The 107,708-nt window shown below is 46.8% G+C and overlaps 2 protein-coding genes across 3 annotated transcripts; one reads left to right on the forward strand and one right to left on the reverse strand.

The window, feature by feature from the left end:
* The first annotated feature begins 19,270 nt into the window (after positions 1-19,270).
* Positions 19,271-53,008, forward strand: VILL (villin like). Its single transcript, XM_032180913.1, has 20 exons — positions 19,271-19,542; positions 30,506-30,587; positions 32,022-32,096; positions 33,713-33,909; positions 35,708-35,816; positions 36,107-36,217; positions 37,535-37,734; positions 37,823-37,901; positions 38,746-38,844; positions 41,059-41,212; positions 42,241-42,341; positions 42,963-43,100; positions 43,664-43,822; positions 44,904-45,083; positions 45,641-45,786; positions 46,457-46,601; positions 47,305-47,493; positions 49,115-49,183; positions 50,401-50,655; positions 51,846-53,008. Exons 2-20 carry the CDS (start codon positions 30,519-30,521, stop codon positions 51,957-51,959), a joined length of 2,589 nt encoding a protein of 862 aa, XP_032036804.1. The 5' UTR covers positions 19,271-19,542; positions 30,506-30,518; the 3' UTR covers positions 51,960-53,008.
* A 1,566-nt stretch (positions 53,009-54,574) lies between these two features.
* Positions 54,575-107,087, reverse strand: PLCD1 (phospholipase C delta 1). 2 transcript variants are annotated; one of them, XM_032180916.1, is made up of 15 exons: positions 106,686-107,087; positions 94,192-94,356; positions 81,907-82,135; positions 76,874-77,003; positions 72,375-72,603; positions 71,035-71,236; positions 69,159-69,303; positions 68,000-68,149; positions 62,477-62,638; positions 60,986-61,142; positions 60,565-60,681; positions 59,230-59,408; positions 58,570-58,702; positions 56,530-56,679; positions 54,575-56,148 (listed from the first exon to the last, which is right to left on the reverse strand). In XM_032180916.1, exons 1-15 carry the CDS (start codon positions 106,717-106,719, stop codon positions 56,057-56,059), a joined length of 2,274 nt encoding a protein of 757 aa, XP_032036807.1. In that variant the 5' UTR covers positions 106,720-107,087; the 3' UTR covers positions 54,575-56,056. The 2 variants fall into 2 exon arrangements, with proteins under 2 accessions (XP_032036807.1, XP_032036805.1); XM_032180914.1 differs by lacking the exon at positions 106,686-107,087 and adding an exon at positions 98,740-98,947.
* Between the last annotated feature and the right edge of the window lie 621 nt (positions 107,088-107,708).

Here is a 107,708-nt window from a genome sequence, read left to right on the forward strand (position 1 = left end):
ATCTTTTAGTCTTGTATTGTCTAAATGCTTTAAAAGGAAAAAGGAAAAAAAATTTTATAGAGCACTGTAATATATAACAAAGGAAAAAGTTAAAACAAAGATGCTGGGTTCCTGTCTCCACGTTGACATTAAGTTGTATTCCGTTTTGTCATGCTCAGAAGGTTCAAGCGTTTGTGGGAGGGGCGATTTGGATTACACGGTTATTTCACTGATACGATTTCGGATACGGTTTTTGAACATATCTGCAGTTGTTTGAGTATTAGGGAATGATGGAATTTAGAAAATAGGGTGACAAATAGATCTAAAGCACCTTCTATTCTAGACAGATGAAGTTCTATTGTTTCTGCTTACGCACAACTGCCATGCCTCTCTTTTTTTTTTTTTTTTTTTTTTTTTTGGAAAATCATTATCTTGGGAGAATGGGGAGGAGATCTATTTATTAGTTTAAAATTCTTTTCTTAAAAAGAAACCCATCTGGGTAAGCTGGATCTGCATTGAGCTGTTTGGAGTACTTTTTTCTTTTAATTGCTGCTACTGTATACTCACCAAATGGAGTTGACCATCGGCTGTTATACTGTTTTTGCCACTGTGCCTGTGCTATGAAACATTTTCTGTAAGCTGCAAACTAGGGCAATAAATAAAATGCAGGCTTCATAACCCACCCTTACTCATTAATCCCATGGTAGTTGATATACCAGAGAACTCAGTTAAAGGTGACCTGCAAAGGATTTTTTTTATTTTTTTTGTCATTGTGTAGTTTTTTTGTTTTGTTTTCAGCTTAGATGAAGCCCTCTCCTTTCTTTGGTATATAAACATGGGAAAAGTATTTTTCCCTCATTTCTGATCTGTATTTCTTCTTTCCCAAGGTTGTGTAAGGTACAGGCTGGGAAGCTATCACAAGACTTCCTAGAAGGGAAGAAGCTACTAGCCTAGACTTTTCTCTAAAGTATTCCTATGCTTTGGAGCTGAATAAGCCTCATCTTTGAATCTGGAATTCTACTCTTCTGTAGGGTCATTAATACCCTTGAAAAACTCTTAACTATCCTTAACTATTTTTAAGCCTTTTGAAGGAAAATCCTTCTTTTTCTTTTTTTTTTTCTTTTCTTTGCAGTGTCACCTTTTAATTATTTCCCGCACCAGAAATCTACGACCACAAAAATCCCAGCTCTACTGGGCTGTCAGAAAAGAAAACCGATCAGAGCAGTTGGTGCTTCTAATTAGCCTAGTGCTAAATTCTCAACAGTAGATCCCCTTCGCCTTTTGCCTTTTTTTCATGAAAAGTCTTGACGACTTGGGGTTGGGGGGGGGAGGGAATTGCAATGGACTTGGATCATCATCCTTGTTTTTAGACAACAAATTGGTGAAGCAGCTTAAGGAATCCATTCATAGAAGGGCAGGCCAGCCGACGCAGGCAGTGAGGAGAGAGTCGCGGGCGCAGTGTGAGCCTGGAGGACGATTTTCCCCTCGCGGTGCCGCTGTGCCTCGCGGCGAGGGCGATGGAGGCAGCCCCGGGACACTCGTGAGTCCGTACGGCGTCCCCGTTTTCTTTTCTTACCAGTTGGCATTACCTTAGTACTGTATCATTCTGTGCCACAACAAAAGACAAAACTGACGCTTAAGCATTAAAATATATTAAAAAAAAAAAAAAAAAAAACACCCTACGTTGTTTCAGAAAAGACGTATGGATTCTGGTTAGTCCATTAACGTTCACTTTCAGTTTAAGATTGTTTAGTTTTGTATTTGAATTCAGAGTAATGAAACTGTAAGCTGCCAAAAAGTTGTTCTCTGAGCAGTATTTTCAACTGTGTTCGTAGCTTCTGAGCTGCAAATACAGTTTGCAGGGAAGTATTCAGGTTGTAGTTAGTTGTGCAGGTATGATAGGAATGGCTGAAAAAAAAAAAAAATTCAAAGACTTTTCTCGCTAGCGTTAGACCAAACAATCTTCCAAGTAGACAATAAATAACCCCGCTGAGGCGTTACCATTGTACGGTTGTAACCTGTTCCACGTGAGACAAACCATGTCGTTAGTTCGCATTTATGAAAGCAGCGATTTCATGAACCAGTTGCCTTAAGTCTGTGAATGAATGTTGATTATTAAAGTGTCTTGTATTGTTTTTAAAATCCACATATAATGGACAACTGAACTTCTGTTCCAGCTTCTGGATGAACGGTTTCGATGATGCTCTGTACAGCCCTACTTGTTTTGTATTGTTTTTCAGCTCTGGAAATCCACAAATTTCCAGAAGAAAAAAAAAAAATGAATAAAGCATTAAAATGATACTTGGTGACAATACAAAGGGGTAAAACTTAGCAGCAGTTTTGATCTCTGCTAGTATCTTAAGACTATTTCCTGTAATTTCTGTTGTAGGGTTTGGTTTTTGTGCTTTTTTTGTTTGTTTTTTTTTAGCTCTTTCCCATTGAAATAAAAGTTGCAGTGTGCTGCAGTCAAGTGTGGGCTTGCCTGGCTCTTCAGATTTGGGCAAAGGGATCAAACCATCATATTTTGTCGTACTTAAAAATTCCTGTTTTAAGTTTGTTTGAATATACATGCGCTATATATTTAAAGCATCTAGATTTTAACAAAGCAATAGAGTTCTGTCTGTAAAGCCAGATAAAGGAGTGGAATGTTTGTAAAATTTGCAATACGGGTATTTGATAGTATTTTAAGTACAAGATTTAAAAAATTAAGATAGGAGACAAAATATTTCCTAAACCTCCAACTTATTTCAAAGTGCAGTTAATGCATGCAGGTCTACAGGGTTGTTATTAACCTTGGTTCTCGGTTATGTTTCTGGATATCAGAAGAGTATTAACAAGTCTTTTCCAGTTGATTTCTGTCCAAGAAAAGAAACGCTGCCTGGCCTGAAGTTCTGTTGTCCGTTTTATGTTGGGTTAAAAAAGGGTTTTTGCCTGTATAGGTATTTTTAAATTAAGCTGTAAGGCAGAATGCCTTCGATTCTTGAAATTCAACTGAAGTGTTACGATTAAATTGCCATTTGTTAAACTAGGGCTGTGCGCAGGATATTTGTTAACCGCCAGGAAGCGCGGCAGGTCTCGATGGAGGCTCGTAGCAAAATGTACAGTATTGCTGTGTGCACTTAGCTTCGGAGGAATAATTTGTCTATTGTTTTGCCCTCTAATCTTCTTTCAAACAGCAGAGTTATACACATGGAAGAGACTCAACACCTGAAGAGATTTGGTTATCGGTGTACGCAATCACTTTATCACGGCATGATTTTGATTAGACTGGTTGGGGACAATAAAGTATCTAAATGACACTGGTGTGTGCTGATGTTGCAGCTTTTGAAATTTCAGTGTAAAAAAAAACAAAAACAAAACAAACCTGTAGCTATATGATTTACAAACACATAATCCTATGTTTTACAGATTCTTTTTAACTAATAAAACACAGTACCGCACAGCCCTATTTGTAAAACAACAACATGTTTGTGCCTCTGATTTCCAAGGTGCTGTGATGTATGCCTTTGTGGGGCGAGGAGGGCAGGTGAGACGTGCGCGGGGCGATGGCTTTAAAAAATCTCTGGGCTAACTATGCAAAACCAGCTGTCAGTTTTCTGTTTCGCATTATATTGTAAAAATCCAGCTGACTTTTTTTCTTTCTTTCTTTCTTGTTAAAGATCTATTGGGAACTTCTTAAAAGAGGAGTAAGCAATGGAAATGTTTCTTGATTATTTTTTTTTTCTAATAATGGAGCTGTTTACACTTTAATGCAATGAACAATCCAGCGATACTTGAGAAACACTACAGATACCATTTGAGTGTTTTCAGGAGAGAGAAGTGTTGTCAATCAGGTATTGAATGGTTTCTTTACTGTCACAAATAAAAAGATTTTAACAATATAGTTACTTGTGCATGTAATGCTTCTCTGGGAAAAAAAGATTTTCTGCCCTTTTCCTTTCAGTAATAGTCACTGCCGTAATTTGACAGGGATTTTATTCCTGCCGTGTGCACATCCATGTTGGACAGCGAAATCCCCCTTCTCTATTCCACTCCTCCCCCTCTCCTCTTCTTAAATCATGGATAGGACTCCTTATTGACTGCTCTGGCACCTGCTTGTGCAAACAGAGCTGATGAACTACTGATGAACTCTGCTAAATAAATTGGTGGTGACTCTGGCAGATGTTCCAGCTATTTAGATCTCTGGGATGAGATCATACAATAATTTGTTCAAGTCTCAGAGCTGGGTGACTTCTTCTGAAGGGCTTACTTCAGCTACTTGAATAGCTGTTCTTAAAATCGTTGCCATATCCGAGTGAATATCTGAATAAAATGCTTTATTTAGTTGCAAAGTCTATTTTAAGAGTTTTTATCTGCCATAGTAAGACTTAGGCAGAGCCTTCCTTTCTAGGAAAAGGCACGTATTATTAGTGCTTTATGAGCAGAAATCTTCGGGCCTGTTAGGATAAGCAGCTGGCTCGAGATAACGCCTTGGTTGCAAATTTTTAGTTATTCCCACGATTGGATGCAATGACCTAGACTGCCTTCAGTTTGCGGTGGGTTGGGTTTTTTGATTTTCTTTTTTAATGTTACCAATCTCCTTAACTGCTGCTTAGGATAAAGATCACAGAATCATAGAAGGGACGAGGTTGGAAGGGACCTCAGAAGATCACACTGTAGTCCAACCCCTAAAACAAGTACTTTGAAATTCCAAAAGCAGCTCTTTATAGAGATGAGGAAGATCAGGTTGTTCTATCCTGGCTGATTGATGCCATTTGCAAAATCAAACACACCATCAGCTATGTACACACACCTCTGCACATGCCTTCTGCTATCTTTTACCTTTTTATCGTGTTCTGACTCTGAAGGAAAGCCACCCGCTCCAACACTCCCTGCAGGATGGGCTTAGAGCTCTGCCAGGTGGGCTGCAGCTCCAGGGGACCCTGCAGTCTCCAGCAGTTTTCCTGGCAGGAAGATCAGGCAGAGCTCTCCTGGACTCCTCTGCCGGTTCTCCCGGAGCTACTGGAAAATAAATGATCTGTGGGTAATAGATCGGTTTGGACAGGTTGGCAAGCTCAAACCTGAAAAGCTTCCAGGCGTGTTTTGTTGGAAGCCTTCGAGTGCTGGGTCAGAGGGAGCAGGTTGCATTTCTGAAGCACGGGCAACACACCAACGTCTTGGATTTGCTTCTGCACAGTAGGTCTGCATTGCTATTCCACACCAACGATGCAAACAGATATGGTGATTAATTAAACCAGCAGCAAACCCAATGTTTGAGGGATGGCTCAAAGCTGGCCGTACCTCTGGATCTTGGAGGATGCTGTGCTGCAGCCGTACCTCCCCGCGACCACCACTTTATTCTGCAAGCCTCTCTTACCTTCATGCTGTAACCACCTTCCATCGGGATGTCGATCGCATGGAAGTGCTGGCCAGAGGAGCAAAACTCAGTCTGACTCCAGCTGAGCCCAGGCTGCTGCTGCTCGAAGGCTCGGGGAGGATTCGTCGCTGAGCCAGGAGTGTTTGGCATCCCCCCAACAGCCACAGCTCTCCTGGCTCCTGAGGGCTGAGTGTTTCGTCCTTACAAACGTGATGGGCACCACCTAGGAATCTGCAGCCCTTCAATACCCGTTACGCACAAACCTGAGGGTGGTTTCAGGAGTTGCTGGCTGGGCTCTTTGTCAGATTTTTACGAGCTTTTGTGATGAAAACCAAATTTCTTCACAGTGTAACTTTGTGATTATTTTTTTTTCCATGCTTTGATTGTTTGCTAATAAACAATCTGTTATTTTTTTCATCTTCTCCATGTCTGATCATGCGTGTAGCCAAAACCCTTCTCCTCCCTGTGCCAGTCTCCTGGGGGGGGGAAAAATAAAAGACTTTAGAGAATCAGGACAGAAAGTTCTGTTCCTGCCAGGTCTTTTGGTTTGCTGGGCACTAGGCAATACCACAGCCTTGATTGGTGGGCATCAGGGGCTTCTCCAGCTGGGTTTGGATTCTGGTCTTTCCTTGTTAACCTGCTGAGATTTGAATAAAACAAGCTTTCAGCTTCCAAAGCTACGGCTAAGCTGGAGCTGAGAGAGGAGGAAGGTCATATTTCCATGCATCATTCAATAAAAGTTTTTAGATTCTTTTTTCCCCCCTGATCAACCCCTAACAACCTGGTTACTACATGCCTTACAATGAGAGGCAGCAAACCACAGATGCAAGTAAAATGTAAGTGGTTTTTGCATGCCTAAAATGTAAAGGTGTAATACCTGCTGTCCTGGGCTGTGCTGCTCCTTCACGAGCAAATGCATTTATGAGCTGAAGGGAGGAAAGCTTGTCTTGGGAGCTGAGCCCATTTCTGGTTGAGCTGAGTTTGTGTAAGTGTTGGGCTAAGATTGAGCTTGGATGGGTTCTTGCCTTGGCTCTATACCCCTTAATCTTCCCTCTAATGTTTTATCTTAATAGTGAGGCTTTTGGAGGATCACTGCTTATGCATTTAACCCAATGAAGCCTCGATCTCCTCTGAGCCCTCTACAGGCATCTTGGTAATTCAGCTAAGGCAGACTTCAATGAATCATCATTCACAGCTGAATAGGTCTTGAAATACTAATTGAAAGAGTGGGGGCAAATATTTGGGTGGGATGACGATGGTTGCGATTCAAAAACCATTGGGACACTGCTCGAAGACAGGGAAATGGCAAGGTCGGGGGCAGGCAGTGGGATCGCTCAGCTTTTGGACGCATCGATGCTCAAAGTCTTGGGGAAATGGGGAAAAACAGGAAGCTCTGAAGGCTTCGGCCATGCAGGGCTTGGGCGCACCACGAGATGGTGCAGCTGTGCAGCGATGGCTTTTAAAGGCGCCGTAAAGGGAGCTTAAAAGACATTATCTCAAATGAAAACATCACCACGGCTTCGCTGTCTTAATCTGCCAGCGTTGTACCCCGTGTGGGAAATGTCTTCCTTCAATTAAAATCTCTCTCGGTACTTCAGAGGTAATTTCTTCATCTGTTTAATGAAGGCTGAGTTTCCCTTGCAAAAGGAACTGGGGTCTCCCCAGCTGAATACAGCACAGAAAGTATTTGTGTTAATTTTAGTTACTGTTTTCTTTTCTTCCAAGAAAATGCAAAATCCTATCACCAGCACATGAAAAATAAGGAAATTAGTATATCCCCAACAGAGTTTAAAATGTTGTTACACCTTCCCCAGTGTGGTAAACATACTTCTCCAAAATCTTTGCTGCTAACTGTGCTGTTTGGTCTGTTTGTTTGCTTAAAATTGTCTGGGATTTGGCCGAAGTACATCATAAAATCCGTGGACAAATGTTAAATCTCCAGGAGGGAGATTAAAAAAAAAAAATAGAAATAAACAGAATTGGATGCCAAGCTGGCAGGTGGGAGCAAGGCAGCGCTCCCAGCGCCTCTTCCGCATCCCCGCCGGCGTGCGGAGCTGAGCTGGGGGGTTTGGGGCCAGGCCAGAGCTGCAGCATGTGCTGCAGGGTTACGGGGCAGGGTTATAGGGCCAGGACGTCTGTCTGTCCTGGAGGGGGATCTGTCCAGCCCAGGGAGCAGCCCCAGCTCAGCCTGGGGGCTGCTGGCTTCTGGTTCAGTTGTTCCCTCTCTTCTGCCTCTTCTTTTAGAGGAATGAATGTCTGTCCGAGTGTTGGTTGGCTTATTTCCTCCCCACAATATCTAGATGGGAAGTTATCCCTCTCTGTCAGTGCATAGCACGGGAGATTAAAGCTGAGAAATAATAGCTATTGGCATGCCATGAACACCACGTGGGACTCGAGCTGCACATCTCCTGCCTGCCTTCCAGTTAATCCATAGCCCAGCTCTGCTCAGCGCTCCCATCCTGGGCTCAGCATGTGCCCCCCAGGAGGAGAACTAAGGTGAAACTGGATTAATGTAATCTGAGCAATATGGAGAATTTCAATTAAAAGGAGTGGGATTCCTGCAGGAGGTGTCTGCCAGCCTGCACCACGACTGACCTGTGCCACAGTAAGGGTCCAGCTCCAGCCGATGGGCTGGCATTAAACTGGGCTCTGATCTCCCCAAAATCCTGCTGCTCCTGTGAATTATTCCACTTCCTTGGGTGCTGCTGATGGGCACGGCCCTTTCTCACCTTTACTCTGCTGTAAAGGAAGGAAATGATCTGAGGGATCCTGTTTCTGAGGGCAAACCAACCCACAAATAAAGCATTTCCTCATACCCGCTGCGAAGGCCGCGGCCTGCTCGCCCGTGGGTCTGCGTCGCCATGGCACCTTCTGGCCAGCCCTGCCAGGGGTCAGCCACAAGCAGCCAACACAGCCAGATTTCCCGGCTTCTCTAGATTCAAGAAAATAAAATCCATCATTTCACTTCTTCTTAACCGAGCTGTCAGCCCTGATGCTCTCTTGCTGTGTTTTGAAAGCAGGGGATTCAATGTGCTCTCTGCCAGGCCGGGTTGCACAGGCACCAGTCCTGTGTGCTCTCACCCGCTTTTAGGAATTTGGGGAACGGATTTCAGCTCCGTCCTGGAAAGGGTTGGAAACACTGAAGCTAATTTTGACCAATTTGTCAGAGTAGCAGGTTCCCTCCTCTGATAACTTTTTCAGCTTTAGAGCAGGTGTCCCCTGAGAAACACTGCATGATATTATGATGTTAGTGAGGCAGAAGTCAGATCATTAGGAACCTCTGTAATTAAGGAGAACGGCTGGTCACCCACCAGCAAGATGATAAATGTACAGAAGTGCTCCAGCAAATGGATTGGGTCAGGGTTGGGTGAGATTTGACCCCAAGGGAGGTGAAGCACAGGCCAGCTGCCAAGCTGCAAATCCGAGCAGTTCCTACATCTCCCTGCCCTCAGAGCAGAAGAAAATTGCCACCATTTAATGTCCCTCAGCTGCATCATATGAAACACAGCAGTAGAAGGGCAAGTGCTCCATTGAAGGGCAGCATATACCCATTTTACAGATGGTGGAAGAGGGCTCTGGGTCCCCTGGATCCCACCCCACAGCTCATAGCACCATCCTCTCCAGAGCCTTCGGAGCCCAGAGCTCTCCAGAAAAGCTTCAACAAGGCCACCTGCCCATCTTCCTCGCATGTTAACACAACCAGCTGCAGTTCCCCAAGTTCAATTTTGAGTCAGAAGTGCCCAATAACTGCTCCTCACCACTCCCTTTGCCCCAGGCACCTGGCCATGTTTTAGGAACTGAGCTCCCAGCTCTATAGGTCTGACCTTATAACAAGTCCAGGTCCATACAGGTGTGCAGCCCAAGCAACCTAAACCTGGCTTGCTCCTGGACATTTCCTGCTCCCCTGAATGCCAGAGGTTTCGCTCCAGAAGAATAAATCCCTTTGGGCATGGAGCTGCTGAGAAGTGCTTGATCCCCTGCTGCGTCCTTCCACCACTGCACCCCCTGCTCTGGAGAGCTGCTTCTGTAGCAGTGGCAGTCAGAGCTGGGGAAAGTGCCCTCTGCTGCTTTATTTTAAAATGCCAGCCTTTGATCAACAACAAACTGCAAGCTTGCCATGTCCAACAAACTTTCTGGTCACCCCTCTTGTTTTATGGCCAGTTATAGAGCAATGAAATCATGTCAAATCCTGTAACAGCATCTTCAAAGTTCAAAGCAGTTCTGTGATTATTTCCTGTTTTTTTGTTTGTTTGTTTGTTTGTTTGTTTGTTTGTTTTGTTGTTGTTTGTTTGTTTTTTTCTTGTAAATGAGCCTAATTAATTTTACCTTTTAACAATCTCAAGATATAAAGGCTGTTAGAAATAAGCTGCACTTCTGCAATGAAAGAAACGCCAATATGGGAAAACCTTTTTGGAGCTCATCCTGACGGCAGCACCTGAAAAATGCACTGTGGGAGGGCAGGAGGGGACGATGTCCCCATTGGGCTGGTGGGAGCAAAAGGTGAAGCCAAGCTTCCAGGTCCCTGAGCTGCCCTCAGGTCCACAGCAGAGGCAGCTGCTTCAAAGCATTTCATAGATTCACAGAATGGTCTGGGGTGACAGGGACCTCAAAGCCCATCTAATCCCAACCCTCTGCCATGGGTAAGGAGCCCTCCCACCAGCCCAGGCTGCTCCCAGCCCTGTCCAACACAAAGCTGGCTGTTTGAGCAGAAAAACATGCACCGTAGGGAACAGCAACATCAGATGCTTTTTTTCTGAGAAAATAAGGTCTTGGGAGAGGTCTCCCTCATGGCCAAAACATCCTGTATTCTTGAGTCAGTGCTGCCCCTGTTCCCTGCTCCTGGTGCCATTCCTCCTGGTACCCAGAGGTACCAACAGTGGCTTCATTTCTCCTTCAGCTCCCCTCTCCCCACCACTCCAGGTGCTTTGCTTCTCAGGAGATATGAGTAGCAATCGCTTTAGTCCCACCTGAAGCCCCATGGAAAGAACTAAGCCCTCCAGTCCCGAAGCCACTGCTTTGGTGGGCTTTGTGGGGCTTTCAGGAGATCATTTCCTCATACTGCTGCCCCCAGGGAGGACTCTTCCCTGTGCTGTTTTGGTTGCTGTCTTTAGTGAACTGAAATATTGGGCTAAAGGAAGAGAAAATGGGATTATTTAAAACATTGCTGTTATTTCGGGTAAGCTGCATGAAAAATGAAATGGTTGCTGAGGGATGGTGGATACAGTCATACCCGTACCAGTACTCAGAGGGGGCTGCAGGAGAGCTGGGGAGGGACTCTTGGTCAGGGAGTGCAGTGACAGGAAAAGGGGAAATGGCTTTAAACCAAAAGAAGGTGGGTTTAGGTTAGATATTAGGAGGAAATTCTTCACTGTGAGGGCAGTGAGGCCCTGTCCCAGGCTGCCCAGAGGAGCTGTGGCTGCCCCATCCCTGGCAGTGCCCAAGGCCAGGCTGGATGGGGCTGGGGGCAGCCTGGGCTGCTGGGAGGGGGCCCTGCCCATGGCAGGGGGTGTGATTAGATGGGCTTTGAGGTCCTTGCCAACCCAAACCACTCTCTAATTCTAGGACTGAGTGGGCAGATCGTGTTTGCCTCTCCTGCAGGAGAAGTCCAAACAAACAAGCATACGGCAGGACACCAGGAGGCTGTGCCGCAGGGCGCTGCACTGCAGGAGAGCAGGGAGATGCAGAGGATGACAAAGCCTGGATCTCTTACACGCTGCTTCTGAAGGAAAAATAACCTCAAGTTTAAAAAAACAAGCCATTGCCAAAAAAAAAAAAAAAAAAAAAAAAAAAAAAGGCTCATTCTAGGAATATATTCAGAGGGAAAGTTATGTAAAATCTGGGAAACCATTGCTGCTGTGCTACTCAATGCCAAGGAGATTTGGACGGGAGCTGTGTTCAGTGCCAGTGTGCCTTAAGGCAGAAAATGCCGATGAAGTGGACTGGCAGAGCCACAGATTTTGGAGAGCCTAACCCACAGGGAAGCAGCACACTGTGCATTTCTTCTCAAAGAGAGAATTTGTCGGGATTAATGCTTGTTTTTTAGCAGGATGTCTGTCCGATTGCTGTCCTCTCTAGAAAACAGCATTATTTTCAACCAAAAAAATAATAATTCAGCAACATATTAGGACTACCACATAGCTACAGCCTAGCTGTACATGGTTTAAGTAGGGACATCGCCTATCTGGACCAGAGGAGCATTTCACCAGCATGGATGCTTCTTCCCCTGGACCACCCCATGCAGACACCATGTGCCTCTGTAGGTACGTGTCTGCAGATGGCTTTTTGTGGCACGAAGGCATCTGGACGAACCTTCAAAAGCAAGGATTGTAAAAGCCTCCTGCTCTCAGCACCCCCAGGATGCTGACCTGCTGCTGCTTTGCTTTCTGAAAGTGTTTTAGAGGCGTCTTTGGGACAGGTAATCCAGCTGGGAAGGCTGGTTAGGAGAGGAGAAAGGGGATGTAAGGAAATAGCTTCACGCCTGCATCATCGGAGATTTGAAACGCTCTGGAATTTGGCTGAGAGCTGGGGTGTGGGTTTTCATTGAATAATCGACAGTTTCTGGGTACTGCAGAAAATGTTCCTGAGAGATCCTGAATTTGTCACTAGTGCATGTGAATAGCAACCCTGTACCAGCAGGCTGCTCCTCTCTCTGCATTTTTACATATAATGTATGGTCCTCGTAAAATGGCAGGAAACTTCTTCCTTCTGGATTCATCCCCCAAGCCAGGAATGCCACCCTGGAGGCATCTTTTGTGCTCCTCTCCCCAGATGCCTCCTGGAGCTGGATTTGTGCACAGAAGGAATGTGGCCTGCAGAAGTCCTCCCCAGCACGTCTTCCAGCAAAAGGAGCCCATCCGGATCCTCAGCGGGGAGAGAAAACCTCCTAAAAGCAAAGGTCAGTACAGGAGATGAAGGAGAGCCTCTTATCCAACTCCTCCGCCCTCTTTGTGAATGCTTTTGGTTCCAGGCGAGGCAAAACCCACGCAGAAATGGGCAGAAACACCATGTTTGAGTGCACGGTGATGCGATCATTTCCCCGGCATCTCTTTATCTCCTGTCCCCAAGCAGGTTTGGCTAGAAGTGCAATGGCATTGCTCATTTGCACAAGGATTCCCCGAGCACGACCTCTCCCTCGTAGTAGAAAGCCCACGAGGAAGGAACACCGGTTTCTTGTTTGGTGTTTGAACTGGTGACTGGAACTGCCCAGGAAAATGCTCGCAGCTCACAGGTGTCGGTGCTCTGACCCTGTAAGGACGGGCGGTGTCGATGCTTGCCCTGACTAACAGCCAAAGCACTCCAGAGGATTTGGGTGGACCAGCCTCGGGGCGAGGTTTTTCCTCAAAATGGGAGGCTTTCGGGGAGCACCAGCAGATCCTCTCGTGCAGAGCTTGGTGGCAGCTGGGGTGGCAGCTTGGGTCCTATTGCTTCTTGGACCCAAACTTGCAACTAGCTGTGATGTACGGCCCCATGGGTTGTGCGGAGGACACAGGAGAGCTGGGCTTCACCTCTGGCTTTGACTTTCTGAAGATCTTTAGTGACAAAGAGATTCAACTCTCTAGGCTGTGATGTTGCCTAAAACACAGCTGCAGGAGTTCTGCAATCATTGAAGCAACCAGAACAGCACAAAACAAATTGTTTCCCTCAAATTGTTTTCATTCCTTCTTCTCCCATCTTTTTTGGGGGGAAACCAGAAAATCTCTGTGGGTTCTGCCCACCTGCTTAACATCCTATTTGTGCTCCTTGGGCTGATCTGCAAGAGGCAGGTGGAGATGATGCTGAGAAGCCCCCAGACCACGCAGAGGTGTGCCCAGCACTCTCGTGCCCAGCACCACCCGAGCTCCTTCCAGCAGCACGACGTGTTCAACGTCAATTCACTGGGGGTAATGAAGCACATTGAGCACCCTTTGGGGACCATGAAGGGCAGGGAGGGGTGATGTTTAACAGGGTGACAATTTCTCAGCCCGGAGGGCGATTCATTTCTCCTGCTCCTTCCTGGTTGGCATACAGAGGGCTGCATTCCTGCAAACAATAGCTCAGCCAGTCTCGGCTACCTGCCGTGCCCACAGTCCTGCAGACACGGTCCTGCTGCTGCCTGCAGGTCCTGGGGATCAGCAGCTTGACCCCTTCGCCTCCTAGGGTTTGAAATCCATTGGCTGTGACACTGATTCCATGGGGGTGACTGCTGTGTTGGCAGAAGGACGGGGCTTTGGGATTTCAGCAGAGGCTGCCTGGGGAGTCACAGCAGCAGCCAGGTCGCCGAAATGACAGGGATTAAAAATTAAGCTTGGGAGGGAGGGTGGGGTGATTTTGTGGGCACTCAGGTATAGTCACCTACGCAAGCAGTCAGGTTTCCCATAGTAGATAAAACCACTGGTCTGCCTGAATGCTAAAAATAAATGGTGAGGGTGAGAGCTCCGGCAGCCTTCGCCACCGGGGCATGTCTCCTGCAAACTGCTGGGGACCCACACTGACTTTCTGCTTCTTGCACAGGCTTCCCATGTAATTGTGGCCCCAAAGGCATAAATAACCTCCTTTTCTCCATCCTACTTGTTCAAGGTGCAACTCCCATGCCAGGACAGACCCCAGGATCTCCGGGGATGTGAGCACCACGATATGAGCAAGTTACTCCTCCACCAAGGGCTGCCATGGTCACACAGCCATTAACTGGTGCTGGCACGGCCCTGCCTTCCCTGCGCGTGCAGTCCTTGCTGTGAAATGTCTGCTTTCTGCTGGATTCAGCTGCCGCTGGAAACTGCTGAGGCTTTGCTCGATGACCCTGACCAAAGCGTGCTGGAATTCGCTGGGTTTCATACGGTTTTCATTAGGGCTGCGAGAGAGCCCCTGAGGTTTTGTGAAATTCCTGAGCTATCCGTACGGCAATGTGCAGGGCTGGCCGGTTGGTAGGGATGTTTGGTTTTGCTGCTCCTCCCTGCTCTCTGCCTTCCTCTCCTCCTTCTCTTCCCCGTCAAGGTAGGCTCTGCTCTCCCTAGGGGAACATCTGCTCCGTGCTGCGGCTGAGGACTGAAGACAAAGTGGTGACAGGACACTTAGGAGGAGGTTCGCCTTCGTGACCAAGTCAGCAGGCTGGTGCTTGGGTGATTTGGGCTTATTTATGCCTTTATTACTCAGTTCCCACATTAATACTGCTGGGGAGACCTTATCCATCTCCCTGCTACTGATTGAAGACTGACGTGAGAGAGGTAAACACATGGCCAGGCTCCCACAATCACTCACCCTGGGAGGATCAGTTTAGGTGTCTGCGCTTGCTTTGTGAAGGGCTGAATCAGGATTTGAGATCTCTAAAGGAAGTTGGTAATTTAGTAAGGGTTATTAACAGCTGACAGCCCTGAACCTCAGCTCAGCTGGTTGCAGTTTATGTAAAACCAAGGAAAACACTCAGGGAAAGGAATGCAATAGCTCGGTTCTCCTGCACATCGTTCCCATGGGGTTAGGCTCTGTGTAGATCACCGCATTGCCTTGAAGCTCACCTCTTTATGTTCTCCATCTCTTTCCTTAAAGGACCAAGTCCTGCTGAGCCTGTGTTGACACCGAGTGCTTCCCCAAAGCTTTTTGGCTTTCTGGAGAAAAAGAGCTGTTTTCTGAAGCAGTAGAAAATGGAAGCACAAACCTCATCCATCCTGGCAGGCATCCAGCCAATAACCTGAAGGACATCAGATGCCCAAACTCCGCACCTGCATTAGGGGTAGGGGCTGACGGTGACATAGGGTGAGGGGTCTGGGGGGGCCTCGTGCTCTTCTGGAAGCTTCCCCAGATGAAGCAATGCCCTGAAAATGGCCGGATCTGTGCTGGGGCCCCACTGCCGCATTCCTCCTCTCCGTTCCCTCTGGAAAGCTGCCAGGGCCTCTGTTTGCCCGTGCCACACCGCACGGCCCCACCTGGGCCATCCTGTTTGCTCAGCACACCTGTTAATTCTTGGCACGAGCGAGCAAATGGAGAAGGGAGCAGAGGAACCCACGCCCCCCGTGCCCCCAGGCAGGGCCAGCAAAACTGATTGACCTCCCAAAGGTGAGGAGCAGCTCCCTGAGTTTTTTCCTCCATGTCTTCCCAAAAATAATTTTGGAAAACAAAATTTGGTGCAGCACAGCACCCTGCAAAGCCTTCGGTAGTGGTCAGTGCTCACACAACGAGGCCAGGGGAGGGCTGGCGTGGTATGGCCACGTCCTTCAATGTCGCTGCAGTGAAGGCAGGGATCATTGCTGAGGTGTTTCTCCTTATTAGCAGAGACTTAGAGTTGTGCCTGTCATCTCCAAGGATCAGCTGTAGATATTTTAAGGTGTAGAATTGGGCATCGAGGCTGAGCAGAAGCCCTGGCAGACCTTACTGTGGTGCTAGAAGGTGACACCATCTCTGGCCCTCTCTCCTTTTCTTTTGCAAGTGGGACTTTCCCTCATGAGCCTAAGGAAATATGAGCCTCATATCCGCAGTTCTCACCCTATCATAGCTGGCTTAAAATGGGGTTTGCACCAAGGTTACCAAACAATAAATTGGAGCAACCAGTACAGGTTTGGCTGTGCCAGAGGTACTGCTCCTGTCTCAGCCTGCTGCGAGCTGTGGGCTCTAGGAAGACAAACCAGCTCCCAGAGCTCCCACCAAGCTATTCCTGCCTGAATTCAGCGTTTACCCTTGAGTCTTGGCTTGCCACAGCCACTCCTTTCTTCCATGTTGGGAGGAGAGGGTTTGGCCCATCCTGCCCCTATGGGAACCGATGTGTGCAGGGCTCCATTGCCTGAGAGCCAGGATGGAAGGGCTCGTCCGAGGGATGGAGGCATCTCCATGTGCCCAGAGCTGCCTGCTGAGGCGAGGAGGACTCACTGCCACCAAAGACCACTTCGTTCTGGCCAGTGCAAGACAGCCCTGCATGGGAATGCTCCTCACCCAGTGCCCAGGCACCTTCCCTGGTCCTGAGATGTTTCCATTCGCTGCAGTTAACCATTAACCAGCACACCGCTGCCCAGCACAGACAGCTCCGTGCTGCCGTGTCAGCTGGATCTGGCAGAGATTTACCCTGAGAAATACTTTCCATTCCGAGCCCTGACCTCCACCGGTCCAAACCCGCCAGGCCAAAGAGCAAAGCTGCATTCACCTTCCCCCACAGCCAAGTGCCTCCCCTTGTAGGCAGCAGGGCCAAGTCCAGAGGCTGGTTCTCAATCCCTCCTAGCTGTCCTCCAGCCCTGCCTTGCTCATGGGCTGGATGCTGAGTGAGGAACCTGTAGTAAAATATCACATTTTGGGTCAAGGAAAGCTCTCCTGCAGCATTCTCAGAAATCCATGCAGTGTCTGGCTACTACCAGTCATTTAACCCTGTATAGGTAGCAACGGGTCCCTGCACTGCTCTCTTTTATGTGTTGTTTTTTTTTTGTCTCCTTCCCTCACTTCTCCAAAGCATGAGGCCCCTGCCGTGTTATCTCACCCACAGGGTTTGGCCTTTCCCTCTTCCTCCCGGAGCTCTGTACCCGAAAGCGGGGTGGAAATACCTTTGCAACGTGTCATTTGACAAATACATCCTTGGCAGAGCTTGTTTCCCCGTGCACAATGTTAACCTTGTCCACAGGCACTTGGGGTGGCCAAGGGTGAGGCAGATGGGGGCCACTACGTTGCCAAACCTTGATCGTGTGCTTCAGCAGAGTCTTCCTCCCAGTACTCTCTGATTTCCCCAAGCATGTCCCTTTGACAATGTCTTCAGTGTCTTAAGCTTGCACTGGGACACCGAAATCAGCCTCATCTGCCAGTTGTACATATGGAAAATATCCTTTAACCACAAGGTCTTTGAGCTCTGGGAATACCAGGTCAAGGCTCAGGATGAGAAGAGGATTGCATCAGGTCACGCATGTGTGAAACGTAGCTGGGACGGGAACAGCTCGGATTATGTACGGTTACAAAACTCAGGCCGTTCTGTTTTCCACCAGTACCAAGCTAAACTGCTTGGAAATAATGTTTTCTGCTCCGTAACCCCATGGCATGACCAAAATCAGCAGGAAGCAAAAGTGCCTACAGCTCAGCACTGAATGAGCCCATATTTTACGACAAACATTTCCTTTTCCCTCAGCACCGACTGTTCTAAACTGCTGTACATATATTTCTACAGATTTGGGCTCCTTAGCAGCTCACCATTATTTATTATTATTTATTATTATTTATTATTATTATTATCTCCCACCACAGCCAGGCGTATGACCCTCAAAGCTGGTGAGGGCTTGGGGCTGACTCCTAAGGTAAAGGCAGGCCCTGCTGGAGGTCCCCATCTCCTGTGGGCTGGAGGGAGACCCAAAACATCATCCCTCTGCTCCCTGTAACATGAATTACTCCGCATGAACTTTTCAAAAATGAAAAGAATCAAAAACGCAAGGTGAAGGCTGTTACGGGTTTTGTGAGCTGTAACCTGCTGATATTAAGGGACAAAATGTTCACTGAGATTTTGGCATCTTCAGCTGTGAAACCATGAGCTCTCTGAAAGGTTCCTCTCAAATTCGGGCACACACAGGGTGAACGAGCAGGTTCAAGCCTGCACCCTGATCTGCAGCCATCGTGATTAGTGGCCCGCTCGTCTGTACCAAACGTCACGAGTACTTTGGGCACTCTTCCCAGTAGAGGTTCCTCAGCTCTGAGGTGGGTCGTTTAGACGAGATCTGTGAAAACTGTGTTGGTTTAATCCAGCATGTCCATTTTAAGTTAATGTGGGTTGTTCTAAGAAATTCAGAAAATGGCAAAAGATGCTTCTTATTTACTTCCTAGTCCAGAGAGGCTGTGGTGTCTCCATCCTTGGAGATATTCCAAACCCAACTCTACACCATCCTGGCCTTTATGGCATCTCTCTGCTACACGCATGATCTTCTTTCTTCTTCCTGAGTGCCTGGTGACGCTTTCCCTCTGCTGCAAAAGGTGGAGCAGGGCTGATATTCTAATTTCATAGGGAGAACAGGAGATGGATGGGATTGATGTTCAGAGGCTCATGGCCTCTGAACCCATGGCCCCTTTCCTATGGGTATCAGTGGAAGCCTGGCCTCTGAATTTCTCTGAAAGTCTAAGTCTGAGAAACCTGCCCAACAGTGTGCAGAAAAACAGTTGAAAAGCAGAGGTTTACATGCAGTCCTCTCGGTGCTGGGTAGTCCTAACTACAGGGACACCCAAGGTGTCCTGGTCCCCAAAGGCAAAGCCACCTGGTGACAACAGGCTAAGACTTGTTGCCTCAACCCCTCTCCAGGGTTCCCACCACCAGCCACGAGCGGTTGGGACAGAAAGGAGATGGCCCTTTCAGAGGGGCTAACTTCATATTACAGCCCTTGCAGATGCTTTTTTTCTTAACGGTGATCCACCACATCACGACATGTGTCCACATGTGTGTTGCCAAGAGCATCACAAGGGCGAAACCCATCCCATTTCTGATATATCCCTTCTGTCAGGGAGGTGGGCATGCAGCCCACCTATCTGAGTTATCTCACGCCACGTCTGAACCACCAGCTACAGGCTTCCCCAGCGAAGAGGAAAGCTTTCTGCAGCAAACACTGCCAGCTTTGCAGGGATTTTCTGGTTTATCATTATTTTCTCCTGGGAGGGCAGCCTGGCTGCATGCTCCGGTGCTCTGTCACATGCCCGTTTCAGCCTTTAATCCTTACGGCAAACCTCACCCCCAGGGCTACACCACGGGAGATTGTGCAGGTTTTCTGCCCACAGCACCTCTCCCTCAGACCGTTTTGGCAGCTGGCTCCCAAAATTTGGGACAATCAGAGCCAGGAACAGGAGCTGGGACGCTGGGGCCCGAGTGTTGATGTGGCACGGAGCAGCACCGAGCCTGGCTCTGCGCAGCTGAGCCAGAGAAAAAGGGAGGAAAACCAACTCCTGCCCTTTAAATCTGGACAAAACAGGTTTCTAATTAAAGCAGCACTTAACCATTAGTGCTGGGCGAGTGCAGCGCTGGTGGATGTTTGATGCAAACAGTGAGTTGGTTGAAACTCTCTCATACTGGCTCCGTCTTTGTCCCTCGGTGCGCAGGGGGAATGGGTGTGATCCGCCAGTAGGAGTGTCTGCAGCTAAGTAGGGGATTGAATTACTGAGCACTGCCGTTCCCTAGCTGACAAGGTAGCAGAACAGCAAACAAAAAGTGCCTTGAAACTAGCTCACCAAAGAGGAGAGAAAGTGCTGGGCGTGCGGAGAAGGGAGACCTGCGAGGATACCGGGCCCACTGAGAGGTAAGCGGCTTTTCTGCACCCCTCCTGCTTGTAGTGGGAAGGCCAGAAGGGTTTCAAGACTGCTCTTGCTGGGTGGGAGAGCCAGAAAAAAAAAAAAAAAATGAAGTATTTCATAACATAAAAAGCTCTCCTGGTGGAAGTCTGTGTCTCTACTAAAGGCAAAGAGCCCCCCAGATTTGCACCGTGCCCGGTGCTGCCGCTGTGACCGCGTAGGCACCGAGTATCGGCCGTGGTTTGGAGGACACATGCTTCTCGTTGAGCTCTCTGCACAGAACAGCTTTGATTTCACCCAACAAGCAATTAACGGCATTTGGCTTTAACCCGGTTTGTTTCGCTTCTTGCTGCCATGGGGACTTGCCCAAAGCCCGTGTGATGTGGTTACGGGTCCGAGCAGGGAAAAAAACTTGCTGGAAGTCCTGACCCATGGGTCTTGCTGTAGTCTAATGGATAAATCTGCTAATGGCTGAACGCCGGGCTGTTTGCTCTACCAGTACAGATTGTTTTCTCTCCTTGTTCATTTGAGATGCAGATTGCACTGAGATAAAACCGAGTTGTAATGGAGTTGAGCTGCAGGCTTACTTGCCAGTATTTTTCTTAGGCGTGTCTATTAAGAGCATAAATATTTAACAGAAAGGAGAACCGATATGAATTAGCATCCGTGGGAGGTTTGCGTTTGTTCAAGGCTGCCCCAGCACAGGTGTAAACAAATATTACAACAGCTGAGGCAAACTGGCCCCACCAGGGTAGCACTTAGTTGGTGAATCACCCAGGTGCTCTTTACGCGCCACGGCTAAATGGGTAGATTAAAGCTTGAAAAGTGGAGATTAGACAATCAGAGGGCATCAGGCTTCCGTGTCGCTGGGGTTTTACCATTCCTGCCTGTTTCCTTGTGTTCCTCTAGCAGGTAAGCCTGCCCTTCTCCTCCTCCAACTCCCTTCCCACCAGGCTCATGCTATGATTTCCTAGGCAGGACTTGGTGGCAACAGTTGTCAAGGTCCCCCAGCTGGGAGCAAAGGTTTCCTATTGTGACCACAAGCGGTGTCACCCTGGTCTCCTTCCTTCCCCTGTGTCCTGGGGCTCCTGGTTAGGTTGAGACAATGAATCTCTGCTCTTGACTGGCTGTCCTGGTTTCAGTTAGCACAGAATTAATTTTCTTCCTAGTAGCTGGTGGAATGCTGTGTTTTGGCTTAGAATGAGAAGAGTGCTGATAACACCCCGATGCTTTAATTGTTGCAGAGCAGTGCTTATACTAAGCCAAGGACATCTCAGCCTTTGCTCTGTCCTGCCAACGGGCAGGCTGGGGGGTGCAGTAAGAGCTGGGAGGGGACAGACCCAGGACAGGTGACCCAAACTAGCCAAAGGGGTATTCCATACCATCTGACGTCATGCTAAACAATATATAGGGGTGGCTAGCCGGGGGGAGGGGGCCGGACTGCTCGGGGTTAGGCTGGGCATCGGTCAGCGGGTGGTGAGCAATTGCATTGTGCATCACTTGTTTGTACATACTATTATTACTTTCGTATTATCACCATTGTATCATCATTATTATTATTGTTATTATTATTTTGTTATTTTTTTTTCCTGTCTTATTAAACTGTCTTTATCTCAACTCACGGGCTTCACTTTCCATTTCTCTCCCCCGTCCCAGAGAGGGAGGGGGGAGGGTGAGCGAACGGCTGCGTGGTGTTTAGCTGCCGGTCGGGTTAAACCACGACACTGGCCAAGGATACTGAAGATGCTCATGGTGTCTCTTGGTCTTTCCGGCTGACCTGCACGTGTTTTTCTGGACTCGAAGTGTGGTGGTTGTTACCTTTTCTGCCCTGGAGCCCCCAGGGAGGTGTATGGGATGTGTGGCATGTGAAGGAGATGCACCATGAGCTCTGTGACTTCAGGCTGGGTCTGTGCTGAGCACAGCCTGTTGGACCAGAAAGTTTTGATAAAGCTAAATATATCACAGCCTGCTTTGATGCCGAGCTCTGAAATGCCCTTTGTGACAAAGAGGAACACAGGGCACGGTGAAAGCCTTTGTGCTACCTGCACCACCCCTGGAGAAGGAACGTGCCCTGATGAGCCCTTGTTACTCTCAAGGAATGGGCTCCTTGCAGCCTCCTGACTCTTGCTCAGTGACCGGCACAAATCCACGGGTTGGGCTTTCTGTCTGCCCTAAAAGCTGCTCTGCTATGTGTGACATGTCCACCTGCGCAAGGAAAGGCTTTCATGCGGACACCCCACACCCAAAATATCTCAGCTCTGTCCCTCTTTCATTACCATATACTCTTCAGCTTCTCTTGACCCCTCAGCCAAACACACCTTGTACAGTCACGAGGGGATACATGCTTCTGAAGCCCGTTAACACCTCTCTATGCTTTCCCTTTCCACATAAAACAACACTGGAAATGGTCTCTCTTGGATGATTATTCATTTCCATTGAGTGTTTTGGGTGCAAAAGGAATGCAGAAAAGGGTGAATGTTGTCCCCAAGTCTTTGGCATCCTTCGGTCTGAAGAGTCCTCTTATATGTAACGTTGAATTTCAGCACAGGCTCCAGTTGCCTTGATTTCCAAGGACCTTTGCTTGATAAAGAAATCCTACCACTCATTATTTGTGTTTTATCCGAGCCTACTCGTGCTTATCTGAGGCAGTGCTGGGCAGACTAAAACTTGTCCTTACTTTACATCCACATCAAAGGCATGAGGCACAGGGGATGCAAAATTGCACGGTTTTGCTCCATCCTGGGCATTTCCTGTGGAATGGGCTATTCAGAGCAGCCAGCCTCTCCTACCTAAAAATGTCCTTTTGCCATGCCCTGGAATGAAAGAATAGGTTTCTGGATAGCCCTTTATTTAAAACTGCTCTTACAAAAACAGGCTAACAGAATAGGAAACGGGCGGCACTAGACGTCGTGCTCTCTTTTGGGTGACTGAAGCTGTCGAGGTACCCACCTTCTCTTTGGGAGGCTGCCAGAGCCCGAATTACTGTCCTTTGCTGCAGCCTAGGCAGCAGCTCTCTGGGCCTGAGCAAATCCCACCCATGCCATCTTTCAGAGGCCTGATTTCCCTCTCAGCACTCAGACAGACCTCCCGTTGGCAGCTCTGGTTGCAAAACCAGGTCCCGGGTGAATGACTCTTTCTAAAGCTCTTTGCAGTGCTTGAAGGGATGTTTTATTCATTCGGCTTCATGCAGTGTCTGTGTTGCTCTCTCAAAGCTGGCCTTCATTTCCAGCAAGATGGGGCTGCACAACCTCCTCGCGCTTGCGTGCTGAGGACCTGTGTGGGCTGGATTTCCCTTCTCACGCCAGATGAATGCCAGACACACTCTGAACTCCCCTCTGGTTTCAGAGAAGCTTACAGGATAATGCCAGTGTGGGTGCTGCTGGGGTTCCCTTGAGAGAAGAGAAGAAACTCACTCTTATCTTGTATGCATATGCGTGTGCACATGTGTGTGTGCATTCTTGCAATAGGTAAAAAATTGTTGCATGCAGTAGGCAAAAACGTTAACTTTTCGACTTGGTTTGTGAAAAGGATGGTGTAGGTGGGCTTGGTTGGGTTTCACTGGGGTTTGTTTGTGGTGGTTGGCTCAGTTCTCGCTGACGTACCTGGGTCAGGGCCTTCAGACCTGGGAAATGAGGCAGGGTTTTGGGCACAGAGGATGGGGCTGAGCTGCCACGATCTGCGAGAGGTGAGGGACGGTGTGGGACACTGGGATCTCCACACGGGGGCTTCTCTCGTAGGCTGAGTCCCTCCTGAACCAAGGTTCACCAGATCTGCCCCTAAACCCAGTGTCAGGAAACCACACAAGGAGAGTCCTCAGACTTGAGCACCTAAAACTGAGATATCCAAGTGGGTACGGATGAATCCCATCCTTTCCTGGCCTTTTCCCAGGCTCTTTTAACCCCACACAGTGGCCTTTCTTTGGTATCAGCTGGGAAAATGCCTTCTTTTGGGGGTCTCTTCCCAGCTGTCCTTACAGCTAGCTGTGTGCCTTGCCTCTACCTTAAATTTTCTGCATGCATCTGAGCTCCGGTGCTCCCTGGGGATCAAAAAGCTCTCGTAGACATAACCAAACACATGGCCTCCTCCCTGATGTCTCAGCTCTTGTTTTACTTACCTGCGGTCATTAGGTTTAACAATGGTCTGTTAAAACGCTGGTGTGGGAGAGGATCATACCTTTTTTTTCCTGGAGGCGGTGAGGAACAAGAAGTTTCTGACAATGCTGCTAACCGAGCCGCTTCTCTGGGAACCAGGAAGAGGAATTAAAATGGCCTCAGCTTTGTTTTCCTTCTGCGTGCATCTCTTTGCCCTCGCTGTGGCATGGAGCCCTGCCTTTGGACGCAGGGCTGGTCCCGAGCCAGCGATCGCTCCCTTTCACCAGGGCAGGAAGAGCTGAAAGAAAGGAGAGATTTGTTCGTCATGAATTGGCAGGCTTCTTGCCGGCCTTTCCCTGGGGATGGCTCTGTACCGTTACCGACTCAATAACCTCACGACAAGGAGCCAGGGGTGGAACGGATACCTCTGGAGCAGGCGTGGGTCCAGCTGCATTTTATTATTTGAAAATAATGCAGCTGGCACCGCACCAGGGGCAGCGCTGCTGCAAGGCACTTGCGTGCAGCTTCCAGAAGCTGCTTGTGCTTGTGCCACTGCTCTTGCTCACAGCCAGATCCTTGGGGAGAGGTGGGTTTGCGCTGAACGACTTCGGTGCAGGTCGCTGGGACTGATCTGTGAGTAGAGCACAGGCTCTGCTGCCGCTTCAGAAAGCGTTGGGTGTAACAGAGCCGCCCTCTCCCCGGAGAGCTGCTGGTGAGCCTGCCGCTTCCACAGACAGCCTGGAGAAGAAGGACTTGATGGGACAGCACTCGGTCAAGAGCAGCAGGGGTAGGACACCAAGGCAAGCACCGCCAGCCTCTGTGTTTAGCCAGTTTGCTCTCCTTTTTCATGTCAGCCTCTGCTGAGCATCTGTCTCTCTGCTCAGTATGATGAGCGTGGAAACTCCATCTGTGTGACCCGGGGGCTGTGGCTGATGTACGGATTTCTATTGACTTATCACTACATTGCTGTTATGTTGTAGAGAAGTTTGCAGAGACAGTGCATCTTCTACCCTTCCCAGGGAAAATAGACGTTAACGTTTTAGCAGGAGGATTCTGAAATAGCAGCAGTTTGGGAAAATCTGCTCCCACGAATCAGTTTCCTAAGACCATCTGCTTGAAGATCAGGCTGCTGGAAAGCTACCAGCAGTCAGATGAATAGAGAGAACAAAGGAGGTCATAAAGGGAGGTGTGGAGAGATGAGCAAGGCTTTCTGGATGGAGCAATGTGTTGAGCTAGAATTTATGGCAGGTGGAAATGAGGCAGCTGCAGAGACTAGTCAAAGTCAGAGCAGATAAACCGTGGTTTGCTGGCTCTCCTAAGTCAGATGTCCTCCAAGGAATCTGAAGAGGCAGATGAGGTACAGATTGAGGGCTGCTGCAGCTGGGAAGGTGGTTATTGCCCAGTAAAACATGACTACTTCTCCTTCCTTTTAAGTAATCATAAGTTTGGAGAATTGGTGCAAAGCCCATCTGCCTGTGGCTTATGAGGGGCTGAAAGGTGAAGGCTCACAGGACCAGTGAGTTTCTGGGAAAGATTGTGCAAGCTACAAAGTAAGGCAGAAACATCAGAAATGGACAGGAGGTGAAAGCACAGGTTACAGAGAGAGATGCTGAGCCAAAGGTCTGCATCTTGGTAGTGCCCTGGGACAGTGGTTGGAGATTGTGTCTCTTGAACCCTGGAAATTTACACTGTGGCTGTGTCCTGGGGAGACTGGTCATCTTCTGTCAGCCAGAGAAAACTGCTTATTGCTCGTTCAGAACCTGAGAAGTGACTTGGTTAGGTGGATCCAGGTTTGTGCATCCTTTACAGAGAATATAAAGGGAATATAAACCTCCCCTGGGGAGGTTTCTTCTTAATCCTAGCTCATCGTGCCCAACACACCAGCCCCAGTTTGGATCCATCTTACTTCAGACTGAAAAAGCCCTCCAACCCCTTTTGTAATCTACCTGGATGTTTCCCTAGCAAGGTTAGGGGATCTTTTGGGATCCATGGAGGTGGTTGGGTGAAGCCCTGAAGCATGAGGCTCATGCATGAAGGAGGGGCAGAACCTGCGGGGGCCTCCTGCTCTCAGGCTGTGAGGATCAGAGCCCAGAGAGCACACCCTGGCCATTTAGCCATCTCATTTCAAAGACATTAAGTAAAGCCGAGCCTGCCAGCTTCCCTAATAAGCTGTTCCAATGTTTAATTGCCCACCGTGATCAGAAATAGCATCTTATTTCAAGGCTTCTTTTACGTAATTTTAGCTGCCAGGCAACAGCTCTTTCCAAGAGGGCTGAAGTGCTCTCTGTGGTCAGCGTCTGTGCAGAGCCCTCTCCTTGGCATGCTGGCCACACCGAGCTCCTGAACCTGGACCTCGAGGGGTCTAGAGGAGGAGGGTGCTCTGAGATGTGTTTTTTTTTTCTTCTTTTGCCACCCCCTAAAGCACGTATCCCATCCTCTGCCTCATCACCACGTCCAGCATGGGTGATGAGATTCAGCCCCTCTGACTGCAGCCCTCCTGTGTTTATGTGAGAGGATCGGAGCTGTCACCAGCACACCCATGTACCTGTGGGTATTATACCTTGTGGGCGCTCCCACTTACATGAATTTTGCCTTCCTGCTGAAAAATTGGAGGAGGATATTACACGAGTGCCTATCTGATGGCATCAAAGAGAAGACAAGCCCCATGGCCGAGCCTCCCACCAGTCATTTCCATGTGAGATGGAAAGCCACTTTTTCTCCTCCTGCAACAGGAAAATAGGTAGTTCAACAACGAATTTCATTCCTTGGGGCAAAACAAGACCAAACTCCTGCCCTCTGTGCAAACAAAAATTGGCACCTCCTTCGGCCCAGACACCCAGCTATAGTGCAGACGACATAAGCAATTGGACAGCCCTGCTTTACCTCGTCTAATGCCAGCCCAAGTATTCCCAATAATTAGGCCTTTCAGCCTGGAAGGGCTGGAGCCACAGCTGCTTCCTATTTTCCCGAAGCTGTACAGAGCATTAGTCATCTCACTGGGGTTTTTTTATTGCCGTGACTGCAGACGAGTAAGCGCACCGCCAAAATCCAGACAAGCCAAATCAGGATTAATTCGGAACGTACTCCGGGAGCTTGAAATCATCTCCTATCCCCCTTCTGAGCCCCTGTTCTCCCTCCCCACCCAAACAGCTCCAGTCTGCCTGAAGAAATGTCCTCCTCCAAGTCTGTTTTCTCCATACGTACCAGGCTGTCCAAATGAAGCAGTGATTGCTGGCACTTCTACCCCAATTGTTATTTATTAACCAATCTTGGGAATGACCTTGACTCTTAATTAGTCATCTAGTCCTTCTTGAAGGCAAAGCTCTTCCCCCTGGTTATAGAGGGGATGGGGATCAGTTACCAAGCAGAAGCATTGCTCTGATCTTGGCAGGATGTGAAGAAGAGCACGTATGAAGGAGACCCATCTACCCTCACCCACCAGCTTTGTAACTTAGCATGCCAGCTCCGTTTGGTCTCCGCGTCCCCTGCCCTCACCAAGCAGAAGCATTTGCTCTTTCCAGTTTCATTTATAATGTCTTAACCAAGCAGCAATGACCCAGCAAAGCAGCTCTGAGCCAGCATTTGTCTTTGCCATGCAGTGATCTCTGCTCTTTCCTCTCAGCCTGCACTGAAGGTGTGAGCTTGTCTCCATTTTCTGAGGCTGCAAGAATCTCTGGAAATGGTGAAAATAGGGTAGCTGGCCCTGGAGTTGGAAATTGGATAGCTGCATGCTACTAATCCACGTCACATCCACATCACAGAGCTACAGCTGCTTTAGTGCCTCTCTTCCCCCTTAACAGGTAAATCTGTGTCTGTGCAGGAAGAAGCAAATAGCTTCCATAACCAGATTTTTTCAGTGAATTCCTGCCCCAGAGGCAGTTCACTCCACACTTCACCTAGTGCTGGGCAGAACCATTTTGGCTGAGAGAGGAACTGACCTGGACATCACTGTTCAAACCCCATGGTGAGCCCAAGCCTTGTAAAGTTTCTTTTTAAATTAGAAAAGTTTCTGTCCTTCCTGCTTTCAGCGCAGATGAGAAGTCTTTACTCCATTAATACTGGATCTTATGTCTGGGCAGGAGTTGAATTATGGGACCATCTGATTAAAAACCCGCATTAAATCTTTATTGAGATGAGCTGTCTGATTATAGAAGTCATATTCCTATTATTTCTAACTTGGCCACCAGCCGGAAGAAGCTGGAAAGTCCAAAGACACAGCTGACCTTGTCTGCTTCACACTTCAACCATTAAATGACTCAGGAGGAGGGGAGGGACAGCATTTCCCAGAAAAACGGGACCAAAGTTAACATGCAGGTGCCTGAAAAAGGAGCCCCAGGAGCGGAGGAGATTGAAGAACCCCATTTTGAGTCAAAGATGTTCTGATGGGCATCAATAAGGCATTTCTGGCTTTAGGAGGGTTTTGTCCAGAGTGGTTTTCTGAGCTCAGGATCCTTTGGGTTAACTTTTCTGATGGGAGAGGATGGGATGCTGGGAGAAGCGGGGCGCCAGCTGTGTTCCACAGCCGGCCAGCTGCTGTTTTCCTGTTGTTAGGAGGCGAGCAGGACGCCTGCTGCCTTCCACAGGGAGCAGCATCAGATTTACTAAAAGATTTCAGCCCCTGAATGCTCCCTGACATACAAACCTCTGCACTGGCTTTGCTTCCAATTGTTTTGGTGCTAGACTGGACGGAAAAAACATAAACAAATGGAAAAGATAGCTAAAGGAAGGCGGCTTGTTTTTTCTTCTTCACTTGTTTTTTTCTTTGATAGGAGCTTTTTGAATGCTATTCTGAAATGAAAGGATGGTCTTTTGGTTAAAGAGCTGATCTGGGACCTTGCTTCTGGCCTTAGCTCCTGGCAGCCACAGACTCCACAGTAGGTGAGTCAGGACTGCATTCCCAAAAGTGTCTAGCTCCAACTTAGACAGTGAAATATCTTCCCGGATCTGGCTTTCAATATATGTGGGTCTCAATTACCTTTCTGGGAATCCAGATGAAAAATATCTTTATTCTTCTTGCTGTTTGTGCTCTTGCCTGGAAGCTATTTGGAGGGAGCTGAAAGGGAGCTGAAGGTTGCTGAATGCGCTCCTGATAGATGTATGAGGCCACGGGGACTAAACCTTCTACAGTCCTTCAGATACGTCCATGTCCAAGGAGTGAGTGTTGCTGACTCCTGCTCGGTTAGCAGAGAGGTGCTGGGGCTATGTTCACACCTCTCTGCAAGGTAGCTGCTTCCCTCCACTGACTGGGCATGAAGTCAGGCTCTGGGCTGTGGTAAATATGGAGGGACCAACCTTAAAACAGCAATTTTTGTCCTCTTAATTAAGCGAAAACTCTTCAGGAGGAGGATCATGGCTTCTGATGACTTACTGGTGACAAGTGCAGGGTATCTCCCCGTGCTTTTGTAACGCAGGCAATAAACACACCTTCTGGCATGAGCTCACCCATCTTTGTTCTTTTGTTCCTCGGAAGAAGCTTCTTCTGTGGCTTTGTGTGGTGGCTTCTTTTGTTTTTCACCTTATTGTGGCTCAGGTATTGTGCCAGGTTCACGCAGAAATGTCACCGTTCCTTCTTGTAGGCACTTTCCTGTGAAGGAACAGAGGAGCACAGGGGATGCCGCGGCCTACGGCCAGCGCTGCCATGTCACCCAGAGGCGGAAAAGAAAATGCAGTCAATCAAGTTGTTGTTGGTGTTTTTTTTTTTAACACAGTACAATAGTTCAGTCTGTCATGAGCAAATGCAAATCAGGGGAGGGCACTTGTAAAGCAAATGAATGCAAAACGCAGAAATCAGTGAGCCGTGCTTTCTCTCGAAGCTGGGTTTGTGAGCAGGACTGACTCAAACGGGATGGGCTGATGTGGGTGCTGCCCCGCCACAATCACAGCCTGTCCTGTGGTCACTGCAGCTGAGATAAATGGATATGGAGGCACCTGCTGTGCCCCACAGGCTAGCCAGCACTGCTAGGACATAACCCAGTGCTTTCATGTACACTGCTTGCGATCTGCTTCAGGAGGCTGCCCTGTAAATGCTTGGGTTCAGAAGTTCCTTCTTGAACAAAAACGTCGGCCATCCAGGCACAGGGAGCAGGGAACATAGCTAAGGGGTATCCTTCTTTCTTTTCACAGTGGACAGATAGGATAGAGGACGGATGGACCTTCACCCATCAGAATGGCATTCAGAGATACTCAAACCATCTCAAATGTCCCCAGATACCTTTGTGTGGGTAGCTGAACCCCACAACTTTGCCCTGCAGGTATCAGAGCCTAGGGAGCCGCTTGGCTATGCATAATGTAGATGTTTGGGTCATCAGCTGACTCACTCCCTGTGCTCTGCTGACTGCACTGGCTCACTTGGGCCCTAATGGAGATGAAAGCCTGGTGCCCTACCTTGAGATACCTTGCAGGTAGCTTAATTTAGACCTGCATCTCCTCCTGAAGTGGAAGGACTTAATTCCTTAGGCCACCAGTGACACAGGGTAACTGCTACCCCTTGCGCCACAGTGTGAGCAGAGCAGTACTGATGTCAGGTTCAACACCTTGCTGAATCCTTTCCACCTATGCGAACAGGGGAAAAGCAATCCCATACCAATCTATGGTATCCTACGCAGGCTTTTATGGGCAGTGTTCCCATGCTTTATTGGAGCCCTATGAGCATGTACACACTGGGAATGGGACTTCATCCCACCTAATTGTTGATAATTATATCTGTGTTGGGCTGTACTCTCTTCATAGTCAGCAGAGGGTGAGGGACAGAGACATTTCAAGCTAGGATTATCTCTACTAAACTTCCACTGACTGTAAGAGAAAGCCATCTGACTAACGCACTTACTGTCGTATCCAATACTGTAATTATTTTGGTTTTTCTTCTTCTTTTCCCTTTTAGCTCAGAGCGCAGGATGGCAGACGGTGACACAAATCTTCCACCTATTGAGAGAAGGCTGGGACTGCAGATATGGGGCATAGAGGTACGACAACACAACAATGATGTCATATATCTTGTGTGTGTTTCAAGGAAAATATTCTTGAAGTAATCTGGGTAGGAAAAGAGGGTCTTACAGATAAGATACAGCAGTGGGAAACAGGAAACCCAGCTTCTCCCTATGCCACTTTCAGCATGTTGTTGCTTGGTGCTTTGCTGTTCCTCCTCTGTAAAACAAGGGTAGTATTGACTAGGGAAACATGAATTTGGTGGGACTGACGGTGTTCCTCCAGCACTGGAGTCTTTCTTAGTCCTTTTGGGGAACAAATGCAAGGCTGTTTTAGCATGCTAGAAATGAATTACTTGTTTCACCAGGAAGAGGGATTATGCATGAGTAGCCTTAGTTTATACCAGCAGTGTGGCAGCTGCCATGGTGAAGGCACACATTTTTGCAGTGAAAAAATCCCATGGAGTCTGTTTCCATCTTATTATTAGCTTTCCCACTCTGACTGATGGGATACTACAGCCTGCAAAGTCACCTTCTGCCTGGGGTGGTCTTTGCTTGTAGTTTGGAGCCAGGCTGTGCTCAGTTTTGCTTTGTTCTTGCAGGATGTTCCCCTGCAACAAGAAGGGGCATCAAATGAGGTGCATAGACAGCCTAGGGGAGAAGAGGAAAGGGTCTCCAAGAGGTGGTGGTCCTCTGCAAATCCCAGCCAAAGTCCCAATGCCACAGGGTCTTTGCCTTTCCATTTCTCTGCAAAGCATTGTACCAAGCTGTTTGCTAGAGGATCTGTAATTAGAGACATATCGGTTCACGAGGGTCAGGTTGGTATGCAGGGAAACAAGTCAGGCCACCAAAAAAATGCACGTCTCTAATTCCAGGGAACCACAGAGTCAGTTCCAGCCCAGGAGCTTGGTGTGTACTGGTGGGTGGCACACCCAGCCACCTACGCTGGGCAGGCATAGCTGGTCAATTGTGCACTTGTACCAGAAGCAACATGCTATTAAGGGTCTGGAGGGTTGAAAGACACATCAGTGTCCATCTTTTATCACCACTTCTAGTTGCTCTGAATCCCAAACAAAGTGGTTATCCTAACAAAGCTCTGAAAATTATCCTTGAGTTTTATGGGTACTGATTATAAGCCATGCCCCAGAACTAAATGTAGGATGAGGTGTGTGCAATCACCTGGGAAGTTCCCCACAAATGCAAGCCCTGAAGCACTTCAGCATGACCTCTAGGCCTTCTTGCCTTGGGCCTACAGGATTGCAAAGGGGAAAGGAGAGGTAAAAATATATATACTTGTCAATCTAGGCAAGCAGCATTTTCATTTACTCCTTCTTACCCCTTAGTATGTTTGGAATTTCCCCCAGAATTGGCTTTTCCCAGCCCACAGGCACAGCTCTGATTCTTCCTTTTCCAAACCCTCATTGTCACCTTGGTGTTTCATGATCAATGACCCACATGCTCATTATCTTACAGAATATGAAGATGGTTCCTGTACCTGAAAAAGCTTATGGGACTTTTTTTGAAGGGGACTGTTACATAATTCTGCACGTAAGTAAGGCAGAGATTAATCTCTTTGGTAAGCAACAGGTTCAACGTTGTTTCTTTGGTTCCAGCTGATGCTGGACAGTAGAGAGGCTCTGCAGCCCTTCTCCCTCTCCCCCTTAAGAGACCTCCCAGATTAGATCCAGACCTGCTTTCAACCAGTTGTACCCAAGCTAGCCAGAAGCACAAGGAACTTCTGAGAATTAACCCTACTGTTGGGTTGTGCAAGGTGCCTGGAGCTCTGCAGGAGGACAATGTGCTGCACTGTGCTCCCAGACTTACTTCTAAATCTCTTCAACTGTGAAGAGCAATCCAGGCCCCATTGCATCAAACAACATCCACATGGTGGAAACTCGAATTTTCCACTTCCTGGGCCTGAGTGTGCCTTCATCAGTCGAGAGACAGAAAAGCCTCCACTATTCCACGTTAACCAAATGTATACTCACTATACTTCTGGCTGGGAAAGCAGGCTGTGATAACAATCCACAATGAGTCACCTGCACTAATTCACCATGCACATGCTTTTATGGTACCTTTTGAGTGCTTTGGGGAATGGATTTGGTAGCAGCCACCCAAAGACATGCTTAGACCATCCTTGCAAGGGGCTGACTATAATCACTATAGATTTTGATGCTCACAGTCTCAGCTTTTGTTGCAATAGCTTCCCCAGGTAGAAAAGCCCTTAATCAATCCACAACTCCCCTTCCCACCTGCAGATAAGAGGGTAAAACTATTCATCTTTGCGTTCTGCATCTTGACTGGATGCTCTCCAAACAAAAATTGTCTTCAGGACAATGGGACTTTGATCATCTTCAATAGCAGTGTATTAAACTGAGTGATTTTGCCACAAATTAATCAGCTGTGCCTAGAGGAACTGAATTGTATTTTATTCAAGTTCTTCTAGTGTTTTACACCGCGGTATCACTGCACAAAGCAAATAAACAGAACTTAGTGTCAAATCGAGTTTATAAAATGAGCTTTTATTATCTTTCCCAGGCATGGATGATAGGATTTAACACAGTAGGTGCTGAAAAATAACTGGCGCAAGTCACATAACAGTAAGCACACCTGTTCTCAGATCGCTTGTCTTTTCTTTCTAGGCTATTGGGTTTTTCTGTAATAAGATGAATCACAGCATGCACACACAGGCTCAGCTTCCTTTGGAGTTATGTCTCTTTTGCAAGTCAGCAGGAATTCACAGGCAGTTGGTGCTACTATATAGTGCAATATGAGAAAGAGAAAAGGGGAGAAAGGATAGTATCTCCAGGCAAATAAATAGCAGTGCATATTACTCTTTTTTTTTTTTTTTTAATGATTTATGAGAAAAATGTCCTTTAAGTTTTAATATCAAACTCTACAAAAGTAGGACAGGTCAAACACACACAGTTTTGGACTTTCACAGGTGCTCAGTTTTCTTTGATAGCAAGAGTCATAAAAATATATATGACAGCATCCTGCTTCAGTAAAATATATACATAAGCCCCATTCTCCTGAATTAAGTCCCTGGCTCCAGGCCAAGCTCCTGTGGAACATCGTAGGGCTCCATCCCATCTCCCCTTGCCCAGCAACATTATTTGCTCCAGATATCTGGACTTTGCCCTCATCTTTCTCGCCTCTTCCAGAGCAAAAGAACATCTCGTGGCACGGCTGTGGATTTGCATTATTGGATTGGCAAGGATTCATCTCAGGATGAGCAAGGTGCCGCGGCCATGTACGTCACCCAGCTGGACACTGCGCTCAGGGGAAACCCCGTGCAGCACCGGGAGGTGCAGGGACATGAGTCTGAGACCTTCCAAAGCTATTTCCGCAATGGCATTATGTGAGTAGCATGAAAGGCTTTGCAGCATCATCATGGTCCCTGGGGCTTTCTCTGCTTCCCTCTGTCTCAGAGGCATCAACGTTTCAAAAATGGAGCACTGGGGTTGTTCAAAATGCAGAGAGAAAACTTCCCATTTTGAAAAAATTAATTGTAAGCATTGGGACTGGGCCCATGTCATTCTGATCTACTGACTCTTTTCCCAGATATTTGCTGTAAAAGGTTTTTAGCCTCCCTTTTGTTCACTGTAAGGTCTTCCTTCCTCTCCTCCACACACTTTAGATTAATATGCCCATCCACAGCACTTTAAACTAATAGCCACCTTGAGGAGAAGTGTTGATTTGGCTCACGCTGGGAGTAATTTTCCTGCAGAGGAAGCAAAGATTGACTCTCTGAACTAAGCTGTCTAAAAGACAGTATTGAGTCCAACCCTGTGGTGTTGAGTCCAAACCTGTGGTCATGACTCCCTCTGGGGTCTTTGGAAGGTGACTCCGAAAGACATCCTCCAGGAGGACCTTTGCTGGCAGTAAGTGGCCAGTGAAGCAGTTCCTCACTTTTAAACAGCTGAAGAAAACCCAGATGAAAGCCCATCTTCAGACTCTATCCTGTATTGCTTTTCATATCTTGTTATTGTACCTCTCTACATCCTCTCATAAGCTTCTTCAGGACTTTTCTGAGACAGAAGAGTGCTTTTATGCTCATTTTAAAGATGAGTAAAGGGCAATGAAGGACTGAAATTCAGACCTTCAAAAGCATTTGGGTATAGAAGTCTATTTGGAAACCTATCTGGCCCTGAAATCAGTATGAGTTAAACTTCATCTTGGCCTAAACCACACACATAAGGTCAAGCAGGAAGTCTGAGTCAGAATGAGAAATTAAAACAGGCTCTTTCCACACCTTGGCAGGTAGAATAATCAGCAGAGAATCCTTCTGTGGATTTGTAGAACGGTGCCAAACAAGTCTAAAGCACTGTGAATCACTCACAAGCCTGACCACATTTGCCAGTCTTTTCCAAGCTATAATAAAGCATACTTATTTTCCACATAGCAAAACTATAAAACTCTCAACAATCACCTCTCTTTCCCACCAATGGCAATTAGATAGCTTCAACTGTTACTTTAAGGCCTGAAGTACGAACATTGGGTTAGATTTTTAGAATGGACTAGGATATGTGGAAAGGGGTTAGACTTGTCCAAAAAAAACTGTTAAAATTTTCCGGGACTTCTCTTGGGGGACTGTGTGCTCTCATGATGGGATTGTGTCCTCCTTGCAAAGTTACAAAGGGAGGGAGGCATGGCATCATGTAGTGAGGCAATTACAATGCTAACAGCAGCTATTGCAAAGTGTGTGTTCAAGGATGGAAGGACAACAAAATTGGTAGATTAAATCTGAGAGAAAGATGGTGTCCTGTATCCCTTTACAACAGCATTTTGTTCTGCTTATGGCAACAACTTTCCATCTGAGCTGCTTTAAACAGAACACCTATTTTGAATAAAAATAAATTTTAGCAAAAAATATATTGTCTGCAAAACATGGCTCATTTTTTATTTGACCATTTATGGAGGCACAACAGCAACACCCACACCAGGTGGATGGTCACTGTGAGGAGCTGTTGTCTGACCAGGGACCATGAACAGTAGCGTGAGGCAACACAGCACCATTTGACACTCCTTTTTTAGGACTTTGAGATATTAGCTCTTTATTTTTTTACTTGTAAATAAAAGCTTGAGATGTTCTCAGAGGATAGAGGGGACTTTATTTTCTAACCAACTCTAACTCTTTATTCCTTGTTGCACAACAGCTACAAGAAGGGAGGAGTGGCTTCAGGATTTAAGCATGTGGAGACCAATATGTACAACATCAAACGTCTTCTTCATGTCAAGGGGAAGAAGCATGTGACAGCCACGGAAGTAAGCACGGGAGCTCCTCTCCTTATGGATCATTTCTCCTTGCCTCCCCTCCTACACCCATATTCTATCAGGTCTGCCTGCTCGAAAGCTCTTTTCTGGTCAAGCATTTTCACTGGGGTTTGGCATAATCCCGAGAAAAGCCATTTGGCTCAGTGCTAGAAAAATTAGCCTGTCGTTGCAGACCAGTTTTTACGTCCCCAGGGCAGTTTCTCCATGCCTGTGACTTGTCTCCTGCAGCTCTCATTGTCCCCTCTATTCACCGAGCCTTCTCATTTCCTCACAACAAACAGGTAGCACTTTCCTGGGACAGTTTCAATAAGGGTGACGTGTTCTTACTGGACCTTGGGAAAGTGCTGATCCAGTGGAATGGACCCAACTGCAACATTGCTGAGAAATCCAGGGTGAGTACAGGCAAAAGCCCTGTGGTTTGTTGGAGGTATTTTTTTGATCACAGGGTGGGAAAGAAAAAAAAAAGAGAGAGAGAGACACATACAGTGCTCGGTGTTTGTGAAGACAGAAACAGTGCTCAGTGTTTGCACAGTGAGAATCTAATTAAAACCAGGAACACAGAGCTGAAAAGAGAAAATCCTGGTAAATCTTCTACTTCCTCATCCACTGATATCCACTGTTCCAGAAAGGCATCCAGCTCCCTCTGGGGAGGTCCATCCAGCCCTCTGTGCACTGTAGTTTGTGTGACATGGGAATAAAAAGTCAGTAGCACCAGTAGATTTAACTGCAATAACTACCCCAGGAGTGGTTGAATTTCAATTTATTTTTTACATCACAGGGAATTCCAGCTTGGTCAGTATGAGACAAGCAGGAATGCATGAACCAGGTTTTGATAGGTCAGATCCCTATTTATAAAGGTATTTTACAAAGAGGTCATTAATCCTTATCTTACTGATAGAGGAACTGTGATATAGAGATGTAATAAGCCAGATTTATCTACAGGTCATTAACAAAGCTGATGGTTGTAATTATGCACATTAAAAGGCGAGTGGGACTGCTCTTCACATAATGGCACGTGATGATCTGGGGTTGGGGGAGATCTCACAGGGAAGGCAGTTGTCCAGGGCACAATGGGTTGAGATGAAGATCCAACAGAGGGTGAGACAGAGAGGAAAGGGAACAAGACAGAGGGAAGACTAGAAGAACAAGTTCATCTCAGGCCTGGCAATCAAACAGGTAATTTCCTAGGTCTAACAGAGATGTCTCCCTTTAAAATCTGTTGTGGTAAGAGTCACGGGAGGGAAAAAAAATCAGTGGAAGATGGAAATAATTTGTTTGGCATTTCACACTTTTTTTCAGAGAAAACATCCATATTTTTCAAATACTTGAAACCTTTAAATGTCACCACAGAGCATCCAGGGTCCTACAGCTCTACAGCATCCAGCCTCATTGTCCTCAGCACATGTGTTTCTCTCCCAGAACTTCTCAGGATTATTGGACCTGCTTGTGTACTATCACACATAAGCAATGTCCACTGTGGCTACTGCATGTCTGTACTAAGCAGTATCTTTCTGAGATAGAGTTAATAAACAGGCATAAAGGACAAATCCTCACTTTTAAATAGCAAGATGTGAGGACACTAGCATAATTGGAGAGCTGTGGTAATCTGGCGTAGACAACTAGTACTCGGTCATTGCTCTAGGTCTGACACAATGCTTGCTGAATTTGTTGTATGGACCAGGATTAATCCCCTGATGATCCTTGTGCAGGGCCTCGCGTTGGCTCGTAGCATCAGGGACAGTGAAAGAGGCGGCCGCGCTCAGATTGGCATCATTGACAACGAGAAAGACTCCCCAGACCTCCTAAAGATCATGAAGATGGTGCTGGGGGAGAGGCGTGGGGAGCTCCGAGATGCCATCCCAGACACGAAAGCAGATGAATTGCAGAAAGCAAATGTCAGGCTCTACCAGTAAGTACGGGGCTGGGCCTCCAAACCCTATTCCTTGCCACAGCAGGCACTGTGCAGCCTGACCCTACTCATTAACTCTGTCTTTCAGTGTCTACGAGAAGGACAATGACCTGGTGGTACAGGAGATAGCCACTCGGCCCCTGACACAGGACCTGCTCCAGCACGAGGTGAAAGACATCAGCCTTTATAGCAATAAAAAGGAGGCTGTGGTTCTCTTTATTTTCAGCTGAGCACCTGTTTCTATAGAATAACTCATTTCCTGGAAATTATCAGCCCTTCTGTCCTTCCAGATTAACAGTGTCCTTCCCAAACAAGACAGCTTAGCCTTTACCTACAGCTTCAGTGGCCAGAGGCAGGCAGTGAAGCAGGTTGAAGCTGCTCTAACAAGAGATGGCAAACCCACCCTGTCATCCAAGGACAGTGTTACCTTGGCAATCGTTATAAAAGGAGAGTCAAAGCTGGAGGCCAGGAATAAATTCCAGATGGAAACAAGGCTTCTTAATATCTGATGTTCTGCTGCAACTCTCCATCTGCAGCATTCAGAGCAAATTAACACTGTGTTCAAAAAATCATGAATTTAGATACATTTTCATGCTGTAGCAAGTGACTAGTCTAAATCACATTCCCCCAGCCTGAAAAACAAAGAAGCCTTTGGTCTCACAGTGGGTTGTCAATTTGGACCACCAGCTCTCTGCAGAGGAGGCAGCCATCTCATCCTGCTGGGGTTCAGGATCCTGGTGCAATGCTTTTAGCTTCATACTGGGGACATGTAATAGTCATGAAGAAGAGGTCTAGGGTTGATGGTACTTGTTAGCCCAATTTTGAACCAGTAAATCCATCCTGTGTTGCCTCTACTAATTGTTTACCAGCATTAAAACTCTGGAAGGTGATGAAATAAGCTAGAGGTACATCTAATCTAGGTCTTCAGGAAGAATCCAACTTGGGTAGGCTACGAATGAGGATCTTTGCCTGATGAGATCTTTTTACATATATTTTTTGGTTTCTTCTCAGGACTGCTATATTTTAGACCAAGGTGGCTATAAGATTTATGTCTGGAGAGGAAAAGCCTCCAACCAGGAAGAGAAAAAAGCAGCCTTCACTCGAGCTGTGGTGAGTAGTGCAAACAATGTCGTGGGAGGTTAACTAAGCACTAATCTAGATCTGACCACTAATTACAATTAAAAATAGGTCTTGAGGAGCTGGCCTGGGTAATAACAGAAAGAACTTCTAAGGGAGGTGCGATGACATAATGTAAAATGGTTATTCAGCAAATCTCACTAAGGGCTGTCACTGAGAGTACAAAGAAATTGGTTAAGGACAAGAAAATGTAAAAGAATAAATGCCATGTTACACAGTAACTGGTAGACTTGTGGAATTTGTTGCTTCAAGAAATGGTGCAGGCAGAGAGGATCAGCAGGGCTGAAAAGGGATTAGGTCAATTCATGGTCAACGGGCCCATAAACAGATATTGAAGGGGGAGGCTCTTATAGCCTCTGTAACATCCATGACCCCATATTGTGAATATTAGGGAGAACGAAGGGATCACATTGCAGATAGCTACAAGGCTCACATGTTTTAGCTGAACAACATCTCTTACTGCCACTGTCCAAGGCAGCACAGATCACTGCTCTGAACCAGAAAGGCACATCTTGTGTCCCCAACCAAGTGTAATACTACTGAGAAAGTCAGTGGGGAGTTGAATTTCTTGGGCTCTCTGAAAAAAAACACCTGATATTAAGTGCTATAGTTCTCAATCCCAAGACCATTACAGGCAACAAATATTTTTCAGAGTGTCAATGGGCCCATGTGAATTCGAAGCCAGCACAGGGCTCTTCCACTTGATAAAAAGAGATCTGTTATTAACCGTTACTAACTTGAATTAGTCAAGCTGCTGAAAAACCATGGTTCCTGTTAAGGTAGAGCACTCCAGCATAGCACACAGGTGCCTATGCTACTCCTTCATGTAAGTTGCCACGCAGTCATTTTCCGGCAGAACATGCCTCAACACTTCCATTCAGACAAAGTTAGCCTCATGGGAGCCTGAGTGTGTAAGGCATTTGGTGGTTTTGCATGGTAGTTGGCAGATGGAAATGAAGTCTACAAGGGAACTTAACTTTTAATTCATCTATTGACTTACGTGAAGACCATAAATGGGCTCATTTTCAATGAGATCTTACTTGGAGATACTGAACCTCAGTGGCCCCACCTTCAGTGAGATCCTACCTGAGATACCCAACTTCAATAACAATTACTCCTATTGTCCCAGGGAAGAAAAGCTTAGATGAACTTTGACTTAAAACTTATCTCACAATCCTCTGTGCTCCTTTCAAAAGCTTAACCCAGATGCTTTTTATAGGCAATCAGCTCTGCAAATTCTGGCCCTGAGCTACAAATGTAGAACAACAGATATCTCTTACTTTCAGCGTGGCAGGTGGGAGGGATGGGAAGACCATCTGCTCTGCTTTTCCCTGGGGGTAGTATGTGGCTGTGGTATTTACAGCAGAAGATGAATGCTCAGAAAGCCCACGTTCAGGCTCCTTCCCTGAAACATGGCTGTCAGCATTGTACCTCCAGGTCATCCTGGAGTCTGCCAAGATAAACATGAGAGCAGTTCTCAAAAACCAAGCAATGACTTTGACATTGTGGCAGAAAACAAATAATTTTCGTCCTTAGCACATTGTATCAAGCACCTCTGTTGAAGCACTCTTTTAACTCAATTTCAAATAAATAATATCTTTTCAGGAAAATTAAATAAATAAATAAATAAATAAATAACATATTTATGAGAGTTTTACCCCCTTCAGAATATGTGTCACATTCTGGGGTATGTAACTGCCTCCATCCCTTCATTATCTTGGCATACATGTCCTCTATCATGCTAAAGGGAGGACAGGATCCCTGTTTCAGAGAGGGTCTTTTTGGCACAAAAGTAAGTTGAACTAGGCTCTCAGGTCATGGGCACATGCCATCACTGTTCTCTCCCCTTCCACTCACGGATCTATGACCAGAAGGTCTCCAGAGCTGAATGAGACAGAAGGAGGCTGTGCATTAGACCTATTGAGTTAGATTTTCTTCAGGACTTAAATGCCATGCAGAAATTAAGTTTAGGATGTGATCCAGCTGGACGTCCTCTAAATTTGTAGACATCTGCATAAGTCCGAATGCAAGTGTCTTCATCTTGGAGTGAATCCTGCCCTTGGTTATACTTCTGTGTTCAGCTGCAGCTGGAAGTTTGCTTTTGGGGCTGGTTTAGGCCACTTCTTCTTCCCATGTCCATGAGAACTGTGGTGTGTCCCCACTAATGCCCCTTTTCTACCCCGTTAGGGTTTTATCCAGGCCAAAGGCTACTCTCCTTCTACCAACATTGAAGTGATCAACGATGGTGCAGAGTCAGCCATGTTCAAACAGCTCTTCCAGAAGTGGACAGAAAAGGATGAAACACTAGGACTGGGCAAAATCTATACTGTTGGTAAAACTGGTGAGTATGTTTTCAGAGCCATGTCTTACCCTACGTTTGACTTTGCTACCTGTGATAAGCCACAGCTGAGGAAACATCACTCACATTAACTGTTCCCTGTCCTCAGCTCTTTGAAAATCCAGTGCACATTCTTCTCATGTTCTGTATTTTCCACCTTCTTCAGTAGAAACAATGATTCAGCAATTGAACAATGTTCAAAACTGCTGGGGCTTTTTGCATAAATCAAACTGCCACTTATTCCAAATGTGAATGCTGGCAGAAGATCAATCTCATCTGAAAAAAAAAAAATGTGTGCAGAAAATTCACACTTGTAGAACTTCTTAATTTTCTTTAGAGAGGGCTAATGATGAACCTGCTAAGGAAGTGTTGAACAACATTCTGCTTTCATATACACTGGCATCCACCCAAGCCCCTCCTGACGTCAATGGAATTATTCTGTATTTACACCAGTGTAAATGGTGCCCCCATTTATCATGCTGCTGAAGTGAATATTGCAAGGCATTAACCCCAAAGAGTAAACATTGAAGAGGGAGATCTTCCTGACAGAGAGAAGTGACAGAGATGCTGAATGTCTCCATCAGTAATATCTTCAGAGATGCAAATACCCTTCTTCTGCAAGTTCTCTCTCCCTGCTGTCCATAAATACTCTCTTTATCATGAGCTGAAAAACTGTAGGCATTCTAGTTCTAAAAGCAGCATTCAAAAAATGAGGGAAATATGTATAGATTTGGAAAACAATTATGAATTTTTGGTCATGAGATAACTTCTATTTTTATCTGCCAATCATCACAACTTTCCAGTAAAGTGCTATATGGGCAGTTGCCAGCCTGTAACAGATCAACGGTGGAGTGTGTGAGCTCTTGTATAACCCGAAATCAACATTTGCCTACTGCTGACCAAGTTTTTCTTACATGCATAATGATTGTGTGTGTGTGTGTGTGTGTGTGTGTGCACGAAGGTGATGCATAGGGTTTGTATGTTATTGTGCATTCACTGGGTTCTTGCCTTTATTCTGCTGGTACATGCAGCCAAGGTGGAGCAGGTGAAGTTTGACACGACTCAGCTCCATGCCAGACCAGAGCTAGCTGCTGAGCAGAGAATGGTGGATGATGCATCTGGGGACATTGAGGTGAGAGAGCTCCTTTGACTGACAGAGAATGCAATTACCAAAGTGTTTCCAAACTTCTCTGCCTTTTCATACAGCAGCTGTATGAGCTGTGCCCACCTGTCCTCCCCAAAGTAGCATGGTTGTGGCCAGAGCAATCTGCTTACAAACTCCAACCAAGCAGCAGTTACCTCTAGGGCATTTCTCCTCCAGCTCATGTCCACCAGAGAAAAGCAGCCACCAAGCTGAACCCTCTCCTGCCATGTGCACAGGGCACGAGGCTGAATCAGGAGCAGCTCCCTTCTCACACTGTCCCCGCGCTCAGTCTATATTACATGTGTCAGTGCAGAGCAGAGGCCACTCTCCTTTTTCTGTGGCCTCCCATGGAAGACAGAATCGGTTGAGAGATGGGCCATGGGTCTGAGAAGCTGCACCTCCACCTCCTTGAGATCCACTGACTGTTCAGTTATGGCACATATATTATGACAGTCACTAGATAGACGTGACTTTGCCAGCAAGCACTTTAATCAAGCTGGGGGTTGTCTTTCCAGATGAAGACCTGAACTTCAGTGGTCTTTTGGCAAAGGGGCTGTTCTGTCTTCACGTTGACTACACTGCTGCTCACCAACATGTTTCTCACACTAGGTGTGGAGAATTGAGGACCTGCAGATGCAGCCGGTGAATCCCAAGACATACGGGCAGTTCTACGGAGGTGATTGCTACCTGGTCCTGTACACCTACCTCAGATCAGGCCGGCCTCACTATGTCCTCTACATGTGGCAGGTAGGTCAAACTGAAACAGAAGGGACTGTGCTGTGTCTGCTAGAAGCCTGAAACTCAAAGGAAGAGTTGCACACAAAAATCCTAAGTAAAACATCCAGAAGAACTCACGTGTCCTTTGCTCATCAATTGTCCACTAGGAATCATCCCAAGCTCTGCTTTATAGGCTGCATGGACACTGAGCCCAAGCTAGCATCAGGCAGAGAGCCAGCAATGTCATAGAGAAGTGGTGAAGGGTTATAGGACTCACAATGCTGAGGTTGAACCTTGTGGTCTTTCAGATTGTCCTTTAAGACCTCAGCTCCTAGGGTCTACTGAGTATATGAATACCAATAGCTTTGCTCGTTAAATTATAATTTCCTCTCCTGGAATGCATGCTTTTATCTAAAGCTTTGAAAATGTGATCCTAAAGGTTTCAAAAGAATGAAATAAATGAAATGTAAAAATCAAGTCATTTTTAACTTTCATGTTATTGTACACAGGGCTTTGGATTGGCAAGATGTTACATTTTTCAGAGCTTTACACCCTTCCCCTCATCATGTTGCACGTTGCATCTTCTTCCCTAGGGTCGCCATGCTTCTGTGGATGAAATCACTGCCTGTGCCCTCAATGCCATTGAGCTGGACAAAAAGCACGGGGACGAAGCTGTGCAGGTGCGCGTGACTATGGGCAAGGAGCCAGCACACTTCCTGGCAATCTTCAAGGGCAAGCTGATCATTTACGAGGTAACGTGGCTTCGTGTGCATGGTCAATGGAAGGTGAAAGTGATGGATTGGCAGTGACAATGGAAATAGTCCAGAAAAATGGGCTGGTATTCAGGAAGAGATCCTGCCAGGTCCGTATGGGCTGGCATGGGAAAGTGGTGGAATATTTTTAGCTCTTCCTTTGTGGGTGCAAATAGAGCCATCGTTGCTGTAATGTGTTTTCAACCCCCTTCCCTTCAGCCTACAGTTGGGTAACTGAGACACAGAGGGGCTGATTTCCATTTCCACAGCACTGAAGCAGACTCTAGTGTGGTAGGAACATTGGAACATCACAGGACCTGAGCTTTCCACACTAACTTCCCAAGTTAGTGTGTAGGCTCAACACCACATGAGAAAAGGGGAACAATCCTGGACTGGCTTGGACTCAGCTGTCCACCCCTGAGCTCCAGTGTTAATGCGTTAATGTTCTTTCTTTCCAACTCTATACCAAAATATTTTGCAGTTACAATAGGATGATAGTATCATAAATTACAGGTAACATAATCCTTCAGGGCCTGCCTCCAGAGGAGTTCCTCCAAAACACCCAGCAAGCAGTTAACATGGTTTGAATTTTCCCTGCCTGAATTACACCACATTAACTTCTAACTCACTTTCCTTTGGGTGACAACATCTCTGGTAGAGACACTGCAAATGGCTGGGAAAGAGGGGGCTTGTCCTCAGCTCTCTGTGTTGGCTTAAAGCATATGATCACACACCACACACCACAGCATATGATCAGAAGAGCACAGCTGGAAATCTGAGTCCAGCTGCCCTGCCCAGTTTACATGGCAAGTGCTTTGCGGACTCTAAGATCTGCTGAGCATCTTGACGGGAGCTGGTCAAGATGCAGAATAGCTGGGGAGCAATGTGGAAGTTACAACATGTGGGTTTTATTCTGGCCTGGAACCAGAAGTTATTTGGATTTCCTCACCTGCTCTATGCAGGCCCATGGTCTGTTGCTGCGTGGGGTTCTGGGAAACCGAGTCTTCTTCCCTCAAATTAGTTTTACCCTGGATTTGCACCCTCACCTCCCAACACCATCCTTCTCTCTGTTGCCTTGCAGGGTGGCACGAGCCGGGCTCAGAAAAGCACGCCCGAGCCAGTGATCCGCCTCTTCCAGGTGAGGGGCACGAGCGAGATGAACACCAAGGCCACGGAGGTGCCAGCCCGGGCCTCCTCTCTCAACTCCAACGATGTCTTCCTGCTGGCCACCAACCAAGTCTGCTACCTGTGGTGTGGGAAGGTGAGACCACCGTGATCCCAGGGGAGGCAGCCCCAGGGGGATGAAATTGCTGATGTGGGTCTTGAGTCTCTTGCCTCCACTGAGCCATGGAGGTGTAGCCTTGGGCACAGAGCCCATTAATTTCAGCAGAAGAAGGTGAACCCAGGAGAAGGCTTTGTCTGGAGGATTAGCAGTAAGACAGCCCTCTCTCTTCAGAAGTAACTTACCTTGGGATTCACGTCATCCCATTTTACATGTTCATACAGCTTTCACCTGAATAAGGCACCCCAGGCTATACAATTGTAAGAAACTAGCAAGATTTGGGCATGCTCATTTAACCTCTTCTAGTCTGCTTCAGGATGAGATGAGTTGCACCCCAGATGCCATTGACTGCACTGGCCGTCCCCTTCAATGACTAGAAATAGATTCTTAGTGACCAGCTCAGATGAGACCCTCAAAAGCACTGAAGCATGTCTAAAACTCTCTGGAGCAGTGCGGAGATCAAGACAGTTCAGCCCTGCTGATACGTTTCCCCAGTCTGCCACTAACTCATCCTCAATCTTCCGTCCTGAACCTAGGGCTGTAGCGGAGATGAGAGGGAGATGGCTAAGATGGTGGCTGACATCGTCTCCAGGAGGGACAAGCACACCATTCTGGAGGGACAAGAGCCAGCAGAGTTCTGGGAAGCGCTGGGAGGCAAAGCCCCTTATGCCAGTGAAAAGAGGTAATAGTGACCAGGTGGTTCCTCTGGGCTTGCCCAGGGAACATTAAATAAAAGATCAGACCTTTGCAGGAAGGTGGGTAAGCACTTTGATTCCATATCCTCACCAATGGGAGCACTGGATCAGAATATTCCCAAAAGCTTGGTTTCACACAGTCAGAAATCGCACCAAGATGACTCTTGTCTTGGTTTGGGGTATTGGGTTGGATGGATTTCCCCACGGTAAATCCATCTCATGTTTTGTCATAAGAGTTACATGACCCACATCCTCCATTTCCAGCCATTACTGGCCTTATGGGCAGCCCCAGAAGATTCACAAAACTGAATTGGCATTTAAGCAACCTGGAAATCTGCAGCCCTCAGAGCTGGAGACATGTTGCTTTGCAACCAAGTGATCTGATGTGGCTTTCACCTGGCAGCAGGCTCTTCTCCACATGGAGGGAAGGGTTCTTCTGCCTTTGCCTTTGGGTGGAAAAAGTTACTTTTAACATAGTAAAAATGGTACAAGTATCTTGTGCAAACTGATGTCGCTGAATTTCAGGCCCTCTGACAAGTGCTGCCATGTTTCCATTTCACCCTGCATGGTCATGACTAGTAGTGGCAGGGCCCAGTGGTAAACAATACGGGAAAGGTTTTCATCTCAATTTTTCTTTCCCTGTCATGCATGAGGAAGGTTTCAAGAGCAGATCACACACTACCAGCCTCGCCTCTTTGAGTGCTCCAACCAGACAGGGCGGTTCATCATGACAGAAGTGGTGGGCTTCTGCCAGGAAGACTTGGACGAAGACGATGTCATGCTGCTAGATACTTGGGAAGAGGTCAGTACAGACTCCCCTACCCTCCAGACATATTTTCAAACAGGTTATGGCTTAATTCATATGTGTCTGTCATTCACCATGAAAATGAGGGCCATATGTCTTCTGCCCTGTCTCTAAACCCTTCCTGATACCTGGTCAGGCAAGCAGGCAAATGTCTAATTCTTCTCACCTAGGTAAAAACACTTCAGTGAGGCTCTGTTGTTAGCCTGTATGAAAAGTGGGAAACTGAGGCACAGAAAGCAAAGCACTTCGGCCAAGGTTGCTTAGTGTGTACACTCAGTGTGAGGAATGTAGTTCCTCCTAATCAGGATGGTTTCAGACACAATCTAAAGACAGACAATAGTTTTTCCTCCTTCCCTCTCTACTCCTAGACTAGATGTTTTCAAAGCAGACCAAAAGCAATCAGCTCCCATGTTCCTGGAGAGCAAAGGGCATACCTGAGCTTAGTACTAATAGACCTGAAACAGGGGCTCAGACTTTGGCTTCCTTTTCTCCCTATTTTCTGAAATATTTATGCTTTGTGCCTGTCTCAGAAGCAAAATCCTTCTTGGTTGGGAGTAAATCTAAGATAAAAATCCCAGGTGGTTATTGGGAAACAACAGTTGCAGTCTTATCTCCACTTCACTTGTCAGGGGAGAACAAAGAGCTGTGTCTGCACAGGTCCTTACTGCTCACTGGTCTTCAATGCCTTCTCTCATTCCAGATTTTCCTTTGGGTTGGCAAAGCCTCCAACACATATGAGAGGAATGAGGCAATTGCCTCAGCCAAGGAGTATCTCAAGACCCATCCAGCGGGGAGAGACTTGGCAACTCCAATAATACTGGTGAAGCAGGGTTGTGAACCCCTCAACTTCACAGGATGGTTCAACGCTTGGGACCCCTACAAATGGAGTGTAAGTTGCTGGGGTGTGAGGAGCAAACCCTCCCTATGACTTTTCCCTCAGCAGCTTCTGTTCCCTCATCAGCAAAAAGTACCTGTTTGGTGCAATGGGCTTCTGCAAATATAAGTAAATGTGCTTTAACTCACACCTGGTTTGTGTACAGCATGGTTGGATGGAGGAAGGAGTGATGCACTCATCCATCCAGACCATGCACCAGCTGGTCCAGCCTGCCTTGGGGGTGCAGCATAGAATTTATTGGGAATAAAGGGCAACCCTGGAGGAGCTTCGGTGGTTAACAGACCTGGAATAGCTCATGAGGAAGCAAGCTTGCCAGGCTGCACCCAAATTCCTGCCACCCAATGGCACCTGTGTGCACAGTTTAGGAAAGGAAAAGCATTAGGATGATGAGCAGCTGGGAAAAGCTGAGCTCCCAGGTGGTGTTCCCCTGGACCCTTCTGCAGTGGGCTGCCACTGATTGTCCCTTCTTCCTCCTGTATTTTTTACAAAAATCATTGTTCAACCTATTCACAAGCAGTCCCATCTTCTGGTAAATAAATCTGTAAATAAATCCCACACTGGAGCCTGAGGGAGGACAACCAGGGTGGTGGGTGAAAATACCCAGGGGACTTCACACCGCAGGAAATCTCATACAGAGAGATTTTTCTCCTGTAGCTGAATTTGCATCATATTTATTTGCAGTCTCTAAGGTGGTAGGAAATCATTCTTAAAAGCTGTATTTGGACAGATAAGACAGCATCTCCCAGAGCACTGACCCTTAAAACAACGTTGATGCTTAGAACACAGTTCAAAACTTGATTTTTCTGAGGAACTGCTGAAAAATAAGGATACAACTTATAAAATACATACATCTAAACGTATCCCCTATATGCAGTTTTAACAACAACAGACAAGCCATTCAAACTGCTAACATCCCAGAAACATCTGGTGTTTGTGTTCCTTACTCAGTTTTGGGCCTAAATGTGTTTGTTCTGCAGTCCCTGTGTTTATGTTGTTTGTTCTTATTGGGGATCTTTGCTGGATGGTGCTGCTAAGAACTGACATCTCCTGGCTGTTTAGGAAAACACAGCCATCAGCTTGCCAGTGTATCTAGTACATTCCTTTTGTAGGAGCTAAAAGGTACCTGGTCACACATGGCACTAAAATGTCTGGGACTGAGGCTTTCAAAAATCTGTGGCTAAGTGAAACAGTGAAGTGAAAAAAAAAAAAAAAAAAAAAAAAAAAAAAAAAAAAAAAAAACGAATAACATCTTATTCCAAATTTGCAAGATTAAAATTGCAAGATTAGTTTAAAATTTAGAAGATATCAATCTAGCAGTAAATATGATTTCTCTTTATCTGCCTTCTGTTCTCTGAAGTCTTTACATTTTCTGTGTTCACCTGTTAGTTTATAACTGCAGAGGCAAAAGTTCATCTGTTTTTTGTTTTCAAGTGGCAGCTCAGACTCTGGCTCAGTCTCCTGGTTCCAGGAGCCGGGAGTTAAAGGAGACATTGCTGCCACCCCAGTGAGCACCACTGGGCTTTAAAATTCATACGATCTCCTGACCCTGTTAGGGGACAGGAGCATGTGCTAATTAAAGGTGGCCCATGCTTCTAACAACTCTCTTTACCTTTAGGATGGCAAGTCCTATGAGGAGATGAAGAACAGCTTAGGAGACATGTCGGCCATATCTGAGATTACAGTGGTGAGTGGCTTCGAGGTGGTATGGGTGGGAAACACCTGGGTTTAAACACCACCATGTCCCCCAGCGTACCATAGAATCTCAGAACCACAGAATCATTAAGGTTGGAAAAGCCCTCCAAGATCACCTGCTCCAACCATCCCCCTGCCACCAATGTCACCACTAAGCCATGTCCCCAAGCACCACGTCCAACCTCTCCTTGAACACCCCCAGGGACGGGGACTCCACCACCTCCCTGGGCAACCCGTCCCAGTGCCTGACTGCTCTTTCTGAGCAGAAATGTCTCCTCATTTCCAACCTGAACTTCCCCTGGCGCAACTTGAGGCAATTCCCTCTGATTCTATCACTAGTTACCTGTGAGAAGAGGCTGAATCCCAGTTCACCACAACTAACTGCTTGAAGAAGCAGCTGTAATGACCAGAACAGATGTGGGGACCTCAAGCTGTCAGGATCAGAGCCATGCTCCTCAGTGAGAAGCAGAGGGAGTCGTGGTTAATAACCTACAAATACACCCAGATCTCCTAGGCCTTTTCCAGTCCTGTACAGAGGCACCTGAGGGCAGGAGACTGGTCAGCTGCTTTCTAAACTACACGTGCAAATGGAAGTGTGTGCAGCTAAAAGAGCGTGAAATTAAGATCTGCATGATCAGTTTGCAGTGCTGTGGCCCCAAGACCCCAGAAATGGGGTCCCTGGTCAAGAAGGGCACAGCCCAGTGGGATATCCTGCAGAGAGAGCACAAGGTCCCATCAATCCCAAAAACTATTGTCACATGGGATCAGTTCTGCTCTGGACAGGAGCAGGAGGAAGGTTGGAAGGATGTGGTAGGGGCTTTGAACAAGGAGAGATGGCAGCACAGCAAAGGGGCCACATAATTTAGAAGTTTCAGACATGATAGATATCTAATCTTACTGTCTGTACTCCCATGTGCATCCTCTCTCTGCCATTATCTTTTGAAAAATGAGACTACTTGAATTGTCTTCAGTTATTTCTAAGGGCTCTCAACAGGGCTGTGCTTTTAACAGTCCTAACATCTTGATGTAATGTTGATGGAAGTACTGGCCTGATGTTTTAGTGTCGACTTTCTCCTTGATGCTTTGGCTCTCCAGAGCAACAGATGTTCTGTGCCAGGAACAGTCCCTTCAACCCCGACAGAAAGAAAGACTCACGGATAACCCCCAAGTTGCCTTGCTTCTCTTGACATCTTTTCCTCCATTTGGCAGGACCTTAACAACATCAGCCTGAGCAAGAAAACCCTCAGCATGACCAACTTGGCTGTTTCAAGTACAGCGAGTGCTTCCCCCGAGTACAAATCCCACTTCAACCATGCCGACAGCAGCAGCTACACCAACAGCAGCAGCTACAGTAACAGCAGCCCTTCCCCAATGCCCAACGGCGAAGGAATCTACTCCCGGGAGGTGCTGATGAACAAGACCGTGGATGAACTTCCAGAAGGAGTGGATCCCACTAAAAAAGAGGTGACAGCACTGCTGGTTTGATGTCTTTGTAGCTCAACCTGGAACTTAGTTGCAGGCTAAGAGCACGGGCACCTTGGGCTATTAGATCCTACTTGAGGCTCAAGGAGATGACAGCTAGACACGGAGCTCTATTGAAAAAGCAGGAGTTTGATGTGAGAGGAAACTGGTAGTTTTACTGTAGTTGAAATATTCCTCTTTTTTTTTATGGAAGAAAAGTGAATTTTAAATAGTTAATTAAAACAATATGTTCTAAAGGCCACTTAGAATGAAACCAGGAGGTGTGTTTTGCCTGGGCTGTAGGTTTTTATTTGCATTTTAAACTCCTTCCAGAAGGGATCTTGGTATTTTTTGGTTTTGTTTGTTGTCAGAAAGCTTACATTTCAGCAAAACCCACTGAGAAGGGCAGGGAGGAGCACCATATTTCAGCCCCATGCTTTTGCCAACATCTGTAGTTGAGTGCAAGCAAGCTGGTGGGATGGACACAAGGGAATGCTTCCCTCTGTTCTCTACAACCCATGTTTGATGAGTTCCTTGCCCCAGCAGACCTTCAGGCAAAGACCAATGTCACAGCCAGATTTACATCTGGCCAGAGAGCTGTAGGGCCAGCAGCTCTGCCCTGCAGCAATGCCCATGTGCTAACGGCTGTATTTCAGCTGGGCTGTACAAGAGTCCTTTCTTTTACTCGAAATGCTGGAGAAAACTCAACTTCCATGTCCCACAGGGTCTTCCTGAGACCACTGTCTGAGTCCCTGTCTTTCCAGCAATAGGAGTGAGCACTTCTAGTGGAAGATTCAGGGGGCAATTAAGCCAGGGGAAGATGCTTTCATGGTGAATCACTGCCCGAGAAAGCACTCAAAAGTCAGGCCAGCAGAGTTTCTCTGAATCAGCATTAATTGTCCTGGCCTCAGCATGATCAGCAGGGACCAAATTCCAACCAGAGCAAGCTAAGTGTCAAAACCAGGGCATCCCTTTGGGCTGGTGGGCTTTTATTCCCCTGGTGCTCTGGGCAGCGGGATGAGAAACAGTTGCTGGGACGTTCCATTTGCCAACACAAGGACAGACAGCAGGACAGGAGCTGCTTGCCTGGACTCAGGGGATGGCACGGTGAGGAAGGGGCACAGCTGATGGAGGTGTCCCAGCCTTTGCAAAAGCCTGTGCTGACCTCTCCTTGTTCTCTCGCCCTGCTGCAGTACTATCTCTCCGATGCTGATTTCCATGATATCTTCGGGAAGTCCAAACACGAGTTCTACCAGATGCCCAAATGGAAGCAGCAGAATGAGAAGAAGCAGTGTGGACTCTTCTGAGCCTGCAGGGGCCACCCAGCATCCAGTGACTCTGGGACCAACCCTTGCTCTCTTAGGAGCTGCAGGGAGGACGTACAGACATTTGCTCAACGAACCCAACCCAACATCTTAATCAGGCCAAGCTCCAACGCAGTTATTCCAGCAGCCACTGTTCAGGGGATGGCTCCTTTTTCCCTGCAAGTCCCCAAAACAGGGAGACAAAACCTTTCACAGAATGGCTTTGCAGGATGTTTTTGCCCCTTTTGGACACTTTATTGCTAATAGCCATGAAGACAAGTGTGTGTCACAGCTGTGTTGTAGCCTCTTCTTTTCCTCTCCCTTTTGCAATCTGCCACATCCACAAGGCCGTGATCTTCCTTCGTTTGGAGCAGTTTAAATTTAGGCGAGACAAGGGCCACTTGTAGCTGTTATATAAATTCTGGATGGGAAGAGAAGGGCAAAGCCCTAGGGAGAGAGCCTTGGGGTCAGGAAAAGGCAGTGGAGTGGCCAGATGTGTGATGGGGCAGCCCATGGAGTGCAACTGGCCAGGTCGGCCTCTTCTCACCCTGCAGAAAAGCTCCTCGTCATAAGCCAGCAAGGATCAATTATAGACTAACATGCATAGCCTAATGCAAGGAAAACATAAAAAATGGGTTGGGAAAAAATACGTATTTAGAGCATATTTATTAGCTAATCTATTTCAAGAAGATGATGAGATTAAAGGCTAGATGCAGCTGTTGATTTTGACTGCCCAAGAAGACTGATTTTTTTTTTTTTTCCATTCAGACAACACCTCTGGTCCCACTCAGAGCAGGACTGGGGGCAGGTGAGTCTGAGTCCACCTCCCCACAGACCAGAGCCTTGGCAAAGCCAGGAGGGTTTGGGGTATGAGCTCAATCTGATTGGAGGGGTCAGGGGGAAAAGTGAGTGATCAGTGATGAAGGGATGCAACTATATAGGAAAGGAGGAAAAACATATGTTTAAAAACCCCAAAGATGTGGTTTTAAAGCTTTACTCTATTTCCAGCCTGATGGGTGATTCCAAATAAACAGCCAACAGCAGCACTGTAAGAGTCTTTGGTTGGTGTGTGGGGTAGGACGGTGGTGGAGAAAAGCTCTGCAGGGCCTTCAAACACCTGGTCTTTGATGGAATTTGGGATCTTCCTTGGGAAGGAGAGTCCTAAACACCACAGTCTGGTCCATTTGTCTCCCCAGCCCATGCACTCTGCTCCTGAAAGCCCCATTCCCCACGTTGTTCAGCAGGTGGCTTGATTGCCTGGCCCTGCTGTAGGGATGTGGGGTTGGAGCTGAGGAGCTGCCGATGTGTCGGTTGAGGGGCAGAGGGCTCTCCTGCAGTACCCAGGAGGTCTGGAGGCACCGACCTACTGGCAGTGGGTTCTTCTGGACAGATCTTTGCATTTACAAATTGGTGGTTACTTCATATAAGCCACAACCACATGTGGCTTATATGAAGTAACCTTCATGCTCCTGCACCACTTCGGCTCATTTCTGCTTGAGGGTCCAGCCCCAGACCTACAGAAACACCCATGAAGAGTAAGGTGAGAGTCAAGCAGAGACGCAGATTGGCCGAATTGCTGGTGTGACTGCTCCTGTTGTGTTCACACTGGATATAATCAGTGCACATTATCCCTCTTCCAACACTACTACCACAGCTGGATGCTGCAATCTACGTACAATATTTATTTTGCCCCGCTGCAGCATGCTCGTGCCAGCTCCCAAATTAACGAATTGCGTGTGCTACTTCATAAAATGCAGCGATTCCACCCATCAGCCCTGACGGGGGGCCTAATAAGCATCATGCAATCAACGGAGAGCAGTGGCAACCCTATCAGGTAAGGGAGATGAAGCTGGTTTGCTACGTGTTGCTTTCATTCGTGCTACCGTGATGCTCACCAGCAACTGGGAACAGAGCAGTCCTACCAGGACTCGGAAACCAGCAGGGTTATTTATTATTTTTTTTTTATATTATTGTTTTACAAATAATAGATCTCTGACATGTAGGCCTGCTGGAAACTGCTGCTGCTCTCCTCTTCTCACGGGGAGAGTTGGTTTTGCTCTCTGCCTCTTTTATGAAGGAAAGGGCAGTTTCTCACCCACATCCTCCCTTTCATGCCACTTTTTGCTTTTGCTGCAGCATCTGGTGGGTCGTGGCCCACATCTGCTGCTCTTCTCCTGACCCCTCTACCTATCCCATTTCCCCTGACCTCTCTACCTGTCCCACAAGGGATGTTGCCTTCCCACAGATCTTGCCTACCTCCACAACAGGCAGCGGCAGCCTTGGCTTCTCCATGTAGTCCATCTAAACCCACCCTGACCATGGATGGAAGGTGAGGTCCTGCACATCTCCCCCAGCTCTCATCTCTCCCAGATCCTTAAAACAAAATGTTCGGAGCGTCCTGGGAGCCTGGGTGGACCAAACTCAGGGTGTCTCTGAGGTAGAGCTAAGGATGCTCCAACCTTGGCCTTCCAACGTGCCTCCTGGTGCGATGTGCCTGTCCTAGAGGCGAGCTGAGCGAAAGCCCATGTCACTGCAGGACACCCAGCTCTGCCTCAGTGCCCTCTGCTGCTCTTAAACTCCTTCAGCCGCAGGTAATTAAGTCAATTTCAGCCTTTTTGGTGTGGATATAATTCACATTTAATCTGGCAATGGTTTACAACATCACAGATAATTATAGTGAAGAGGAAAAATCAATGTGTCCAGCATTACTGCAGCATAACAAACTCCAGGTTGGACTAAAAGAAGCCCAGTTTTGCAGTGGGCCCAAGGATCACTAAATCCAAGCTATTTTAGACTCAGAAAAAGATGGAGGATTGAATGGACTGGAATTTGTGTAAACAGAAATTAACCTCTTTGGTAGAAGCCCATCCTCTCCAATGCCAGCCACGAAAAAACAAACCCCCCAAAGGACTGACAAATTCAAGAAATTAAGCAGGTCTGTCTCCAAATTCATCCGTGTTGCATTCAGGTAAGTCAAAGAGGCAAACAGTGACGAGGAATTGGACTTTTCCAGATTATTTTTTTGTCCTTTTAATAGTCTAACGTAGCGTTAGTAACATAGCTGGAACTGGAAAACATATATTATTTTATCTCAACACTATTCACTTAACTCTGTAGTTGTGCTTGAAAAAAAACCACCTTTTGCCATAAATATTGGGTTGTTCAAAACGCTTTTTTCTGCTTGTGCTAGGTTACCTCTACAGTGCAACTGGGACTGAGCTAACATTTAAAACCATTTCTACCGCCACTTCTTGTGTTAAAAGGAGGTTTTGCTATAAAAACGCAAAGTTTTACTGCATTTAAAAAAAAAAAAAAGAAAAAAGCCCTACTGTCAGTTCAGTGTATTTCCACTGTCATCGGCAAAAGACATTCTCTGAGGTCCCTTTGAGTGGATTTCACTTTGGGTTAGAGGGAAATCTGCCGCTCGGCAGCTTCTTTCTCCTTCACAGGGTAAGAGCCAGGCTTTGAATGCAAAGCGACCTGGCTGGGAGCCAGGCACGCAGGCAGAGTAGTGTTCATGTATTTTTTATTATAATACAAAAGAAAAGTCAAGTTATATAACGCGGCCCTTTGTAGTGCAGCTTTCTTTTTAATCTGTAACAGACAAGAGGAGAATTGTGTCCTCGTTTAGGACTTCAGATGGTGAAGGATGTCTGACATCTGAAGCTGCAAGAAGTCACCTGGTATCTAGCCACTGCTTTCAGTGGTAGGGTGCATTTTTCTTGCACAGATGTGGAGTGTTTTGTCCAGATGCTTGATTGGAACCCACACCAAGCGCTGTAATTTGCGAAAAAGGAGTCCCTATCCTCTTGCTAAAAGCAGAATTGAAAATCACACTAAAGTAAAGTGAACTAAAAAACACAGCTGGATTGGTTGGACAGGTACGAAAGGATTAATCTCAACAGCAGCATTAGGATGTTTCCAGCACGCAAAAGGGAGAGAGTCGATGGCTATTTCAGACCAGGGCCCTGTGGGGCACCGTGTGCTGCTCCAGAGAAGGCACTGGGGATCAGGTGGGACCCTGGCACTGGCAGCCGACACACGCTGCGTTCCTCCTAGGGCTGTAACAAGGCCCGCTGCACCCTGGAAGAGCCAAGCTGCTAATCGCAGTCCTGGATATCGATGTAGACAAAGAGGGTGGAGGAGGAGTACGGGTCGCCGTTCTTGGTCAGGAGATGAATGTGGCGGTAACCTGGAAGCACAGACACAGATGGAGAGCGGCCTTTAGTCCGGTCGGAAAAACATTTCCTAACGTTTGCCAAGACCCTGCAGGAACATTTCCCCGTCTCTGAGAGCGCTTTGCTCCCTCTGCCCCACCGAACAGCTAGGTCAGAGAGGCATGGCTTTGAGCATTGTTAAAACACAACGTGTCCAAGGCCCCTGGTGACAAGCGTGTCCCCTCCCAGGAGTCAGCGTGCAACAGCTGCTCGGTAAATCATTTATCATCTTGTCCAGACACCAGAGCAAGGACCCGTCCTGACCCAAAGTGTTCTGGGCTCTGGACCTCCCATGTAGGACACTGGAGATACCCAAAGGCATCAGTGGGTGTGAGGAAGAGGGCAGAGGGCCTTACCTTGCTTCAGACTAGTGAAGGGAAGCGTATACTGCCCAATGAAGTCGTTCTTGGTTGACATGTCAAAGTCCTCCACCACAAAGCGGACCAGGGCAAGTGCAGGGATCTCTATGTCAAACGTAAACTCTTCTTCCCACTTCGGGTTAAAGCCTGAGCAACACAGACAAGGATGGAGATCAGAGCCGCTCGCAGACAAGGAGGAAGGTAGGAGATGCTCACGAGCAAAAATGTTGGTCAGAGATGTTTGCAAATGAGGATGGGGACTTGGCCTGACTGGGAACCTACCCTGACCCAGGTCAGAGGTCTCAGGAGATGCTGAGACTTGTTCCCAACTCTGACACTGAATCGCTGCCTGGTATTAATTAATAAATCCTTCAGTTTAGGCTGCTCACTGCAGGCCTCAGCAACACATCCCCAGAAGGCAGCAGGGGGCAGAATGGGGCTGAACCCAGCCCTGCTCCAAAGGCTCTCACTGGCTGATACATGGATAAGACATCTTGGGTTGCGTTGGACCAGCAGCAGACTTTTACAGCCCCAGACCCGGGGGAAGCGGAGAGAACTGTGCCTTTGTGTTATGACAGCTCTCTGGGGCTTTATGTCTAAGGATCTTGTGATCCAGACTCACAAAGCAAACAAAATGACAACAGCCCCATCAAATGAGAGACAAAAAGCAAGCGCAGTGCTCTCCCACTAAGTCACTGCAGGTGCTCCCTGCAGTTTCAACAAACCACTCCCCAGAAACAAACAGGAGAAGAGGACATCCTGTTTGAAACCCCACTGCCATCGGCACAGCCTGTGCACCACGGAGGTCCCAGGACAGCAAAACATCAGCTCAAGCCTGCCGGTCCTGGAGGGTCTGTGGATGACTTGGCAGGAGGCAGTGGTCTGTCAGCTGGCCCTGAAGGTGCTATCAAAAAAGCAAAATCAAAGGCACCATAGCAAAATAATTGGGTTGGGTTGTTGCAATTTATTTGGAATTTTGGGGCTACTCTCCCTTCAGCACCCCTTGAGCTCCCTTCCAGCATCTCTCCCGCCCCTCTCCAGGCAGCTGTGGGCTGTCCATGGAGATGTGCTAAGCAGCCCTGAGGAATAAGCCTGGCAGGTCTAAAATGTTCCTTAGCCTCCACTCGAGACATTCTAAAAATCATTGTAGGCAAAGGAAATGACCGTGAGCTTTAGGAGCCAGGCCAGATTTACTCAAACAGGAAAGGAGGAAAAGGGAAACAATGTTAGCAGAGAGGAAAATATGCGTTGCCTTTCTAGTACTGGGCTTTTGCTTCACACAGAAAAGCAGTGTGTGCATGTGTCTGGGTGTACCTATGTGTCTGTCTGTCTGGAGGAGGGTGAGGTCTGATTTCTCAGACTCCTACTGCCTTGTCTTCCCACGGAAGAGAGGGCTGAACCTGCCCTCTGCTGTCTCTGCCACGGTATTCAGCCCCTGAAAGACTGGATCACTTGCCCAGACAGCGTGGACAATTTCCATCCTTTGGGATACTCAGAATCCATCTAGGCAATACAGTGAACAACGTGAGTTAACTTAGGTCCTGTTTTGGACCTCCCTTCCAACCTCACTCTTTCATGAGTTTGTGGCTCTTTCTAAATAAAATCAGCCTCACCAGAGGCCTTCTCTGGGAAGATCTTGGTGGGAAATTTTGTGTCCCAGGTCAGATCCAACTGCATGGAGGTAAAGAGCACTTCCAAAGCTCTGGGTCTGCAGATTTGGCAGCCAACCTAAAAGCAATTCACCTGGCTGATGTTTTATAGGTAATTTCTATCTCCAAACACCTCAGACAGAGAAGAGATGGAAAAAACCCTGAAAGAAATGCCCCATGGGGACAGTTTGTGGGGCTAGCTGTATAACCAGGGTCACTGCACTGAACTACACCAACAGCATCTGATGGATGTGCTTAGGGTGAGCCAGCTCGGGTGCATCTGGGCAGGCCTGGCCACAGGGCAGCAGGTCTTGATGAGGAACACACTGCTACAGAAAACCAAAGAATTACTGCCCCAGGGGTCACGGCATGAAAGAAAAACCCTTACCGTTGTTTTCAATGACTCTGGTCTGCTTCTTGTTGTTATCCTGTTGGACGCCATGGATCTCAATCGTTACCTTGGGATCAACGATGGAGTTTTTGCTTTTGTTTACCTTGGGCAGCTGCTGGCCAGAGATGATCTGTGGAGGAAAGAGAGGAAAAGGTCAGAACATTGGTAGGAGAGGGGGTTCCCTGACAAACATCCTTCTCCTTCTCCAGGAGCACAGGACTTGTTGCTGGTGTTGGTCTTTCAGAGCCAACAATATGACATTCTTCAGAGGAAGCTGTCAGGAGCTAAAGCACCTCATGAACGCTGCTGCAGTGCAGCCAGCTGGTCTGGGTCAGGGAAAAGTCAACTCCTCTCTCCCCAAAGTGATCAGACAATACTTGGAAATAACAGCAGTGACTGTTGACTGCCTGTCTATAAAACGCCTGTGTGTTCCTGTAGGGTGAATACTGTCATTAACCTCTACTGCTGACAAATATTAAACGTGAGCGAGTCCCTGGAAGATGAGAGCCCATGCAGGACTGAAGCGGAGACACTGGCAGTGGGAAATGAGTAGGGCTGGGATAACATTGCCCACGTGGGACCAGGAGAAGGCACAACCTATACCCCCCCCCAAAAAAATGGATGCTACTAAGATAAGTTTCCGACTTCTATTCTTACTTTAAGCAGAAGCTTCTTCTTTGTCCCCCATGTTCCTTCTGTGATGGATTTTGGATTGAATTTGGTTTGTTCATCCCGGAGGAATTCCGGCTTTAAGACATACCCAGAAAACCCATTGTCCTGGAACCGACCCTGGTAGACATCCATTTCTGTGCCTGCTGTCTGGAAATTTAGGGCAACTGCAACATAAACAAATAAATTCAGTCACTTTCAGATAAATCAATGAGAGTATACCAATTCTGTTCACATGAAATTACATTTCATGGACATAACCATTGACTTTTCCATGCTGCAAAGATCAGTGATAACCTCTGACCCCCAAAGCCTGCTTCCCCTGAGGATTTCTTCCATTCAGAGATGTTAGAGGCGGAAGGAGCCATGGTAGCTACCTCAGTTTTCTTCCTACCTACGACAGGATCAAAAAATGTCCTGCACTGAATTCACGTCACCTGGTTGAACAACCACATCTTTCACATAAACCCATTCATGAAGCCACAGATCATTCTCAGATTGTTTCTCTAGCTACTTAACCTCATTATAAAACCTATTTTCCAGCTCAAACACACCTATTTCCATCTGCCACCCTCAGGGACCTCTGCTGGTTACACTACAGAGCTCCTCACAGTCTGAAATCCTTATGCAGTCCAGTAGAGAAACTGTGATCAAATCACCTCTTTATTGTCCTTTGCCCAAAATAGATCAAACCTCACAGTTCTCCTAACACCAGGCAGATTTCCTGTATCCTTTCGAATTAGCCCCTATCTTTTTAAAAGCATTGATGTCAAATCTGGAAGCAGTGTCTGTGAACAGTTTCATTAATACCACAAATGGAGGGCACATAGATCCCAGAGCCTGCTCGGTACTCCCCTGATTTCCCCAAGGTGATGTTAACCTCTTTAGCCACTTCTAAAGAAGCCCAGCTTTATCCTGGGCCTTAGTCCTACATACGCTGCACCAGGTTTTCTGAATGAAAGCTACAAGATAATTCACTTAGCAGGCTGCAAGACCTTTTCATCACATCTCTGAGACATGAGAATGCCATCAGGGCTTCAGTGTCCCAGGAGCAAACTAGAGGCACTGCTTTGACTACTGGAAAGATCTCAGGCCACAGCTTGTCCCTTATGGTACGGCCCTCCTCTAGGGCTTGAGAGATCTGAGTTTGATCTGAGGTGTTCAAGGAAAGGTTGGACGTGGTGCTTGGGGACACTGCTTAGTGGTGACATTGGTGGTAGGGGGATGGTTGGAGCAGATGATCTTGGAGGGCTTTTCCAACCTTAATGATTCTATGACCAAACCAGCCAGGTTGACCCCCTCCAAGCTCCCAGTTGCACCCACCGATCTGGCAGCCGACGTTCCACAAGTCGATGGGGTTGTAGTTGGAAGAATCTGTCCTCCACCCGGCAGGGTAGATTCGGCTCAGGTGCCTGATGTTGTGATGAATAAAACTGTTTCCTTCAGGAAAAAATAAATAAATAAATAAATAAAAATATTCCTTTCAGTGATGGGCCTGCTTTTCTTTGATGCTGCTGTTTATAGCCCTTTTCTGTCCAGTGAGTCTGGCCTGCATAAAGTGCCCTTCTTGGTGACAACCTCCGTGACATTAAGTCACTCCCACTGTTTCTCAAAATGATATGGATGGCCAAGGAGACCATGACCTAGATCTCTGGGGATGCCTCTTTCTCATGCCTAACCACCACTAGCTGTCACTTTATGGGGGACTGGAAGAGAGGATGGCCTTCTGCCAGAACATACGTACCAGACTCCTGGGCTAGTTTCAGAGCTTTGCTCTCCGTGAACGATGACATCTCGTAGAAAGCCCGAGGGTGGCTGGGGTCCTCGAAGCCATTGAAATGAACACTCTTGCAGTAGACAACTGTGTCTGACAGCTCCTTGGCCAGCTTCAGGGTGTCACTCTAAAAGAAGGAGCAAGAGGTTTGTGGGGAGCTTCTGCAGTCCTACTCAAGAGTAATGGTTATGTTTTGTTTAGGATCACTGGGGCTTTTATTTTCCATTGACTTCAGATGGAAAAGATGCCCCTGATGAGTTGGGGCTCCCCTAGGCAGAATGCTAAAGGGGCAGCCTGCCCTTGCTACGTCCTTTTCCCTGCATGCAGAGTGCTAATCCCTCCTCTCAGACCTTCAGTAGGTAACGCTACCGGCACGTTTCACCAGCCCATACTGGCCTGTCCAGTCATATCACTGACTTCCCAAGTGCTACCACAACAAATATTTCATTTCATCTGGGTTGTCCCTCCTGCATTCATTCACACGCCGTTATGTGAATGACTATTTCACCTTGGCTATTACAGCTCACAAGTGATTAGGGATATAAACACAGACAGAACCTATTCGGCCTGTATTGGTGAGCTAAGAGGGGATTTCATACAGGAGGCGCTTTGCTGTCCCAGCACCCGTTGTTGCATGATGTCCTCCAGATAAAATTTCTCACTTTTTGTTGGTGGGAAACCCTTTCTGCTGCTTTCTGCATTATCATTTGTAATTCAGCATCAGTGGCTGTCGCCAGTTGCTAAACCTGACAACTGAGACTTAGCAATGAACTGGTCTGAACATACTGTCCTGGTGCCAGGTATGCAGACCTGGAAACAGAGAGAAGGGAAAGATGTTTGGGCACCCCCAGACCTTGGGCTTTTTCATCTTCACTTAGGAAGTTCTCACAGTGCTTTGGTGTCAACGACTCCACAGCCTTGATGCAAGGGTGAAGTGGGAGCCACCAGCTCCCACCAAAGGCAAGAAAAGAAAAAGAGTCTTCATGATTATACACACTGTTGATCACAGATCAGAGAAGGAAATAAAGCCCTCAAAGGGTGGGCATATCAGCAAGGGAAAGCATATATCAGACCAGATTCAGAGGCAATGTCAACCCACTTTGTCATAAGTGGGGCTGAATGCATTTATGTCACCTGTGAACCTGGTCCATAAGGGATATGTCCTTCACAATGACCTGCAGTCTGGAAAAGTAAGTGTCCTCACGTGACAGAGCAAAACTGCTTTAGCTGAGAACGTATCAAAAGTATATTTCTATTGTTTTTGTTTGTTTGTTTTCAAGCATGGTACAAAGCGCACCTAGAAGGTGGTTTGCCAACATAAGGCATGGGATTGGCGAACAAGACCAGACCCCCTGATGCAGGATTTCAAAGACTTCTGCAATACACAAAGATTTAATTCATAGCTTTCCTGCCTTTCCAGGTCTGCCCCTTTCAGGGATTCAGTTACTTTTTTTTACTTACCTTCCCCTTCTGCTGCACCTTTGTCTTTACAGATTCATCTTCTATTTCAGCTGCTTCATCTTCATCAGAGACATCCTCAGCCTCCAGGTTGTTGTTCCCATTTGTGGGGTCCTCCTGTCTGCTCAGCTTCTTGCCTTTCACAAGGATCTTCCCTTTCAGTTGCTACACAAAGAGAAGTGGACAAAATAGCTGGCGATTAGCAGACATGGCACCAGAACACATAAAGGATCTCGCAGGTGAAGTGTTAGGGCACGGACACCCTAGGGAAGAGTTCCCAAACCAGACCACTGACACCATACCACTGACATGACCCAGTGCTTGTGCAAGCTCAGACTGTGGGAGGAAAGCTGAAGCCTGGAGAGGGTTGACTGAACCCAAACGGTGCTGCAGCAATCCTGGCAGCAGGGAGCAGTAGTATTGCCTGGATGCAATCTCCAAGTGAATGGGTTACGCCTCAAAAATCAAATAATTCAGCCCAGGAGCAGCCCTAGATTCTGCAGCTTCCAGTGAAGTCAGTGGGAGATTTGCTGCCACGTGTGTGGTACTGCTGGCTACAGAGGGTGCTACTTATTCCAGGAAAAAGGCAATCTCAGGTTTAGCCAATGCAGTCCCTTTACTCGTGTAGCATGGCCCCTCTTCTCCCAGCACCATCCTAAATTTGCCCCTTCCACATCTGCAAAAGCAACAAGCCCCACTGCTCTCAAATGACAGGCCTGTGGAAAACCAAGGATCTTTTTAAAAACAACACAGGCATTTGCAAAGAACGCCATTCCCCTTCTGTGGCTGCAAGCAAATTGCATCGTGTCTCCGCGGAGACCAGCACAGCTCCTCACGGACCCGCTACGCCGTGGATGAAACTTGGTTTGAGCCGAAATCTGGCACCGGCACCTGAAGCAGCAGCCAAGAGGATTTTTCTTCATCTACCACAAATGATCTGTTTACGCTGGGGCACTTTCCCTGTCATTCAAAAGCTGCACAGAGGCAGCTGGGAGGAATGTACCAGTTTCTGGAAATAAAAGGCCCAAAGGAGCGTTCAGAACACAGCATCCTCCTCCTCCCCATCCCCAAACCACCCTCCAGCCACCCCACTCCTCAGCCTTCTTCCAGGCTGAGCTGTGTCCAGGCAATGCTTTGAGTGCCCCAGCCTGGAGGGGTTGCACTGGGGACAGTTGTAGGGGGACACAGAGAAGTCCCTCTGATCCTTCACGGGCTGCAGATAGCATCCTGCTGTACTCTATATTCTTACCTGCCTCTGCTTTCTAACGTCCCATGAGAAAACTTATCACCTCATCTCACCGTTCAGCAGTAGGGAATTTGGGACAAAATGTCTTTGGGGCAGCCTGCTTGATTACCAACAGAGATACCAGCCCTTTCTAAGCTTTTACAACTCCAGACAAAATGTGTCTGCAGAAGCTGCCAGTGATAAACATTGCCCTCCCTCATTTGCCATGGATATTAGGAAGCAAAGTCCTAAATTTGAGTGCTTATCCCTTTACAAAGGTTTTAAATAAGCTGACAAACACAGACGCAAACACTCACAAGCACTTGTTCCAACCCTCTGGGTTCCTCTTCATGTGACATTAAGTATTTCTAGCCTGAGGGGAGAGACACTCAGCTCATCAGTTCAGCTCTGCTGAGCAGATCCCTTGTCTTAGGAAGAAGCATTAACTGAAATGCTCAATAAATACTCTCCAAGTAGGCCATAAAGCTATTCCAATTGCCAGTGGCAAGCCCGAACTTGAATATAACTTAGGAAAATGGGAAAAGCTACAAGGATGCAGGACTCCACTCAGAACGTATAGTGTAGTTGAGTAAATGCAGCTCTTTCACTTCCTTGTGTACCTTGTAAATCATGTTGCCTTTGTTCTCCAGAAGTGGAGTTCCTGCTCTCTCATCTTTTCTATGGCACACCAAAGCAAGCTCAGCTCTGCACTTGAGATGGTTCTGACACAAGGCTTTGCTCCCTTAGGGACATGGCAACTATCTGATGTTCTGTTCTTTATCAGGAGCAAAGCTGTTAAGAGCAGAGTTTAAAAGATCTGCACACATGCAATTATTTTACCTGAGGGTTTCCTGCCCCTGCTAGCAGCCCAAAGGCCATGGCAAGATCCGATTTCCAGTCTTGGTCGCAGTGGGAGTGTCAGACTCTTAACAGAAACCACCTCTACAAACTTTCTATGGCTTCACACCTCCTTTAGAGTCAACAAATAGAACTGAACACTCCTAAGATGTGATTCACCTGGTCTATTTAGACAACCACTTGGGACCACACCTCCAATGCCCCTGACCATATTAACTAGTTGTAAAACGGAGCCCAAAGTGGCATGCTCAGGTACGTGGATATACTAAGAACTGCCACCTTAGGAGATATCCATCTCCCCAGATTTCTGAGAAGCTGTGAGGATTAACGTGTTCACGTTCATGAAGAGATGCACAGACCAGGAGAACTTTTTCCTATCACAACTCCATCTGTGGATGTCTTTCAGAGCAGCTGTAGCCTGAGGTGTTGCAGCTTTTACAATGAGTAGCACCACAAGATAAAAAAAGTCTCAGAAAAAAAAAGGGAGGGGAAGAAGCACATTATTGAAGGAGATTTTGAGAGATTTAGATCAGTTGTGCCTTACTGCTGTTATATTGGAAGCAGTTGCTGAGCTGCATGGCTCAAGGGGATGTTGAATGGGGGCGCTGGGCTCAGTAGTGGATGTGATGGGACAACTGGTGGGACACGGGAGGTGTGGGATGGCTGAGACCCCAGCCCCACTGGGGCTCTCACCTGGGGGGCTTGTGGTCCAAAGGGTCACCCACCAAGGCAGGTCTGTTAAGCCCAAAGCCATCCTCATGGTGAAGGGTGTCCAACAGCAAAGAGCTGGAGAGCTCTTGGATATGCTTGATATGCTGATTAGTAGCATGTGATGTTGGCAGCTATTTTAGTCTCATTCCAACACTGTTTTTTGCATCATTTCTAGCTGGTATGCAAGGACAGGGGGAAAGGGCCCTGGCAGACCCCTGTGCAGGTCAGGAATCAGGCAAAAAGGCCTGATAAATAAACAAGCAGCAGAAAAGATTGGAGCAGCTCTTCCCTACAACTCTGGCACTGACCTGAAGCTTTCCTGGAACCTTTTTTTTGTAGCTTTTGGCCTTTTATCCTATAGGCCTTTAATTTATTATTGGGACCTAAAGACAGCAGCTTGGGGGAGGTATTTAGATGTTCTGTGTAGCCCAATACTCTGTTCCTAAATGGGACCTAATAAACCAGATGCCTGCCTTGTGCTGCACTGTGAATTGTTAGTGTGAATACAAACAGTGTTGGTCTTTTAATTACTGACATTGCTCTGCGAACACACTTTGCAGCAATGCTTTGCCTGTTTTTATTTACAGCCTTTCAGAGCTCTTCCCAGAGGTGGATCCCACCCTTTTTCTAAGACAAAATACCTCAGGCTTCCTCATGCCAGCAGCACAAGGAAGTGGAAAATCCAAGGGGTTTCTTGTTGTTGTTTTTTTGTTCTTAATGTTTCGGCTTCAATGTATTTTCCACAAACACACTCTCCTAGTTCACGTGGCAGGAAAGTGGAGGAAAAGTAACAGAGGAAAAAGGATATGTTTTACTACCTTGACATTTTTTCTCCCTTTAAACTAAATGGATCAGTCCCTCCACTGGAGCGTATCAGCCCAGCTCCATTCACTAACGTAGATCTGGGCCCTTTTGTTCCAGCTGGGGCCACGTGTCCATCTGGGCAAGCAAAGCAGGAGGTTAGATGAGCACAAGAATGGGAAAAACATCTTTGGGAAGCTGGGGTCGTTCCCTTATACACACGCATCACACATTTCTTTCCCTGGTGTTTCTCGTTTCTTTCTTCATATCATTCCTCTGGTCACAAGGCAGTGTTTTGAAAAGCCATCAGCAGCTTTCCTGATCCTACGCTGACGATAAATAACAAGCCAGCACGTAACGCTGAAGACTGATTTTCCAACCCAGTAACAGCCTGCGGAGACCTGTTTCCATGCTGGGCGTAACCTCATCCTGGGAGCGTCACTTCTTCACTGGAGGCAACTTGTCTGTGCCAATGCAAAGGTCCTGCTGAAGCAGCACTATTAAATATTATGATTCATCCTAATTCATTGCTCTGGTACCTAGGGACTAACCCAGATCAACTTCCCCCTGCAGCAGGCATTGTATCAAGTGAGGCACAGCACTCCCAAACAAAAGGGGAAAGTCAGAAAGAAAAAAATGGAGATGGGGAACAAGTACAGAAGATATTTTGGGTGGCTCATTTCCCTCCCCTACCTCCCCTGCTGACTGCCAGCTTTATCCCACCCACAAACTGCTTCCAGCTCCGGCTAGGCATTCTCCTCCAATTTGGGGAAAATTATTTCTTTTGCAAAGAAAGGCGATTTAAAAGGAACAGCAGATATTCACACACATAAAAGTCTGGTTCTGAAAAGTGCTTAGGAGAGAAAAAAAGAAAGCAAACTCTAACCCAAACTGTACAAACAGATGAAAAGGTTAACCTTTTGGCTTCTTCTTTGGAAAAAAAAGTTCTTTTATATATATATATATATATATATGAAGATTCCATTTCCACTTTTTTTTCTAATTGCCTGGTAATGACATCAATGCAGTGGTACGCTGTTAAGAGCTGTATATCTCCTTCCCCCAGAAGGGCTGCCCTGATTCACAGCCATCACAGTGGTACCTATCCTCCACACAATCTCCCACCTCCCCTTGTCCCCCTAGGACATCTCCCCAGTAAGCCCATCCCCTCTGCCATGCCACGCCACACCATTCTCAGCAGAAGGACATCTCACATCCAATTTTAGGCCACCTGTGCTGAATTTCTCCTTGGGTTTCAAGAGGCAAGCAATCTCAGCTGTCCTTTCAGCCCTCATGACTTCCTAATCAGCAGTTTGGGTCTCCACAGTAGTGTACCTGAGGCACTAAAGGAGGAGGGAAGTGTATGCTACATCCCTCAACACCGAGCAAAATGCCTCACCTACCATGAAATCAGGCAGTGCCCAGACTTGCTGGATCAAAAACACCGAGACAATTTGTAGTCACTTCTCATGGAGCTAATCTTCCCTTCATGTGCAGCAACCTGCCTGTGCTTCAGAGGATTAGCCCAAATGAGGCCGTATTCAGGTTTGGGGTGTGGGAGCAGATACAAGATAGATCCACAAGACTCAGCTCCCTTACATCCTCTCCTCATGGGATGAAGGAAATTGCCTAGCCTCAGTAAATGGACCAGGAATTTCCTCAGTCCCTCAGGAATGTCTCCTCTGAAACCTTACACAGCAAACAAGGAGCAAGAGGTCATTTTGGAGCTTGATGTGCAGAAGCTATTTCTAGCTACTCCTATTTCCTATTCCACCACTGTTCACTGTTCACAAACAAGCTCTGTTCTTCAGCAAGTGTAGTTCCCACCACCCCTCAGGCATATAGTCCCCCAGCTGGCACCCAGCAAGAAGACAGACCTCGCTCTTGTTCCACCTTCAGAGGGCAGAAAGGGCTAGAGTGGCCTTGCTCACCTCTGGGGATGGGAACTGCGATTTGCTTCCATCGACCGGGGCCACCAAGAGCATGTCCTGCAGGATCGTCGTCATGTGCTGAGCCATGACCTTCTGCTGGTCGAGGCTGCAGTGGTTCTCCAGGGAGATGATGACAGGGTATGGTGAGGTCTAGGACAAGACATAATATCCATCATCAGTGAACTCGGTAATTTCACCGGTCTATAGCAATTGATATAAAACCTCTGTGTTGTTTGCTCTGGAAATGAGTGTGTCAATGGCAGGGACAAAAAATGGACAAATTCAGATGTGTGGTAGCCACTCAGATCTATGCTGATGCCTTCCAGGCTGGATCAGGATGCCTCTCATGGCCTTGCCAGGTTTGGTGAGGCTCCCTGTGTCTCCATTCTCTACTTGCACCACAGGTCAGCGCACCTTCTTACCTCACAGAAAGACTGGGAAGGGAGCTCTGCAAGTCCCTGAGTTTGTTCAGATCCTTAAGTGATCTGAATCCTTCCTCCTTTCCTGCACAGGACTAATGTGGTTCCCTGAAGTCCCCTACACATTCTGTGTGCTGAAGGTATTGCTTTGCCACTGCCTAATAGCCCCAAGGGAAACCTGGGGCTGGTTCTCAAGTCAAGTGCACTGAAGGAAAATAGCAGAAAGCACAGTCAATCTGGACAAACCCAAGGATTTTTAAAGGCTGCTAGCCCAGGACTGCCATTCCAGAGTCTAGATCTGCTCATTCCTTTTAAACCTGTGCAGAAACTGTCCTTCGCACGAGTCCCTCCAAGGTGCACACACTTAATTCCTGTAAACTAGGGACAGACCCTGAGACATCAAAGCCAAGCAAATCCAAAGCTCATTTGCATTTTCTACCAGGTATATTCAAGATGTTGGACGTTATTTTCATTGCAGTGGGATCCAGTATCCAGCTGTGCTGGTACAGATTTAAACTCATCCCCTGGCAGTGCCTTGTCTCACCAGTGACTTCCAGGAACGGATCTCTGCAGAAAGCAGAACAAGGATGCCTAGACGGAGGGACATATTCTACTCATAAGAAAAGTTAAAGTCAAGTCTTCATTCTTTACGCTCTCTACTGGAAGGGCAGAGATCTGCTATCAGTCTTGAACTGTGTAATATGAGAAATCTTAGAGGGTCCCAGGTCTCTCGTCCTTACTTTGAAAGCATAGTTCTTGATGGCCTTAATGACATCGCTGAAGAGGATCTTGGAGGTGAGAGTGTAGCCATGATAAATGATGGGTTCCGAGTTAGGGCCGTCCCAGCAGTCCAGCTCCACACAACGACAGCCTTTGGTGAGGGCTCTGGAAACAAAGAAGGGACCTGGTTGGGTTTTAAACCTTTGGCTCTGTCTCAAAGTGAGAGTGGATCGGCCACAGGTATTGCCTGGAAAGGTTGATGGGAAGTTCAGGGAGAAAAGAGGAGCTTGGAAAAACAGGAAAGCAGATGGAATAAGGATGGGACCAGGAGAGCTCGGAGCTGACAAAGAGAGCTTAAGGTTGAGCAAGGAAAGAACACTGGGATCTCAGAAAGAAAGTCATGAAAGTAAGGACTATCCAAAGAAGGAGACATTGTAAGAGCCAGATGAGAAAGGGCACTCATGTCTGTGCCCAGAGTCTTTTCCCCAAGATGATGAAGAGAAGAGAAAATCAAGAGTGGTTAGATTGGAAGAAAGACAGCCTTAAAAAACAGCTCGTGAAGGCTGGATGATGTGCCTTCTTCCTCTGAACTGATAAGACACAAGGGATGGATCCGCAGGGATGTCAGGGAGGGAGACAGGGAAACTCAGTCACAGCTGGGGAGACTGCTGAGGACCAGTTTCCCAAACAGAATCTACAGATTGAATTCCCCTTTGAAACTCCCCCTTCTACATACCCATACTCTTATTTTCATTTATTTTCAAATAGAGGTTCCCCCTGTAAAGACTTACCTGCCTAGGAAGTGATCTTTTTTCTTTTACATACATTTCACGTAACACATCTTCTTTAACTCATTGCAATAAGAATCACGGGATTTATTTATTTTACAGCCAGAATGTAATTTTGTAATGTTATGATACTGTAATAGGAATTCAAACAGCTGCTTTCATTAGTTTGTGCCAGATTTCACTCTCTACCCCTTCAAGCTTGTGACTCAAGATAGCCATTATTCCCTGGTAATCAGATAAATCATATACAAAGACAGAATTACAGTCATTGACTTGCTTATAAGGAAACATTGTCTCACTTGATAAAAGCACAGGTGACAACAGAAGCAAGATAAGGTGTTTGTGCAAGTTAATAAAGGCCACTGCAAACATCTGGCCGTGAGACGTCAGACAGCAGTCACTGTTAAAGGCAAAAGCAGGCAACACTTACTGTTCTGTCCAGGGATTATGTGGGAGCAGCTAAACAGCTAGAGAGACCAGGCAGAAGATTCCTGATCACTCACACCGCTGCGTTAGCTCACATCCCATATCTTTTTTGGATCACTCCAGCTAGCCTTCTCCAAGACAAACCCCAGCATGGCTCTAAGGAATCGTCTATGCTGATAGTCCCAAAAGGCAGTAAGGATTGCAAATGTCATGACATTATGCATCATTTTGGGCTTCTTCCAGTCTCTACACAGCTGTCCAGCTTTATCCCAGAAATCCCTGCACCCTCTAAGCTCTTTCACATGTGATCCCATGCCATACTGAGGCTGAGGGAGTTGGGGTTGCTCAGCCTGGAGAAGAGGAGGCTCTGGGAAGACCTTACAGTGGCCTACCAGCGCATAAAGGGGGCTGCAGGAGAGCTGGGGAGGGACTCCCCTGCCCCAAAATGTAGTAATTATTTATCTTACAGTCAGAAGAACACCACATGGGGTTCAGCAGAGACCCAGGACAAAGTGCAATGTTCCCTGGTCTCAGGGTGACAGACTGCTTCTTGGTTCTTTTACATCTAGCAGCACTGGTGTCTTATATCATAATGTGTCTCAAGCACCTGATGTCTTCTATAAGAAAGAGATCAGCACCTCACAGGCACTTAAACACATAAATACACACACCCATACATTACCTGATGTAGGCTTCTGTGCTGCTAGGACCTGTAAGCTGGTCTTCCATTAGGTAGGTATTGTGTGAGGATGACACAAAGTAGTGGCTGAGAGGTTGAGTCATGTCCTGGTAAACTTTACGGTGTGAGGAATTGAATATATTCCCATCATCAGACAGCAAGTACATCAGGAAACCATCTTTGGTCATGGCGTTACGTTTCTTGGCTGCCAGATAAATAGACAGAAACCCCTTGTTAAAATCTGACATGACCAGGTAGCGGTGCCATCTTCACCATGATGCCTGCTGATCTCCAGGGGATCCCAAAGGTAAAACGTGCTCCCTAGGCATTCAGCTAATGGTAGATATTGATGCTGTTCAGATAATGGTGACAGCTTCCTCTGTCGGAAAATGCTTTTAAAATCCCTTCACGAGCAGGCTCTTACAGCACTTACCATCCTCGATAAGACCTAAAAGTGCCAAAGACAGCACTTACTTCACCTGCTTCTAGATAGCTATAGTACAAAAATCTCCATTTGAGCACTTCAAGCCTCTTTCATGCCAACACAGACATTGTCAGATGTCTAAACATGGACAGATAAATCCTGCCTACATTATCCAATGAGTACAAGATGTGCACAGAGTAAATGAAAAATAATGCAAATTTGGGAGAGAATTAGTATCTCCCCATCTTGAAGGACTGAGCTAGATTTCTGTCCTGTTTTCAATCTGCGAAGTATCATCCCTCTCATGAAGGTATACCAGGACAGCACAGAGGCAGCCTATGATTCAGTGCTGGTTTCTTGAACATGTCCTCCAAATGCTGCAGTCTGCTGTTTTGCTTAATTTCTGAGCAGAAAAACAGTTCTGTGATTGCTCTCCTAAACAACTGCCACCTTGTTGGCCCTCTACTCAGAGATCTCATCAACTTACAGCTTTTCAGGTGCTCACATTCAAGAATATTTGCCTCCATTCCTGCTTCCGAAGAGCAGAAATATTGCTATATTCTTAACCTCGCAAGCCACCTGAGATCTTGACATTTGAATAAGCCATCAGAGCCTTTCCCATGGGAATTTCACTGCCTTGTAACCAACTGCATGTCAACCCCTCTCCAGATGCTCAGTGTGCCTAAGCCAAAAATGAACATAACTATTCCCTGGGTTCTCCTGTCCCCTCCTCTCTTAGAGCTGCTAATGTGCCCCAACAAAAAAACAATTTAATTGAAATTGAAATTGAAAATGAATTGAAAACAATTTCAAGGAAAAAAAAAAATATATAGCTGCAGAAGAAAACAACAGAAAAGCAATTCAGAGTTCACGAAGATAGCAAGATTATGACCCAAGACAACCAGGGTTTCGAACCTACCTAATTCGTTGGGCTCGTATCTCTGAATTAAGGGAGGTGCAGCAACAACAGCATCTTCTTCTTGTTGTGTCTCGTAGAGGAACCTCACTAGGTTCTGGCAGGACATGAGCCCTTCCGCATCTGCGTACTTTTGGAAGATCTTGTCTATTTCCTTTCTCTCTGTCAATATCTTGTAAAATTCCTCTATCTCATCATCCTCCAGAGCCTCTGTTTTGGACTTGTCACAGTGCTGTAAACGTAGAGGGGAGAAGGAGTGAAAACCTTCTTTCCTTTTGGCATATGCCAGCCGTAATCTGCACCAGGGCTACACAACGCAGAACACAAAATAATTGGAAACGGTTACTGGCCAGTGAATGAGAAGCGTGGTCGATGGTTCTCATTGACAAGGCCAACAGTCACATAATGGTTGCAATCATTATTATTTACTCATATTATCTGTATGCTGAAGAGCACCAGGCTCCACAGAACTATGTGCTGTGCAAAACACGAGTTAAAAGGAAGGGTCTTTACAGTCTAAGCATAAATCAAGGGTCAAAAGAAATGCACCTCTTGAGATTCCTTGGAGGAATACAGGGAAACAATTAACTCAATGCATCTTAAATTGATAGAAACCCTGGCCTAAAATCTCATAAGTGGAAAGGGCCTTCCCCTTGATCCTAGTAGGTCTGAACTCAGGTCTCAAGAGACTGTCAAGGCTATTTAGTAGGGCTGGTTGCAAAGACAGCATCAAAACTGACTTAAAAAAAAATCCTGCTAAATATGTGCTTGTTTAAGTGAGGGGACAAAAATAACTCTTTTCATGGAAATTATCTATTCTTCTGCAAAAATCACCATGTAGCAAAATCTCCACAAAATTTCAAGTCATGTATCAGCTTCTCAAGGAGCTGTAATTCAAATTCTTCACACTCCCGTGCTTCTCTACGGTTTAAACTTCTTTACTCAATAACAGCTCTGGTGGCACAATGCAGTCAAGGACTTGGCTGATCACAGAAGATCAGCAGTTTAAGATATGCAATTTAGTGTCTCCATGAAGGACAGCATCTTTTCCAACAATACATATTTCCAGTTTATTTAAAATACTCCCAGGTTCGATTTTGCATCTTTTTTTTTTTTTTTTTTTTTTTTCCCCTGTGGCAAATCCTGATAGGAATTTTGTTGTTTTTTCCTAGCAGAATTCCCCACAGAGAGGTGAACAACTATTCTCCAGTTATCTCTGGGATGTACACCTCTGCAATAAATATGACTGAGCAAAAGAAGCTGCAACGGCAAGCCTATTTTTCAGAGTGTGCTTTCCCAGAAATTTCAGCATTTGACCCACTTTAAGTTAATGTCTTATTACTACAATGATTCCCTCTCTATCAATACAGTGAGATAGCCCCTCAGCAGTGGTGCTCTCATCTCATACAGCCTCCTGACATCCTACATTTGAGGTAAGTCTGAAAAACCTAACTTTTGGCGTGGATGCCAAACCTCCAACAGAACTTAAAGTGCTTGCAGAACATGGATTGCCTTACCTAGTTTTTGGCCTAAAAACTGTTCTTTGGATCTGATCATGCAGCACGTGCTCCACACCACTCCAAGGAGGTAGGAGTGCATTTCATCTCGTCCTCGAGATGGACAACTTGCTGTCGGTTACTGTGCCTTAGCTGACATGTGGCAACTTGTCAAACCAGAGGAATTTAATTGTTTTTGATCTTTGATCTCTTATGACAGATAGAGCTATTGTCCTGGCTTTTATGAGCAGAATGAATGTCTCAGTCATGCCAATCATCACACTAATCTCAGCCTAACCCTTCTAATGATCTCAGCGATGGCCACAGCGGCTTTGGCAGCTCTCCAAGCAAGATGATAATGACACTGCTTATCCCCATGCAATGCCTCCACTGGAGCCCTTCACTTGCAGTTTATGGTACACTTACAGTACCAAACAAAACAATCTTGATACATTGCATTTCACAAACTGAACCAAGAACAAAAAGTTCAGTTTGTTCTGATTTCAGAATCGGATGGTTAAAAGCCATGGGCTAATCTCAGGGATAGAACAACCCATTAAATGCTCAGTGCTAGAGACATCTTCAAAATGAGTTTGAGCTGTCCAGGAAACATCTTTTCCTTGCTGCCTTCCACCTCTGTATGATCCTGTCCTGTGGCTTTGGCAGATCTCACAAGCTAAGCTGAGCATTAAAATTTAGCAGTTGAAAAAGGAGTGTAAAGACGGAAACCAGCTGGTGGAGACTGCAGCAATGCTGTGAATGGCAGGCATTCTTGTCTTTAAGACAAAACACAGAAAATAACATGATATGACTCCTAGGAAGCTAGCATTATAACTAATGTCCCTTTGGAATTTTGTTCATTAGTGGCCATTATAGGCTGTGATGAACATAGCACAACAGCATTGGCATCATAGTCAGACTCTAGGATGGATCAGACATGTGGTGTAAAACTGGGCTTTTTCTGCTTGGGCTACAAGAGCGCTGTATGAGAGAGAGACTCTCAACACAAAAGGCTGTATTTTAGCTCACTCGTATGCACCATAAACCACGAGTTCTGAATGAACTTTCATTTGCCAGAAAGAGTCAGACCCTTTCTGATGCACCAGAATGAACATCCAGGTTGAAATGAAGTGAGCAATTACAGGATTTGCACAGTTTCTGGCTGCTTTGCATGCGTCTTACTTAGGTGTGTCTAAAACCTAGACATGGACACGGAGTTATGTGACAAAAAGCAAGAAAAATGTGAGAGCGTGCCCTGTAGCTCCCTCTTAAATCCTTGGTCACCCTTCCTTCCTGTGACTAAATGAAGAAAAACTCACAAAGACAGAAAAGAAGATCACCATTTTAATACACTGTAATGTCTCTCAATCCATCTATATTTAGGTAATATGTAAAATGGATATGTAATTGCTTTAGGATAACTCAGTGGTCAAACGGAGTGAGACAGACACTCCCTAGAGGCAATTCACCCCACAAGAGATATGAATTAACCTCCCGAAGGTTAATTCAGAAGGTTAATTAACCTCCTCTCTTTCCGCTGGCTATACAGGAAGCTTAGAACAATTACATGTCTAATGAGGGCACTTCAACTAGCAGCCTGGATTTAGATGGGATAAGTCAGGGCTTAGTTACTACTTGGGAGTCCTTAAGCAAAAAGTGAACTGAACTTGGGCAAGTTTCCACTCCTACTGCTCCCTTCTAACTATTGCCATAGCTAAAGAGGTTCATTGAATGAAAAGGAGACCGTGCCTCTAAAGATAAAAGGTGTCTTTTCAGATGTTTGGTGTTTGAAGATTTAGGGACTGATTCATCCAATGCATGTGAGATACCTCCTTTAGGATGAGGTGAATCACGCCCCGGTCTCCATTATTTGCTTGATCTATGCAGACTGCAAAGGCAGCGAAGGAATTGGTGATTACTTTCAATGTATGTGCCTGCACTGGAGACTCCTAACTCCACCAGAGGAATTCCAGCCTTATTGCTATTCTTCCAGGGTTTTCCTGAACAGGGAACAAACCATAGGATATGCCAGCCACAGCAAGCAGCCTATCTGAAGGATTTTGCAAGATTAAAATTTTCAAAATCTGCTGCCCACCTTCCCATCGCTCCTTCAGAGATACCAACGAGACCTCCATAAAGGAAGGATTAGAAAACTCCTCCTCTGGGGGAAGGTCCTAGCGAGACCTTGCCAACCTCCCCTGTTATCTGCTTACAGGAAGGAGCAGAACAATTACTGCCTGTACCTGCAACCACCCACGTTTACCACTGATCAGAAACAAAATTTCTGAAACTGCCCACCCATGAATTCAAATCCTTCTTCAGACAGGATAGGAGTCTGGAAATTATCCAGATGTTTTATCTCACCTCAGCAGGAAAGCTCATTTAGAGGGACTCTTAAAACAACTTAGAAATTTTCATCCCTTTCTTATCTTCAGATAGGCTCAGCCGGCAGCTGAATCTTGAGTTAGATTTATTAGAAGTTTATGTCCCAAGTGGATTGAATGTACCTTGGGCTATTAGAGCAACCAGACTCTTCCAGGTCTAGGTGCAATTTCACATTTGTTTACACAAGTCACTTGAAATCCTCCTCCCCTGGGAAGGTAAAGGATTCATAATTTTAACCAAACTGATTTCAGGTAGGCTTAGGCATCGATATGTGGTTATGGCACACAGAATTCCTGAAACGCCTGGGACTCAAAGTGCACCTACACTCTGCTTTTTTCGTTTTCTCTCTCTATCCATGTTCATGTCTCCTCTTCTCTGAACGCGGGTAAAATTGGGTATCAATGGTAAAGAAAGAACACTTTAGTATAACTACACCAAAAGCACTATGCTGCCCTAACTCAGCTGTTTGTAGGAATCTGTTGAGCACCAAAACCCCCACATCCTTCCTTAGTACAAGTAAAGATGCTATGAATTCAATTTAGTTCCCCAACCAAAGCTGAAAGCAGCAGGAGACCTTGTCCTCAGCCAACAGCAAGGATTTCATCTGCTTGCACTTGTTACCTGGAAAATCTCCTTGGCATGATAGTCATCAACTTCAATGTTCACTTCTTTTAGGAAGTTCTTGAGCTCTTTCAAGCTCATCTTGTTGTCTTTGTTCTTATCAGCTTTCCGCAGGCAGGTATGAATCCAACTGCAGGATGATGTAAGGAAATCTTTCCAGATCAGTACATTGTCTAAACACCACCCCTCTGTAGCCCCGGGGGTAAGCAGGGAAATTTCTTCTAAAGACTCTGAACCACCTCTCTGTGCTGCTGTAAATCAGCACCCTCCCACTGAACAGCTTGCATCAGCTCACCTTCTGCTCTGAAAGGGCACAACGGTGCTTTGGCAGCAACAAAATGCTCCATAATACAAGCTATCATGACCTGGGGAAAGCTTTTAACTACCTGGCCAAAGCTGGACCAGCTCTATTTACCCTGTAGGAGTTTCTCGTCACACCATATCACAAAACAGTCCAATCTCTCTTTTACAGAAGAAAGTGCATTCTACTCCGGAGTGTTAAGAGGGGAGAGAGGAGGGAGTAAAAGTACAGGAAACTAATCCCAAGTACAGGAAACTAATCATTAGGGATTTGACTGATATTCAGTGTATCAAGCTGAACGCTGATCAGGGATTCTCCAAAAGAAACGTTAGTATTTATCTTTTTACTCACCTTCAGCTTCTGTATTTGTTTAGGGATTTCTTCCTAAATAGTCTTAAAGAACTTTGTAGTAAGCCAAAATCAAAATCAATACAAACTTTATGGATCTTGACTTTCCTCTATAAAATACACGAGGTCCATTCCTGTATCCGACTGTAATAATAGTTCCTAAAAGTTTCATTTACAATAACTTTAATATATCTATGGATCTAAAGAAATTACTATAAAACATGAGCCTCTTAATGTGACACAAGTTAATTTGAACTGGGTCTCCCATGTTTTTTAGTCTCTTGGGAAAATAATGTTAGACAGCTGACATACCTTGGAGTTTGTTGGGGTTTTTTGTTTGTTTGTTTTGTTTTGTTTTAATATTTTTTTTTTTTTTGCATCAAACAGCTGTCTCTCTCTAATTTGCTTTAACTGTCAAATGACAAAGGTCACCCAAAAGAATCTCCTACTTTTCAATAGAAAAAGGATGGAAGTAACAATTAGATCTCCATGAATCTAACCAGCTATGTCTTGCACAGGAAGCATTGCTTCAAATTCATTGAAAAATAAAAATAAAAAATGCTCGATCTGGATGTTAAACAGAGAAAACTTCAGAATTAGCAAATACCAGCTGGGACATATAGTGCCATAACATTTTATCTGGTCCTTTCAAAACCACCTCCAAAAAGAGGTGCTAACTGACAGCCTTTAAGGGCTATAGACATAACCCTGAAAGAGGGTATTCACCAGAGCTACCACTGGATTAAAATATTTCCAGACACTTGGAAATATGTGTAAACTGTTTGTTAGTGTTGTTGGTCTCATGGAAAGATGAACTTTCTGTCTTTAAAAATCTTGGCAGGTGCTAAACCATGACCTCACGCTGCATCCCTCTTAGCCTGGTAATATTAATATTCCTCTTTTATACACATGGAAATGAAAATAAAGAGAGGCTACATTTGCCCTGGCTCCCAAGGATACCCCAAGGCCCTGTACCAGGCTCTGGCTGGGAGCAATTCCCTATAAAACCAAGTTTGAGACACGAAGCTCCTATGTGAGCTCTCCCAGGGATGCTCTGCTGGGAACACACCACCATCCTCCCCAGGGTGGAGAACAAGAGCATCAATCTGCTCAGCATGTCAACGCGGTGCCAACAGCAGGGCCACCCATTCCCACCCAACCCCTGCACCACTTTTAGCTCCCCTAAAAGGACAGGAGTAATGCACACCTCTAGGGAGCCAAGAGGAAAGCCTGTATGTCGTAGCCAGACGTGGGCAGCAGGAGTGGCTACTAATTCCGTGTAGGAATTACACTGTTTGCTCTAGCCACTGCAAAAGCAAACCACGCTTTTTTACGAGTCTGTGGTCATTTTCACTGATCACGAGCACCCAAAACTCATGCACATATCCAAAGTCCACTCTGGAAAGCAGTATGTGAACAGTAAAAGGGAACCACAAAAGAATATGCCTGGGTCTGACTGCAAATGGATGCTTTTCTCTGCTATTGCTCCCAGAAAGGCTGAGCAACGCGGGAGGGAAATCAGAGAGCCCGCGAAGAGCAGAGGCACACAGCAGGGCCTCTCACCATGAGGGTGAGAAAAATGAGACTACAGACAAGTGGAACCTCAGCCTGTTATTTCAGCAAGCAGTGTTCAGTCTCAGAAGACCCAAACTCCTCATGCATCTGGATCCCCTCAGGTTTGAGAGAGCTTAGAGGAGCTGGGTGAACTATAAGCACTTAGACTGAAATTCTTCTCATCTGATACAAACACTGCTTTGCTGCCCTGGTTGTGGGTCTTCCTTTCACTTTACACAGCTTACTTGGGCCTGGAGAACTAGGAAGGAGCTGGTCCCATTCCTGTATACGTCCAGAGTGCCTGCTTCCTGCCCCTTGTTTTCAAAGCATCTGCCAGCTTCAGGACTACCAGCTTTCTATGCGAAACCAAAGAGGGATGACTGAAACCATCTGGCAGACATCCCATGAATGTGTTTGGAACAGAAATGCTGCAAAACTTCTGGTAAGTGACTCCTGACCAGAAGAAAAGCTCATATATACATTCCAGAATTGAAGCAGGCGGTGCCATGCTACCCTAATGAAAAGTTCCCTGTATTTTCTGGCCTAAAGTCATCCCTGTGCACATACCTGCAATGTTAGCTTAACAACCTCTGCCAATTTGTTGAGGGCGAAATCTGAGGCTTAGTAAAACGCTACTGTATGCACAAGAACATCAGAAATACTACAAGCACGAGGAGGTTTTATCTTGTAGGTATATAGAACTGGAGAGGACACAGAAGACACTAATTCCAGTCCCTTGCTACCATGGTTATAACAAATCCCACCTGTCACTAGCATGTTCTTTGCTCTCAAAACTTGTTTTCAAAATCTTCCTCAGCCCTTATTTGCTTTGTAGGGTCTTGAAGGCTGGAAAAGACCCACAGCAACGCAGTTCTCCAGTGATGGGGGCCAAGCAGGGGACCCAACACTTCTCCTCCACAATTGACTCTTCCCCTTCTGTGCTCACAGATGCAGAGAACACTTCTGAGGTTTAAGTAAGATCTGAGTAAGCCCACGCTGCCAAGCAAACCCAGTGAAGACAGACTAAATTTAAAATCCCAGGCTTTAATTAAACATCATCAAATTTCAAATGAGAAATCATGCTGTTCTGTAATTCCAGGTTACGTTAAATGGCCTGAGACAATCCCAGATTGGAAGCCAGCACTGCACAGTAATTACTCTTCCAGAAATACGGCTTGCCTACCAACCCCATTTAGCTCTGATTCTGCTTTCCAAAGACAGTGAGGCACTTTTCCACGCTGGAAATTTACAGCTTTCTTCCCTTGCAAATGTCATTGTTATTTACCCCCCTCCCCTCAGTGATCTGGTCTCTTCTTACGGGGAAGATTTTCAGCAATATAGTCAATTTTGACATGCTCCAGGGACAAGTTTCTGTAGTCCAGATTTCCCCCACGCACCACGGGGTGGGGGCAGCCTTCGCATTCAAAAGGAAAACTGCCAGGCTGTACCACTTCTATCAGCACTGGAGCTGCAGGATTTCAGCTTGCCTGGGGACTGCTCCTGCCACCATGGACACACAACTGCCGGCACAGCTTAGAGGCTAAAGCTTGAAAAAACACCTGAAATGATACTCATATCGCAAGAGATAAACACACCACCATATGCACATCGGAACTAATGGAATCTTATTCCTTTAAAGAAGCTGCTCTGTGGCTGTGCAAGTGCTTATTAGGCTTCAGAGAACCCACAGAAGAGTAAAGCCTGATGAAAGCTCAGCATTTATGTGCTGTTTCCTTCATCACCAGTACATTATTACCCAGCAGGGAACCCGCGTGGAGTGAAGCCTTGACTGAGGGCAAGGCTCCCCGGGGCCTGCTCAGGCTCAGACTCCAGTTTTGTGATTTTCCCCAGCTGAAGACTTCACATCTCCCTTCCTCTGCACAAATTCTTTGATGTTGAACCAGGCATGAAGCTCACGCAGCCTCCCCTCACTGCAAGCACTATCTGTTTTCCTCCCTGATAGCGGGATGCCTATTTTCGTAGAGCTTAAAGGAACTTAATATTTTATGACCCCTGCTGCTCTGTCAAATCAGGGTGAAATTGGCCAGCAGGTTCATATGTTACGGCCACGGCCTCAGGCACACAGGGATCCTAGAAAATCAAGCAAAAGCTACACCCACAGATATTCTGCTTTTACATGGATGCAAGACTTGCGGTCACAAAGCAACTTACTGAGTGAAACTTGGCCCTGGGGAAAATTCCCTGGGAATTCAGCAAAGCCAGGATTTCACCCAATAACCATCTCACTCTCCTTCTCACAGCTAATTCACTCTTCTTTCCTGCTTTGCTCCTTTTCCCTTCTGTGTCTGCATTTTCTCTAGAGCAACTGCAAACTCTTTCAGGGCAAAACTTCCTCCCATGCTGAGGCAAATAAGGAGTAGTTTCACTAAAGTCAGAGGAGCTACCCTACAGTAAACTTGGCAGAGAGAAGAGGAGAATCAGTTCCCTTGCCTTGTATTGCTGAGAAACATGATAAACAATACAGGCTTTTTATGCCTTGCCAAAAAGTGCCTGTCCTGGAGTTTACTGCAATGCAAGTGAAACAGACCCCTGAGGAATACAAAAGATAATGATTGTTTTATCTAGAGATCCCTGAAAGGGGCAATTCTTTACTTAAGGAGCTATGTGGAGCCTGACTCCACTCTCGCTTGTAGGAAAGGAAAAAAAAGCACTGGAAACCAGGGATTTGCCTGGGTGCAAAATCAATGTGAGAGAAAACTCGGTGCCCAGGGCCAATAGGAAAAAAGGGGTCTAGTCTACTATCTCCACCCACTGAGAAGGACAAGTGCTTCTTTGTGTGTGATTAATCACTTTACAAGGCAAAGGATACTGTTGGAGTTTCTGTTTCTGGTTCATGGAGTTGCTGTGGGCTATGATTTTCCCAAGGCCGCGGACCCAGTGGTTGGCATCGTCCTCTGAACTCGCAATGAGGTCCAGGTTTTTCCGCTGGTCTTTGAAGACGATGGAAAAGCAGCGATACTCTGGTACATCCTTGGCGTATTTTTCCATACCTTCTGTTTTATGGCCTGACCTCACATCCCGAATATCTTCAATGGAGACTGTGGAAAGAAAGCAGAGCCTGTTGTCAGCAGGGGTTCAGTCATCCTTATCTCTATTTGGTGATGGATATTCAGAAATTACTCTTTTTCCTTTTCCTGCAATCTCTCCCTCCCACAGCCGGAGGATTCCCTTCTCTTTTCTGCCTTCCACAAACTTTGTTGCTGCAGAAAGCTCAAATGAAAAGGCATAGACAGAGCAAGAAAATAAACATACAAAACCCCCGACACCTCTCCTTTGCTCTTTTCCCATGTCCTTTATTTAACAGAGACTCAGAATATGCATGTATGCCATACTGTGATACCATGTTTATGACTTATCAGTCATTGTAAAGGCTGGCTCCAGTCCTTGGAGCATCTCTGCCTTGACCTCTGCCCCTGTCTGTGAGTGGGGGAGATGGGTCTATGCTTCCCCATGAACAGAGGCAGGTAACCCAGTAGGTCTGTCCACTTTCCCCTGTAAATCTGGACCTGGATTTATCACTGAGACCATCATTTTCAAGTGTCCCACCTGTGACACTGATATTCAGAGACAGGAGCTACCAGTTTCTCAAATCCGTGCTCCTTTCCATGCTTCTGAAAAAGGACACCAGAAATCACTGATTGCTTTTTTGGCTTCATCTGTTTGTGTTTTCCTCACCCCTCTATAAACACAGGGAGACAAAACACTAATCCTCCTCTGGAAAATGCTTGGGTGCTTTTGGCGTTTTAGACACAACTAAGATTTCTCTTGGGCATAGTATTAGATGCCATGTAATCAATAAGCACTTGAAAGACCGGAGGATCATGACCAACAGGACCTCACCCCATCAATCAAATAACCTTTGGCTATTCTAGTCTCAGAACTGGAAACAAAGATTTCTAACAGCCCACGGGGAGATGAGAGGGACCAAAATCGTTTGCAGAAAGTGAGAAGGTAAAATTTAAAATCCCATATACGCTTCTCAGTCACACTAGTAAAAACTGGGGAGACAAAGACCAAAGCCTCAGAGCAGTTTGGTGTCACCCACGATCCGTCCACACCCCTGCCAAAGGCAGACTTGATCCTTGTTGCTGTGAGCAAGCAATACACAGCTTTCAAACCCTCCCATTTCCATCTCTGACCCTAGGCTAGTGGAAACGAGCCCTGAAGGCACACCAAGTTTGCCATGCATACACACAAAGCAGTCCAGAAAGAGTCGTGTATTCAACAAAGTACATGAAGCAAAGGTATGTAACTGAGGCAGCCCTACTCTGATCTGAGAGCATTGCTGGTGCCCTCAAGCTCTGATGAAAGCAGGAAAGCTCAGAAACTGAGCTCTCCCAGCAGCACACACAGCCTCCTTTTGTATTTCTGGAGTTGATGGGCCACTTAATACACCTACACAGGCCTGAGAGAAAAGGGCAGACACCGCTTAATCAGATTTGATGCTGAGAAACTTAACACCTAAATAGGGATGGCACTTACATACACTAGATGGAAAAACTGTTTGAAAATGGTGTTGGAGTCAATAACTGAGAACGTCCAGTTTCATTTGCCTTGGGGTTTGACAGACCAGTAAACATTTTGCAAGCATCTACATTCATCTCAGGGCACACACACAAAAGATAGCACACCTGAGAGATTGTATTGGGTTTATGTGGCAAGGTTTTGGTAGTGGGTGGGCTGCAGTGAGAAGAATCCAGCAGCTGCCCCATGTTACATACAGGCCAGTTTCAACTAGCTCCAAAGGGATCCACGTCTGGCCAGAGCTGAGTCAATAAGTGATGTTGTTTGTGCCTCTAGGAGAGCAGATTTAAGGAAGGGGAAAAAACAACTGCACAACAGCAGCTGGGAAGGTGAGGAGTGAGACCCAGCCCTGCAGCCCCCAAGGTGAGTGCAGCAGGAGGGCAGGAGGTGCTCCAGGCACACAGCAGCAGTTCCCCTGCAGCCTGTGAAGGGAGAGGCCCCTGGTGGAGCAGGCTGTCCCCCTGCAGCCCATGGGTCCCACATGGAGCAGATCTCCACGCTGCAGCCCCCCCCATGGGTGGAGGAGCCCCCGGTGGAGCAGGTGGATGTAGCCTGGAGGAGGCTGCGGCCCATGGAGAGCCCCCACAGGAGCAGGCCCCGGGCCGGAGCTGCGATCCATGGAGAGGAGCCCACGCAGGAGCAGGGGGGCTGAGGGAGATGCCGCCCATGTTGAGTGATCTCCATGTCCTTAGCCTTTGAGCCCTTTTCAAAATATTCTTCCCTCTTTCCCTTAGAGGAAGGGAAGTGAGAGCAACTGTAGGGGAGCTCAGCAGCCTAGCTGAGTAAAACCACCACAGAGATATCCAGACATCTTCAGTAACACACATGCCTAAAACCAGATTTCAAACTGAAAAACCTATTCCAGAATGAAAAATATGGGTAAATATTAATTCCTGTCTCATGGAGGTATGAGACTGATTTTGTTCGTGCTTGTCTTCAAGGAGCTTTGTTAAAAACCATATGTGAGTGTAAAATATCTCTACTATTTAGCTGAGTAAGAGAAACTTGAGAAATTTACCCCCCAAAAGAAAAAGATTTAACCTATTCCTTCATTTAAATTGGTTCATTTTCACTGTTACAGTGCCAATTCATTCAAATTCAACACTGCAGAAATACACAACTCAATATCCACCCTGCATATTTTTAGCATGGCTGCCCTGGGATCACCCAAAATTCACTGGATGCTCATCAGAGTTTAAAAATCTCCCTTTTTCCCCAGGGCAGTCATGATATAGCTCAGCTGTGGGGAAAAAACACACACACTCAGCAAAAAAAACCTACAATTTCCAAAAATTAGCAACTGTCCAAAACCAACACTTGACATTTGCTTTAAATTCCCACCATGCGTTGGGGTGGTCAAACACCTTCCATAACACTCTGCTGATTTGGTGTCTATATAAGAAGATGCCGTGAGACCCTTCCTGGAGTTGGCAAAGCTCCTCTCTGATGATGAGCAATTACCTTTGTGTGGTCTTATTTTCACTTGGTGAAGGCCAAGAGTGGAACAGACGGAGGGGAGGGGAGGAGAGGTTTGGGTTGGGATGGGATGGGATGGGCTGCTGTGGAATTACATTATCTGGCCAACTTACTTCAGAGTGAAAGCTTATGGTTTTGAGTGCTAAAACTATCTTTCGAAGAAAAGGGCTGCAATTCCCTTGAAGCTAGGCTGCTGGTGGAGAGCCTTTCTGCTGAGTTTGCTTGTTAACCAGCACATTGGGCAAATGACAGGGATTGTGCCTTATGTAGCACTGCACAGTTTACACCTTTATTGTAAAGGATGTTGTGATGTTTAAAGGGATTCAGCTCAGTCAAAATACCTAAATCTCAGTATCTTAGTTAGGCTCCTTTTATAAGCAATGGAAAAAAAAAAAAAAAAAAAAGAGAGAGAAAAAAAAAACTTTTGGAACACAAACTTTCTGTCCTATTTAGAAATAAACTTTAGCATGTGAGAAATCAAAGCCTAAATCTACGACTACAGTGGATCCTTGACCAGAAAGGAAGCCCAGGCAGAGCACCTCAGAGGCAGATGTGTGCCATGCAGATGGTCCATAAGCAGGTGATTCTGCTCCACTCCTGGTGTCCTTTGGTTATGGCAGTGCAAGTGGAAGGATCATCCTGTTGTTCCTCATCACCTGCCAACTGCTCACCACTGCTTGGCTCCTAAGTTATTATCCCTTCAGACCAGCTAGCTACTCTGCTTGTGCAATCAATCCCTAAACTTTGGGTTGGCAATGACAGAGTGTTTCCAAGACTAGAAAATCTGATGTTAAATATTGGAAATTTAGAATGTATTCTTTGGAAACCGTTATCTGGCAAAGTGAATCCACTGGAAAAAAAAAGTGAGTTGTGTGGGAGGAAAAAAGATTGAAAACCTGTAGCTGGAAGGGCTGCCTTGATCTCCATGGAGTATACTGCTGAGAAGAGGATGATGGAGGGCACAGAATGTCCCCATGCAGAAAAAGTACAAGGAAGGCTGAGAAACAAGATCAATGTCTACTGTTGTCACACAAGAGACAAGAGAAACTATCAGCGCAGGAACCATTAAAAAAGCAAAGGAGGACATTTTTTAAAGCTTTCCGTTGCTTGGTCATATGTACTGCTTTCATCTATCAATATAAAAGCTGAAGCCAAAGGAGTCAGCCCAAGCCATCTGCAAATGTTATCTCTTTTCTGGAAAATCTTAGTCCAGCATGAATACATTATCAGCTGCTCCTGGACAAAGACTGAGCTGTATTAGCAGTCCCAAACCAACTGTGTTCTCAGATGAGCTAGCTGCAAGGAGAGATCAGAAAGAAGTGGGGGACAGAGAAGTGATTTACAGAAGAGGTGCAGTTACAGCAAACACAGATCAATCACATATCCCTGCAACCTCTCCTGGTCCTTCCCCATCACGCCACAGTGGGGAGGTAACCACAAGCAAAAGGGAATCTGAAAAGTTTGCATCTGCTTCTCTTAAGTGTTTATGTCTGCTGAAAAGTTGGTTTGTGCAAAGCCCAAAATAATGAAGCATCACACTAGGAAGCTTGTGTCCTCCCCGGCCTCCAGACATTGAGTCAAACAGGTTACATGCCGGTCAGCCTTCTTGGCCAGCACCACAGCTGATGGTCATAGCTCCCTGCTCACATGGGCATACACCAGCATTCCCTGGAGCCACTGAGATTACTCCTCTCAGTCTCACGGAGATGTGAGAATTTTCTTTTTATTCTTGTGCCCCCATGCACCTCCCTTCCTTGGTCCTGTGCCCTTCTCCCATTTCACCCATAGCATTATCAGGTTTGAGTCAGGCCCACAGAATACAGAAGAACAGTTTCAACAGCCCAATATTTTCAAGGAGTGTCTCTTTTGGGAGTCTCTTCTGTTTTATATTTCTCTCTTCATGCCTTTCAAGGAGTTTGCTGCTACACTTACAAGCTCATCCCCTCATGCAGAAGGACAAGGAACACCTCCTTTGAAGGAAGACAAAAGCTGCGACTCACACCGATGTGCCTGAAAGCAGACTTAGAGAGCATGCAAGAGCTCAGGTCCAACAGAGTGACCCACAAAACCTTACTGAGCGGGTTCGGAGCCTCACCTCTGTCTCTGCATGACCCAGAAGCTCCCCCAGGCCCTAGGAGCCACTACCACTTTAGTGATAGGACCAGAGGGAATGGCCTCAAGTTGTGCCAGGGGAGGTTCAGGTTGGAAATGAGGAGACATTTCTGCCAGAAAGAGCAGTCAGGCACTGGGACGGGTTGCCCAGGGAGGTGGTGGAGTCACCGTCCCTGGGAGTGTTCAAGGAGAGGTTGGACGTGGTGCTTGGGGACATGGCTTAGTGGTGATATTGGTGGTAGGGGGATGGTTGGACCAGATGATCCTGGAGGTCTCTTCCAATCTTAATGATTCCAGAATTCTAGGATTTCTCCCCAAGGGTGGCTCCTGAGGGAAAGGCTCCCCACCTGCCTTCCACCAGGACCTGGGCCAGCCTCACCACCCTCCGTGAGGTGCTCTTATGCCCACCTCAGTGCAAGGACTGATGCCCTACAGCCCTGCACAGCGGGAGGCCCATTTGTGAGGGAACCAATCCCTCAGGAGGCAGTAGGGAGAAGGACCCAAATTTGACCTCCCCTTCACCCTAAAAGCGGCAACACCAGAGCATCAAGAGTGCATCAGAGTCACATATACGCACAGGGAGCCATTTGGCAGCCAAAAATACAAATGCTGAAGAGCCAGAAGTACGAGCCTGACAAGGTGCCTCATGATTAGAGCACTTGTGTGAAAGACGAGCCCTGGCCACTGGCCTCTGCTCCAGGGGCAACGTCCATCTCTTCTCCAGTCATTGCTCCTAATGTAAAACATCCAGACTCTGCTGGGAACGTGGACAGTAGAACACTTTGGTAATCCTAAAAAAAAATACAGAAAAAGGAGGAGCAGAGGCAGAAAGCAATCCCTTTACCTTCCTCCTGATTGAAAGGCAGCCCTTTGAGGGGAGATGATTTGTCAAGACTTACAGAAAAGAGAGACAAGGAACTGAACCCACTTCTGCAGACCACTAAGGATGTGAAGGACAAGGACAACAAGCTGCTTCTTACTTGTGCCTTTGCTGATAACAAGGGAGATGTATGGACAATGTATGGACACATGGAGGCACTGCCAAAACAGTTGGCCTTGGGAGGAGGGGGGAAATTTTTTTTCACTGTGGGGCAAATGCTCTTCAGATCCTTCCCTTTCCATATCCTACTTCCCCTTCATTAACAAATGATGTCTGCAGTGTGGCATCCAGTCACGCTGAATTACTCCATCCCTCTCTAATTGCCTTAGTAAGTCACTTCTGTTTACTGTCAGGAAACGCAGACGAGAAATGCACTGAGCTGTTAATAGCTCGCACCATATTTGCACACAACACTGCATTTCTGCAGAGATCACCCCTTCTCCAAGCACAGCTCAGCCAGGTTGCTTTAGCATCTTGCCAAGAACCGACAAAAGCTGCTACCTGCCCCCAGCACAGCCCTGCCAGCCCGGGGGGCTGCAGTGAGACTACACGGATTTTGCAACACGCTGAGCACATGGGGCAAACTGGCACTGTGTGCTGCTTCTCTCCTTGGTTTTGCCCCAGGAAAAGCACTTTAGCTGCTTTCAGTTTCACCATAGACAACTGATGCTAGTGGCTAAATGCAGTTGGGATCGGGACCTTTGTAATCAGCAGGAGTGGGAGCACATCAAATTCCTGGACTGGGAACACCAAAGGTCATCCAGCACCCTCATCACTGATGGATGCTTTTGCATCACGATTCGAGGGTGGGTTTAGATTGAGCCCCCCTGTACTGTGCCTTCTTAGCTCTGACCACATTGCTCTCCCTTCTCCCTGTGTCTGAATTACTCCAGCTCTTAACTGCTGATTCCTCACCCGCTCTCTTTGCTCCCCCTCCACCAACTTGCTCAGCACATGGTTTGTACTGGAGATCTGCTGCCCGGCAGCCTGCCCTCATTGCTGGTGTGTGTCACCAGCTGACAACCACTGATATAACGCACGTGTAATTTCACAGGTTGTTCAGAAATACATTTTAATAAGAGGTCTTTACCCAATCTTTCCGTATAAGCAACACAGGTCAGGGCGCTGATATAAATAGTGATCTCTATTTACATTCCACACACCACAAGCAAGTCCCTGCAAACTATTTTTGCCACTAGTTTCTACTTCTCCTGCCACTAAATTTGGATCTAAGGCTCTTACCACTTCCACCTTTGCATTTAACTTGCTATAGAGAATAAGGTCGGTATTTGCCAGCAGACTGCCTGTGATGAAAACTGTCCCAGAAACTCAAGCAGTGGCCTGATTTAAAATCAAATCGAAAAAACAGGCAGCTCTGCAATTGAAGTGACTTGTTTTATGGGTTGAATGATTTTGATAAAAACTAATGAGACCCACAGACAGACGGTTTTGTTTTCACAGCTGATGGCTGCCTTGCATAACATATTCACATCAGCAAATATTTTTCCAGGGACAAATACATGTCTGATCGTGAAGGCAACTATTCCTAGAGAAACTGCCTAACCAGCTCCAGAAGGAAGCTGTTGGTGTAGTCAGTTTCCTGCTATGTGCATACAGGTTGCTGAGAATTTCTGTTGACTTTTGGCACTCATCAGATCCGCAGGAACAACTTAAAGTTTTTACTTCTTGACTTGAGCAGGCACAGAGCAATACCATGTCCTTTCTGTTCTTCTAAAGGCAAGTTCAGAGCATTAATTCAATGGAGGCAATCATTCATCCATCCATAAAAATGGTACAGTATGCTCATCACGTGGTGTTTTAAGGGTGTTCCTAAATTTAACAGAACTGAAAACTGAAGGAAAAAGTTTTCTGCTGAACACTGGTAGTACAGAGTATTATAAAGCTTTAAACTGTATAAAATATCCTATAATTGGGTTGGAATTGGGAGGAACTGGAACAAGTTCTGTGCATTTTTAATACTGAAGCTAATTAATCATTAGATGAAAATATCAATTTCATGCTTTAAAATAATAATACAATCTTCATTTAAACAGTTGTGCGAGCGTAGCTTGCCTCTGCAAATTGCTTCCCAAACTGTTTTCTTTTAACCAAAGTAAAGAAAAAAAAAATACAACAATAGTAGTACTTCAGTAAAGCTTTTGGCTAGAAATTGCAATGTTTGAGCCAAAACACTTAAACTTGTTTCTTGATTGCACAGTTCATGACTCAACGAAGCACCCCCACTGAGTCACCCCCTGTGTGGTGTGCGAAGCTCGCTCATGGCTGTCATGGGAAACGTCATCTCCCTGAGCTTCCAACAGAGAAAGGGTGCAGGAGGCAGCGAGGTACCTGCTCCTCTGGGGCCCTGATGTAGTATCCTTGAATCTAAACCACTCATTCAGCCTTTTCCTTCCTCCTCTGAATAGTCTGTTTTTCCACCAACCGCCCCAAAGGGTGTTTCACTGGAAAGTTTTCAACCATCCTACAGATCCTCAAGTTCAGAGAGTTTCTGAAGGGATTGAGGCTGGCTTAAGTGAGCTCAAGCTGGGGATTTCAGCTGGTTTAGGAAAAAAAACTTTCAAAAATTGATTTCACTGAAAGCAGCACGTGGCTTTCTATTCTTTTGCATGTGTAGATGAGACCTGATCTTTGACCACAGCTAGCCAAGGCAGTGTTACTGACAGGTTGCTGCTTCTTGAGTGCAATCCCCTCTGCCTCCCTTCTCTCCCACCATAATGATGCTCAGGAGAGAACAGGCACTGACTGAACTGGCTGTCTACCAGCCCCCTTGCACAAACCTCTTCTTTTGCCCCCAAACTGTCAATCCTGCCACTTGAACCCCGATGGATCATGGTTTAACATTTGTTGGAGAACTGTCCCCTTAAGGTGCTTCAGGGGCTTTTTGCAAAACTCATTCCTTGGGCCTAAATGGAAGTACTGAAAAATAATGGATTATGGATAAAAAAGGAAAAAAATGGATTACATTCCTCCTGTGTAGCAACCATATTAGAAGGGCAGCTTATTCCCCCAAAAAAGCCCTGTAGGTAATAAGAGATATCAAGACAGCATCCAATCTAAATTTCCAGTTGTTTAAAAGGCAGGGGAAGGTAATGGTTGTATGCCTTGTATCTGGCCCAGGCAACATCTGTGCCTGTGACAGCCCTGATATGTTGGTTTTTTTCAACTTCAATCAGCTGAGATTCTCCTGTCTATCCCTAGAGATCCGCAGTTTTATCTCCTACAGACACCACCACACAATGGTTTACGAGTAGCTTTTCTGCCTGATTATAAGAACAGCAAGAGGAATAACAGGAAACTGCCCAAATAAAAAACATAACCCTTACCCTATCCAGACTTTGCTCCTCTGAGGTGCCTCCATATGCCTGCTCTGAGTTCAGCTGCAGATAAGATTAGGCCTTGCTGCTCAAACCTCCCAGTTTCCATTCAGCTCATTCTTTTTCCTTCCTTAAAAAAAAAGCAGCTTATCATCAGTTTTAGAAAGGCTTTGCACTGGAGTGCACTGGAATCTGTTAACCAGGAAGGGTGACCCTCTGGAGAGACTCGCCTTGAAATTCTTGGTTTTGTGTATAAAATCAGTGATCCTGAACTCTTCCTCTGTCTTCTGACTGCCTACACACACCAAACCAAACGAGAAGGTGGCCACAGCAATAAAACCTGCCAGAGGACACAACGTGAAGCAGGGGCAATCCTCTCTGTACCTAAACACAAAGCATCCTGGTGAAGTCAAATGCCCGATAAACAAACCCAAACCCAGCAATCACTCTGAAAACTTGGGAACGAAAGGTTCCGGAGGACCAAGAGAGGAGAAAGGCATGGGAAAATGTGTGGCTTTGGGGTTTTGGCTGGGGACTGGGCAGGCATCAGTCCTGTATTCATCTCTCCTGTTGACTTCCGGGTTCAGGCACATCCACTGTGCTTGCTGAAAGCAGCCCCAAGGTGGCCATCCAAACCTCCCAAAAACTTGTGCCAGCACCTCCAGCAGACCTGCACGTCCTCCCAGGAGCGTGTGGGACGTGGCCTGCCCCATCGTGCTTGGTTGGTCAACATGACATCAGGCACGCTTCTACAGCCAGCAGGGCATAAAGGTGCAGAGCCAGCAGCTCCGTTGCTGCCCTTTGCTTTTTCAGAGCAGCAAAGACAGCTGTGCCTCAATGCCTTGTCTCCCTTCCTGGTCTCTTGATGATAAAAAAAATAAAAAAAACTTTCTGTGGGGAAAGGTGTGAATGTGTGGGAGTGTTACGGAGCACATCTGTGGGTGTGAGTCAATAGGCAGTTCTACTCCATCCTTGCACTGCACCAAGGACACTCCTAGGGCAGAGCTGGTTCTGCACTGCCTCCATCCCCAGCAGCGCCGTAATGTTAGCTGGGCCCAGTTAGCAAAGTCTATCTCGGGTGGTGTTAATCCACACCCACGCAGACACACTCCCAACCTGTGCCCAATACCCAGCTCGAAGGATTTGATCTTACTGTGGGGCTCTTATTGCAACTTAACACAGAATAAAGTTATGGGGGGGCCAGTTCTCCACGCCACTGGCCCAGCGATGGAGAAAATGGGATTGACCAGTGCTCCTCCGAGCAGGTCTCAAGGTCCATGAAGCCTCCTGTTCACTTCAGAGGATCAGCTGGGGTGGGAATGTTGCTGGAGGTATCCTCAGCCCCTGTAATTTGGAAACTGCTGGCTCAGAGCACAGGAAAGAAAGCTCTGAAAGCCATTCTTCTCCACTCACGCCCTTGTTTGTTTTGTAGGAAGACATAATCTGGGAAAGGATTTAGCTTTTATCTGGGACAGAGCTCCACGTAACAGACATTGCTAGGGAGCAAATGCTCAAGTGTTATTATGGGGTATTGCACTGGTACCTAAACAGCCCAGCTGAGCTCAGGACCCTGCTGAGCTTAGGACCATGCGGGACATGCAAGCACACAGCAAGGGACAGTCTCTAATCCAAAGCTTTTTACAGCTAGATTGAGGAGGAGAAAGGAAATGCTAGGGGAAGGATGCACAAAGAGATTAAATGAGCTGGCAAAAGTCATATAAAAGATTTGGGTTTTAAACTAAACATATTTTGCTCTGCTACCTTACTCCTCCTCACCATTTCTGGGAGAGGGATGGAGTAGTTTGGAAGACCAACTCTTCATTTAGTTAGCTGTGACTGTTAAAAGCAAGCAGTGTAAATAACCCAGGCAGCATGTTCTACATTTTAGTATGCTATAAAATAAGTTCCACATTATTCATTTACCTCCTGTCTTTACCAGACCATGATTATCAGTGACAGTGAAATATGTCAGGAAAAAAGAAATGGGAAGGAAAAAAGCAGATACAAAGAAATACATACCCTGCCTGATCCCATTTTGACAGCACATGGCAGGACCAGGAGCCCCTGTTCCCAGTTATGGCTCTGAGCTGGGTAATGCTGGGGATGAATGGTTGTCCTTGTGCCCGTGCAATAGTGACTGTCATATCTGAACTTCTTACAATGGGGCAGATTGTGAATTTCCAAGATAAGGATGGGAATAGGTTCTCCTTCCCAAAGATATCTGTCCTGGCAGAGCCCAAATCAGCAGTCAAAGTGCCCCATACCATGCCACGGATGCTCAAGCCACATCACACACCATGCATTACACATTCAGGTGTCCCCACAGAGACACCTGAGTAACCCAAACCCTTTATTTGGAGAGGAAATACGCCAGGTAGGGCTGCTGAACCTGGCACAGCCCAATGCCCCAGTGGGACAATCCCTCAACACAACAGGACACCTGGGTGCCAACTGCTGCTGGCGTGCCCTTCCCTCTGCACACCGCATCACGCCACGCCACGCCACACAGCCCCTGTGGTTCATTCTACCCCATGACAATTTTGAGCAGTAGCTCATGAGCTTGGGAAATGCGGCCATTCCCGACTCGGCAGATTCCTCCCAGCTGTCTCCAAAACAGACAGCATAACTCAGTGTATGATACAGGACGAGGGAAGGATCTGGTTGCGTTGCTCCAAGCCCTGCCTTTGCACCACAAGCACGTCCTGGTTCACCCCAAGCACCTCTGCAGACCATGCCCCACGCCTGCGATGATGCAGATTTTACTTACAGATCTGTGACTCTGGAGACCTCAGCATCTTCTTCGATTCCTGCCATATGGTTTTGCAGTCCTCCTGGAGCTTATAAAACCGCTCCTTTCTCCAAGAGCTGGACTTCACCTTCAGCAGCTGGCTGCCTTTTAGGAGGAACTTCAGATCCTTGTCATCTTTCAGGCCTGGGGAGAAAGAGAAGTGGTAATGATATATAAGAGCTAGCACAAGAAATAATAATGTACATAGGGTCTTCCCTTCAGCAGGACACAAGTCAGAGACATAAACAGAGCACTACAGTGCAGCCAGCTCTGGGGAGAATGGCGGAGTAGAGACCCAGAAATCTGCCACGTCACATTTTATGCTCACAAAAGAGACTGGAGCCTTGTGGATTTCTTAGACTGAGTCTAAAGATTTCTGTACTATAATTCTCAGGTGGTTTACAAGCATCAAATATTTCCTTCACAGTAAATATAGTTGAGATGCAAGAACAACAGCATAAAAGTAAAAGCAGAGGAAGGAAAGTTGTGGAACTTTTAATTGGAGTGCTGCCAGGAGCTTTGAGGAGAATTCAGCTCTATTCACAGCAAATTTCCTTCATGAAAACAGGTCCCTCTCTGAAAAGCTGTCCCCTTCTGGTCCCAGCACCTGCAGAGATTTCTCGTCTCAGACCAGGTTCAGGAAGGCACTTAGACATCCAGAGAAGCAACAGTCATCTACTAAGGCTTTCAAAACATACATTTGACATTCTACATGGTTTTGAACGTCTCAGAAGTATATGACTTCCACATACCTAAATACCTTGGAGATTTTGTCCCTCAGACCAACCATTAATTAGAGATCTGCAGTGTGTGAACTGGTGCAGGGCGGGTGGGGGGCAGCAGGAGAATGAAACATGAGGAACACACCCTGGGCTTCCTGTAATAGGCACCTTGCAGCTCTGACATTGCATAAAAGGCTGTTTCAAAGCTGGTGAAACAACATTTAGCTCTGTAGCATTGAACAAGCCCAACTCCAACTCAGCATGACTTCTGCTAACCTTATCTTGAGGATGCAGGTGAGGCTGTCACTAATAACTACTTGGCCACTTGCAGCCACCTGACACTCCCATCATAGGATATGTCCCAGCGCTCCATAAACACAACAGAGCCCCACAAAGCAGGAATCCGAGTTAACTGATTTGTGCAATAAGATTTATACTGCAGCGTGGCATTCCCCTGGGCCATTGGGTTTGTTCCTCCCTGGGCAGAGCTGCCTTGAACGGCTGCTCTTTGAACAGGACAAGGCAATAAACCGCCAAGCATTGCTTCAGTCCTACATGAAAAACAAAACATGGTCATTTTGGGTTGGTAAAATCTGCAATCTCTGTCAGAGATAAATATTAGGGGTGTCCTGTGTCCACCCAGTAAGCAGCTCAGGGCACCTCACTGGTTTCCAACGCTGAGGAGCAGGCCTGGAGCTGAGCCTCGGTGAGGCATCCAGAATTGAAAGCACCACAACGGGAGCTGAAGATCATGAAGAGGTTGCTGTGGCCTCTCTCTTTCCTCTACATTCAATTAGCTGTATCAGTAATTAAGTGCCTGCACATGCTACAGCCTCTCAGCTCCAATGTCAGGTTTGGAAGTGCCCAGGAGGAGGAATTGAATGCTTCCCCTAGAAACTTCAGGAAGAAATTCATGGTGAGAAGGAAAAATCTGGCTCCCACAAAGCACAGAAGGGTGAAAGATTGATCTCAGCTATGGGATCTGGGACACCCTCTTAGGTTTGCTGAGGTTCAAGCATACCCAGTCTACAAGAGGCTGGACCAGCCACGGGAAGGACTGACACCACAACAGCCCCACAAGGCATCGGTCTCATGAGCTGCAGTGTCAAGGCTTCCTCTATGATCCTAAAGTCTTTCAAGCACAAAGAATTGCAGACTTAGGCTTCACTAACAGTGATGTGGTACCCCTGAAGGTTTCTGGAGAGGGAACAAACTTCCTCCTCTGTGTTCACCCACAAAATGTATGTTCTGGCTCCCAGCCTCACTCCATCTTCCCTCAGATCCCAACCATGCAAGGCATCGTAATGGGACTAGAAGGAGGACATGCCATCCTGGGGTGACATGAGCAGGAAAGCAGGAAAACCACCAATTCCTTTGGATGCTTATGTGCATAAGTGTGCAATGAGAAACCCCTGCTGACTGTGACATGTTTTTGTTGCACAGACTCTGTATGCAGCATGCATAACATGTCATGGTACCTGATCAAAAAGCTGCATCAATGTCATAAGGGCAAATTTGGATGGCCACTAGCAGTAGTCAGGGGTAGGTTTGTCTCCTCCAAATTAGATTCACACAGGTAGGACACAAGCTGGAGTGAGCCCTTCATCCTTCTCATAGCCCAGGCCTTGCATCAGCATGGGACAAAATTCTCTTTCCTCTTTGGAGGATCCAACTACAGGTTGGGAACAGCCCTGCCAGCCATCCCCACCCATCCTTGGCCACTGTGACCAAAGACCAGGACAGGTTCAGCGACACAGTGAAGGAGGCCACTGCCCTTCACAGAAGTAGGAGAAAAAGATGAAGAGAGAAAGTGCATGGTGAAAGGACAGCAGAGATCAAAGATCAAAGATGTCAGGGAGCGTGAATCAGAGGGCAGCGAGAGAAGCCAGGGAGGGGATGGAAACAAGTTTGCCTCCAGAAGATGGTGAATTTGGTCAGGAAAGAACAAGAGGGTTAAGGATGGGTGTCTAAGAGCTCTATCACCCCTCTGATGTGGGAGGTTGGTACTCTCATGGGGCCTTTCAAATACACAGCATTCACCCAGAGTTGACCTCTGCCAACAGTAACCCAAAATACGGATTGAGCCACCATGGTAGGCCCAGAGGAAGGAATAAGGCCCGTGTTTTGGGTCCTGCATCCTATACCAGGTCCAAGCACTGCAACAGACTCTTTAAATGACCTTGGGCAAGGCTCTTAGCTTCTCTGTTCCTACCTACGAGGCAGATAGCAGCGTTTTATTAGGTCAGAGATGGACCACGACATACTCTGATCTGACAATATAGGGCCACAAATGCAACCCCAGTGTGTCAGTGGGACATGACTCTCAGCTGGTCATTTGAATTGCTTTCCTGAAAAAAAATAAACCTACAAAAAACATCTTTTCAAAGCAGAACCTTCATTTTTGGTTTTATACCCAAACCAGTCCCTGGGGACTTCTACCAGACATCCCCAGGGAGCTGATGAGGTTGGCCGTGCAGAGCCCTGTCTCACAGCAATGGAAACTTCTGTGTGAAAAAAGCCAGAGTTGTCATATACAAACGTCATCTAACGATCCAGAAACACTGTGCAGTGGGACAGGGATCTAGGTTTGCAATTATATAACAGTGCTGGGCACGAGAAACATGATCGCCACGCTGAAATAGATGTCCAGATCCTGCCTGAAACATGTGGCAGGGCCGTGTCTTGCTTAGCATCCTCTGCAAACCACCAAATACACACCTGTCACACAAAATTGTGCTATGAGTTTCAAGGGTCAGGCTCCCCTCCTTAAAAATATCAGTCAAACACTTGCTAAACACAACACACGTAGTGTACAGTACAGCTCAGAGGGAAAATTGCATTTGGCATAGGCAGGAGAGCCTCGAGCACACACAGCACCACCGCGAGCATGAAGTTAATATCCTGCACTATGAAGCTTTAGACACCAAGAGCCCCAAAACGTTAACCTTTGTGTTACCCATCTCAGGTTTACAGCAAGCGGGGAACACCATAAAACAACAACTGTCAAGGCAGCAGCCTGGCTCTGAGTTCACTGAGGAGATAGTTGGGATGATATTTACAGGCAACAGCGACAGTCTGTATTTCTGCATTGCTCGCTTTGCAAATCTGCTGATCTGATAAAAACATCAATTACGACTGCTATAAAACAAGCCTCCTCCTGCCTGCTCCTCTCTCCCACCTGGTTGAGGACCAGGCACAGCTCAGGACTGCCAGTTTAAAAGGGCAGAAAGCCTTTCAGATTAAACACAGACAGCTCGGGGGGGGATTGAATGGTGATTTTCCATTTCCACCTGCTGTCTGTAGCCACGTAAATCAACGGACCCGCATCCACTTAGGCTGTCTCTCCAGACAGCAGGCACTAGCCGTAAATTCGTAGTCAGAGAAGTTACGAAACTCGCTGGGGTTTCCTGTCTCTTTTCATCTGGTGAACGCAGCCCTCTGAGTGGTTCCTCGGGCTGTAATCAGCTGGCACCGCACCGCTGACAAGTCCTAAAACCGGGCAGAAAAGGGGCACTGCCGCCCCCAAACACCCTCACGGCACCACCAGCTCCAAAGCCCAGCAAGAGATCTGCAAACCCACCCTCTGCCAGGGAGGTCCCGCTTTCTTTGATGCCTCGACCGACGCGGTTCGTACATCTGGCGGGTGGTTACAGGCAAAGGAAAGGAAAAGAAACCTCGGGAGTTTAAAAATAACCTCGGAGCTGCCTGTAGGGTGGAGTGCTGCCTCTGCACAGGGAAAGGAGGCAGAAGCGAAGCAGCTGCCAGCGTGTGGAAGCGCCGAGGGTCTGGCCAACGTGGCCCTTACCCAGCCTGATGCCGTTCAGTGTGGCCACTCGATGGCTCTGCTCCCGCAGGATGTTCTCCTGGGACGCGGTGCGCTTGGGCGGCCTTCGGAAGCACTGCATGGTCCAGCGTAGGGCTCGCAACGAGGCACCACGCGCCAGGAAGGATGGGGGGCCCCGTCGGCCCCGAGGGGATCCCTGCTCATCCAGGAACCCCGGGCGTTCGCCGTGTCCAACTGGGCTCCAAGGAGGGAGAAGAGGCAGCGAGGAAAGGGCAGGCAGAGGAAGGCAGAGGAGGGCAGAGTCCGGCTAGGGGTGGGACTGTGGGAAGTCTCTCCTCCTGCTTGCTCATCGGCTGCACGCGTTGGGTGCGAAATTACAGCCGGCTGTCTGCCGGCAGCAGCCCAGGTAGAAGGAGCAAGTTTTCCTACAGGCAGCCAGTGGGGTTTTGTGCCTCCTTTCCAGGGGCTGGAGGGGCCCCAAATATTGCCTGTGGCTCCAGGGGGCTCGTCAGCTCAGCCTGCCCACAAACGCCTGGCTCAGGGACCTCGGCTCCACCCTTTCCTTCTGTGCCGAGCTCTGCGCTGTTCCCACTGACATGCAGCGATTGATATACAGGAAGCTAAAAACACCGGGGCAGGCAGACGTAGCCCGAAAGCCGCTCGGAAATTGTTTTAATGCTCCTTTTTCCACCTAGGGGAGAGCATTTTCCTGAGACTCCGGAGAATGTCTTCCCTGCCACCGATTTCCTACGTGACTTGGGTGAGTCACTTACCCTGTGTTTCTGCATAGCTTTGGGTTTATTCTTGTAGTTCAGGTTTACAGGTAGAGGGATAAGCCCCCATCAGAGGTTAACTTGTAGAGGGCTTATCCCAAGCAAGTTAACAAGTTAACAAGTTGGTTATAGAGAATCACAGCTGGTGGTCTCCTGGTCAACCACCCACCCAAGGTGGGGTCACTTCAAATGCAGATCAGGTGCTCACAGCCTTGTCCAGGTGAGTTTGGGATATCTCTAGGGATGGAAACTTAACAGCTGATCTAGACCACTGTTCAAGAGCTTAGATCTTCTCATAGTGAAGAATTTGTTTATATAAGTTTAAGTTGTTTATCTAAGTTTCCCTTGCTGACCCTCATGTTCATTGCCTATTCTCCTGGCAATGATTCAGACTAAAATCTATTTCTTCCCTAGCCATGACTCCTTCTGCAGTGAGCTCTTCTTATTAAGCTGTCCCATCCCCGGTAAATTTACAGACCTTTTCAGCTTTTTGTCATTGCCTTTGCAGAGCTGCCGCCCTGAAAAGCCAGCCACAAGTGAAAATAATGCGGTGAGATGGATCCAAACTGGAGTGAATGCCCCTTACTGCAGAACCAGCATCTGCCTGAGAAGCTCGACAGCAAACCACGTGTCACCATCTCTGCTGGAGATCCAGGTCTCTCCACCATCAGCCCCTATCACACCCAGTGCATTTTGTGTTTGGTTTTAGAAACAGATTCTCTATTTCAGGTGTCTGGCACCCCAGCCATCCTCCTCTTTCTCTGTATTTTGGAGGAAGCCCTACTAACACACATAGATCAGCAGAGGTGACTAGGTGACCCAACCAGCACAAGGACAGGATCAGAGTCATTAATCCCTGGCACAGTGAGTAAGAAACTCACTGGGGACAAGGCAGAGCCACTGCCTGGCCTTGAACAGCAGCACAACTAGTAACGCCTTATTATAGCAGCTCCAAGTCACAGAAGGCAAAAGAGAACAAAGGCATTTTATGGATGGGACACTGCCGAACACATCAGCCAGGCAGTGTGCTTGAGGAAATACCCCCAGCCTCTTCTGAGCCCTCTAGGTATGCCAGATGTCTTTTTAGCCCTCCCCTGGCAGTGGGGGGCTTGCCCTTGACCTGGCGGGTGGGTGAGCACCGTGATGTGATGGCTAGCTCATGCTTATTAGCTAGCAGGCTCTGAGCACTGCCCGTATTTCACATTGTACTGGAGAGTGCTGATTTAATTAAGGAGCGGGGAAGAGAGTCATCTCTTGTACTCGCCTTGGCAAAACAGTTTGCTTCTGTGCACCAGCTCTCCCAGCAGCCAGTGTCCCATAGGGATCGGTTTGGGAGCACACAGATCCCTTCTGCCTCATTTTCTCATTAATTCCTAATAAAAAGTGTCAGCAACAGCACTGCCCAGAGCCTCCCAGGCTCTCAGAGAACATTTTATTGTACTTCTCCCTGAAGTTTACACATACGCAAAGCACAGGATCTCGGCGCTCACCAAGTTTAGACATTTCTCCAGAGCAGCAATGAGCAAGTTCTGTTGTTGTGAGCACTTTGGAAATGCCAGGCAGATAAAATCAGTTTGTTTTTAAAACAAAGATGACAACACTGGGCCAGAAACACCCTGCTTGGGGAAACAAGAGATCTGGATCTATTGTGGTCTTGAGGTCATTTAGAGATAATGTCATATCTGATAGACAAGCCGTGATGGGTAAGTGTGGCACTACAGGGTACTCATTGATGTTACCCGATGCTGTGTCACATGCTGGTGCTGAAGGAAATGATTCCTTCAATGGCTCAGGGATAAATTCTCCAACCCTTATTCACTGCAGGTAACACCTGACTGGGGCCGAAGCCTGTGAACACTCAGCCATGCGATTTTACCCCTATGACCAACCCCACAGAAATCGATGGCACTAGTCACATGAGTGAAGTTATTCATGTCCTTGTGCCCAGGATCGGGGCTTTGCTAATCATCCTATTGATTCCGGCTGGATTACTCGCGGAGCAAATGGAAATTGATGGGAATGAGGTTGTCAGAACACGGTCCTGAAGTTAGCAAAGTGCTTCAATATGCAGGAAACAGGCACTTGAGACAGAAAGGCTGGAGAGCCTGGTAGGAAATGGGCTATGTGAGAAAACTATTAATGCTGAGGCTGCTCTTCAGGCAATTTTCCAGAATGAATTAATCTTTATCACATCCATATGCAAAGGACCGAAGGAAGCTCTGTTACCACTCACAGAGGAAGAAGCAAGTTGGTTTGGGGTTGGAACTGGTCACCTACCGTGGCTACGTTTGGGCAATACCAGAAGTGGTGCAGCCCTATTACTGATGGCAACCTCTTTACACCACGCTGACCCCAATGACCTGACAGCTGTCAACTGCTGATTTGCCCCGACTTGTGATAATTTGGGACTGGAATGAAAATATCCACGCTGGTGATGCCCTCACCACTTCCCCATTGCATCAGGCACATGATGTAAATTGCTCTATTAGGACTAGTAACGCCTCTGGCAGCTGCACAACACCTACACATCTCAATTTGGGGGGAAAATCCCACTAATGAGGTCAAAGGTTGTTCATTGCTCTTATTCCTTATCAAGAAGGAAGAAGGTCTATTTCACGTGATGCTTTTCTTTGAAGTATTTTAATATTAATTTCAGCTTCCCTCCCAGGCTCACCCACAGTGAAATTCAATAGAATTATTTAAAAAAGAGTAACAGCACAGTCAAAGTATCACTGCTCACCCTACCTATTCCTAGCCCTCACTAGGAGCAAGAGCTTTTAATCCAGGTGAACTGAGAATCAATGAAAGCTTGGAAAAGTTGTGGTCAGCTGCTCTGTAGCTACACGACAACCTGCTGTTGCTTATTAGGGTGGTGGAGCCCTCAGAACCTGAAGTTTCTGGTGGTTAATGAAGTCCGAGGATTACTTTGCACACTATTTATTTATTTTTTTGCACATTATTTATGGGGAGTGCTGTCAGTGCACCGGCTGCGTGGAAATGAGCACAGCCACCTGCAGCAATGGGCAGCGGCTGCTGTTCAGAAAAGCAGAAAACCTGCCAAGTGACAAATAAATCAGTTGGTTTTCTAAGTGCTTTTGCAAAACACTGATGTCACCTGTGAGGTGCCTCTGAGAGACCCCTTTTGTTATGTGCCATCAACCCATGGTTATATATACCTGGCTTTTACATCAGCTCTTGCCTGGGATTTTCCTCCTTCCATTTCCATTAGCTTCCATTTTCCATTTGCTTCCATTTCCCCCTTCCTTGCTACCCACCACTGTCTCTCAGCTTTGTTTTCCCCAGTTACACCACAGGACCAGGCTTTGCTGCTGGAACAGCCAGTTTCTCACCACCACCACCAAAAAAAAATGCCAGTGGTTCCTCTACAGCAGCTCTCCCCTTTTTGCTCCCTCTGGGGGAGTGGGGAGCAGGGAGGGGGGACTGGGACCACAAACACCGTTGCATCTCTGGCCAAAGCTGCTGCTGCTCGGTGAGCACGGATGCATTTCGGTGCATGTGGTATGGACCAAGTTCCACCTTGTGGTGACACTGAGAATGGGCTCCTCCACAAAGTTGGTGGCAGCATCAGCAAACCTCTCTTTTCTTCCTTACTCTGGCTTTTCTCGCCCACTCTACTTCTCGTCCAGTGTGCCGGAGAGGTCCTGCCGAGCAGAAGCAGGGTGATCTTAAAGCTTCATGTAGGAGGAGTTGATCCCAGGCATCATGTTGTGGCTGTCCTAATGTGACAACTCCTAAGTCACCTTTCTCAGCACATACTGATGGAGACTTTCACGTCATAAAACCAAAGTCAATTGTAGGTGGGTCCCAGCTTCAATTATTTTATTTTTTTCAGGCCACTTAACAGCTTTTCTCAACATCATATTCAGAAGCTGAGATTTCCTCCCTGGCCAAAAAGCAGGCCACTCAGAGCATTCCACCGCAGGGCAAAATTTGTGCAATAATCGAATTGCACCACTGAGTTATGCAAAACTAGGGGAAAAAATCTCTTTTTTCTTTTCTTTTCTTTTTTTTTTTTGTGTGTCTTTTTTTTTTTTTTTTGTGTATCTGGAATTTCAACACTCCGTATCTAGAGCCAGAAATAGCCAAGACTTGCTGTGTGTCTCTCAACACAGGGCCTTAAAAGACACCCGTGTGAGGGGCAGCCCAAAGTGTGAGGCTTTCTCCGCACACACCGTCTCAAGTGGCTTATTTAAGGTGTGGAAGTATCTTGGTTTAGAAGAAACTGTGGCAAAATCTTCTCTACCTGCATAAAGAAAAAGAGAAACCTTCAGGTTTGACCCCAGGTCTGCAGCCACCCATTGTGGTGGGCTAGACTGAGTAAGGACTGAGATGCTCCACCCATGGGAAGGATTTTGGAGATGCAAGGACTGGGGGTGAGTCTCACAGTATTTAGATATTTAGATTTTAGGTTGGCCTAGGTGATCTCGGAGGTCTCTTCCAACCTAAACGATTCTGTGATCCTGTGATATCTGCAGTGTGCTGAGCACGATGCAGTTTTCCCTATTAATACCTGTTTATATATACGTGATCTGCCTGTGAAGAGAAATATACTTTGCTCCCAAATCAACACCTGTGGTTCCCAGAGCTGCCTGTCCAGTTGGCTGAGTTTCCTGACCTTGCACAAACCACCCCATCCCCACACCTCTTCCTCTTGCTTTTCCCTGTACTTGGCAGTGTCCTTTCATCCCTGCTACCTGCAGCAGTTTTCCAAGTGACTGCATTTCCTTCTTCCTCCTCTTTCATTTCTTCTTTAAAATCTATTTTTCCACAAGCGTCTTTTGGCTCTACCCATCTGCTTCTGAGCCTGATGTTGGGGCTTTGCGCATCTTAAAACCAATTAAGGGCTTTAGTTTTATTTAAAAAGCATTGCTCAGATTGGACATATAGCAGTTTTTGATTGAAAATAAAAATTTCCAAGATGACTGACTTGTCCTGTGCAAAAAGGGAACGCTGCATGTTTAATGCACCGAGCAGTGCCAGTATGGCAAATTCTCCTGCACTACTGGCAAAGTTGTGGCTTTAAAAAACCCCACGTCATGCATCTGGCACAACCTGCAACAATCCAGGTGTGCCAGGCGTATCTTGTTTGCAGGAAAGGAGATCAAAGGCACCGGCTGCTCCAGAGCAGATCTCAGCTGATGCCAAGCAGCATCACCTCCACCCACGGAGGGTGAAGCCCAGAAGGAGCCTGCTCAGTGCTCCCAGCTTCGAAGGGCAGGTGGAGATGATTCATTTGGAAATCTAAATCCAGGAGAAGTTAGTCGTGGGGACCGGCTGACAGAGAAACAAGGAAACAGCCTGTTCTGTAGGATTTTACGAGCCCCTCCCTGCTGACTCTCACCCTGGGCTGTGGCAGAAGGCATTCCCGTAACGGGGCTCTGGCATTCCCTGCACAATGTGCACAGTGTCTGGGATGAAGAGGTCAGTGTATAAGAATAAGGCATAGCACAAATTAGCTATTCTACAATCTGGGTGAGCACAAGGACCCCCAGTTCACATACATGCCAGGTTCATGAGGCAAAAGAAAGCTTATTAATAGTCCACAGAGTCCGGCAGATCCATTGTATAATAAATGCAGATGACCTTTTATAAAAAAAAAAAAGCAACAAGAAACCCGCATAGCTGAATCAAACACATCCAGAATAAAAGGCACAGACCACTAAATCACAGCAGCTACATGGGTCTACGGACAAGAGAGCACACTCAGTTTTCATCCCAGGATTCAGATCTCCATCCAGAGACAGAAGAAACAAACCTCTACAAACTTTTCAGAAACTCTCATCAAGACAGTTGCTACTGGAAGATATCCCAGGGCTCTCTTACTGAGTGCTGGGATGGAACCGTGTGTCTGTGGTTAATTCTGACACAGCAAACACAGTTGTGTCCATGTGGGACAGGGAGAAATTGAGCTTCAAAACACCGAGCCAAAGATAAAACATACCTATAAACCACAGTATCTGAGAAATTTCTGACAAACGGAGCAGCACAAGTCTGATCCTGCTAACTAACCAGCACGTGAGCAACCTCTCCTGTCTAAGAAGTCTGGCATTCGGAGTGACTTTGGCACTTGTGCACGTATGTGCCAAGGAATTTCAGCAAATAGTTTTCTGAAAGCACACAGCTCATTCCATACTTGTCTATTTTTCTGTCTGAGACAAGAAAATAGAATAACGAACAGACGCTGAATTCTTCCTGGTCCCTAACACCACACAAAAAAAAAAAGTAATATTCACTGAAAAATGACCTACAAGCCAGATTAGGAAAGCTTTTAATAGTTCCAGATGTATTTCCTAGCTTTCTTTCCCCAGTGGCTCTATAATGAATGAGATACCTACAAAAAGTTTAGCATTAACCTCAGTTTCACCTTCCTGCCTGATTTCTAGGTTCTGGGAAAAGCAGAGGGAAGATTTCTTGAGCCTGGGGGTGATTTTTTTCGCATTTTACTTGGCAATGCTAACTGGTTCTGTTTACAGTCAATCACAGATCGATCTATTAATTTAGTTTTGTTTATAGCTCATCTACAGGAAGAAAGCACCTATCCCAAGAACAACAAATAAGCACATAGACTTTGCCCATTTCAAGTCCTGAGCTGTTCCTGCTCATCAGAGTGAATAAAACACAATGAAGAGGTAACAGATCGATATATTCACGTCAGAATAGGGAATAAGGGATATTTCATTACCCTGTCTATCAGACAAGCCTCCTCAGCTTGGTACTGATCGAGACTTCTTAAATCTCACTTGCTGTCAGGGCTGAGAGGATTTCTTTTTGTTTAGAAACATTACTTGTATTTTACAGAGCATTTACGGAGTCTTGGGGGCAGACGCTGAGCCGAAGAGATTTATCCTGACTCTGCTGCCTTCCCCCAAGCCTGATTTACTCCGCTGAGCATCTGTCCCACTCCCAGTTTCACCATAAAGGGGAGGAGATTTGGATCAGCCTGGCTGGGCTCGCACACGCTGATCAGCCAAGACACCCTTCCGAGCAACACATCTAACCCTAATAAAAGAGAAAAATCTGTCACCTCTCCCCCGTAACGCTGATTGAAACGCCGCGTTGCTTCCAACCGAGAGAACTGCGGCGGCAAAGGGGGAGGGAGGAGAGAGGAGGAAAAAAGCAGGCTCTCTCAAGAGATAAAAGGGCTGAAACACAAGGACGTTTGCACAGACTTACTGTTGCAGGCGAGGAAGGTGCCGTTCGATTCCATGGCTGCGAAACGAGCCGAGGGGCGGCCGCGGAAAGGGCTCCGGCAGACAGCTGTGCCCAGATGTTAGCACTGGCTGGGGCTGGCAGCCAGAGCCGCGAGGCTCCCCCGTGCTCCCTCCTCCAGTAATCCCCAAATGTCAGCTCCCTTCGGCGAGGCCTGCTCCTTCCCCTTGGCTGGAGAGCCGTCTTCGCTATGACTCCTCATTGATTTCCCTCCCGCATCCGCACGCCGCCGCCGCCTGCCCAACGCGTCGAGTGAGGCCAAGCACCCCAGCTTCACCGCCGGCCCTGGCTCCTCCCTGTGCAAGCTGGCCTTCTCTGTGGGGCCAGCCTCCTGTTCCTGCTCCTGCTGGAGCTCCGAGCCCTGCTTCTGTTCCTGCTGCTGGCACAAACGCTGAAACACGCACCGCTCCTTTCCGGCAAGGCTTCCAGAAGACGCCGAGCGCTCGAATCTGTCCCCAACCCAAGGGAAGGGCCGTGAGACACGAGGCAGCGCTTGGGGTTTAAAGGGCTTGTGGGCATCTCTCAGGACACAACGCAACAAAACAAGGAGAAAAAAAAACAACAAAACAGCTCAGAAGTTGACAGCAGAGAAGCCGTAACCACAAAAGCAGACGAAAAGCTGCAAGCTTTGCTTTTGAGACAGCGAGGCAGAAAGCAGAAAAAACTCCTCGCTGCCCTGAGGCTTGTACCGAGCCGAGCTGTTTTCCTCTGCCCTGCCCCCTGCTCTTAAAATAGATTACATTTTTTTTTTCCTTTTTGAAGGAGAAAAAGATGATGCTGTCAAGCAGGGAGGGGGAAAGAAAGGGAATCCACACTAGGAAAATAAAGTGTCCATCTACTTGAGTGGTTGAGGGAGGTTTTTAATTATATTTTTTTTCTGTTGTTTATTTTATTTCTGGTTATCTAAGTGATCTTAATGCAATCGATGGAGCTGTCAGAGGATTCAAAGTCCTTGCTCCTCAGCAGCTGTGCACACAGCAGCTCCAG

The sequence above is a fragment of the Aythya fuligula genome, chromosome 2 (genome assembly GCF_009819795.1).
Source record: "Aythya fuligula isolate bAytFul2 chromosome 2, bAytFul2.pri, whole genome shotgun sequence".
Taxonomy (NCBI): Eukaryota; Metazoa; Chordata; class Aves; order Anseriformes; family Anatidae; genus Aythya; species Aythya fuligula.

What these genes read in the sequence shown, in the direction of transcription:
- PLCD1 (XM_032180914.1), bottom strand. Translation starts at nt 98,839, where the DNA reads ATGCAGTGCTTCCGAAGGCCGCCCAAGCGCACCGCGTCCCAGGAGAAC. An exon ending in CAGAAACAGAAACTCCAACA is followed by an intron (nt 77,004 to 81,906) that starts GTATCCTTTGCC and finishes ATCATCCTGCAG; the next exon opens with TTGGATTCATACCTGCCTGC. An exon ending in TCAAGAACTATGCTTTCAAA is followed by an intron (nt 68,150 to 69,158) that starts GTAAGGACGAGA and finishes GTCTTGTCCTAG; the next exon opens with ACCTCACCATACCCTGTCAT.
- VILL (XM_032180913.1), top strand. Translation starts at nt 30,519, where the DNA reads ATGGCAGACGGTGACACAAATCTTCCACCTATTGAGAGAAGGCTGGGA. An exon ending in TATTTCCGCAATGGCATTAT is followed by an intron (nt 33,910 to 35,707) that starts GTGAGTAGCATG and finishes GTTGCACAACAG; the next exon opens with CTACAAGAAGGGAGGAGTGG. An exon ending in AGCATGTGACAGCCACGGAA is followed by an intron (nt 35,817 to 36,106) that starts GTAAGCACGGGA and finishes CACAACAAACAG; the next exon opens with GTAGCACTTTCCTGGGACAG.